The following is a 112,363-nucleotide window of genomic DNA, read 5'->3' as shown; positions in this document are numbered from 1 at the left end:
TTAAATTGATATCAACTGTGGTTGAGGTAACAATTGAATTCCCGAGCTGTAATGCAGAATGTTGAATACTCATCCAATCTGTGTGGATTCAGATCTCCAGTGGGCACAAAGAAGCAGTGGCAGGCTTGTTGCTGTGTCCAGTCGGCGCTCTCTGGCTCGATGCCAGGTAGTGCTGTTGCGACTTGCAACATGGTGGAAGGAGGAAGAGATTTCTGCTGCGGTATTCTAGTAGTGGAGTCTCTGAAGACCAGCTAGTTAGTTCTGGGAGTTGTGCACAGGAGAAAAATGACTGCGGGTCCAAGCAGATCACACTCTTTAGGCAGGAAGAAGACCAGTTAATTCCTGATGAAGCGCAAGTCCTGAATCCTTAGATTCAGCTGTCCACCATAGTTCACTTGTTGATCAGGTGAGCTTTTGCAGTGGGCTAACCTCGGGTGGATCCTTTGGTTATGCGCTGGCAACCTCCGCTCTCGACTCTTAGAACAAAGAAAAGTCCTGGCACTCGGACGCACTGGCCGTTACGTGATTGTCCAGGCTGAGTCTGAGGATGTTCAGGAGGAGCTCAGTCGAGAATGTCCAGGAGGCGCCTGTTTTACCTGGAGGAACTACGGTCGATCATTGGTTGAAAGTTTCATGGGCATTCGAGACCCAGGTGGGGTTAACCTGCCCTACCAGTTCCTGATTGGCTGATGATGAGTAACTATGCACTCTGACCTTAGAGTTGTAAACAACTTGGAATGAGACTCTCCTAAACACTAAGGGACCCGAGATGACCGTTTGTTAGGGTGGTTGATGTGTCTCAGCCTTGGGAGTTGTTCCTTATCAGGACACTCTATCAACTAGAAAAACACCTTAATTGTGAACCAAATGGAATGGCCTCTCTGTACCAAGCACCACTGAGATGAAGGAGTGAGGGACTGGCAAGGGAGAAGCAAACTTAATTCCTGTACTTTAATAAACCTTGCCACTACATCTGGAAATATATTAAATTTTCTTATTTGACCACTGTGGAAATGAAAATTATTTGTTCTGAGCTTAATATGTCTTCCTTTCAGATGACATTCCTTATGTAGGTATGAATTGGTCAAATCATAATTTGCACTGCTTCAGTACTGTGCCAGAGAAATACAGATCCTGTGTAGAGAAAGTAGATTCTCTTCTAAATGAAAGTGTCCAAATATTTTTTTATTTTAGAAACTTCCTTTGGTTTTCTAATCTGGCATGAAAGTAATTAATAACAGCATATTAATAAAGCTTTCCTTCATTTTATGGACACCTCTTTTTGAAATACAAATTCATATGGTAATTGAATAATGTGAAGTTTTATTATTAGTAGTATTTGTAATTAATGAATTTGAGTGTTCAGTAAGGGCTGAATCAGATTTGCCATAAATAACATCTTCTAACAGGACTAATATGTATATATACAGTATAATAGTAATTAATAATATTAATAACTCACACCACTTTCAGTAACTGCTTTTATCCTCAGAGGGTGAACTAGAGGCTAAACTTACTATCACAGAGCGCAAGGCAAGACCTTCACACACATTAATTTAAAGATGCCATGAAACCTGCATATTTGTTCTTTGTATTAAAGATAACTACCACACCACTGTTCCTTGTTGAAAAAAGAAAGTCATAGTTGAATTTTTCAATTAGTATATGAACACTAACAATGACGTGAGTCCTTATAACATTCTGCTAATATAACTCAAAATCTGTGAAAAATGGTTTGTAGATACTGGCCTTTATTTTTCAGAATTATTGATTTACATGGATACACAAAAAGTTCAGCACTTACCTCATTTTCTCTGATTTTCTTTAGACTGTAAGTGAACACAAACAATTTAATTTTAACATGCAATAGAATTTACAAAGGACTTTAAAGTGAACATTATTCACTGCAAGTTTGCATGAAAAGAACATGAAATACAAATGAAATACTGTATCTGTACTTTAATCTAGTTACAGTACTTGCAACCCAAACCAAATTAAACATTTTACATGCTTAAAAAAATAGGTTTTGGAAAACAAAGTTTTGGAAAGCAAAGACATGCCGTGACAAACCTGGTGTGTGTGTTTTGCTTCAAATTCACACAAATAGACACAAATACACGCACATATCAAGGGAAAATAAGCCAGATGCCAATGAACCTACTGGTATGTCTGTGGGCTGCAGGAGAAAACTTAAGTCCCTGGAGGAAATCCATGTGAACACAGGGACAACAGAATATACAGAACATACAAACTCAATGCAGATATTAAACCCTGCTGCAGGGCAGTAATGCAAACCACTGCTCCAACAGTGGCCCCCTTCATTAACATAATTTATACTTGCTCACAGTTGCTAACATTTGTACAAACAATACCTCTCAAATAGTTTGGCTGTTACTGAAAGTATTGTTTTTGGAATTTACTCTCGCAACTGAGAAGAATTTAATGAAATATTAGACTTACCACAAGAATTGTTTTGCATAGAGAGAACTGCAGACAAGTGAATACAGTATGTATAATTTCCTTGTTGTTCTTGTTTTTATACTGAGAGGCTGTATTGTGCCAAACCCAGTTAATGCAGCTTTTGACATTTTTTAAAGACACTTTGTTTCAAAGTTTATTGAGCACACATTGTAATATTTCTATTATGTAATGTATATTATGTAAATCATATGCATGATATGCATGTTACACTGGAAACATACTGTATTTGTTGCCTGAAGTCATATTTCCTTTATTGCACATCAGTTAGTTATGGAAACCCCTTTCTTGTAAAGGTAGAAATGAAACAGGTTTTCATGAAAGAGAGAGAATAAACTTTTAAGTTAAAAGAAGGCAAGAAATTATATAATTTCAAGCTAAAGAAGTAAGAAAAATATGCACCAGAGTTATTTGTTACTAATTCTTAACTACCTGTATATTGAGCTAAATTTACATAACAGTCTGAAGACACTCCTCTGTATGCTTGTATATAATAATAATAATAATAATAATAATAATAATAATAACAATAATAATAATAATAATAATAAAAAACTTTATTTTATATAGCGCCTTTAAAGGTGGCTTCTCAAAGCACTTTACAGGATGAAAATAACAATAAATAAGAAGACTACAACAATAAATAAGAAGATTTCACAAGATAGGACACAATTATAATTACAACAATACAACAATAACAATAGAGGAGACCGTGGAAGGTGGTATTAAGAAGAGCAGAGGGGTGAAGAATGGAACCAGTTAAGTAAAGGCTTTTCTGAAGAAGAAGGTTTTGAGTCTGGATTTGAAGGAGTTTAGAGAAGTTGACTCTCTGATATCCTTGGGCAAAGAGTTCCAGAGCTTGGGGGCATACCAGGAGAAGGCCCTGTTTCCCATACAATGTAGATGGGCTTGGGGGACAATAAGGAGGGCAGAATTTGAAGAGCGGAGGTTGGGAGGTGGGGAGTAGGGCAATAAAAGTTCAGACAGGTATTGAGGTGCCAAGCCATGTAAAGCCTTATAGGTGAGCATGAGGATTTTAAAGTCTACGCGGAATTTGACCGGAAGCCAGTGCAAGGACTCCAGGATAGGAGTAATGTGAACACTTGCACTAGACCTGGTCAGGATTCTCGCTGCTGAATTTTGGACATACTGCAGCTTGTTCAGAGTAGATTTAGATACCTCAGGGAGCAGAGCATTGCAGTAGTCAATTCGAGGGAATACAAATATGTTGATCAGCTTTTCAGCCACAGTTAATGATAGCATAGGGCGTAGTCTTGCAATAGTCTTGAAAAAAAGATGTTTTGACAGTATGCTGTACATGTGGGTTGAATGTTAAGCCAGAATCGAATATAACCCCATATGGCTGGAATGACAAATAAACTTGAACTTATCCACCAATAAACCGGAAATATATCTGCCACTCCCAGGCAGCAGCTCACATCCTACGGTAGCCATGGCGGGAGTGCAGTTCTTCCTCATGGGGCTCTGAATACTACAAGCCCAGGTCGTGTGTCGATTCGCCCCTCCTTCTATCAAGCCGGCACCTCATCTCATCAACCCTGACTGTCTGAAGTACCATGGGAAAGACGCTCTGTCGTTTGAGCTACCCGTTATAGCTATCCTCTGGTCTGTCCTCGTGTCTCTTGGTTCTTATGAACTAATTCCAGAAAAACCTAGAAATTCTAGAAAAAATATTCCTGCCAATGCCTGGCCACCACACCAGATTCCAGAACCGTTGTTTGAATCTTACTATTCTCAGCAGGCCCTCGTGTGCCATTTGTAACACCCAGGAAGGAACAGGAAGGAGCAATAGTACAGATCTCCCAGGTGATACACGAGTCATTCCAACAGGAGAGCTCATCTTTAACATGATGAAAGGGGGCCAGAGACTTTGGAGGGCAACCCCAAACATATGATGGTGCAGAGTAGGGAAAGCACTGGGTCTTGTTCTGAGGCTTGTTGAAGCTCCAGAAGATTAGACTGTGGCTCAGAGTGGTGTATGGAGAGTGTGCATGTCAGAGTTTCCAGATGTGGTGGGGGTGGAGAGGAATAGCAAAACTTCCTCGACGTTGTTGTATCCTGGAGTGAACTGCACGGAAAAATTGTACTAGTGAAGCCTGTCTGACTGATGGAGCCTGAGTGCGCAGTTACCCTTGCCCGATGTGGGAAGCCTGAGTGCCTGGTGGTTTATTTGTAGCATGAATGCACAGCCGTACAGGTACCTGTGTCACCTTTCGCATGCCCAGAGTCTCCAAGGATTCTCGCTCACAAACTGAATACTTCTGTTGAGCTTAGAGACTGGCAGCAAAAGCTAGGGGCCTCTCCATGCCATCATGAAGCTGGGACTGCACTGCCCCTACGGCTGTATTGAAGGCATCATAGATGACAAGGTTGTCTGAAGAGTTTGTTAAAGTGCACCAAGATGGGGGGCAAGGTAAACTGGGCCTTCAGGAGAGGAATGGCTTCAGTGCAGAACAGGCATCTAGGCCCAAGGTGAAATGTTTTCCAGCAGCTGACCCAGTGGGGCAATAGTGGCTGAGTAGTGTGGTACAATCTTCAGGTGGTAAGCAGTCAACACATCAGTCGTTAGAAGTCATATGCATAAGGCAGTAACCAATCATTCCAAGGAAGGAAGCAAGCAGAGTTGGTGTGGTGGGTTCAGGTATGTTCTGAATGGACTTTTATTTAGACTGCAGGCGGGCGAAACTGGCTGCTGTTATGCAGACACACACAAACTCAACGATGTCCGCTGCAAAGACACGTTTTTAACATTAAGGGTGAGGTAGTGGTAGTGAATCTTTCCAGAGACAATCATCATGACTTGCAACTACTGGGTCATAGAGGTAGCTGACTGACCTTCTGGAAACAGCTGGGGGTGGAGTTCAGTCCAAAAGGTGGAAGACAGTAGTGTTCATGATGAAAGCTGTGAGTTTCTGGCTGTAAGAGTGGAGAGGAACATTAAGGGTATCCTGTCAGAGGGAAAGTTTTGCGAAAATGGTGGAGCCAGAGAATCGTCTGGTGAGCACCTCCACTGTGCGGAGGGAGTACTTGTCTGGTATAACAGCATTGTTCAGTGCCCTCAGGTCCACACAGACTCGCAAGCCCCCTGACTTCTTCCCACCAGCCACCAGATTGGATATCAATGTGGAGATATTGACCAGTTCAATGATGCCAGCTGCCTGGAGTTTCTGGAGCTCTGCAGTGACATAATCAAAAAAGGGCCAGTGGGATGCGGAACAATGACTGAATGACTGGTCTGGAGTGTTGAGGAGGGGCTGGTGATTGAAAGCACAACGGCAGAGACCCTGGAATGCTGTAGGCCACTGAGACTACAACAGAGAGCTGACAGTGTTGATGTCTGACACACTGATAAACTGAGAGCCAAATGGGGTAGTGGATGGTGCATTTAGAAGCAGGTGAGAGAAAAGGTGCTCCAATGTAGAAAGGGTCAGGATTGAGACTATAGCCCCAGTGTCTAATAGCAGACGGATGCACACATTGTCCAGCTCGACAGTGCATGGTGTCAATGCTCTAAACACTGAGAAAATAGTGTAGATTGTGGTGGTAATAGCAGAAGAAGGTGAAGGTGGAGGGGAGTGCAGGGAAGAAGCAGGTGCAGAATGACAAATTCTGGCAAAGTAGTTGTATTTCTCACAGCGCCAACATTGATGTCCTCAGGCAGGACAGTTCTGAGCCCTGGTGACATGAGAAGCTAAGTCCGCAGTTCGTGCAACGCAGATGAGAGGATGCACACAGCTAGCATGCGTGAAGGAGTCGGGGCTAGAAGATTGCAGTGGCTGTTCCATGTGACATGGAGCAAGAGTGGAGATAGAGGGAGAGGCCATTGCAGAGGCCATAGAAGCAGCCTCCACTTGAGAAAGTATTTGAATAGTTCTCCTTAGAGTCAAGGCATCAGGTTCTGTTAGTAATCTCTCTTTTACTTTAGGTTTATTAGAATGTTCAGCTAATTGGTATCTGATAAACTACTCTTCCAGTGTGCCAAACTGAAAAGAGAATGCAAGGGCCCACAATTCTGCTACATACTGAAGTTCTGACTCATCGGCTTGTAAGTGTGCTTGGGCTTGAACATTTTCCTTCAGGAGAATGATGTTTTAAGGAGAGGAGAAGTGGGAGTTCAGAAGAGCCATGACATCAACAAATTTGACAGCAGGGCTGAGAGTTTTGAAGGTGTGCTATCCCTCTGTCCCTAAGCAATATAAGAGGATTACTTTGTTTTTGGGCATCTGGCATGTTTTTCAGATCCAGTGCAACCAAGTATTGTATGTTCCAAGTGACTCTAGTCAGCAAGTCCAGGGCACAGATGTCTTGTAAGGCAAAGCCAGGAGGGGGAGGTGGTGGGTGAAGGCTCCATCCTTATTGACAATGTTATGTCACAAATAAGGCAGGGACTGTACAGACATGTTTAGCAAACATCTGCCATTTATTGTGCATTTCACAGAACTGCCACAAAATGTCTGTGAGTCGTCAAGACCCCCTTGTAATGAGGTATACCAAACATTAGCACAACAGTGTCGTAACAATGAACTAACACTGCATGCTGACATAACAGACTATTGACATTTGTAGCTATAATTTCTGCCAATAATTCTTCCACCAAGTACTGATATCAAGGGTAAAAAGAATACAATGCAATGCAGCATGTTTTTTCAGGTTTAAATAAGCATTAAAATGATGTATTTTATCTGTGATTAGTCAGAACACAAAGTGCAAGAGACCAGAGAGTGACGGAACACCCGCAGAGACCCAGCTTACTGAGGGCTCAAGAGCTCCCAGGACGAAGGGAAAATGAAAGTGAACGTTCAGCCCAGGCTGGTCAGTACTGAGAGGGAAAACGGAAAAAATGAAAACAGAACCAGTCGGCCGAGCAAGGATGGCCCCAGCCGATCAGCAAGAAAGAAACCAAGAGAGACATGAGGGTCTAGGAGATGTCATATCTTTGTGATCCTTGTTAACTAAAGAAACTACAAAGCACCAGTCCCAAGTGAAACTACTCATCCCAGACCACTGACCAGGACCTTCAGCTTCAGGATTGGACCCAAACACTGAGCCCCCAAAAGAAAGGGGGCTGCATGGTTCTGGGAGACAGCCCTCTGGGGCACAGGCAGGGATGCAGGCTGGCAAACCCATAGGTTGAGGCACTGGACAGGGATAAGAAAAGCCTCCTCAAGGCACAGCAGTGAAATTCCTGTAAAATACATCCATACTGTGGCCATTGTAGTACAGCTTCTCAGATTTTTAAACTTCACCCTTCTTATGCAAGACTGGTTCCTTATAGCATTACAGGACGAAAGAAGGATACAAGCAGCCCAGACTGTTGCTTGATAAACCTTTTTAATAAAAGGTTCTTCAAATTCTCTCTTTTCATTTGTAGGTTTTTTTCACCCCTTTCCTCACCTCTCTTGACCTCGCACCATTTGATTGGCCTCTCCCCTGCTCCCGCGTCCTCCTCACTCCTGGCTTGTGTTTTCCCATGCTATATTATCTTTGCTGACGGCTCTTTCTTACACCCAAAGAAAGCTCGTTGTGTTTTCTTCCTTCTCTTTTCAGCATGGAATAAACCTTTTATAAACCTTCAATTTTTTAAACTTCAGTAGCATCCAAACAACATCACCTGTCATTCTTTCAAATGTCAAAGGATGTTTTTGCGATTTCTTGCTGATGATTTTGTGAAATTTTTATTAACTTTCATTTCATCCTTTATATTTATTTTGGAGACAATATTTCAATGTCAATAACTTTGGGAGGAGAGAACATAGAACTTTCAAACCACTAATGTACACAAGACCACTTCCAGCTATATACTATATTTATATTCATAAATTAACATTGTTAATGATATTCAGAAACATTATTATACTTTGGTTATTTTTATTTTCAAATACCAAATATAGAATCAAAAGTTACATGATTCTATATTAAGTGGATTTAAAAAAGTACAACAAATTAAAGTCACGATCGCAACCCCTCCTCTTAAGGGCGCTCCAGCCCTTCCTTGTTAGTTTCATCTCCCACACCTGTTCCCCATTCCAGCCCCTTTTCAGTTGCCCCTTAAAAGCCAGACGCAGGCGCTAATCTGGGTTCTGCATTGGTTTCCGCATCATGCGAGCCTGGGACCTGGATGCGCCTGGCTCCGTTATGGTTTTGGATCTCGGATGGATCACTTGGCCTTGGATTTTTGCCCTGCTTTTGGATTCCCTCATCCCTGGATTGTTTGCCTAGGCCACACGTACCCCCGACCACCAGCACTCCATGGACACGCCCCCCTGTTTTCATCTCCGTATCCTGCATGCATTTTTTCCTCGTGTTTTCTCACTCAACCCTGGATCTTGTCGTCTGCATAGGGTCCGGAGAGAACTCTCCTTGACAATTAAATAAAGCCACAGTTTCACTAACATCTTATGCAACCCACAAGTGTCAACTATCAATCTTTAGCCAGTGAAAAAGCTAAATTCAGCCTTTTGGATAATAACACAGACAAGAGTTTTGATGAGCATTTTGAATGGCTGCATCTGCATATGATCAATGTTAGACACAGGATGGAAATATTTTCTAATTTCATTATAAAAAAAGTTATAGGAACAAGCGCTCATATTTCCTTTCTTAGACAAGTGTGTATTCAGCAAAATTGTGTTTTTATAAAACCATCTAACAAACCATCAAACAAACATTTAGTCATTAATAAACCTTCTTAGAATGAACATTTATCTTCCCATTCATTTCTTGATTAATCAGTTTATTCCATTAATCCATGACCTTTTGTCTGAATTCACCACCTGAAACACTGTCATTTGGGATGGTGGTTATGTTCCTCATTTTGTTTGACCTCAAACTTTGATAACTGACTAACTGTGAACTGTATGTTCTCCCTAGTCCTACATTTTTAAGACAAACACAGAAGTCCCACTCTATCATCTATTAATCTTTTGTGGAATTCCTGCTCTTCATGGGACCCTGTGTTGATTGCAAAAAGTAATCTCATCGGACTTTCAATGGTAAAGTGCCGGGTCAGCTATTCCATTTTATTAATATGGTAATAACATGTTCATATGGCCCAGTAATTTAAACCACTAAATGAAGTCTGAGTATTTGAGATATATTCTACAATCAACATATTTAAGTATTTTAAATAATATTTTTTATTTTATGAACTGCCTTTCAGGCACCTTCCCTAATTTCTTTTTGAGTACTATTGGATGTTCTGTAATACAGTATGTTATTTCTCAGGTTAAGGAGTAAAGATCTTTTCCTTTGCATATGATTGTGGCAGACTAGCTGTAATAATATATTAGTTTCTGCAGACCTGCCACTAAAGGTTATTTGGGCCTGAATCACATGTACAGTATATAGATCCACAAGGGGTGAATTTGATTCTCACAGGGATTTCAATTAGGCAAGGTTTGGTATACTGATATATGGCTATACAGTATTTCGCCAAGTATGGCTGTAGTGATAGTTGGTGTTCAGTTATTAGATGTGTTTTTATTTGTTTGAATAAAGCTTGAAGAGCTTTATTAAAATAAAACTTTTGTACCGTATTTTCATTGTGGTTTGTCCGTGTGCTCAGGCCTCACAGGCCACATAAGGAGAGTTGTCATACTAATGTAGACACAAAGATTTTTTTAGGCTGATATTTATCAATAACTCCATGAACTCACTTGACCTTAATTAAGCACTTCTTAAGTAGTGTTTTGGTTCCTTTGTAAATCAGACACTGTAAATATGAGAAAAAAAAACTTATTTGGAAAAGTAATTGTTTTTGCTTTGTCTTTATACATGTACAGGTACAGTGTATATTGTTTATACAAAAGGAGAAACATGGGAAAGTGATGTCTACATATAATAATGTAACAACCATGCAGGTCGGTAAGGAATGGAGCAGGGATAGGACTCAGGAAAAGGGGTTGAACAACATTTATTAACCAGAACCGGGGAAAGGTACACACACAGGGTCAGGGGTTACAGTGCTTCACCCACAGACACAGAAGGGAAAAGGCATCCTCACACCCCCGCCCTCCTATATACAGTCGTGTTCCCCTAAGTCCCACCCCTCGGGCGCAGTTCCCAGCCCGCCTTGCGTGCGCATGGCTGAAGGGGACAGAGCAGCTGTTATATAATGAAAAACGAAATAATAGTTTAATAGTAATGAAATACTTTGGATTTATAGCCAAAGAAGAACTTCAGGTACTGTATAGGAGGTAACCCTATTTATACATCACCACTGCCAGCTACCCCACTACTCAATAGAACAGGTGGAGAAAACTGAAGACTGGTTTGTCAATTAAATTAATGGCCAATTTAATTAAGGCATAACTTGAATTAGGCCAGACTGTGCAAATGCAGAGTAGAAATTATGAATATTTATGCCCAAGAGGTTAGGTACTCAGTTCAGTATCTCACCTAAAGAATGGAACCTCCTCTCCGCAACTAACATGAATCTGAAATGAACAATCCAAACTTCAGTAAATGGCAAAATTATTGAAGACCTGGTCATGAAAATTGCACTAGATAGTACTGAAACTCATTGTGGAATGTTATTTACTCTCCAAAATATCAGATATCTGTCTTTTTAATATACGGTATTTAAAGTGATGCTGGATGCGAACAACAATAGAAAAAGGATCTCATGGATTAAATTAGTGGTTCTGTAGTTCATATTAACTTTTCTTGTAAATATTTTTTTAGTTTATTTTCCCACTGCTGCAGAATTTTAATGTGACAAAAAGAACAGTTTTTACAACAATAGAATTTGTATAAAACAGTGACTGAAACAGTCAACTAGAAAGTAAAACTAATACTGTATGCTTGGCAAATTACTAATACCAACATGTACCTATTTCCCTTATTTTTGAATTGGTTCTCCTTTTGTATTTTAATTTTCTCAACATCTTTTTTTTGCAATAGTAAACTTGCCTTCTCTACTCTAGGTTACAATGGTTTCATGTCCTTGCCTTTATTTTGGGGGATAGAATCTTAACACATTGCTACCTTATCCTAGATTTGTGTCGTGCCAGGTATCATGCCTCTAAACAGCACCCATTCTCTCTGTCAAAAAAGGGAAATACTATTTCTTGCATTTATAGTGTACTTTGGAAAACATTCCTTCACTGATATTGAATGTGTGCTGAATAAAATACAGAAGTGAGAGTGCTTATAACATTTGCCAGCAGCCATGTCATCCTGCAACTTACAATTGGCAGCCCACTGAAGCTAAGCAGGTGTGAGCCTGGTCAGTACCTGGATGGGGGACCTCCTGGGAAAAACTAAGATTGCTGCTGGAAGAGGTGTTAGTGAGGCCAGCAGGGGGCGCTCACCCTGTGGTCTAGGTGGGTCCTAATGCCCCAGTATAGTAATGGGGACACTATACTGTAAACAAGCGCAGTTTGTTTCGGATGAGATGTGGTTATTAAAAATCCCAGGGTGTTTCTCGAAAAGAGTAGGGGTGTAACCCTGGCATCCTGGCCAAATTTCCTATGCCTCCAAAGTAACTGGCTACATTACTTTGTTCTCTCCCCCCCTTCTGACGGTAGGAGGAGCGACGTGCCGGTTGGAGTATTCTCGGTCGCATTTAATGGCAACGTCAGCTCAAAGATTTGGTTCAAACCACCAAATGGAGACTGGTGTGCCGACAAGCGGACCCTGCTGATAGGGGATTAACGCTAGGATGACAGAGAGTGCTTACAACATAATTACTTGGGTGGGACAGATCCAAAACCACAAGAAGAGCAAACTTAGTTCAGAAGAAAAGCAGTTGCACAATACCAGTTAACAGTAAATTAAAACTTTAATATTTGTAAAGCTCGTATGAAATCCTCAGAGATGAAGAACAATAAATCAGGGGAAAAAAAATGTAACATATACAGTATCACAGCTTTTACACTTTCCATTGGAAAATAATGAAAAATGTGTATAATACAGTATGATGTAGAGTGGTACTGTTTCACTGTAACACTGAAACATAATATGGAATAAACTATTAGATTATTCCCTCAATGACTGAGGGAACAACCATCTGATGATAAGGAAAACTACTGAAAAACCCCAGTACATGGAATAAACTAAGAACCTGTGAGGGGGTGGTGATGACATTGAGGAAGGGATGCAAAGAGATCAAGTTTTTACAAACCTGATACTGTTTCCAAGGTGGAGAGTGTGAAATTTGGGGATGTCATTCTCCTAAACCTTCAACTACAACTCTGAAATACATGGAGTTTGTAAAAACAAAAAAATATTATACCATGGATTTATAAACTTTTATTACAGAAAACATAGATCATAAATAGAAATATGGACCTAAATGTGCAGATAAAGTAATTCTTTGGCTTAAAATTAATTCTAAAAATTTGCATTTAGCATAGTTTTTCTTTGTAGAACAAACACACTGCTTCATTAATAACATGATGATAATTTATGCTTCTACCCCCACCATCCTGTCTTAGGGTAGGGGGAGCAAAATGGGAATGATGAAACTGAAGCACTATGCAGAGGTCTGTTCTTTCTTCAGTGAAGCAGAAGGAGGTGCTCTAACACAATGGACATGAGCTGATTTGGGAGAGTAATGCTGTTGAATTTTTTGGATGCTTTTTCTGTTTTTTATGCTGGGGACTATAGGGTCCAATTTTGTTAGAGTAATTAAAGTACAATTGTGTGGTCTTGTGGTGTTCTGTAGGTGCACTGGTAATAATAATAATAATTATAATTGCTTACACTTATATAGCACTTTTTCTGGACACTCCACTCAAAGCACTTTACAGGTAATGGGGACTCCCCTCCACCACCACCACCAATGTCCAGCATCCACCTCAGCCGTAGCGCGCCAGAATGCTCACCACACATTAGCTATCAGTGGGGAGGAGAGCAGAGTAAGGAAGCCAATTTCACAGAGGGGGCTTGTTAGGAGGCCATGATTGATAAAGGCCGATGGGGAAATTTGGCCAGGATGCCAGGGTTACACCCCTACTCCTTCCAAGAAACACCCTGGGATTTTTAATGACCACAGAGAGTCAGGACCTCGCTTTTACGTCTCATCCGAAGGATGGCGCCTGTTTACAGTATAGTGTCCCCGTCACTACACTGGGGCATTAGGACCCACATGAGCCGCAGGGTGAGCGCCCCCTGCTGGCCCCACTAACGCCTCTTCCAGCGGCAACCTTAGTTTTTCCCAGGAGGTCTCTCATCCAGGTAATGACTAGGCTCACACCTGCTTAGCTTCAGTGGGTTGCCAGTTGTGAGTTGCAGGGTGATATGGCAGCTGGTGGCTCTGGGATATACAAAGAACTGCATGCAAGGAGTCCTAATGCCCTAAAAATTGCTAGGTGGTATAGTCAACTGACATCAGACATCAGGCACTTGTAGCTTATTTCTGCCAGAACCCCATACCTGCCACACTAACATTTTTATTAAAAAATCTTTTTATTACGTTATTTGTCTAATTCTGAAACCATATAATTACTTCTAGAAATAACTTACACAATTGAGAAGGGTTCATTAAATAACAGACTTATTTTTTTTGTGCAGAGAAAGTGAATAAGTGAAATTTTCTCTTTCTCCTTGTATTTCATTTTTTCCTACATGTCATCACTGTATTGTCACAGACATGTCCTTAACAGGGCAGTGGATTAACCCACTGTTTCCCACACCCAGTTACTGTGACACACATTGAATGTTTCTTACAAAAAGCATAAACAATGAATTCCATCACAAACACGTCTTTCTTTTAGAATACAATATTTTTGTCTGCATTTGTGAGGTAGGTTGCACTTTTTTAATTTTATGGATAATGCACACATTGAAAATAATATACAGCTAATACTTCAAAGAGAGAAGATACCCCTACCCATGGACAGGCTGTGAAATTAATTATTAGACATCAACAGTGGCTAAAACAAAACAACTAATAGGTTGATTCCATGCTGAAAAAAAGGGAGAAAGAAAACACAACGTTTCGGCCGTGAAGCTTTCTTCAGGTGTGAGAGAGACAAGGCAGTAAGCAAAGGTAATGTAGCGGGAGAACAGAAGCTGGGAGAGAGGAGGAGCGAGAGGCGGGAGCAGGTGACAGAAAGAGAGGCCAATCAAGAGGTGTGAAGTCAGAATAGGTGTAGAGAGGTGTGAAATTAAATGAATAGAGAGAATTTAGAAGAAAAGTAGTCTGTCATTAAGAGAAGGGGGAGGTGTGATCCTAGCTTTCTGATGTATGTATTTGGAAAACCGTCTTTGAGAACACAGACAGAGAGATTAGAGTGGTCATGGCCATCAGAGGTGAAATGATCTTCACAGCCCTAACATGTACTCTGAAGCGGTCTCCGAGTCTCTTCCTGTTTCCCCAGTGTAGATGGCTGGGCATTTACTGCAAGAGATACAGTAAATAAGGTTGCTGGAGGTACAAGATGACATCTGGGTGATCCAGAATTGTCCTGAGGGGCCTTGAAGGAGTGTGGTGTTAGATGTGTACTTGCTGGTGATACAGTGAGCTCTGTTGCAAGGGAAGGCGCCTGGTGTGGACGGTTGCTGAGGGCGGTCAAGGGAGCTGTGAACAAGAAGTTTGCGCAGATTAGGTGCTCGGCGATATGAGATAATGGGGCGGTCAGAAAAGAGGGCCCCAATGGAGGGATCATTCTGTAGGATGGAAAAGTTGTCTTTAATAGTCCTGGGGATAGGAAGTGTATTGGGGTTGTAGGGAAGCACCAAAGGAATGCAGTTGTTACGGCAGGAGTTCCCGATTGAGCTGATGGTCCGAGGGGTGTTTTTTGCTCTGGCAAGGGCTCTCTCAATAACACTGCTGGGGTATCCTCTGTTGATGAAAAAGGAGTACATTTTGAGGGCTTGGTTCTGGAAGTCGATGTCGTCGCTGCATAATCGACGTAGGTGAAGGAACTGTGAAAAAGAGAGAGTTTTTAGTGTGTTTGGGGTGAAATGAGCTATACAGGAGATAGCTGTGTGAATCCGTGGGTTTGTAATAGACCGAAGTGGATAGTGATGATTATCACTAGATCACGAGACCTGTTTTATACCGGCTCTTGGTGTGTCGGAATCCTGGGACACGTGGTTTTGGTCTTGTGGTCGAACGTGCTTATAACACGGTCTAAGGTTTAGTTACATGAGCTATTCTCCCAGAATATATACATGATTGACTGGAGGTTCAGTTAACCCTCCAAAACCACACTACAATGGTGAATATAGTGAATTTTCGTGTAGCTCAATCTGCATTGCCACACCACAGGCAGTTTCAAAGTCTGCTATGAGCCTGAGATTGGAGAAATTGAAGTCTATAACAAAAGTTCGGGAGGGATGACAACAACCAAGCTCAGACTCAGCTGTCAATAATTAGCAATCACTCCTGACAATCTATTCCCCTCCCAAACGCTATAAATACCTACGAGATCTCTACAGATGCAGCCATTCAAAGTGCGCGGTACAGACACGTACCGCAGGTAATTGGCTGCGGTATCGCGTATCATGACGCAAGATGACGCGGTACATGATTGGTTGACCGACAGGGGCACTCGTGGTCCGTTGGTCTGTCGTAGAAAGACTTACTGTAAACGTCTTTACTGTGCCCGTTGTAGATATCGAATTTTACCACTGAAGGGAAATCTTAGTAGCTGAGCATAAAAAGAATAGGAGCATACTGTAACGCGTGTGAAGGCCATAAACGATATTAATTTTGGAACATAAACATACAGTATATAGCTGGTCTTGGTACTTTAAAGAAAAAAATACACACCAGTATTCCATTTCTCCCTAAACATTTTAAGTTTCGAAGTCTTTAACTAACGTGATACCGGAGTCAACAAGCATACTTTTAGAATTTGATTAAAAGGGAATATAATATGGAATCGCGTATCTAAAGAATTTAATAATGGTATGATTATATTCGTGTACTTTGACAGGGCTGTGTAAGGCTGTTTCGCCTCCCTGTTCATGCGAGTTCCCCTGTAGCCTACTGGTCTAGGTGCGTGACTAACAACGCACAGGTTGTGTGTTCAAATCCACCTGGTGCTGGACTTTTCTTTTAACAAACATTTCTTCGAAAAAATAGAATAGCGATATTATGGACAATCAATTGACATTTATATTTCAAAATATCGCAACATGATCGATTCTAAGTCATTTTTGATAACAATGAATACTCACCTTCTTCCCTTCTGACAGCGGTTCCTGCTTCTATTGTGTGTGTGTGCAACAGAGTAAATTTTTATAGAGAAATGGAGGCTGGACAGTATGCGTTACAATATAAACATTTATATTGATTTAAATCGTGTTCTGATTTAAATCGCAAATGCTTGTTTAATTATGTGTTTTTTAATCACAATCAGGCTAATGCATTTCTTGCTAATGCGTTATTAATTTCTTGAGATACGCGATTCCATATTATATTCCCTTTTAATCAAATTCTAAAAGTATGCTTGTTGACTCCTATAATACCGCAAGCTAAATAATAGTATCCGGAATTTCTGCAAGGTGGAGCTAATAAAGCTCAACCTCTCATGTTTGAGCTGTCGCCATCAAAGTCTTTAACGAAGCTATTACTAATAGTATTAATAATGAATGACCTTGGACAAGCTGTAAGTGTAAACTCAAAGTATTGCCCTGGTCCACATTATTTTTTTCATTGATCGTCTTTGTAAAAGTAACACCACAGCATTTCGCAATCACGCATTTGTTTCCAATCATGCAAAGTACAGTAATTTTTTAGAATCGATTCACCATGCCTTTCACATGCTCATAAAAGAGATTGATTTAGGAACATAAACATATTACCGTATGCAAACTGTACTGTATACAGTATGTATATGTATATTTAATGTCTTAACTGTGCCCGTTTAAGTATTGAATATTCATATCTAATTTTACCACTGAAGGGAAATCTTAGTGCCTGAGCATAAAAAGAATAGGAGCATCGCGTGTGAAGGCCATAAACGATATTAATTTTGGAACTTAAACATACAGTATATGGCTGGTCTCGGTACTTTAAAGAAAACATACACACCAGTATTCCATTTCTCCCTAAACATTTTAAGCATCGAAGTCTTTAACTAATGTGATACCGGAGTCAACAAGCATACTTTTAGAATTTGATTAAAAGGGAATATAATATGGAATCACATATCTAAAGAAATTAATAACGATATAATTATATTCATGTACCGCAACACAAGAATAGTACACGCTGTACATTGTCTGTCGATAATGTTTCTGTAGTGCTTTTTCAGCACTCTGCATGTGACCTTGCTGGTGGTGCTGTGGGTGAGGTTCCTGACTCCTATGTCACATGGTCTGTGATCAAATCCCACTGGAACTATGACTTCTTTTTTTAACAAACATTTCTTTGAAAAAATGAAACGTTTCCCTTGGTCAGAGATTAAATAAAACCTCACTCGCACCAAACACATTTATATTTCTAAATATCACAATATGATCGAATTTAAGTCTTTTTAATAACAATGAATAGTCACCTATGCGTTACAAAATAAACATTTATATTGATTTGAATCGCGTTTTGATTTAAATAAATGCGTGTTTAAATATATGTGTTTAAAGGCGATATATAAAAGCACTGATTCTTATGGAATGTGTTCCGCCAGGGATTCAAAAAATTTATTTTTTTTATTCGCGTATCTAAGGAAAATAGCAGTATAACTTTGTTCATGCACAAACAGTGGCATGTTACATTGTTAATTTGGGTGTCTCCTCTTGCCAGAAAGCTCTAAATTGCATTTTGAGTGCGGTTTTTGACTTTTTCTAAATTGCAACCCATAAATAAAGCTGATACAGTTTAGACTTACTGTATTTTAAACTGTATTACAGCAGCACATTGGACAATGCAACGTAATTTGCAAAAATGAGCTTGGAATCTGTCCAAGCCCTACTTTGTCAGGCATTTTCTTTTACTGCAACGGACATAAAAACTCTCTTGGTTTTAAAAGAGAGTTTCATAATTTCTAACTACGAAAATTATTTAAACTGCGCCACTTATCATTCATCTTTAAATAAACTTTATTTTATATAGCGTTTTAAGTGAATAAGTAATTAGATTGCTCATAAACCTAATCGCTTTTTCTACATAAACACAGCGTGATTGCTCTCTGAAAATGCTTTTTCTTTATATTTAGGCTCAGATTTCAACTATAGATCGTATTATTATAAACTTTCTTGGAAAAATGTCTTTTATGTAAACCAGGTTTGCTATTAATTCATTTAGGGCTAGAATATGTTCATTGTCTTCCAATCGAGTTGAGTTGACATTAGAAGCTTGCCACGCCCGGACTGTTACACCAACGCATTAGCATGTTAAAGCGATTTCATTGAGGAGCCTAGCTTTCTTAACTAGTAAGTACTGTACTTCCTACTTTGAAAATACCTGTGAAACCGGTTTAATTCGTCACAGCCAGCACTTCCACAGAGAGGGGGGTTGTACTCGTTAATGTCTTAGCACAAAGCAGAAACTTCTTGTATTTTCCGATGACATACAAGTGGAAAGATTACAGATTTTAATCGTCTTTTTTCTGAACCAGGGAAAATCTGATCATGTTTCTCTATAACAATAATAAAAAAACTTTATTTTACATATCACCTTTAAAAGTGGCATCTCAAAGCAATACAGTAGATGTAAACCACAGATTACAAAGTAAATACCCAGACTCCCGCAGAGGAGCAGTCTGGGTACTGGCAACAAGAACAACAACAAGGGTGCAGGATGGGCAAGACAGACAGACAAGGCATAGGTCACCGCAGCTTTTCTGTGCACATCTCTGTTTGACTGGAGAGGAAAGAAAAGCACAAGAAAACCAGGCTATTGCTTTTAGTTCATCCCATCTTAAAAAACTATATGCATCAATTTTTTTGAGAGGGAACAGAAAGCCTGATGCTTGTTATAAGGAATTTTCTAAAGCATTTCTGAGAGGTAGGAAGATGAGCTCACACCCTGATTTTCCACAGACCCTCAGAAATAAAACCAAATAGCTTCCACCTGATACTCTAGAAAACATCCTCAAAAGCAGAGGAAAAATTGGGACCATAAGAAGAACAATCTAGCAAGCTGGCCTGTTTGGTACAGTACGTGTAGTTAGTAGCTAAATGATCTGAAGATATCGTTCAGCCGTTTCTTAGAAAAAGGGTATTGGCTTCAACAACATGACTGAGTAGCTTGTTCAAACTCACACAAAACCTTTGAGTAAATATGCCACCCAACATGCCTCAGGCACAGTTTAAACAGAAAAAGCGGTACTTTAAACTGCTTAGGGGTGTGCCTGAAATCCATTTCTCGAAATACTTGTCTCATGTAACTGGTGATATTACAATGGGCTTTGATAACATATCACTGAGAGTAAATCAGCACCATATTAAAATACAAAAACATTATTTTGTCTTCTGGGTCTTTTTACCAACATGTTAGGATGACCTTGGATAGGAATATGTCTTCTTCATAGACAACATAACATTTATTTTAAGGAAACAAAAAGTGTTAAGCAGAGCCATAGATATGTCTCACAAAATATTACATTATATTGTTACATATGGGGGGAGAGGTTATGAAAATCAGAAAATGTCTGAGCAGATAAATCAATAAGTAAAATATATAATCCCAAATTTGTAAAGATTTTACCAACAATATACAGTACCCAGGTGGTCGGTATTGTTAGAGGGACACGGGTTCTTTGTTCTCTGGCACAGCTTTGGTCAAAAGAGTAATAATTCAGGCACATTGGATTAAACAAATATTTATTTAAAAAACACAACACACACTAAAAGTACAAAATACAAGTTACTGTACTTACACTTTTACAGTCAAGGCATTCCAGAGGCCTACAGTATGTCTAGTCCACCCATAAAAACCCCAGACTGCTACCAAGTATTCAAACTCCTACAAAGGCAAGAATAGGATAATTCTAACTTCTTAACTAAATCAAATACAACCTGAGGTTTATTATCTCTCTGTAAACCCAGACGCTATCAAATCAATGGAAATCTATATCCCTATTCCTGAAATGCGCCCAATAACCAGGAGAAGCAGTTTTTAACCGAGGAATTCTTCACTCAGACAATAAGAGTTCCCTAAAAACACAGAACAGCAAGCTCTCTTAGCAAGGTTCCAATACCTAGCTCCAATCTGCTCTTTATGGAGAATCTGGACAGAGATCTGTCGTCTGAAACACGCTTTATGTTCTGTGCTGCCCTGTCTTCTCCTCTGTCTTTTTATTATACACCTTTTACATTCTTAATCGTTTACCCAGAATTTAGTACAACTGAGGCAAACCATACGATTCTTTTGATCAGTGTGCCTTACACCTAGCACAACTGGTCTGAAGCTCTAGGAAGTGGAAATATTGACACTAGTTGGTGTTACTCATTGTATCTAGACTCTTAGAAACACTTCCATACTGTAGTCACTTACTGTACCATAGCCTGTAACAATATTATACAAGCATCATTCATTGAATGCATTTTTGTAGTTCGTGATCCCATAACAGGGGAGAAAACTGAAACTGATTACTGTGATAGCCAGATCCAGTGTACACTATTACCACCTGATTTTACTACGCAATTTATTTTTAAGGAAGGCCAAACATGGTTTACATAAAAGACATTTTTCCAAGAAAGTTTATAATAATACGATCTATAGTTGAAAATTGAGCCTAAATATAAAGAAAAAGCATTTTCAGAGAGCAATCACGCTGTGTTTATGTAGAAAAAGCGATTAGGTTTATGAGCAATCTAATTACTTATTCGCTTAAAACTCTATATAAAATAAAGTTTATTTAAAGATGAATGATAAGTGGCGCAGTTTAAATAATTTCGTAGTTAGAAATTATGAAACGCTCTGTTAAAAGCAAGAGAGTTTTTATGTCCGTTGCAGTAATAGAAAATGCCTGACAAAGTAGGGCTTGGACAGATTCCAAGTGCATTTTTGCAATTTACGTTGCATTGTCCAATGTGCTGCTGTAATACAGTTTAAAAAACAGTAAGTCTAAACTGTATCAGCTTTATTTATGGGTTGCAATTTAGAAAAAGTCAAAAACCGCACTCAAAATGCAATTTAGAGCTTTCTGGCGAGAGGAGACACCCAAATTAATAATGTAACATGCCACTGTTTGTGCATGAACAAAGTTATATTGCTATTTTCCTTAGATACACGATTAAAAAAAAAATTTTTTCGAATCCCTGGCGGAACACATTCCATAAGAATCAGCGCTTTTATATATCGCCTTTAAACACATATATTTAAACACGCGTTTATTTAAATCAAAACGCGATTCAAATCAATATAAATGTTTATTTTGTAACGCATAGGTGACTATTCATTGTTATTAAAAAGACTTAAATTCGATAATGTTGTGATATTTAGAAATATAAATGTGTTTGGTGCGAGTGAGGTTTTATTTAATCTCTGACCAAGGGAAACGTTTCATTTTTTCAAAGAAATGTTTGTTAAAAAAAAAGTCATAGTTCCAGTAGGATTCGATCACAGACCATGTAACATGGGAGTCAGGAACCTAACCCACAGCACCACCAGCAAGGTCACATGCAGAGTGCTGAAAAAGCACTACAGAAACATTATCGACAGACAATGTACAGCGTGTACTATTCTTGTGTTGCGGTACATGAATATAATTATATCGTTATTAATTTATTTAGATATGCGATTCCATATTATATTTTATATAATAATATTTTAATCAAATTCTAAAAGTATGCTTGTTGACTCCGGTATCTCTTTAGTTAAAGACTTCGATGCTTAAAATGTTTAGAGAGAAATGGAATACTGGTGTGTATTTTTTCTTTAAAGTACCAAGACCAGCCATATACTGTATGTTTATGTTCCAAAATTAATATCGTTTATGGCCTTCACACGTGTTACAGTATGCTCCTATTCTTTTTATGCTCAGCTACTAAGATTTCCCTTCAGTGGTAAAATTCCATATAAATATTCAATACTACAACGGGCACAGTAAAGACGTTTACTGCAAATGACAGACCAACGGACCATGAGTGCCCCTGTCGGTCAACCAATCACGTACCGCGGTACCGCGCGTCATCTTGCGTCAAAATGCGCGACGCCATAGCCAATTACCTCCGGTACGTGTCTGTACCGCGCACTTTAAATGGCTGCATCTGTATGTGATAGATGCATCACATCATCTCTTCTGACTTTTAACAGTATTTTTCCTTTAGAAGTTAAAACATTGACATGCAGTTGAATAACCTCTCTGGTCCTCTCACCTCCATATTAATTTCACTGCACACCACTTGCAGGGGTGTGTAATTGCCCCCTTTTTTAAACAGTGTTCAAAGTGACCTTTCAAACTCCTCAGACTCATCGACATGCTATCAAATGTTTGCAGAAAATTCAATATATACGTACAAACTTTACTGAAATACTTCTTCAGTAAGTCAAATTTGCCAAGGCTGTTTCCATTAACAACACCTGTAAGCAGACATTAGGGAAATGTATGTAGCTTTACAGTAGCTTTGTGATATACAGTATTACAATATGTAAAAATTGTCCTAGGTTATGTCTCCTCAAAGATTTACAGAAGTCCTATAGATTTGCACAGTGAGGTCAAATTGAATGGTTTTCACCAAACTGGCCTCCACAAAACAAGCAGAGCATCCTACTGTTGTGGTGTTTTTTAAAGTTTTAGAAAATTCACAAAAACATCTCATCATGGATTCAAAATGTGCACTCCACTTAGTGATGCCCATTCACCTTGCAACAGATGTCCATTTTTGGAACAATGTCAATTTCCATTGTGAAAACATTTTTATTTGTGCACTCTTTTTTGCTTGTGCACTAATTTCTGTTTGTATTGTGTAATTTGTTGGGCAGTCTTTTTTATTTGTGCTTTCCTTTTTGTTTGTGTTATGCCATTTTTTTGTGCACACATTTTTGTTTTTGTTTAGCACTGAATCTAGGTCACTATACTAAAATATTAAGTATTGTGTTTCTTCGCATGTCTGTATCAAACTAAACAAAACACCAAAAAAACCTAAGCTCCTCTTTGAGTTGTCTCACTAGCTTTAACTATAAGAAACTTTGTCGATTAGATCTGGATTCTAAATTGCTTGTTAGTTCAAAACAATTCACTAACTACACCACACAAATGTCCACAACCCAATATTCAAATCTGTATAACTGTCCAAAACCCTACAAATTCACACAATACCAGTTTTCTTTCTTTGGGCAATATTTCCCCTCTATAACCCAGCACTGGCAACCTTACAATATTTATATCATGTCCAGAAAGGTTGCTTTACATCGCCCAGGTGGGTTTTGAACTAAGGAGGTAGATGAAGTGGATATACAAATGCAAGATATTATGATTATGATTATTAATATACCAGTTATTTTCTTCTTCTTATCATTCAGTTATATTAGATTAGATTCAATTAGATGTCAAATTCTTCAGAAAGCCCTTTGTCACTAATTTGTCCTAGTGCCACTTCAGGAGAAATTGAACATGTATAGTCTTGTTTAGGATTTAATGTGTTTGCATTAAACAAACCTCCTTATGTGTGATCATGGTAGAAATACATTATAATGGAGTCTTTATTCCAAGGTGTTAAAAAAATAGTTCAACAACATCGGGATGCAGAATGAAACACACGATTTAAAAAACATGTTGGTATGGTCTTTTAATGAAATCATTGTTACATAAATGTTAAAGTTTTGTATTTAACATTTGTACAATTGCATCATAGCTGAATTGTAGGACCCCTCATAAAATTAAATCATTTTTGATTGTCTTGTTTTGTCTATTAAAAAAGCACACAGAGTGGTCCAAAGTCGTGGTAAAGGTTCTGTTGACATCAAGCATATTTTCTCCCTGTGAAATAAGAAGAAAATACATTTTAAATTATTGTTAATAGAATAATAATAATAATACTTTTTTCATTGGACTGAAAAGTTCAATCTTCAACATTTCATTAATTTAAATCATTTTCAGCTTCTCTTTAATGACTCCTTTACATAGTTCAAGTTAAGAAAAAAGAACATTAAAGAAACTGATTTATATACACTGTCATTATTTACAAAAATTTCACTATTGTGAAACACATTCTTTAATAATGATATTCTTTAAACAAATCCATAACACACCATTGAAAATAAAACTCAAGAGTGTTTATTCAGATTACTTTAATATTTTATTCAGTAATTCAGTAAAGTTTATGTTCCTTTTTAACTTTGTTCTATTTTTCCGTTAAACTACATTTGAAGATAGTTTTATATTAAGATAAATGGGTGGCATGGTGGCACAGTTGTTAGCATCACTGCCTTGCAGTGTGGATGTCATGTCATGTAATTTGCCAAACCACTTCATACCATACAGTGTCACAGGAAATTGGAGCCTATCCAGTAAGCAACAAGCTTCCTAGGAGGTCTCATATCCAGGTGCTGACCAGGCTTAACCCTGCTTAGCTTCAGAGCTGGGTGCTGGCCCAGTGTGGATGTTCTGGGTTCAATTCTGGACGTGAGGTGATATCTGTGTGACGTTTGTATGTAATCCCTGTGTTCATGTTGGTTATCTTCAGGTGCTGTGTTTTTCTTTCACAATCCATAGACATACTGGTGGGTTAATTGACCTCTAGGAAAAAGTGGTCCTGGTGTGAGTGTATGTGTTTGTGTGTGCCCTGTGATGGACTGGCATCCTCTCCAAGGGTTTATCCTGCCTTCCTTGCCAGAATAGGCTCCAGCTCCCCCGACCATGAATTGGACGGTTTTAGAAAATGGAAGAGTGTTAAGACAGATTTATTGGCACCTAAAAAAATATTAAAAAGAAGATGATAGAATACCTAGAGAAGGCACTATATCTGAAACATTTTATGCTAAACTATATTTTTAGTTTTTAATTATAAAATTATTGGAATTAAATTATTGGAATTATTTTATTTAAAAAAGTAAAAACCCTTGCACTTCAAGTGTATTTTTAAAAATATTGTTTAGAATGATTCTATTTTATTTTTAAAGTATAAAAGTAATTTTGCTAGTCTGAAACATTTATCTGTTTTTTTATAAAACTAAATATGAATAATCATGTAAAATAATATTGAACATAAAATCCAAAGGGAAATTTGTTATAATATATTCTATTATAATATATTTATTAGGTGATCTACAGAGGGTAGTGCTTACTTACATGACTTATATACAGTATACACCTTACCTTTATCATCTAATCTAATAACAACAACCATATTCATCTTTCCAGTTTCCTTCTAAGAATCGGATTGCAAAAGCTCCCTAGAAAGGAAACAGATTTTATTTGTTTTTGGTCATTTCTCCTTTTCTCCAAAGATCATTTACTGCATATGAATGGATCAAAATTATGAAGCCTTATGTTCATACAAATATGGTATATGACATGTTTAAGAATCTCACCAGTGATAAAATTCGTTAGCTAAGGAAGAGCTGGGCCCAGTAAAGAGCCAGATAAGATATTAGACCATCACATTGGTGCTTCAATTCAGGAATAAACACTTCAATGGTGTTATTGAACAAATGTGCTATTGATCAAAACTCTCAGTCATATCAGCTATGGATTTAAAAAAAATAATTAATGAAATCAATGTTACTTGTAAAGAGAGGGTCCTGATCAGGAACATCTTTGATTCTGTGACAGTAAAAATGCTTGCAGGATTAAATGATAGAATACTTGCCGACACCCACACATTGATAAAATGATTGTGTTGTCATGTCTGTTGTCAGATTTTCATTGACTTTTAGGAGTGAAACCCTCAGAATTTGCTTCTACTGTATAATCAGTTGCTGAAGGTGACGTTCAAGACCAAAGATGTTCTAGATGTGACCAAAACAACAAGAATGTCTACTGAAATTAAAAGAAAGCTAGAAGATGTGAAAATCTGGTCAGGTGATAAGACAAGAACTTTTAGATATTGCAAGAGATTACAGGAATGTGACTTCAGGAAAGACCAAACAGTTAGCTAGAGGACATCTAGCAACATACTGCAATCAGCCATACAAGACCAGCTTGTGGAGGTGTTTAGTAGGTGTTACCACAAACAAAGGTAGAAGGTCAGCTCTAGAATACCAGTTACATATCTTCATTTTTGTGAGCAGTTAAGCAAGACACATACAAAGCTGGAACATAAGACTCACTGATCTGGATCTTGCACATCTCTTTGCTTCGTCCAGTGTGCTGTGAAAATGACCTTCACGATTACTTCCATCTACAGCTGCATTGAAAGTGTTTCCATGATCTTTAAAATTATCAAGTATTTTTTCATATTGTTTCCACACTCCATTTTGATTTTGGTATTTCATTATTTTCACTTGAGTACCGCTGAAAAGATAAAGCATTTGAGCTTCTCGAAAACACATCCAATGATCACACCTGAAGAAGGCTCCACGGCCGAAACGTTGTGTTCTCTTTCTTCCTTTTTTTCAGCATGGAATAAACCTATTAATTGTTCCTTTGCAGCCTACGCATGCTGACACAGCTACCCACCTGAACTACAATGATTAAATATACATTTTTGAAGAAATAGATGTTTCTTTCCATGTTTAGCTGATAGTTGATGTTTGTTAGTTGATGATAGTTGATGTTTTTTATGTTGCTGTGTTTTATTTTTGATACTTCCACTTCCCTTCTTAAGAAGTTCCAGTCTAAAGCACGACCCATGAGGTCTAATGTACCAATAGCAACTTTGTCACACTGCTTTTATGATTTGAGATTAGCAGCTCCCGAGCTTAATGGCAGGAAGCGCCTCTGGTTTGCATTGATTAGAATGACTTAACAGAACAAACAAAGTTGATTATTTTCAACACTTCACCCATTTTAATTCATCATGAACTGCAGAATCACTACCTGTACAGCCTGCCAGATTCTGGCTCCTGAGGACTAGAGAAGCTCAATTCTGAGACAGATAGTTCAAAGTAATTTGCGCCTTATTGAATTAAAATCATCTTCCAAATTCAGATTTTTGGTTCAGTCTTGTCCACACACTGAATCACCAATTAACATTTAGGTTTCATTCCAAATGAGCCCTCCATTACTTAATGGACCACATGGTTATGCATCTACTTAAATGATTAATTCTGACCTTATTGTCTTGTTCAGCTTGGATTTACAATACATAAAAATACTTTATATTTGCAGGAGCTCATTAGAGTATGGGCCCATCAACATTGGGCACTGGAAATATAATTAAAAGAGTTATTGCCCTTGAGACACAAAATTAGCATGAAATATGCATTTTAATTAAACTTTATTTTGATTACTGAAAGGCAGTATTACAAAGCAACATACCGTAATAAACAGCTGTCGCCATAGGATATATACAATGCTGCTTGTGATGAGAACCACAGTTTGGCCCTGTGATGTTTCACTTGTGAACTTGGTATTCTTTTACAAGTACTTACCTGGGATTTCATAAAAAATGAAAAAAGAAAAAAAAAACAGGCCAAACTGCCCATAACTCAGTTTGACAGTTTTCGTTGATAAACAGACTGAAGGGTAATGTAATTTTTTTTATGAATAACAGCATTTTTCTATCAAGAAATTCAACACTGAAAAGAGAAGAGAGAGAAGACAACATTTCGGCTGTGAAGCCTTCCTCAGGTGTGACACCTGAAGAAGGCTTCACAGGCGAAACGTTGTCTTTTCTTTCTTCTCTTTTCAGCATGGAATAAACCTATTACTTGTTCCTTTGCAGACTACGCACACTGATGCAGCTCGTACCTGAAGAAATTCTACAGTTCACTAAAAGGCAACCAAGAAATATATCTTAAAAAGGGGTAAAGAAGTGTAAAGAACTAAATAATCTACTGAACTAATGTCTGTACAATAACTTTCCTTAAATCTAATCAGGTACTATATGTTTTTTTTCAGTCATTGCAGGACATTCATACAGTACATACATACACTTCCAGAGCTACACTGTCTATTTTTAATGTGTCAAAGAAATTTAGATCCAGCATTCGAACGTCTTACAAATGCACTTTTAATTAAACTATTATTCTTTGCGAGAGCAAAGCCTTGCAGGGACCACATTAACCAGATTCCAATGGGAGAATGAGCTGCTTCTCTCAGCCATCTGACCTGTTGCGGGAAGTCAACTGTTTAGGTGACTGTTTAAAACAAAGGCTTCCTGGGTCAGTCTGGGAGAGTGCATGGCCACTGTTGAGGGGAGCAGTATACTGAATCCTTGAGTGTGCACCACTCACTAGGAGGAAGACAGACCAACAACTGAAGGAACGGTACTTTTTGAGACTTTGTTGGACATTTTGAGAAGAGTCTCAATATTTCTGGTTATCCTAAATAAGATGTGGTTATTCCTTATCTATGATGATTTTGGATAGATGTGCAGATAGCCAGTTGCAACATTGCAACCTCTGGTAAACTAATACTGGCAAATAATGAAATCCTGAAAATAGTTTAATAGTTCAAATTATGATTTGAATTGCCTCAGGAATATCAGGGAAAAGCAGATTTCATAACCAGTGGTGAGCAACTACTAAAATTTAAAGTAACTAAATATCATTAATTAGAAAATAGCATCCGTTCTGTGGAAACTGGTTTGTATGTATACCTGTAGGTCTTTGTTTTGTTTTGTTGGAACTTTACTGAGAAGTGTTGATTCACACAGGTAAATAAAAAGTTTAACACTTACCCCATTTTACTCTGTTTTCTTTAGACTGTAAGTGAACACAAGCAAATTAATCTTAACATGGGATTGAAGTTAAAAAGGACTTTTCTATGAGCACTGCATGATTAGAATATGACACATACTATACTGTACAAATTTCTGTATAATTTCCCCAGTTACTTGCAACTCAGACAATAATAAACAATTCACAAATTTAAATGTCCTGTTCAGTTTGGAATAGAAAGACATGCCAGACTTGGTATATATGTTTTATCTCATGCACATATTTCCCTAATAAAGAACACCTTTCAATGGTTTCTGTTTTTAACCACATCTGTCATTTCTTTTGATTTTGATACACTACTTTATTGTGCATTCACATTCTGCTCATGTCTGAATGCATTTTCCAATAATACTCTATAGGCATTCAGTCCACATTTTCAGGGCTTTCTGTTTTAAAGGGAAACCACAATAATATTTTTATATTTCAATGTTAGAAAGAATCAGCATTAATGAGAGCATTTCTCACCACAATAAAAGTAAAATGTACACAGTAACTTGTAAAACCTCCAATTTACATCACAAAATAAATTTTCAGGTACAGTATGTTCAGCGTCGGGTTTATTTTGTTACTGAGATGTGATAACTGGTCTGAGAATTTGGGACTGTGATTGCTTTTTAAACCTCTCTTCTTTTGCATTATTAAATTGTAGTGTTTTGTACAGGCTCTGTGTAACCTATATAAAATTATATTGATATAATTATTGTGAGCATATTGTGATGCAATATGATTGTTTACCTGTAATGTTCTATTCCAGCCTGGGTTTTAAAACTAAGCATAAAGAAGGAAAAAATCTAATCTTTATTAGAGTGTCTAATTTGACACTTGAAGATACTTGGTTTCTTTCATTTGAGAGCATATTCACTGTCTTATAGAAAAGACTTCAGACCCTTCACAGACGTAATCGTTTTTTTTCTTTTAAAGCTTGCAGTCAACTTTACTTTGAAGTAACAAGTAGTACTTGTTATATACACAATCTACTCCATACTTTTAAAAAACAAAAAAACAAAGAAATAAGTAAATAGATAATTAATATGAAAGAGAAATGAAAATGCGATGATTGCATAATTGTTCAAATCTTTTGTTGTGAAAAACCTAAATTAATTTAGGTGTACAATTACCTTTACAAGCCACAACAATTATTTGAACTTTGTATGAGAGCATTAGCAGTGCTCTCATATTCACGTGAATACAGAACACCCCTGTCTCTGTATGATCACTCTGTCAGGTAGTCAATTTCATGCAAAGATTCAACTATCTAACCAACTCTGGGATAACTCTGCCTGGGCACAAAGGAGAGCACAGAGAAGAGTGCTTTGGGAAGCAATTATGAGGTTAATGCCAACTTTGAGAAGGTTACAGAGTTTACTGGCTGAGATGGGAGAAAATGTCCATGGGTCAGCAATATACAGTTCACCACATAAATGAAACCTATATGGAACTGAAAAAAAAAATCAAATCCCACATTGGGTTTGCAATAAAGCACCCTACTGATTCTGTAAAAAATGACTGAGGGTTTTGTGGTCAGGTGAAATGAAACTGGAAATGTTTAACATTGCTGCCTCACAGAGCTGGGGCCCTGGGTTCAATTCTAGATCGAGGGTGCTATCTGCATGGAGTTTTTGTTCTTTATGTTTTATGGGTTTCCTCCCAGAGTACAAAAACATACTAGCATATTGGCATCTTGAGAAACTGCATCTGCCCTGCAATGGATTAATGTCCTGTCCAAGAAGAACCACCTTACTCCCATTGCTCCAGCTGCCCAGTGACAGTCAATTGGAAGAAGTGGTTAGAAAATGGATGAATGGTCTAAATGGCAAAATGCTGATCCAATACAACACATCTCCTAGTGAGTACTGTTCCTGCAGAACAAAGGACAATGATCCAAAGCTACAGTGGAGTGGCTTTAAAATAAGAAAATGTATTTCCTTGAGTGATCCAGTTAAGACCTCTTGAATATTTGGAAATCCTGTGGAAATATTTGAGAACTGCCACCCATACTGTATGTACGTCAACTACATCATCTATACAGCTGGATTTTAATTTGCATGGCTTTTGTCTGATACACCTCCTGAGCCTGAAGTGTCTGTTTGTCAAGCCAAGCTTTATTTTATGTATACAAGGAACTACACATTTGAGGCTTATTGTTGTATTGCTCAAACAGGGATATGGCTCTACACAGCTTATATACTGTATATACTTATCTCTACACCCTTCCCCTCCTGTCTTTAAGGTAGCTTTCTCAAGAAACTCTAGGACTCAGAAAGCACTTAAAACATTCCCTCCTTTTCTGTGAGTTTAGTATAAACATTCCCCATCAGGAAGTTTAGTACAGAAGATGGGAGTTCAGTACAGGGAGGGAGAAGCATCTGTCCTCAAGCAAGCGTGAAGGTTAGAGTTTAGCATGTGAATTCAGCAGGACTTCACAGCCCCTACCACCATGTGGGTATAGAGTTACAGACAGATTCTGCTATCAGACTCTATCAATACTATAGTAAAGAGACAGTACAGATTTCCTGTTTATACTTGATAATGTCTTCCCTTAATTTTTTACCACTGAAAAGGGTGTAAATACTTAAGTTATAATAAGTTATACATATATCGTATTACATATTTTAATTCATTTTTATTTAATACTTGTCAGTTACACACATTTTTATTGACAGAGTACTGTATTTCAAGATTGGTAATATCAGAAGCATCATAATATTAGGAAACTGAATTTCATACCTAGGATTATAAATCAACAACAGCTAAAACTTTAACTTGTAATAGTGCATTTGGATGTTCTATGATATATTGTTCTTACATTTAGTAATAGAGATGTTATATTTTATATACGGGGGGCTCCTCGCTCTTACACCATTGGCACTAGTAAAATCATGGTAAAATAGCTTGTAAATCAGTATACAGTACATACATTACTGTGTTACTTTATACAGTAACTATATATTTGAGATGTTAATACAATTATTATGTTACATCCTTTGAATAGAGAGCCCCTAACAAAGTTCAGAAAAACATCTAGAAGCGCAAGCAGCCTCCGATGCTATGTAAAATATATGTAACTGTATTCTACACATATAAGATATCCCTATATTTGCCAAGTACAGTATTTAATTAAGTTGTATACGGTACGGTCCATAAGTGGAATTTAAAAGTTTTTAATACTTTTAACGTTTGAAAAATGTTGTTAATCCCTCACACAAGCTATCTTATTCACTTTTAGTTTCAAATTAGAGACTGGATAAAATATGTAACACTGGAACACATATAATAACTGGCCAGGTATTTTTTTATACTGGTCTACATTTCTACAATTCTGTAACGTTTTATAAAGTCAATAACATTTCTAGAAAAACATATTATTTACTATAGATTTGAAAGTTATGAGGGCTTTGTTTTTAAATGAGTGGGCCCAATATAATTTCACTTTTTTCCTGCATGAAAAAGGTGTACTTAACTGAAACATAATAGTTTTGACCCAGAGCACAATTCCAGGAAGCCCTCAGAACTTTGTGTTCATTATCCTTTGTAAGTCAGAGACTGTAATTGTAGGGAAAACAGCTTGTTTTAAAAAGAGGGAAATTAATATGGGAAAATAGTTTTTGTTTTATTTCTATTCAGTTCACTCAAAATAGAAGATGGGAAAGTAATGTCTACTTATAAAAATAGTAATTAAAAAATCCTTGGTTTCATATAGAGAGATCTGAAAGGATCATGGACTTCACATACTGTATAGTTGGTGACCCATTTTTCAACATAGTGAAAACTGACAAGAACAACCTAAAGCTCAGTAAATGGCAAATTGACTAACGGTCTGATCATTAAATTTACACTAGAAAATCCTGAAACTCATGACAGAATGTGAATTACTGTACTCCCCAAAATCAGTCTGTGCTTCATTTTACAAATATTATATATTTAATGCTAATAACAGAAAAGGAGATTGGGTTATAATTTATGTATCTCCTACTTCAATATTAACTTTTCTTATAAAAAATATATATATAGTTATCTTCTGATTTCCCACAGAGATGTCTTCTCGTTTGTATTATTTTTACATGAACAATAGAAGTTGTACATATACTGTATCAGGAGGGAAAACATGAAAACACAGGGAGTGAAAGTGTTAACTACAAAGCAAAACTTATAATGTCCTTATGGCATATTACTAGTACCTACATGCACCTACTTGTCTGGTTATTTTTTAATTGTTTCTCTCTTTGCATTGCTTTACTTTTCTTGAATCCACACAACAGGCCCGGAACAGGCAGTCTCAAATGTTATATGCCTAGACACGTCAAACCTCTGTGGTTTTAATAAGAAAACAAATAATTCAGGTAATAATTCAGGTCAGTGCATCCAGTGATCTACACACTGAGCCAGCACTTACATGCAAAGTATGATAAAAAAGAGATTTGTTTTGAATTTTGTGTTCAAGCACTCCTATCATGCTGAAAAAAAGCTGAAAAAGCTTAAATTTAAAAATGAAATTTCTTGCATTTACAGTCTAATAACGATATTTTCTTCACTATTTTTCTCATGTTTGCTAGAGAAACACAGAAGTGAGAATGTTACAGCATAATTATTTGACTGGAACACATCCAAAACCACAAGAACAGGGCAAAAGAAAAGCAATTGCACAATCCCAGTTGCCAGTAAATGAAAACTTTAGTAAATGATACCCGTAAAGCTGGTATGACGAGAGAGAAAGAAAAACAAAACCAGTGAATTTAACAAATGAGATCATTGTTACAGTTCGTACTCAAAAATAAATTAAATTACAATATACTGTATTACGTTTACATAGTTTAGGTGATGCAAAAACATACAGAATAAAGAGGTACAGTAATTACTTTAAGTTGTTAAGTTGAGTGAATTGATTTAGGTTGGTTAACATAACCACTCCAACTGAGGGAACAACAGCCATGCCATAGGGAAGACCAGTGAACACCCCAGTAAGTACAATAAACCAAAGACCTGCTGTGAGGTTGATGATGGCATTGAGGAAGGGGTTCAAAGAAATTCAAGACTTTTTACAAGGTGAGTGAAGTGTATGAAATTTGGGGATGTCTTTCTCCTAAACCTCTATTTAAAACACTGAAATTTGTTTCTTAAGAAACAAATTATACTCTGCTAAGAATTATTAGTTTCATTTAAATCTCTGAAAAATCTATGAGTGGTTTTAAGAAACAAAACTATATAGAGTTTGTTACAGACAATATATAGCTTAGACATGCTGATGAGTTATAATTGTCAGGTTGCATTAAAAGGTTTTCATTTAAATTAAATTAACTTAATTGGCTGAAATGCTCTCTTTTACATTATTTCATGGTTTCTTATTTTCTTCCTAATACTTTTAAAATGTATCTTATAATTTTTATAGCATTTTCTTTTCTATTCTAACAAACACACGCATCGTTAACAGTATTAGAATTTATACTTGTTCCTGGTTATTAACATTTGTACAAACAATACCTCTCAACCTGTTTGGCTGTTATTTGAAGGCATGTCATTGTTTCTAGAATTTACTCTCAACAACGAGAAGAGTACATGAGAAGTAATAAACTTACCTTAGGAGCTGTCTGGTGTAGAGATAACTGTAAGCAAGGGAATAAGTGAAACTTCCGTGTTTTATAGCGGGAGGCTGTATTGCATGTTTTCCCATCACTCGTCACTGTATTTTCCCTGGAATTTGCAAAGCAGGGGATTTTCCTAAAACAATTACCATAATGCACATTAAAGCTTCGAAGTTTAGCTCAGAACTTGAGCTTTTGATTAAAAGAAATGGGAAGTAAAACTGATAAGTAGAAAGCAAACCGAAAATGCTTTCGGATAAGTAAAATAAAATTTAATTAATAGAATGATTTGTAAGAACACCTATTTTTTAAATTTGTTGAAATGTTTAATCAAAAAATATAAAAATAAAACCAGTAATCTCATCAATAGTCTCATCTGCTTTGATTTGTGTCCTATCTTGGGTGGCACCAAATTACTGGACCCAAGAAAGTCATTAATCTAAATCAGAACAATTCAATTATACAATTCTATGACACTGCATATAGTACATGTTGCGCTGAAAGCACATATAATTTTGATTTCATAAGACTGAATAGTAATTTGTTTTCTGAAGTCATTCTTGATTTATTCCAAATCACTTAATTAAGGATACTCCTGTTTTCATCCTTCACTTTTTGTGAAGTTACTTTCCTGCACTCACACAGACCAAAATGAATGAGCTAAAGTAAAAACTGTAACTTAAAGAAAATCCGTTAATACCTTTAATAATTTATAATAATAATTGCTTACACTTATTTAGCGCTTTTCCAGACACTCCACTCAAAGCACTTTACAGGTAATGGAGATCCCCTCCACCACCACCACTGTGCAGCATCCACCTGGATGATGCAACGGCAGCCATAGTGCGCCGGAACGCTCACCACACATCAGCTATCAGTGGGGAGGAGAGCAGAGTAATGAAGCCAATTCATAGATGGGGATTATTAGGAGGCCATGATTACACCCCTACTCTTTTCGAGAAATGCCCTGGGGTTTTTAATGACCACAGAGAGTCAGGACCTCAGTTTTATATCTCATCCGAAGGACAGCATCTGTTTACAGTACAGCGTCCCCGTCACTGGGGCATTAGGCCCCAAATGGACCACAGGGTGAGTGCCCCCTGCTGGCCCCACTAACACCTCTTCCAGCAGCAACCTTAGTTTTTCCCAGGAGGTCTCCCATCCAGGTACTGACCAGGCTCACACCTACTTACCTTCAGTGGGTTGCCAGTTGCGAGTTGCAGGGTGATATAACTGCTGGCTGCTTTATTTTCATTCCATTTTGCTTTCTTTGAAAATAAATACATTATCATATAAATGTTCTGGGGTCATAAATTTAAGAAATTTGATGAGAGTAACCAATAATATGAGCATTGCCAAATACTGTGTAAACAGGATACAAATAGAACCCTAGAATTCAAGCACCTCAGTAGTAACCCTCAGTATGGCTGGCAAATGAAGGTCATCAGCCCAAATAAGTTTGGTAATGGCAATAGGGAAGAGGGAATTTAAAATATTATATAATATAATATAATAAGAGGCCAGGTAAAGCATTTTTCTCTATAAAAAACACCAAAACCTTTAGAAGGTGTGTCATCAGGTACAATTGCTGTAGCCTTAACGTTGGCGGCCACAGTGCGATGCCCATGATCAGGTCAGAGGAGAGATCAGACTGAGGGGGTGAGAAATGGAAAAGCACGCCTGAGGGATAACTGAGGAGGGAGCTCAGGGGTACCCTGCGATTTGGAAAAGCTGGAAGAAGGGAGTGTACTTGGCCACATTTTGCATGCATGAAGGATCTGGCAGGAGGAAGAGCCTTAATGGTATGGCTGACAAAGAGACAAAGGCCTAGGTGCCAGAGAATTTGTGGGTAGCCTTGTATGGATGCTGAGTGGAGTAACAGAGCTGACCATTAGAGGACCTGAAGAAATTCTGTGATGTGGTTAGTAGTTATTAAACTTATATTGTTTCAAACCTATGGACTAACGACAGATCACCAGTGTTATAGCCAAATTAGTCTTTCATTCAAACAAAAAATGTTGTATTCTGATAGTCGGTTCAGTCTTTCCGATCATGGCTGATCTCAGCTCCTTCTCTCCACCTACCTCAGACACCTGAAGAGACGGGATCCACATTTTTATCAGGAGCTCAGCTTTCAGGGGTGGGCATGTTAAAGACCGACCGCTGGCTCCCTCCAGATGATCATGAGGGATGACAGCCTGTTACGTGTTTCTCAGGGAACCATTGTTCCCACAGACCACTGAGAGATCAAGAGCCGGTCTTGGGGATTTTCCATGATATTATACCAACGCAGGTTATGCAACTTTCCAGTTATAAAATAGTTAAACAATGTGTGTAGTCATGTATAGGAAGTTTTTTAATATTCCAAAATCAGTGTACTTAGTTTTTTTCCAGCGTGAAGTTCTTTATTTATATTGGATGTTTTGGAAATAACATGAAAAGAGAGGAAACTATTAGAGTATCATAGTGAAGAATATTCACCAGTACCATCCCTACTTAATCTTATGATGGTGTTTCTAAAATTTAATAATGATAAAAACAGTAATTATTTTACCAAAATTAATATGCAAAAACTGCATTCAGAATAAAACGAATTCAATGAGTTGCTCTCATACTTATACTTATACTTAAAGTGTGTAATATAGAACGTTAAAACACATAATATTGTAGGGTTTGAGTCCCCTCCTCTCTATACGCACTGCTGTCATATATTTGACCAGGAAATGTATCACAGCTGATGCAGCTTTGTAGTTGTATAAAAAAAGGGTTCTAGCATTACTGTGGCTAATTCTGTGACTTGCTTCCCATCCAAGGAGAAACAATATACTTTCAGCTTTGAAGAAGGACAATACAGTATCTAGCCTTTTTCTGGAGGTCAGACTTAACTGGTCAGACTTTGGGCATGGTTCAAGCATCTGGACTAAGTTTTTAATTAAAGTTGTTGAATCTTTAAAACTTGATTTGTTCTGTTTAAGATGATGTATAGCTTTTATGCCTTCCTGCAATGTCAATAATTGGACAGAGTCTACAACACTTTGTTGTTATGATCGCTTCTCACACGACGTCTGTCGGCTAGTGGTTGCCCTGGGAAACCATCGCATTCTCACAAGGACTCAAGGCTTTCCAGGGCTTGCTGCATAAACCATTTTAATTAACAATTATTCCGCTCCCTACTTACTCAATTTCTCTATTTAAAAACCAGATTACTCCAGTTCCAGGACTTCACTCAGCACTGTTCTTGATTGCGAGGCAATCCCAGACCTTCTTCCTAGATTCCCCGGGCTATTTTAGGCCTCCCTTCCCTGTGGTTCCGCCCCACATATAGGAGGCAGTTTTTACTTTCCAGGATCTCAGGGCTCTCTGCTTCTCCATTCCCAATTCCACTCCACTCTAGGATTTCTCTGTGCACCACAGCCTCTGAACCAGTCTCTGCCCTAGACACCTTGGACTTTTCTCCTGCTGGACTCCCTTCCAGGTGGCAGCTTCTGTCGACCAGGACTGCAGGACTGTGGGCTACTCCATGCAGCCCACTCACCTCCTTTACTCCCTGTCTAGCAGTCCTGTTTTTGTTCCTGTTTAGTGTCACGGATGTCAGAACGGGATGAACCATGGAATGGCAGGAGACAGGAAAAAGACGTGCGTACTGGGGGGACGGGGGTTTGCTTGGGCTCAGCAGTTCAGGAGTCATATAGAAACCAATGCCCTCAGGCAGTGGACGTGGGGCGACCTGGTGCTAGGCGGGTCTAGGACATCCAAACATCAATGCTGAGCAAAGGGGAATGAGTGACCCAGAAATGTATAGCCCCAGAGAGAGAGACACTGGAAGGACAGCAAGGACAGCGGTACGTGATTGGTTGACCGACAGGGGCACTCGTGGTCCGTTGGTCTGTCGTAGAAAGATTTACAGTAAACGTCTTTACTGTGCCCGTTGTAGTATTGAATATTTATATGGAATTTTACCACTGAAGGGAAATCTTAGTAGCTGAGCATAAAAAGAATATGAGCATACTGTAACACGTGTGAAGGCCATAAACGATATTAATTTTGGAACATAAACATACAGTATATGGCTGATCTCGGTACTTTAAAGAAAAAATACACACCAGTATTCCATTTCTCCCTAAACATTTTAAGCATCGAAGTCTTTTTAATTAAAAAAAGACGTGCTGGTTTGCTATACATACTGTACCAGGAAGATTATTTCTTTCTATTCGAAACGTGTATTTTAAAAGTTTAAGAAGTAAAAACCTTACAGCGTACACAGATTTCTAAACTGATCAGGATCGTTATCTTTGTCTTATCCATAATAATATTCACTGCTTTATCCAGAAAATTAATAATAAACTTTATTTTATATAACGTTTTAAAGGAATAAGTAATTAGATTGCTCATAAACCTAATCGCTTTTTCTACATAAACACAGCGTGATTGCTCTCAAAAATGCTTTTTCTTTTTATTAAGGCTCAGATTTCAACTATAGATCGTATTATTATAAACTTTCTTGGAAAAATGTATTTTATGTAAACCATGTTTGCTATTAATTCATTTAGGGTTAGAATATGTTCATTGTCTTCCAATCGAGTCGAGTTGACATTAGAAGCTTGCCACACCCGGACTGTTACACCAACGCATTAGCATGTTAAAGCGATTTCATTGAGGAGCCTAGCTTTCTTAACTAGTAAGTACTGAACTTCCTTGGCTTTGGAGGGGGAGGTGTCTTTCGCTGGAAATCTCGCCCCCTTCTACTTTGAAAATACCTGTGAAACCGGTTTAATTCATCACAGCCAGCACTCCCGCAGAGAGGGGGGTTGTACTCGTTAATGTCTTAGCCGGAACACATCATTATATCTCATTTTGTATTTCTATAAAAAAATCATTTGCCCAGCTTAACACTATTGCTGTTGTTTTTATCCTGTAAAGCGCTTTGAGGAGCACAGCTTTCTCACCACTTAGATTGCTTTTTGATACCATCCTTACACAAAGCAGAAACTTCTTGTATTTTCTGATGACATACAAGTGCAAAGATTACAGATTTTAATCGTCTTTTTTCTGAACCAGGGAAAATCTGATCATGTTTCTCTATAACAATAATAAAAAACTTTATTTTACATATCACCTTTAAAAGTGGCATCTCAAAGCAATACAGTAGATGTAAACCACAGATTACAAGGTAAATACCCAGACAAATGCAAACGCGTTTTTAATAAAATGCTTTTATTCATTCAGCAGAGAGAGAGCATAAAACCTGGGCATAACAGCTGTTCCTTTTTGATCACTCGCTCTCTGGATAAACGTCTCACCTGTCCTGTTCTTTGTTTTCCTAATTTGCTGATTATGCCTTCTGCGATCCACTCCTGCCCTCACACCTAAAGAAGACTATTTTAAATTTATTTGCGCGGTCCATTGTGCAATTAACCCTTGTATGTGCTGTCCTTAAGGTGATATCACATAAATGTGATATGTAAAATAATGTTTTTATTATTGTTATAGAGAAACATGATCAGATTTTCCCCGGTTCAGAAAAAAATATCTAAAGTATACTAGTTTGTCACTAGTATACTTTTAATACAGTCTTTGCTGTGCTCTAGAGGATCCTTGTGATATTTCGAGCTTTGGTTGAATGATAAGTGTCGCAGTTTAAATAAATTTCGTAGTTGGAAATTATGAAACGCTCTGTTAAAAGCAAGGGAGTTTTTTTTAAACTGAATCAGCGCTGAACTTGTTTGAATTGACTGAGCTCCGTTCTGTACCACACAATGATCCCCCCAAAGTCTCTGCCCCAGGTGATTTGGTTTTTTTTGACAGAGGGTAAAAAACTCTCCTTCTCGCTTGCCCTCCCCCCCTGTGTATTGTCTGTTTTTTTTGTGCTGTCCTTTGACAAAACAAGGCTCACCAGATAATGTGAATCGAAACCTGTTTTTCTAGCTTTTAAAGTCGTGCGATGTGTAAGCGGGAACACATCATTATATCTTACATATGAAAAATACATAATATAGCTCCCAAACAAACGCAAACGTGTTTTTAATAAGATGCTTTTATTCGTTCATAATCCGACAATTTCTTGTCCAGATTTCTTGTCCAGATTGACTGTCAGCGCTCAGGTCTGACAGTGCTGCTCCAGCAGTGCCAGGTTCTGACGCAGCCTCTGTTCTGTGGGCGACAGCAGGACCAGGTCGTCTGCAAAGAGCAGGAACTCGATTTCTGTAATTAATGCAGATCAGTAAATCAAAGGACAAAACAGTTATTGCGCCTGGCTCCTCAATGGGCTTTGACGTGCTAATGCATTGGTTTAACAGTCCGGGTGTGGCAATGTTTTTTATTATTGTTATAGAGAAACATGATCAGATTTTCCCCGGTTCAGAAAAAAAGATCTAAAGTACTGTATACTAGTTTGTCACTCTTCTCATCCCCTCTTTGCTAAATGGCTTTTGAATAGAGTCACATGAAGAGAGAGGTGAAACAGCCCTACACAGCCCTGTCGCAGTACACAAATATAATTATATCTTATTAATTTCTTTAGATACGCGATTCTTTTAATACAGTCTTTGCTGTGCTCTAGAGGATCCTTGTGATATTTCGAGCTTTGGTTGAATGATAAGTGTCGCAGTTTAAATAATTTTCGTAGTTAGAAATTATGGAATGCTCTGTTAAAAGCAAGGGAGTTTTTATGTCCGTTGCAGTTTTTTTGCAACATGAATATAATTATATCGTTATTAATTTCTTTAGATATGCGATTCCATATTAAATTCCCTTTTAATCAAATTCTAAAAGTATGCTTGTTGACTCCGGTATCACGTTAGTTTAAGACTTCGATGCTTAAAATGTTTAGGGAGAAATGGAATACTGGTGTGTATGTTTTCTTTAAAGTACCGAGACCAGCCATATACTGTATGTTTAAGTTCCAAAATTAATATAGTTTCACACGCGTTACAGTATGCTCCTATTCTTTTTATGCTCAGGTACTAAGATTTCCCTTCAGTGGTAAAATTCCATATAAATATTCAATACTTAAACGGGCACAGTTAAGACATTAAATATACATATACATACTGTATACAGTACAGTTTGCATACGGTAATATGTTTATGTTCCTAAATCAATCTCTTTTATGAGCATGTGAAAGGCATGGTGAATCGATTCTAAAAAATTACTGTACTTTGCATGATTGGAAACAAATGCGTGATTGCGAAATGCTGTGGTGTTACTTTTACAAAGACGGTCAATGAAAAAAATAATGTGGACCAGGGCAATACTTTGAGTTTACACTTACAGCTTGTCCAAGGTCATTCATTATTAATACTATTAGTAATAGCTTCGTTAAAGACTTTGATGGCGACAGCTCAAACATGAGAGGTTGAGCTTTATTAGCTCCACCTTGCGGAAATTCTGGATACTATTATTTTACTTACGGTATTATTGGAGAATTTACGGTAACTAGCGGTATTTACCGGTAACTCGCGGTAGACTGCGTAAAGCGCACCGGAAAATAATGCGGTATCGCCCGTGCATTTTGAATGGCTGCGTCTGTAGGAGCACCCTCTGGCTGCAGAGGGCGTGAGAGCTGAGGAAAAAAAGCCCAGAGAGAGAAAAAAACTGCGGGAAAACAAAAAGCGCCGCTCGCGGGGTCAGTAGGAGGCTCAGCATTCTGTCACGGATGTCGGAAGGGACGAACTGTGGATTGGCAGGAGAGCGGAAAAAGACTCTATGCGTAGCGGCGGGACAGGGGTTTGCTCGTGCTCAGCAGTTGTATAGAAACCAATGCCCTCAGGCAGCGGACGTGGGGCGACCTGGTGCTAGGCAGGTCTCAGGACATCTGAACATCAATGCTGACTGGAAGGACAGCAAAGCAGAGGAAACTAGGGACAGGACAGGGTAGGAGTGCCCTCTGGCTGCAGAGGGTGTGACATTTAGTCCTGCCCCTTACATTTTTTTCTTTTCTCTGTCCTCTTTCTGGCCACCTTTCTGGCTCCTCATTAAGGTGACTCCCTCTCTTGGTTGAGGGCTCTTTCCTATTCCTTACCCTCCTGTCTCTCGGGTTCCAACAGAGACTTCTGTTTCTTCCTGGGGAGCCAGGCATCCCGTGTCCACTCTGTCTGGAGAGAATTTCCCTGTTAGCCTGGCCTCCCTTTGGATTCTTGTTCCTGGCCTCTGACTGGGACCACTCCTTGCAGCTGTACTGACTCAGGGTCCAACTATAGGCTGCCATAGATCAAGCAGAGCATTCACGTTGGTCGTTGCAGAATTCTGAGTACGTATGGGATACTCAGCCTCCCATTTAGAGCAAAGTCCAAGTCCCAGTGCAGACAACACTGGTTGTCACATGATTGTCTCTGAGGGTGCACGAAAATGGCCAAGGAGAGCAATGACCTGAGCTTGTGCCGCTGTTTAAACCAACACACAGATGTGTGATGATTGGTTGAGAGTTTGGCGGGCGTTAGAGACCCACATGGTGTTACCACGTCCTGCAAGTCCTTGACTGGTTAATCAATGTGAGAGATGACTCACTGACCCCTGACACCTAGGACTGCAATCCAGATGTCCCCCAGAATTCCATAGACAGATAGGCACCAAGGATGACCATTGATCATGATGGCCAGGCTTAGCTAAGTGCATCCTCATTTGGGAGTTGTTCAAAAAGAAAACACGAAACACGAAAGCATGAATATCTTCTCTGTGGCTGCACCACAGAGATGAAGAGAGAGAGATGGGGCCTTATTTAGGAAAGCACAGCAACTCTTAATTCTGTCTTAATACCAAGCATTGCCGCTAGGGCAGAGCGGTGGCTCTGTGGCTAAGGATCTGCGCCTGTGACTAGAAGGTTGCTGGTTCAAATCCCGTGGCCAGCAGAGGAATCCTACTCCATTAGGCCCCTAAGCAAGGCCCTTAACCCCAACTGCTCCAGGGGTGCTGTACAATGGCAGACCCTGTGCTCTGACCCCAAGCTTCTCTCCCTGTCTGTCTCCTTGGAGAAAAGCTGGGGTATGCAAAAAGATGAATTCCTAATGCAAGAAATTGTATAGGGCTAATAAAGAAACATTACATTACACTTGCCTGGGCTGTTCATCACCTTTCTGTTTTTACTTTCCCTTTCTCCAGGAGCATCCTAGCCCTCAATCAGTCAGGTATCCTTAAGTTTTCCACATTAATGCAGCCATGTTCGGTTCTTGCTGCTTCTTTACTTGTTCTGGCTTCAATCTTTTCTTTAGCTTGTCAAATGTATGACCAATTATATTTAAAGCTGGAGATCATCTTTGCAGTCTAAGATTTTCCACTTTTTTTTCCTGCTGAGAAGTTGTTCATGTTTTGGGTCACTGTCATACTGCAAAGATAATACTTACTTTTATTGCTGTATTTTTCCAAAAGTAATGTACAGTATTGTCATGGCTTCTAAATTCTGAACTGCCCATATTCTATTTTTTAAACTGCTTTACATTCAAGTGTTGTACTGCCATCAGGTTTTAACTGTGTTATCTTCTCTGTGATGCTGCAGGGGGCACGGTCACCAAAACAGGCAGACGTGCCTCACAGACAGACCCCAGGTCTGTTTCAGTGATCAACAGCAGTTTTATTTTTTCATACCAAAAGGTAAAAAATAAACTTATATAAACCTAGCTCTTTGTTTAAGCACCTGTCTGCCACAAGTATGTCTACATAAGCTGCCATTGAAAAAAAAAAAGTTTTCTTCCACATTCACAAGCCAGTTCTCTTTTCAAGGTCAGTATTTATATACAGTAGCATCGTTCTCCAGTCCATGAGTTTAATCTTAAATCCTTCTCTTTTAAGCAGCTGGTTCCACATTCTCCCCTCACTTCTTTCAGTTTCACTTTCAGGACCTGTCCATGGTTTTTGTTCTCCTGGCCTTAAATGAGATGTTGTTTTATTTAGTTTTCCTACTTAATATAGCTCAGGGGTTATAAGAAATGGCAATCTTCTTATTCATGTGCGGATTCCCACTATCTACCATTAACTGGTTTTTAGATCTTTCCTCTGTTGAGCTTCTTAATTCTATCACTCAGATGATGCTAGAGGGCAGTGTATTCCATCTTTGAGTGTGGTGTTGTATCTTGCTCACACAGCATTGCAATGAGACCTCATGTATTTTTCAGGCATTTTTATGTTACTATGAATATCATGGTTATGTATATCATGAAAAAAGTGTACTGAAAATTCTCCATGTATTTTTAAGGTTAGGGGACTGTCAGGTCATAAGTGTGGAGCTGTACTGTATGTAGGACTCTAATGTGAGTTACTACTTCTTTAAGCATGGTTCATTTCCTAAATTTGTTTAACAAGCTTAACTGTTTAAATACTTACCAAAATGTAACTGTATATAGCAATAAACACATATAAGATATTAATGATCTTCATCATTCAAACCAGATTTTTTGTTTTAAATTCTCAGAATCAGAGTTTCCATTTCACTACTAATATTAACACAAAAGGATTTCATACGTGAAAGCTTTTTAAAAATGTCAGTCCACACAAATCCACATGAAGTTCAAGTGGGGATCTGAATTAGTAAGTAGTCCACAAAGAAATAAAGGAGGTCAATTCCATACTGAAAAGTAGAAAAGAAAAAAATGGTTTGACTGTTGGTGCTTCAGATATGATAATCCACTTTACAAATTCTACATGAAGTATTTTCATAAAAATGAACAGGGATACAGGTGATTACACAAATGATTATTGTACTATGATAAGTATGAAAATATATTCTTGAATTCTGAATACTGATATTTTTGTGTCACTTGGATGAATTAATCGTTCATGACTGATAGTGATGCACTCAAGTAACTTTGAGTGTTTCATAAACACTAAATCCCCACAATGATAGAGTTGACAGGGCACTGATCAAATCCACAGTTCTCACAGCCACCAACCTGGAAAGACATTGCAGCAAAACACATCATCGGTAGGTCAGTTGTGGGTTCAATTCCCCATCAATATTCATCAACAATTATCAAAGCGATTTCAACAAAAAGTCAGGTGGACTCACTGGTACTGAAAGCAAGACCTCTTTAGTGATGAATCAAGGTTTTGTGCAGACCATCCTGGCTATCATTTACAGTGGTATAGATGTACAAAAAATGGAAATTGTGTGCAACAGTCCCCTTGAAATAGAGGTGTAACGCTCTGGGCAGCAGTGTCTAGTAACTATTTTAGTTATTGATTGCTAGATGACTGCATGGTGCTACATTGATCAAGTTTTCAAATGTGACTTGCTGCTCTTCCCGTGGGCTCATGACAACATGACAGCAGGACAAGGCATGTTGAAGAATTTCCTAATTTATGGAATCAGATGGGATAAGGTCTCTATGCTCCACCAAGCATGTCATAGAGGAATTGGAAGGGCTTCCTAGAATGATGATGCAGATTCATGAAACACTGAACACAGCTCATAGCCATGGCCAGTGTCTCATAGCCAGTGTCTCACTTTAATATTTTTTATATTATGTACAATATCTTGTGTACAGAACCCCTCCAGGCTACAATGTGTTCTGGTGACTCTATGTTTAATTATTTTGGTAATACATTTGTGAATGTCATGCAGTTGTAAATAAGTTTCTTCTGGTGCTCAGAACTTAAATGAGTAAATAAATACTTTACCAAGCCATAATACTTGTCCTTCTCCATGACACCTAACCTCATTATGTATCCTGTGATCAAGCTGAAGTGGAAATATATTATGTTTTTCACCCACCATCTCTTAAGAGATATGACCTGATTTTCCTGTAACCACTGTTGCAGAGCTGTTAATATGTTAGCAGCCCAAGCATTGTGCAAATATACTGTAATAAAGCACCTCAATAGTTAAGCACACATTTACTAATATTACATTTACTTTTTTCTTTCTTGCCTGACCACCACATTGTGACACCGACACTCTTACAGGGTGAGGAAGGGAGGATGGAAACAAAATTGTTTAAATTATTTAAGCAAGAGACTTGCAAAACCATTTATATTAAACACCCACACAACCATAGCACATTGCTCTGTGTTGGGTGAGATAACCTCTGTTACACTGAAACTGATAATTGTTTTTACATCAGTACAGGTTGCTGAAAAGTGTTTGCCACAAAAATGGTTTTTGTAGCTGCTAAAGACATGCAAAACAATTGTAGGTTGTATCTAGATATTTCTGAAGTTTTTGCAAGTTGAAAATATAATGAAAATTTTGCAGAGCATATAACATTCTTGATATATAAGAGCATTGCAAATGTACTGTCCATGCCCACAGTAAGAAACCTCTTAGAGGGAACAACATGAGATGCAGGAAAACAAGAGCTCAAGGTTTGTATTTTTGCTGTTCAGGAGGCAGTTTATTGGTGGGTACAGTATGCATACTGCAATTGTGATTATTTCAGCACAAATAAAGTGGTATTAAAAGCAAAGAGTTCCTCTGCATTTTTAATTATGCCAATATACACAGAATATTATGTATTACCTAATATTATTATATGAATAGTATCATAATATTGTCTATTTATTATCTTATAGATGCAGCCATCTAGAATGTATGAGATGCCAGGTTGTATGCTGTAGTAAGATCCACGGTATAACTAACAGTGCTGCATCATGTTTTTTGTTTTTCAGATAATCTGATCTAAACTACTCTAAAACTGCCAGATGATGCAGTGAATCCTTAAAGGACTGTTGCTGTGTGTGACTGTCAGAAAAAGTGGTACCATAATAAATGTTTATTACACCATTGATGTTTATTAAATCATTAAATACAATAATCACATTGTTGAGACAGGATATTGTAAACATTTTACTACCACGACTTGAAATCAAGTTCAAGTTCAAGTTCAAGTTCAAGTTTATTGTCATTACGCTCATATACATGGTATATGGTATAACGAAATGCTATTTCTCTATGCTATTTGCTATTTCTTATGCTAGCTCTCGGACATAAGTAGTACGAAGAGAAAAAAAACAACAGCAACAACAACAACAATACAATTGTGTAGCAAAAGAAAGACAGAGACTACAGGCAGTGTGCAAAAAACAACAACAGGCAATGTGCAAAACAACAAAAAGATAACAGGTTATGTGCAAAAAATTAAAAAAAATAAAAATAAACTTGAATTTGAAATAAGGTGTCACAATACTATATTCTGTGAATATCTATACAGATTCAAACTTTATTATTACAAAACACTGCCTTCATCTAGATGCAATTATTTACTTAATATTAATGTTTCCCGAAAGCAGGCAGTAGCTACTAGCTCACTGTGCCTGTTAAGGCATATGAGTTAACATCAGTCGGAGGGGAGCCAGCTACAGAAACAGACTAAAATTGCTCACAGACACCGAATTAGCTTAGAAACTCAAATTCCCATAAAACCCACTGGATCACTTCTTGGCATCTCCGTCATGATGTCCTGTGCTGCCTGGCTGTGGTGACGTCCTGCAGGTCCCACCCAGTGCTGGTGCTTCACTGTTAGTTGTCTGGTGTCACCTACACACATGCAGAAGGAATTTACAGGCACTCTTTTTTTAAATGCTTATTTTACTTTGTAAAAAAATATGTCCTGACTACTTATAACTTAATTTAGCATTAAGACAAAATATAGCTTATTTAAATGCATATGTAAACCTGCAAAGACGCATCTATAACAGACTATAACAATAAACTATTTCTAAAATAAAGTATATGGCTGAGTAATTTTGCATTGTGAAACAGACCAACTTTTATTTTTAATAATCATTTAATATTCTATATATTTTGAAATATAAAATTAATAAAATATGTCAATAGAGTATACTACTTAAATATTTTTTCTCCAATAATAATATCTTCCAGGAGGCTGGCATTGGCCTGGAATCAAACTTGAGCGTTTTGTGTAGCAGCCAAGAATTCTTCCACTAAGCCACCAATGCTTCTCACAGAGACAGATTTAAAGCATATGATCATAAGTCATTCTTAGACTCATTCAAAACTACTGACCTCTGTTTGTTTTTTTATGTTTAATTGCTTTTAAATATAGCACGTTTTGAAAGGGATAATGTATTTTACTGTTAAAACCTAAAATGAAATTGTCTTCTAATTACTATTTATTACGACTTGCTAATAATTCTGTGAACTGTGTTTAACTAAAAAATACAAAAACTTATAAGTTTTGAAGCACATTCTAAATGGTTGCATCTGTATACAGATTTTAACATACATTTAAACAAATATTTCCCACGGAATATGAATTTAATCAAAATACTAAATAATACTCTCACATAAAATATTTGTATAAATGTATAACATTTCAACTAAAAATATCCTTAATTCTGAATGTTTTTATTTTAAAATGAGCTGTTCTAAACAGGGAAGATGTTAGATGATTAACAGAATTGCTCACATAATACACAGACAGAGCTGAGTCTTTTTAATAGAATGGATAATGAATTAATCTAAAAAATCATGACAGATGTGGATAAAGTGCAAACAATTATTAATGAATTAGACCTGAGGACAGACTAAAATACTTAAAACAGAACGAATGTGACAGTCTCCGATATTTTGCTGTAGCAAGTTTTGCACAGACAGTCTGAGCTTTTGTACAGTACGCAAACCATACAGGAAAGACAATATCTGAAGTATTGATCATACAAGAAATTCATGAAGAAGCTAAAGTGCGTAGATACAGTTGTACAGATTTCTCCCAAATCTGAAAATCGAAAAGCAGAGGAGAACTTTCTATTTCAGCTGTAGCATTAGAAGAAACTGGACAACAGGGCAGTTCAGGCTTTTGAAATTAAAATGTTTTTGATAGATAACCGTCACGAACATAAACCCCTCCTCTTAAAGACGCTCCAGCCCTTCCTAGTTCAGTACTCATTCCCTGCACCTGCCTCCGGTTCCTGCCCCCCGTCCTATAAAAGGCAGGCACTAACTCTGTTCCGGGCTCTGCATTGGTTCCTGTACCAGGCAAGTCCGGGACCTGGAGCGCCTGGTCCCATAAAGGTTTTAAGTTCCTGTTCCTGTGCCGGTTCCGACCCGGTTCTTGTTTTAATTCTGTTCGTCTTGGATGGACCGCCCAGCTCTAGACTTTTGCCTTCTCTCGGATTCCCCATTGGACTCAGTTTTGGACAGTTTGCCTCAGCCACACCTTCCCCAAACACCAGCGCACCATGGACACGCCCCCTGTTTTCATTCCTGACCCCTGCATGTTTTTTTTCCTGTGTTTTCCTTACTCTACCCCGGATTGTGTCGTCTGCATAGGGTCCGGAAAGAATGCCTTTGTGACAGATGACCTTTAATTTGATATCAATACTGAAAGAATGCTCCATCAAAGAATAAATAACATGAAACATGTTCTGTTTTTTCCATTCTGTGGTTTTGCAAATGAATAGAACCCACTCTTGCAATCTGTGAAAAAAGAAGTTTTCAAAAGTGCCTCATAACAACCACCCACTCCTTTCCTGTGCTCTGTCTGAGGTGACCACGTTTGGTGATGACCACAAACTCACGTCTCCTCATTGTTAAACTGACACAAGTGTTTTTCATCTTTTTTAATTTTATAAAATCTTCCAGCTATCGAAATGTGGGCCCGTCTTCTGATTTTCTATGAAATCAATCAAGGTAAAAATTAATTTGTTTGTGTTTTTTACATATTCAACTTGACATGAAGTGTCACTTTTTCTGCTCTCATTCTTTTATGTGTACATACAATATTTAAATATTGAATGTTTCAGAGGAAATTGATACATTGTGTTTTAAGAGGAAATTGAGAAATTCTTATTTTACATACAGAAGAATACATAGAGTATTTTTATGCTGATAATGAAAACTAATTATACCAATGTTATTTGTTTCACAGGCGAAGATGTTGAAGACTATACATTTGCAAAAATGCTTTTATGAGTTGAAAAAAATGTTAAAAGAAATGCTTGCATTTGTTAAAACATAATTTAGTATTAGTATTTAGATGTTATAGGGGTTTAATGCTCAATAAAAAGGATTGAAATTTGAATTATGATAATACTGCATGGATTATTTATTATTTACCATGTTACATTTGTGCACAATTATGGACATTTAGATATGTACATTATGTTTGTAAACATATGGACAGTATGTTTGTACTCTTTAGCATATGGTATTACGTCACTGAAATCAACACAAAATAAATTAATTGGGGAATAACATTCTGTAAATATATATAGTAATGTGCAGTAATACATGTGCAGTATTTCCATACAATGTTCTGTTAAGTTTGATGTATTTTCAGCAACATACTGCTTGCTGATATACACATATACCTGCCACTCCAAAGTGTTAATGATGACTGATAAAGGAGATGTTTCATGTAGTCAAAACACTGTACACAGAAAAAAAAGCAATAAAGTGATTAGTAGTTCAGGTGGGTAGTTGCATCAGTATGCGTAGGCTGCAAAGGAACAAGTAATGGGTTTATTCTATGCTGAAAAGAGAAGAAAGAAAACACAACATTTCGGCCGTGGGGCATTCTTCAGGTGTCTTCTTCTTCTTCTTTTTCAGCATGGAATAAACCTTTTACTTGTTCCAATAAAGTAATTAGTTTAATTTGCTTTGTGTATTTTCAGCTGTATTTACACAGGATTTCTACAGACCCCTCCACATGAACGCTACAGCTGGCAGCACAGTCAATCTGACATGTCTTAATCATGGCTCGACGTCCTGCGCTAGTGTTACCTGGCTCAAGGTGGAATCTGACAGCAGTCTCATTGTTTCATTACTCTATTCAGATCAGAATACTGTCACTAGTAACAACGAGAAAGGCTGCACGCTGACAATATAGCACTTACAGCACAGCGACTCTGGGGTTTATTACTGACCTCTGAGGTTTAATAATGGAACCAAACTCATTGTGAAAAGTAAGTGTGAATCCTCTTTTTGTAAATCTTCTTTTAAAAATGAATGTTCAGCCTCTCTTCCATTGACAAACTGCAGGTTGGGAAATAGACTGATTTCGACAAGTGTAAATTGCAAAGCTTCATTTTTGTAAACTTTTCAACTATTTTTGAAGAGAACAAATTTATTAATACAGTGCATTCGTTTTGTGTTTTATTTATTATGCCCATAAGTCATGCTCTTTTCACTGTTGTAGTTTTGTACAAATGCTACAGATTATAGCAATAGGATAGCAACCTGCACTGAAACATTGTCTCTGAACTTGTCTACAGTTGAGTAGTTTGCTTCCACCATACAGTACTTAACAGAAAATAGAGCACCAAAGAAACCAAATATATAATGTGTGTTGTGCCTGAAAACTGAACACCCTATTGACCTTTGGAAAACAGGATCATTTCTAGCAACTCTTGTCCCTTGTAAAGTCTGTTACTGTATAAAGAATCAGATTAAAGCTTCTCTTTGCACTCAAATCAGTCATTATTTAATCTGGCTAACATTACAGTTCTGATTAAGGAGATAAACACATTTGCCATGTATAAACCTCAAGTGCATCATGTAAAATAAAATTAGCAGGTTAAATTGAGTTTTTCCCATATAAAGCAGATAAATGTTGGTATTCTCTGTATTGTTCCAATAAGCATATTAAGTAACACAGTATACTACAAGTGTATTACAGCATAGTACAGGGGTGCCCAACCAGTCGATTGCGGAGTGCTTGCCAGTCGATTGATCATAAGAATTTTTGGCAAAAAATAAATGGGCTTTTTGACTATTTACCTTTTTCGATAGCCTGAAAATGTATTCAGATCTGTGGATGTGATGTCATACATTGTATCACCCTTTGTGTGTGTTTAACACCTGTCGAATGGGTTGTAAAAGTCTCTGAGTGCTGCCTGACACTGAAAAAAAGGCTACAGGAGCTCCGTAAATTGTGTTTTGAGTGCTACCCAAGAATGTTCTCTTGGTTATTGACAAATTCGCCAACAGTTTGATAAGATTATTTGCCTATTTGATAGTTGTAGTGTTTGAGTGAAAATGATGAAGCAAAGAGACCAAAAACTTACCGTTACCACAGGGAATGGGAGCATGATTTATTTTTTTGTAATTTTGCATTCAAATCTGCAATGCTAGAATCTATGCAAAAAAGGAAAATATAGAACAACATTTCAAAACTGCACACAAAATATATGATGTGGACTTTCCCGCTAAAACTGAGTTACACAAAAGAAAAGTGGAAAAATTATGGAAAAAAAATGTCAGCTAGCAGCAGTCGGTTTTCACGAGGCCTAATTGCTCATAGATCACTTATCCTATATAAACACAGCGTAATTGCCCTCCGAAAATCCTCTTTTTCTTGTTCGTTTTAGAGACCTTGATCGAAACTGATTTTAGATGTCAGAAAGGATTTCTTTTCTCGAGATTTTGTCGAGATTTTAACTTTATATCTTACTTTATATCTAGGCTCAGATTTCAACTATAAATCGTACAGTAATTAATAGCAGTAAATACTGATGTTTTGCGCCCTCTTACCACAAAAATATATCTGTTTTGTAGCTGGGATGAACTTTATTTCGTACGCGTAGCTACTGCGATTCGGACACGGACGGTTAAACATGGCGGCAAATCAGACACCCAGAGAGGGGGGGGGGGCGTCTTCTCGCCTCCATAACTAAAATGCCAAATAGGAGTGGCTTAAGCGACATACACAGTCGTGTAACTGACAGTTTGAGGTAGCCTATCGTGTAAATTTCACTTTGTTGCTGATAGGTTAAGCTTTCGAAACTCTGCCCCAAAGTCATGTGAGTGATTTTTCGCCCTGTTTCGTTGGTTAAACGCAATGATCACAAGCACCACCATGGTAACTGGGATGTGTAGTTTTTAATTCCATTTGAATTATAACTGTACGTACTGTCTTCATATTTGGCCAGGGCTTTAAAGAGAGGGCACGCCAAAAATTTTCGGTTCCGTTGTCTCCGCTTTAAAGGTACCCCCGTCGCGGAAGAATTCGATCTCGGGACGTTTGCCCAGCGTACCTTTAGAGCACAAGCAGTTTGGGTGACAGGCATACATCCAAAAGCTCCAACACAATGATCCGCAATCAACAGAAACCATCAGGATACAAAGTGCTATTATTGATACTCAAGGTTGCCTGCATGAATGTTGTATTAATAACTGGGTTGCAAGGGGGATCCAGAAACCACACCCGAATGACAACTGAACTGTGTTTTATGATCTTGCATTGAGAACTGAATTTTTTTAATTGGTCCAAATCAATTACAGTAAGCTGTTGTCAGTCAAGAGAACTCAACCAAAATGACTATTAGCCATTTAAAAAATGCTCCCACAATTGTTAATGAAGCATCTTAACACAATTTAGCATACATTTAGCATATATTTCCAAACCCAGAGCTAAACATACATCTAGCTGTTATCTGAAATTCTAAACTGATACAATATTCAGTTTTCTATACTTTGCTACAGTGTTGTGGAAAAGTGTAATCTTCAGATGTTGGTTTAGGCCAGGGATCCCCAAAACAACTCCTGAAAAAAAACCCTATCCAGAAAGTATTATATGAAACCATTTCAGGAATCACAGGATCCTAAAGATCTGGAGTCATATAACTGTTATCAGTTAAACAGGTGGTTTCATTAAAAATTAAGATATTTAGAGATTGTAGCAAAACTTTCTGGCTTCAAGAGCCAAAGTCTAGTTAATTTACCAAATTACACAACAACCTTGATTTGGACTCTCAAGGACCAAGGTCAGAGACCTCTGGATTAGGTCAAATAAAGAGACTGTGGGTGACTTTAGGTAGATGTTGACTGAAGTTTAATTTTTGTCATGTGATTAATGTGATGGAGATATGAGTCATGTTGCTCAACTTCACATTCCAATAAAGACTGTATTATACTGTATGTATATTGCAGTAGAAGTATATGAAGAAAGAAGAAAAAAGATAATTCTGTATGGACTGTTGACAACTGTTTCTCTGATTCTTCTGGTTGTGTTGGCTTTATTTTTCTACGGACAAAGGAATTGCAAAGGTAAATAACCTTTTCTATGAATATTTGCACTCGTTATCGCAGTAAAAAAATGCATATTTTTTAGAATTTGATTAATAGGGAATATAATATGGAATCGGGTATCTAATGAAATTAATAACGATATAATTATATTCATATGGCTTAAATTATTACTGGAGCACACTTTCTTTGTAAACATCTACATCAATTTGACTCATTCACTCGCAAATAAGTCTGTGCCTTACATGCTGGAAGTTGGGGGATCAAACTCGGCTCCGACCATGAGTTTTCTTTTAACAAACATTTCTTTGAAAAACTAAAATTGTAAATATTATCGACACTGTATTGAATTTGTTGGTATTTCTAAATATCATAACATGTTCAAAGTTAAGTGATTTTTTTAACAAATAATAATTTCAAACTGCTTGCATTTTAAAATTGTATTTTGTTTGGGGAGATTTGTCAAGAAAGCAATCTTGCTTTTATAAAATATACCAACTTTTTAATGTTTAACATGCTGTAATAAACAGTTTAAAATTATTAAAAGTCTAAAAAGTATTCTTAATTGGAAAAAGATTGTCCCTCAGCAGTGCCCTGGATTCGAAAACGGGTGTTTTCTAGTGACAGCTCAAATGCTGTACATGAGACGTTAAGCTTTCTTAGTTCCACCTGGCAGTTTTACAAGATACTTCCAGATACTATTATCCTATTTTTAAAAAAAACATGCGGTATGATGCAGTATATTGCGCCACGTACCACCATGTTTTAAAGCAGCTTACCTCACACATTTTGAATAGATGGATCTGTAGGTGCCTAAATCTAATTAGAAAAAAATGAAACCTAAGCAACTGTTTCCAGTATAGAGTTATAATTCTAATATACTAGTGAGCATCGATTTAATGTATATACTTTTTGTCATGCTCGTCACCTGGATGAGGGCGGGGCGACCTAGTTTTTACACTGTAGCCAGACGTTCACTGCCAGTTACTGTGGTAATTCACTACCTCACTCACTGTTCATCCATGACAATTAAATTTTTGACACTGTTGACACTATTGACACTGTCTTTTTTCACAATTACTGCTATTAAAATATATTTTTTTGTTAGGAGATCAAAGACCTAAATGCTTCTAGTACACAGCAACATACAAGAGAAAACTCATGGGCAAATACGGTAAATCATTTCTTTTTTTTATAAATCTTGTTTTAAAAAAGTATTTTTATAATATTGTAGTTACAGTTTAGTCCATGTTATATAATAATATATATTTGTTATATTCAATGTTAATGAAAACATAATTCAGAGTCTAGCTTTACCTGGCTAAGAGTCAGTTCATTAACTAGTCTATTGATATAATCTTTTCTGTAAAAAACACAGAGCCCGTACCATGGTACATTTACTTGGACCTTGGTGTAAGGTGTTATAGGTGTTATATTCATTTTGTATGTTATGATTTCGGGGTAAGGATTACTGTCACAGAGATGACTGAGGTTTGGCTTTCTCTGCTCTGCCACTGGCATGGTTCCTGTCCAGCTGGACCTTAAAGCAGTTTCATACCTCAGATGCTGGGAAGTCTCATCTACAACATGAGAGCCACAGAATCGCAGGACTTGGAAATTCAATTGGTATTAACATTCTTCTGAGTTAACTTTAAGTATGGAAAAGGGGTCCTAGACCAAAGTATTTATAATCTAAAAAATATATCATGTTTCAGTGGTAATACTGCTATACTCACAGTGATGGTGAAGCAATCTGGGACAGAAGACAATATTCAAGCACAGGTTGAGAGAGCAAATGCAAATGCTTGAAGTTTAGGCCAAGGGAACCCCAGAATCTAAAGGCACTGAGGAGATGAGAAACATAACAGGGAGATACTCTCATTGAGAGTGAGATAATCCAACAATGACTTGAATAGGAACATTTTGTTGAGTAACAACCCCCAGACCAGCAGACCGATCGTCGAAAGCTTGCATGTGAGCTAGTACATTGCAAGACATTAACAGAATTCCCAATCTGTTTCGTTAACTCATGATTGATGAATTTCCCCAATGCCCCGGAGTCCACAAAATCATTCAAACAAAACTGGTGGGAATCCCAAGACAAAGCAATTGGCAATGTAAGGTGTTGAGTGAAGTGTGGAGAAGATTGAACCCCACTCGATAAGTACTCCTCCTTACTGACCATGACATTTCCCTGCAAGTCTGGACATCTGATATGAAGGTTTCCTTCCCTCCACAGCAGAGACAGAAAGTTGACACTGCTGGGGGAAGCCTGGATCTGCTGATTGTTATGGGTTCCTGTTCCAGGTGAATCTCCATGGAAGATGCAACTCTGGTCACAGGGAGTCATGAATACAGACATAGGCTCTGCAGATTAATCATCACATCTCTCACAATGTCTTTCCTGAAGACGTACTGTAGATCAAAGCAGATAGCCGGACTACTCAGGGACTCCAAATCACTAGGTAGATCTCTAGAGGCAAATTTATCTTTAGGTTCATCCAAAAGACCAATTTGATACATTTATAATTTAAAGTAGATCAGAACCTATAACTTTCATTTTTGTTTTTAATTCTAACATTTGATTTCACATTTTTCATTCCGTTTTCACTCAGTTTTTTTAAACTATTTTTAGGAAACTTCAAAAGTAATTGGTCTTTACTGCACCCTGTTTGATAAACACAGCCATTAGAAAAATGTGACAAAAAGGAATGAATGCCTGTGCTCTACAAAGCTTGGTAGCCTATGGAAGTGAAGTCAGCACAGAAGGACTAGATGACAATGGCATTTCTACAGGAAGGTAATCACACTGGTTGCTCTGTCTAACTGCTTTAAATTTCTAAACAGCAACTGAAAGAAGATGGGAGTTTTGTTTTTAAATTTGAACAAGAATATCATGCTTTTCTAGAAGGGTTTGAGACTTCACATTCTAAACAATTCATTTACTGTATTTCATTTGTCTAATTAGTTTATGAATTTAGACAATTTTTGCAAAACATTCTGTCCAAACGTAAATATATATATACTGTAATGTAATGTTACTAATTTTAGAATCTTTCATGTCAATGAAACTCCATTCATCAAGATGATTTGAACTTTATCATCTTAATTTAATTATTTATTTGGGTTACAAAGTCAAGCTGTCCATTTCTAAGTATAATTCAAGTGCCAATTGAAAAGAGTCTGTAAACAGTGCAGAATTAAATATGGACTTTATTAAAATACACACATTCTGTACAGTGCTGGAAAATTATTGACTTTCAACCCAAAGGCACCACCTGCAGTGATTATAACTAAACCTCAGCCGTCTTTCTGATCACAAGGATCATATTTGTTATTATGAGTCACAATGTGTTTTAGGCAATATACCTGGCTAAGGATACTTCCTCTCGTAAGTTCAACACTTATTTGTACATACAGTAGAATTGGCTTATAGTTCCAAATTCCAAGTTTTGAATTGAATTCCAACCAAGGCTGTGACCCCACCTGCAAGTGGATTAGACCAAGTCTGCAGGCCGAATTTTTGACTCCTCAATTATATGGAATTATTATATGGAATGTCTGCTTATAAGAGAGTAGATCATTTTTTATAGCGTATAAACAAGTACACAGTTACTGTATTAGATGTTTTCTCTAGAGTAAACTGTTTTCTAAATAGCTCAATTTACTATTTCAATTGCATTTAGGGCTAGCAGACCCTGTATCCCTCCAGGTTGCCAGGATACCAACACAGTACACTGTATGTGTAATTTAAGGATCAGCTTGATTTAAGAAATTATGGGAAATCTGAAATTAATGCATCTGTTTTTTTTCCTAAGAGCAAAATGTCTTAATTGTAATTTATATCATGTCTAGTCACTTGTTATCTCACCTGTATATAGATGTAGTCTACTATGATGAATAAAATGTAGCAGCATTTGGTCAGAAAATATTGTTATATGTATTTTTGTTGCTTTTTAAGATATAATCTTATTTTGTAAACTTTTTAATTGTACTCTTTCTTATTTATCTTTTCCTTCCATCATATCGTTTTCACTTTTGAAAAGTTGTATATTAAGGCATCTAAATTATAGATTACAGTATTTCATATTTGTGACAAAATGTGTTAACTTAAAAGTCATAGTGTCTTAATATCATGTATATTCATGTATGTATACTATTTAATAGTAAAACAACATTTTGTTTTATTTAAACTGTAGATTTCACAATGCAATTATAACTTATAACTTAAACATCTAATGTTAGTTAATAAATATAATCATAACATCTACTATTGTGATGGTTTCATTTTATGGAATATTTTTCACCAATCAAAACACACCCCCATGTCAGCACCCATGTCCTACTAATTTTACTTTTTTTTTTCTTCATCAAATGAATGCCAAATTTCTCAAATTTGTTGAACAATATTCTGCCCAGATGAAGTTATAAAGACTGCCGATATAAGGTGACTGTTACGACCCCACATGTCTAGGGGTGAAGGGGTGTAACATTTAGGATGCAGGTGGGTTCTGGTGAGGGACTTAGGAAGCATGACAACGAGGGTTGGTGCAAAAGTGATTATTTTAAGGTGAATAAGTGACTGATACATAAATAGGACACAATAACACACAGGGAAAGGGAACTAGAGCTGTGCCAAAGAAAATAAAATAACAAACAAAATGTAGCTGGCTAATAAAGTGAGGGGAAGGTGACCTAACTACAAAAGAAAACCAGAAACACTCGGTCTTCGGAGTCTTCAATCACCCTAGCTAACCTCCACTGACTACCCAAAACCATATAAGACAAAAGGCACTCACCCGTCCTAAACTAGTGTTACTAATACTAAAATCAACTATGTGTGTAAAATGTAACCAACAACCCAAACTAACCCTTTACACCAAAGTTCACACAAATACACAAGTGAACTATGAATAGCAATAAGGGAAAACAAAAGTAGACACAAGTAACAGGGTACAAAAGAACACAGAGGTTGAACATATAACATATAACAAGTTTAAGCAAGGTAATGGCTAAATAAGGATAAACACACAAATGAATGTACGAGGAGACGAACATCAACCAACAAACCAACAAACCAACATAGCCAAAGCTATACGAAAACACACACACGAAGCGAAACCAAGCCGAAGCAAAACCAAAAGCGAACCTGAACCTGAACCGAGCGGGACCAAAGTCAAATGAAAGGCCCCTTCAATCTGAAAACCACCAGTATATTGAATAAACTGAGTTCTTATTGGTTGAGAAACTGATTCATGATGATGTAATACAGAAACAATAGTGTAATGATGGACCAATGGTGGAGGGAGAACAATCAAAGTCGGAAAGTGTGGAACAAAGTAACAAAAACACACATGGACCACACACTGGGATGTAACAGTGACTTAAGATTCAAGTGCTTTGTACTGACATTCCATTAATTTAGATTGATTTTACTTTTTACTTCTTTTATTAATTCAAGTAGGTAGCGGCAGCATGCGTAGGCTGCAAAGGAACAAGGAACACACCCGAAGAAGTCTCCACAGCTGAAACATTGTGTTTCTTTTTTTCTCTTTTCAGCATGGAATATACCTTTACTTGTTCTTTTATTCAGGTCCTTTTAAATATTTTAGCATGATGTTATTAAAGACTAGAACACAGCAGTAACCAGAGAACCAAACTTTACTGCCCTTAAACATTAAAATCAAAGACAAGCACAAATGAACTTAGAACTGCAGTTGAATGTTTGAGAGTGTAAAGGAAATCTGATCCAAAAGTGTCTGTGCTCACAGTTTTAGACACCTGCTTGGGATGAAATAAGCAGTTCCAGCCCTTATCTCCCCTGAGGAATAAACAGGGGCTTCCACCTCTGGCCTCAGCCACTCTAGACCCAGGGTATCTACATGCCCCAGAACTGAACCAATGGCCTACCCACAAGCAGCAATCTTAACCATTTCATCACTATACCACCCACTACAACATTTCAATACTATGTATTTTAAAGAACTAGAAATTGTAAATATTTTTCAAGATCATATGGAATTAAAACTTAAATTAAAATACAGTAAATGTTCTATATTAATATTTTGCCCAGGTATTTACAAAGAAAAATGTTGACTACATGACATGCCCCAGGTAATAGAAGGAATTTCACAAATAATGCGTAATTGCGTTATAATGTGTAATGCTCCCTAAGCCCCCACAGCACAGCTTAAGCAGAGTGCTCCAATACAGTAGATGCTAACTCTTCTTAGTGCACTTCTCGCTGTACTGATTGTATTGTACGTATTGTATCATTCGTTACACTGTGCTGTGTTGACTGTGTTAAGCTGCTGTTGCTCTGCAATTTTACTCATAGGATCAATAAAGTATCTATCTTTCTATCTATCTAATAATTTTAACAAAGTTGACACTGAAGTTGTCACAGGGAGGGCTGGAGGTGTGCCCAAGTGAGTTCTTTTAGAAAAGATGGCTCAGCTGCAATATCACTTAGGTGCAAAAGGTGAGGTTTATTTGAACAGTGCTCCCCATAAACCAGCAAAACAATTATATATAGTGCAACAAATAACAAAACAGAACAAAAATACGCAAAACAAAATACATAAATACTTCCTCTGAGAGTTATAAGCCAGGAGTCCCACCACACTAAGGTCCTATCAGCTAACTTTTTACCTTACATAGCGAAGGAGCCTCCAAAATGGGCACAGTATAGCCCTGCCCCCTTGGACCATTCTCACGTTAACATTAAACTTATCATCTTATTATCATATCATTAAACTTATTATTTCCCCCACATAGATAATTCATTATCTTTTAACAATAGACTATACAGATTGTACAAATAAAACAAAGAATCATGAATAAAACATTTTACTAATTTTAACTGTATCTGTACAAAATTGTACTTCCTATACCGGAAGATGTGTGCATGTTGACACTACAAAGCCAAGCAAGAACAGGGTTCGGGTTTGGACCCATGAGGCCACCATACCTGGAAGTCAGGCTATCCAGGATGCACAGTGACCACAACACGGAAAATAGAAGACAGACAAACAGACAAAACACTCTCGCCCGCACTGGTCACTTCAGCGGCTGCACCTCCCCTTAGCTATGCACCCACAAGGCAGGCTGGGGGCAGCAGCTGAGGAGCTGGACTTGAGGTCAGCATGTTGACCGGAGATTGACCTGGCAGTGTAAATAGTGTAGAGCAGAGGTCCCCAACCTTCTACAGCTCGCGGCCCACATGACCATCCATAAAAACGTATGCGGCTTATACAAGGATCAGGCCGTCCTCACCGTTTCGAAATGGGCTAGCGCTATACCGCAGCAGTAGCCTAATCGACACCGGTAATCAGAGAAAATACGCACATACAAGCTACAAACATGGCTTTCCAAAGACCTTTTTTGATTAGAGAAGGAGTCCAGTCAGCACCTCACAAATAATAAATAAATAAAAATAAAAAAAGTAAAAACTAAGGCACCAGTACAGCCCTTTCTTTGTTATGATATCCCAGGCACTTAACGCTAGCCTTGTCAACAACAAAAGTGAATGGACAGAATCAAAACGAACTGAAATATTTTCCAGAAGTGCGGGGTAGTCTTCTGTTCCAATGAACTTATGAAGACGTTGAGAAACAAAAATATTGCACAATAACTATCAGAACAATTATAAAACAGAAGTAGATGTTAACTCCCGATCCTTTCATTATATTCAACACGTAGATTTTCCAAAGGACGCATGAATGCACAGTCACTCAATATGCTACAGCTAGCCTGGCTGTAAACACGCACGTCTTCTTTCTGGCTAGCTTAGTGAGAGGGCTGGTGCTGTTTTACAGATACCAAGTGTTGGATGTCGGGCTGCAGAGAGGAAAGCTGCAAGTGGAGCTCTGGCTCAGCATTAAGCTTACTCTTGTTTTTGGTCTTCAGTGTCACCAGCGCAGAAAATCCAGTTTCACAAAGATATGTTGTTGGAAACGGCATCAAAAATTTCACTGCTTTGTCCGAAAGATACGGAGGATACTCCGAAGTAACATGAAGGCAAAAATTTGTTGAGAATTTCTGTGAAAAAATCCATTTTAAAGCACTGTCACAGGATAGGTCCACAAAGCTGTCTTGCTCCTTTGCTCTCAAACTTGCGAGAGCCTCTTCGCATAGGTTTACAGAAGGAAAGAACATTTACAGCTGAACCGAACATCTGGAGCCGGGAAGTGGTCCCACAGTTGGGTCCTCAAACTTTGCAGGTGCTCTGTAATTAGCTTTGTGACAGAGGCTGGTAGCTGCGTTTGTTCTTTTGTTATTTAATCTGACAAATTTTGAAGCAAATCGTACTTTGACTGGTCGATACGTTTGGCCCACATTTCCAATTTCTTTATTGTGGCTTCTATTTTACTTTGGACATGAAAAATGCTTTACCTTGAAGAATTTGGTAACACTTCGGAACTCACAACACACAGCAGCAGCAGCTAGATCTCAGTTCCCACTCACCTAAAGCCCAGAGCCAGGTACTCACTGCTCTATTTTCTCTTTTTTAATTTGGGTTTGGATTTTGGGTTATCAGTATGAGACACTGAAGTGGTTTCTTTGCTTGTAGATGGGCCTTACTCTGTCTCTTTCCTTGTAAGAGAACCAAACGCAAGGCATTTATCCATGATATGAAGGGTAATTAGGCAGTTATACTACATTCTGCATTAGCTTTCTTGTCATGTCACATTTAATGGCGCTAAATGGCGGTCACGTCCTCCTCACTGATAGCTGATGTGTGGTGAGCGTTCTGGCGCACTATGGCTGCCGTCGCATCATCCAGGTGGATGCTGCACATTGGTGGTGGTGGAGGTAAGCAATTATTATTATTATTATTATTATTATTATTATTATTATTATTATTATTAATCCTTACCCTGTGTGTGTAACCCCTTCAGAGAGTTCCAATCTCTGTCTGTCAAAGCCCAACGGGAGGAGGTAAATAAACGTATCAGTATACTGTATATATAGGTAAGTCTTATTTTCACAATCCATCTAATTGTATGTTTTGCAGAACATTGAATGATTTAGTATTTCACAACATGTTTTATGTGATGTATGTAAATGTCAAATAATATGTTTTTACTATAAATGGTGCACTTTTATACTTTTTTTTCAGACAATACTGCAACTTGAAGCCAGTGAAACTCTACTACCCTCTCTCACTGAAGTATCATAAACCACACTAGAGTCATCACAGCAGCAGTCAGACATGTCAATCAACTGGTTGCTGTGACAACCCGATCAGGAAAAATGACGTGCCCCACCTGTGTACTCTTGAACACCTGGCTATTTAAGACCTGCTCAGTATTAGTGATTCTTTGTTTACTTTGTTTCCTGACTGTGCTTCATTCTGCTTTGTTTCTTAGATTTTCCTCTGGATCGCCCACTTTTCCCTGGTTTTGCAGTATACTCTGTTTATGGATTCGCTTTGATGCCTTAATTATGAGTCTTCCTGGCTACAGCCCTTACTTGTTTTTTTTACTTCTGCTTTGGACTATATTTTCTACTGTTTGCTTGTCTCAGCCAATCACTACTTAAATGCTCTTGGATCCCACTTTAGGTCTCAGACTGCTGCAGTTTGACAAGTGAGTGCAGCCTGTTACAGTAAGAATGAGCCATAACAAGGATTCAACAGGAAGAGAAGAAATCCACAGTGTTTTGGCAAGTCATGGGTCTGCTGTTTGTGTTTGAAGGAAAGTAAGTGTATCAGACATTCACCGTGTTTAATTCAATAGCTCTTCCAGTTTCCCCTGTGGCTCCACCTCCACCAATTTCTCCTGTCAGAAGCACTCACATGTTCTCCTCAAGCTTTCTGTGAAGAATTTTCTCATTGTCATGAGTTTCTCACTCAGTGTAACACAATCCTTTCCTTACAACTTTCAACTTTCCCCATGGACCACGGTAAACTGGCCTACAAAACGTCTTTGCTCTCTGGAGAAGCTGTAGCCTTGGTTACAGAACTTTGGGAAGAAGATTACCCTATTTGAAGAGATTTAAGTCTGTTTAAAGATACGTTCTGCTTAGTTTTCAATCTCCCTGGACGCAAGTGTTTGTGTACATAGATGAAGTGGACTTCATCATTTGGCTACAATCATGGAGAACCATTACTGGACAAAGAGCCACAGTTAATGTGCCAGGTCAACATTGGGGAAACATCAAAACGTGTGCTTCCACCTCTGAATTGTGTCATTGCCCAAATCCATAAGATTGGATGATATAGTGTAATACTGAATGCCTAGTGGCATTCTTGTAGGTGATGTATGGCAGACGTGTTCCCAGGAAGAGACAAATATAAAGTTTGACATACAGGTATCTAGCGTTGTCCCTATATGAGACAACATAAGCTTTCATCATTCAGCCATCAATGAGCCAATGGTATGTGGGGCACCCACGTCCGTAAATGATTTCCCTGCCTCCATATTCACCATTCCTGACTATTATATAATTGAAGAGTTATTTTCCCCATGGAAAGTGTACTGCAGTCAACCACACATCTAGATAGATATAGAGGAGTTCATTTGCCGTACAGTATGTATTGTACACGTACACTGGGATTCTTATCCGTGCTGTTGTCTCAGGACATGCACAGAACAACAGTCAACACAACACAATGTGGGCAGGACATTAGAAGATCAGTAAAAAATAGTGACAGTACTGTATGTACAGTCAATAAATACTGTATTTGTTAGCCAAATCAAAAGAGCAGTGTGCATTGAATTTTGAGGCATTGCATAGATAGTTGTTAATAATGAGCACTACTGTAGGATAGAAGCTCTTCTTAAGTCTAATGGTCTGTGTTTTAATGGTGTGGTACCGCTTGCCAGAGTGCAGGGGGGAGAACAGTTTGTGGTCAGGATAGTTGGAATCCTGAATAATGGATCATGCTTTACTGTGACAGAGGATGGTGTGAATCTCATCGATTGATAGTAAAGTAAGTGAGATCCAATAACCCTCTGTGTCATTGCCAGAACCCTTTGATTGTCATGGTTATGTACAGTATGGTGGGACTGCCATACTATACAGTGATGCCACTAGTGAGGACAATTTCTATGGTGCTGTAGTAGACGTTAATGAATAGTTGCTTCATTATATTGGTAGCTGTTATTTGTGCTGTTCTCTCGGGGCCTACACAATACAACAGACAACACTTTCACACAATGTGCACAGAACATTACAAAACAGTCTTTCATTGTTATACTCTAGCTCATACTGTCTGTAAGATAACTTCTAACCTATAAATACCTATGGAGATGACAGTCAAGTAGGCAAATTTCTCAACCAAATCAAAATTATCGAATGTTGCAATGCAGTCTTTGTCAATTAGCTGACAGCAAAACCTTAAGCCCCTCACTGACCGTTCCTTGAAAAAAATATGTATTTTATTGAGTTTACAATCAGGGTCCCATGCTATTTCTCTCAATAGTATCGCACCATTCTTTAGATTGTTTAAATTTAATTTAATTAAAAATTATTCTCCATATTCATTTTTTAGGACTAGCCAGACTGAATGCAGTTTACCTGCTCTATATATCATTAGATGGTTCAACACTGGATATAGCTTTACTATGTATCTGAACAGAGGGGCCTCTTCAATCAGTCAATCAATCAATCACAGTTTTTTAATCAAATGCACAACAATACAGCGTATAGGAGTAGTTGCTGGCCATGAAATGTCTTTTCTACGAGCTTACTGGGGGGGGGGGATAAAAATCACAAAATTAAAGTTACAAAATAAGGTTACATAATAATAGATAATAGTGTAATAGAAATTGAGCAACCAAAGCAGCCGACCCCAGGACAGTCTGGGACTAAGGCTGTGAAAAAGAAGAAGAAGAAGAGTGTAATAGAAATTGAATAAAATAAACTCAGACAAAACTCAATTTAAATAGAGCTGCTGAGTATTCAGGGTGTATGCAATATATTACGTCCAAGTTGTGCAGTATGCTGAATACAATGAAAACTATATGTCCATGTAGCCATTACGGGTGATTTGCTGAAGGAACTGCAGGTTGGCTATTTAACAGTCTTATTACCTGGAGGTAGAAGCTGAGTAGATATCCTGGATGTTTGGAAGCTCACAGCCGGTAATGAGCTGCGCTGACTTCACCACCCTCTGTAGTACTTTGTGATCCCGGGTAGAGCAGCTCCCATACCAGGCAGTGATGCAACCAGTCAGGATACTCTCAATAGTGCACCTTTAGAAGCTGATCTGGATATGTGACGGCATGCCGAACTTCCTTAGCCTGCGGAGAAAGAATAGGCACTGCCGTGCTGTTTTGACAAAATGTTGGTGTGGTGGGTCCATGATGTTATCTCCCAGGAACTTCAAACTGCTGACCCTCTCCACTACAGTCCCATTGATATAAATAGGTATGTGATCTCCTTCCTGGTGTTTCCTATAATCCACAATCATCTCCTTAGTCTTACTGATGCTCAGAGAGAGGTTGTTTTTCTGGCACCATACAGCCAGGGTTTCAACCTCCTCCCTGTATGCAGACTCCTCACCATCTGTGATCAGGCTGATGACTGTTGTATTGCCCGCAAACTTAATGATGGAGTTTGAGTTATGCCTGGCTACACAATCATGGGTAAATAAGGAGTAGAAGATAGGGCTAAGTACACAGCCTTGGGGGGCTCCAGTGTTTAGAGTCAGGGTAGAGATACAGTGCCTTGCGAAAGTATTCGGCCCCCTTGAACTTTTCAACCTTTTGCCACATTTCAGGCTTCAAACATAAAGATATAAATTTTTTATTTTATGTGAAGAATCACCAACAAGTGGGACACAATTGTGAAGTGGAACGAAATCTATTGGATTTTTGAAACTTTTTTAACTAATAAAAAAATGAAAAGTGGGGCGTGCAAAATTATTCGGCCCCCTTGCGTTAATACTTTGTAGAGCCACCTTTTGCTGCGATTACAGCTGCAAGTCGCTTGGGGTATGTCTCTATCAGTTTTGCACATCGAGAGACTGAAATTCTTGCCCATTCTTCCTTGCAAAACAGCTCGAGCTCAGTGAGGTTGGATGGAGAGCGTTTGTGAACAGCAGTTTTCAGCTCTTTCCACAGATTCTCGATTGGATTCAGGTCTGGACTTTGACTTGGCCATTCAAACACCTGGATACGTTTATTTGTGAACCATTCCTTTGTAGATTTTGCTGTATGTTTGGGATCATTGTCTTGTTGGAAGATAAATCTCCGTCCCAGTTTCAGGTCTTTTGCAGACTCCAACAGGTTTTCATCCAGAATGGTCCTGTATTTGGCTGCATCCATCTTCCCCTCAATTTTAACCATCTTCCCTGTCCCTGCTGAAGAAAAGCAGGCCCAAACCATGATGCTGCCACCACCATGTTTGACAGTGGGGATGGTGTGTTGAGGGTGATGAGCTGTGTTGCTTTTACGCCAAACATATCGTTTTGCATTGTGGGCAAAAAGTTCGATTTTGGTTTCATCTGACCAGAGCACCTTCTTCCACATGTTTGGGGTGTCTCCCAGGTGGCTTGTGGCAAACTTTAGACGAGACTTTTTATGGATATCTTTGAGAAATGGCTTTCTTCTTGCCACTCTTCCATAAAGGCCAGATTTGTGCAGTGTAAGACTGATTGTTGTCCTATGGACAGACTCTCCCACCTCAGCTGTAGTTCTCTGCAGTTCATCCAGAGTGATCATGGGCCTCTTGGCTGCATCTCTGATCAGTCTTCTCCTAGTCTGAGCTGAAAGTTTAGAGGGACGGCCAGGTCTTGGTAGATTTGCAGTGGTCTGATACTCCTTCCATTTCAAGATGATCGCTTGCACAGTGCTCCTTGGGATGTTTGAAGCTTGGGAAATCTTTTTGTATCCAAATCCGGCTTTAAACTTCTCCACAACAGTATTACGGACCTGCCTGGTGTGTTCCTTGGTCTTCATGATGCTCTCTGCGCTTTCAACAGAACCTTGAGACTATCACAGAGCAGGTGCATTTATACAGAGACTTGATTACACACAGGTGGATTCTATTTATCACCATCAGTCATTTAGGACAACATTGGATCATTCAGAGATCCTCGCTGAACTTCTGGAGTGAGTTTGCTGCACTGAAAGTAAAGGGGCCGAATAATTTTGCACGCCCCACTTTTCATTTTTTTATTAGTTAAAAAAGTTTCAAAAATCCAATAGATTTCGTTCCACTTCACAATTGTGTCCCACTTGTTGGTGATTCTTCACATAAAATAAAAAATTTATATCTTTATGTTTGAAGCCTGAAATGTGGCAAAAGGTTGAAAAGTTCAAGGGGGCCGAATACTTTCGCAAGGCACTGTATGTTGGTGCCCACCCTCACCACCTGCGGACATTCTGTCAAGAAGTTCAAGATCCAATTACAAAGGGAGGTGTTCAGTCCCAGGTCCTGGAGCCTGATGACAAGCTTTGAGGGCACTATAGAATTGAATGCTGAGCTGTAATCAACAAACAGCATTCTCATATATGTAGTTCAGGTGGGTAGCTGCGTCAGCATGCATGTTTTCTTTCTTCTCTTTTCAGCATGGAATAAACCTATTACTTGTTTCTTCTCACATATGTTCCTTTCTTATCCAGGTGTGAGAGGGCAGTATGGAGGGCAGTGGCAATAGCATCCTCTGTTGACCTGTTCTGGCGATATGCAAATTGCAATGGGTCTAGGGTGTCACGCAATGAGGAGGTGATGTATGCTTTGACCAACTGCTCGGAGCACTTCATGATGTGACTGCAACAAGGCGGTAGTCATTCAGGCAGCTGACTCTGGGTTTCTTAGGTACAGAGACAATGATGGTTTTCTTAAATCAGGAAGGAACTAAGACTGAGCTAGAGAAAGATTTAATATGTCTGAGAAGACATCTGCCAGCTGGTCTGCACATGCCTTCAGAACACAGCCAGGGATAGCATCAGGGCCAGGAGCCTTGTGTGGATTGGTCTTTTTAAAAAACTTTGCACACATCCGCTCTGGATATGATCAGTGGGTTTCCGTCTTGAGTTCTTGAATCCTCCTGGCTGGATCTACGTTACTGACCTCAAACTGAGCATAGGATGAATTTACTCATCAGGAAGAGAGGCAGACTGTTGTATGATATAGCTGGGTTGCGTTTTGTAGTCTGTAATGGTGCGTATACCACTCCACATGTTCCGTGTGTTGCAGCCATGATGATATGTCTCTAATTTAACTCTAAAGTTGTATTTAGCTATTTTGATGGCTTTCCTGACATCGTATATGGATTTTTTGTATCTATCCATATCGCCAGAATTTTAAGCAACTGTCCTAGCTTTAAGTTTGGCATGTATCTCACCATTTACCCATGGTTTTTGATTTGGGTATGTGTGAACAGTAATCCTGGGAACCACGTCTTCAATGCATTTGTTGATGTAACCAGTAACATAGTCCGTATACAGATTGATATTATTTCTGGCAGCTTCGCGGAAGACCTGCCATACATGCCAGTTTTTATACCAGGCTCCCCTTAAGACTGGGATATGTCTTAAGGGGCGGTGCAGTGGCTCTGTGGCTAAGGATCTGTGCCTGTGGCTGGAAGGTTGCTGGTTCAAATCCCCTGTCTGACAGAGGAATCCTACTCTGTTAGGCCCCTGAGCAAGGCCCTTCAACCCAACTGCTCATGGGGCACTGTATAAAATGGCTGACCCTGTGCTCTGACCCCAAGCTTCTCTCCCTGTCTGTGTTTCTCATGGGGAGCAAGTTGGGTAAAAAGACAAATTCCTAAAACAAGAAATTATATATGGCCAATAAAGTGATCTTATCTTATATGTTTTTCACTTGGTTCCCTGGCATGGAAACTGGCTTAGCTCAACATTAGAGTTAACAAACAGAACGGAGTTTTTTAGTGGATGATTCTTAAAGGGAAATTATGGGTCATATACTTTATGTTTATAAGGGTTTGTGTTTGTTCTAAGAGTTTGATGACTGATAATATTTAGAGTTGAGTATTGCTAGTGGTTATTGTGCTAAGCTGGCAGATGGATATGCATGTTACAGAGCCCTGGTCCACAGGATGACAACCTTATACTGCGCTGCTTGAAGGTGCTGAGAATTGCCCCTTCCTGAAGGTATGGGTGTGGGAAGTACCTGATGTTGAAGGTGGGAAGACTGGTTTGTATTGGAAAACCACATTGGAAGTCATCCTGTCCAGATCTGGAGATCTGGAGAGGATGCTGCATGACTGGAATTTCAATCCTGTTGTAGGTAGTGAAGGTGGAAGCCCTCAGGTCAGATCCTGCTTCAGATGGTTATAATAAGGAAAGGGAAGTTGCTTATTGACTAATCTTTTCCAACTGCCTTACCATCAGAACCACTGGCGTGGTATCAAGAGATCAATAAGGCATGTCATGGTAGCTGAGTCTGATCACCTAAAGATGGCCTTTACTACAAATGGGCCTGTTTGAATGTAACAGAAAGCCTCAGCAACCTTCCAAAGACTAATGATAAACTGCTTCGGGGAAGAGAATTTCTATAGCCTGCTGCTGTAACTGGATGACATCATCGTATTTAGCTGCACAGTTGAGGGACATCTGGCACATTTGGGGATGGTTTTCTGCCATCAGCAAGAACATGGATTGAACCTTAAGCACAAGAAGTGCAGCTTCCTGAAGACCCAACCTTGGCCATCTACAGTAGTATCAGAATAGGGGATTTTGACAGACCCTGAAAAGATACAACAATTACAAGCGTGACCGACTCCCATCAGCAAATAGGAGGCTGACATGAGGACCTTCCAAGAGGAGGAAGAAGAAACCAGGCTCCAAAAATTTACCTCCCTTCAAGTGGATAAAACAATATGAATGAGCCTTCAAGAAAACAGAAGGAGGAGATTAGAACAACCAAGGTACTGGGATATGTGGACTACAGTAAGCCCTTCATCCTCCACACTGATGCCTTATTTAGCCCAGGAATAAGGAAAAAGGGAAAGAGTGATTTCCTTTGCTGTTTATTTCCAGTGGAGAAAAGGTACCCTGCCCATAAGCTTGTATTCCTTGTTTTGAAATGGGAAATGGAGACGTTCCCAGAGTATCTGTATGGCCATGTGTTCAGAGTCTTGTCAGTCTTGTCGCTCCATGATGAAAAGTTTGACCAGCAGAAGTTATGTCAGCTGGTTGCCAAGTGGTTGTGTTTCAGTCAGGGAGAGAAGAGTACTGAAGTGATTCCAGAAAAGTCTCTGCAGGAGCTGTGAAAACTCCAGTTGGAAAACCTGTCCTATTGAGAGTGATGCAGCACTGAGGGGGTAATCGGGCACCCAACAGTGTAGTCAGGAGTAGAGAGAACAATCAGGTGAGGCTCCTCTTGAAGTAATAGAATCAGCTATGCATCAAGGGAGATGTCCTGTTACCGCAGTCCCAACATGCAGAGGGAAAGGAGGTATTAAAGGATGGTCATGCCCACTATTATGTAGGAGGAGATCTTGGGAGAGCTACACAACTTGAGACGAATGGAGCAGACGAATGACAGAATCAATAATTCTGTTATTGATTAATGCTTTGATTTTATATGAAAGGTTATGAAGAATTTATAACTGGAATTTGCAGCCTTTAAGCTAAAGTGGGATGGGGAAAAAAGCATTGAAGGTGTTACTTTAAGGCCTTTAGTTTCAAGTTAATGTCAATCAGAAATCTGAGTTTGACAGAAAAGAAATTCTATTAAGTGAAATGACATCCAGATGTCACTAATTTAATGAATTAGTAAAAAACTACACTATAAAATATAAAACTACACAAAACTATCATATAGTTATAAAATAAAAAGCCTTACTTGTTCAAATTAATAACATAAATCTACTGTTACATTAATGTTTTAATAATTTTTTGTCAGTTCTTAACTTCTGTTAATTAAATAATTTTCTGATTTTTATTTCAATTTCAAAAAAGGAGAAGAAAATCTGTTTCTCACACAAAATGTTGGAGAAATCACCTTATAACTGAACCTTATCATACTGTGTAAGCAACTTGTTCTTATTTTTCCATTTTGTAGGAAATACATTTTAGCCATCTCTGGTGTTGATAGATCCTGTCTCTGAAAGATGTGTCTGCAATTCAAAAATATAGCCGCCTACAGATTTCCTATATGCTGCTTAGACTGTGCTGCCACACATTTTCTGTGACCAGTTACGTAGCTATGAGACAGGTTGTAGCGAGCAAGTGAGACCTTCACAAAATAAATGTATTTAAAAGGGGATTTCTATTTTTTTTATAAAAATATAGAACAATTAACATGCTTCTCTTTTGGTTTCTGTTCATGGTTATCTATCAAGGTAAGAGTAAATTTATTTTAATTAAATTTTTAAACGTATTAAATTGGCTAAACAACAGTTTATATGAAGTGTATTTAATATTTTTATCTTTAGATACTTTACTTCAAGTACTACAAGCCATATACACTCAGTTTTATGTTCTTTTAAAGCAATATATTTGTTCATGCTTTTATAGTATTTTTTTATTTTTCATTTTAGAATAGCCTTAATGGTTTGCTTAGTTGTTATTTTCATAACAAAAATAACAACTATCAAATAATAGATATCTATATGTTTCTCTGTTTTTAATATTCTATTTATTTTTTAGCATTTTTAACTCTATGGAAATTTACAATATTTTTATGAGTGTGTATCATAACATCACACCAACCATTGATCAGTTGTCAAATTAGTTTATAAATGAAATGATTCCGTTATAGTAATACATGCAATGACTCTTTGAATAAGATATAATTTTAACAAGATCTTATACAGTAATTGCGGATGATGAAACTGAAGTTATAAAGAAATAGATCAAGCATGAGCTAAAGAATTACAAAATTAAATGTAAAATAATTATTTATTTACATCCCATTTACATTAAGCCCCTGCCTCTTTATAATGCATGTATTGTATATGCACATAAATATCTCTAATGAAACACCAACACTTTAGTGTGGTGCTTCTGCGAAAGTGTTCATTTATCTAACCCATAAACAAAACTACCTATCACTGTGCCTATTGCCCTCTGAAATTTTGCGCACCCACCACTATAGATTAAGATTCCTGCAAATGCGATATACAGTAGAATATACAGAAAATGTAAACATAAATTTATCTGACAGTGTGTAAGCTTTAAGGTTTCAATCTTATAAAAAAACTTGGAACAATAGAATTGGAATCACATTATACAGAAGATCCAGCTTTATTTTTGGATAATGTAATTAACAAATGACAGTCAGCTTTAAGAGCAAAAGTTCTATTCTGGTTATTTATGTAATTTAAAATAAACACAGAAATGGAGCTAGCCCAATTACCTCTTAAATACACAAAGAAGAAAGGGAACAAAAGATCTTTCCTTAAATTATGATCACCTCTTATAGAGTATTTGCCAGTGGAGTTGACAGAATTGTTGCTGAAAGGTCAGTGTCTATTAAAGAGGAATCCCTTATGGGATGGTATGTGAATTTTGTTGAAAATTAATTAAAATAAAGGAAAAAAAATATTTAAGGAGAGAAAATGTAATGTAATTTTGCTATGCACAAATCCAAAGGCAGGAAAGGAAGTATTTTATCCATTACTATATTTTTTTTACATTTTCAAGTTTCATTATTAAATTCAAATGTCCCATGTATTATAGTATAAAAACTAAATGCTAAAAACTTCTCCTTGGTTTTTGAAAGCCTCTGAAGCTCCTTCACATTATATTTAAATAATTCATATACAGTAGAAATGCACTTTCCTATGTGTAACTCTATCTAGAGCCGCAGAAGTTATTTTCTCCAAAATTACATCTAATTATGTGATAACAAATAAAAACTAATGCTGCTACAATGACTTTTAGAAAAGCAAAGGATACATTGTCATCTTTGAAGGTCTAAAGTGACTCCCCATGTCTCAGATGTTAAAATAACAAAGAAAATTCAAATTAATTTCCTGAAACAGAAAAACAAACCTGGGAATTGCAGAGTGGGCAAGATAAGAGGTTTACCTTTTATTCAAACTACAGTAAATTAAGATAAATGTTTGGTGAAATATGGGAACTGAAAAGGTTTACAAACACCAGTTTTCTACATTCCATTGTTCTCCTGTTTACTACAGTACATGCATCAGAGGATACTTGTGCTGTGTACTTTGCACACCTCCATCAAATCATTTCTTCTGTTGCTTAGTCCCTTTGATGTCACTGTTACAGATGTTCAAAGAATTACATAAACAGAAGTAAATGCAATGAAATATTTGCTTGTGTGTTTGTTTGTAAAAAGTATTTCAGTAGGTTTTTATGCAAGGAATGTGAGGTAATGATTTACACATACACATGGCACTGTACAGTATAATCTGAATGATGCCTCTGTGACAAAATAATTATTTGATCTAGTCAAAACATGTTGAGCAAAGACATGCACATAGATTCCAATAAATTTATTCATTTTCTTGCTTTGTGTATTTTCAGCTGTATTTACACAGGATTTCTACAGACCCCTCCACATGAACGCTACAGCAGGCAGCACAGTCAATCTGACATGTCTAGCTCATGGCTCGACGTCCTGCGCTAGTGTTACATGGCTCAAGGTGGAATCTGACAGCAGTCTCATGGTTTCATCACTCTATTCAGATCGGAATACTGTCACTAGTAACAATGAGAAAGGCTGCATGCTGACAATAAAGCACTTACAGCACAGCGACTCTGGGGTTTATTACTGTGCTTATGATTCCAGACCTCTGAGGTTTAGCAATGGAACCAAACTCATTGTAAAAAGTAAGTGTGAAGCCTCATGTTTTAAATTCTTTTTAAAAAATGAATGTTCAGCCTCTCTTCCATTGCCAGACTGCAAGAAGTGGAAGCAAACTGATTGTGACTAGTAAGTGTGAACTGCATACAGTATCTTCAAGTTTTAAATCTTCTGTAACACAACATCTCACTTTGTTTCCCTCAACGCCAGTGACTATTTTTAAAAGAGGTAATAAATCATATCCTGACTATTGTAGGTATGTAATGCCTTATCATTCTGAGATGATGGAAAGGATTTTTAACAAGCAGGTCAACTCACTTTAAGAGTATTACTATACATGTTATATGACACACAATATAGTCGGATGTTTATTTCTGGAAACGATTACCAGTAGCCTTAGAGGAAATCAGTGATATATGTTTCTTAAGAAAAATCTCAGCTGTGCAGCTCTCTTAATAGTTTTTTCTAAGATTTTTTATACTGAATATCACTCTATTTTGAAATGTTGCAGAGCATTGGTTTTGATGTACTGTAAACTCTTTCACAGGTTCCAGAGATCAAACGTTTTCCTCATTTATTTCTGTGATGCATTTATAATAGAATTTAAACAATTAGCTGTGCGTGGTTGTTCTCTTCTTTCCTCTGGTTTCTCCAGATTCCACTATCAGAGCACCTTCAATTGAGATCATCCCGCCCTCAGACGAGGCTGTTATCTCTGAAGGCTTGGCCACTCTGGTGTGCATGGTGTTTGGGATGGTTTCTGACTCAAACTCCGTTTACTGGGATGTTCCACTTAATCTGGAGAGCAGTGGATCCAGCAAGACCAAGACAGAGATATACTCCATTGGAGAGGATTTCTATTTAATCAGAAAAGAAATGACAGTCCCAGCAGAGTCCTGGTGGAGCAGAGAGCCTTTTACATGTACCGTGAAAATGGAAGACAAGGGAGTATTCAGAAAAACAGTGACACAGACAGGTAAGAGAATTTTAAAGGGGACATTATTTCTGTGAGCTAAACCATACAATTTATTTTATGTACAGTACTTTAGAATGCTTTAGTGGTGAAAAACATTATGAAACAATAGTGAATGTACAACGGTGAAATACATTATAAAATATGATTTCTATGGATACTGAAACGTATGTTATGAATGTACTTGATTTGTGAGGAATACTCCATATAAGATATGAAGCTTTTGTATTAAAATGTAAGTGTCTTTTATTGTAATTTAAACTGTTACTTAAGAACCATTTCTAAAAGCAGTTTTCTATTTCAAATTGATTTACCATTTTGGTGCCTATTTTTAAATACATAATTGTATTCAGATGCAGATAATGTACAGTGGATATATTGCTTCCTATACTTTGGACGTAAAGCTGAATAGAGTATTGAGTTAATACGTCAGCTCAATACCTTGCCCCCTGCAATTTCAGTCATTAGATTTACTGTAAGTATACTGAACCGTTGCACTCCACAGAGGCAGCTTCTTGTAAACTGGAGCTAAAGTTTCAGCTTTGAGAATGCAACTGTATTCATAGAAGGAGCACCTGGATGAATATACTGTAGCTATGTCAAGGGCTACATCCAGCTATTTTTCTCATATTACTGAAAATGATCAAAATAATGCTAGATACCAGTTTTCCACTATTGATTAGTTGCAGATTTAACTGTCCTTTCACATGGCCTTCCTCACCTAATTTATACAAAGTGTTATTTAACTTTTAACAATTTAGCTTGATAACATTTGGCATAATAATAATAATAATAATAATAATAATAATAATAATAATAATAATAATAATAATAATTGCTTATACTTATATAGCGCTTTTCTGGACACTCCACACAAAGCACTTTACAGGTAATGGGGACTCCCCTCTTCCACCACCAATGTGCAGCCCCACCTGGATGATGCAACGGCAGCAATAGTGCGCCAGAACGCTCCTCACCACACATCAGCTATCAGTGGGGAGGAGAGCAGAGTAATGAAGCCAATTCATAGATGGGGATTATTAGGAGGCCATGATTGGTAAAGGCCAATGGGAAATTTGGCCAGGACGCCGGGGTTACACCCCTACTCTTTTCGAGAAACGCCCTGGGATTTTTAATGACCACAGAGAGTCAGGACCTCAGTTTTACGTCTCATCCGAAGGACATAACATTCCTCCCTCTTTTCATTACATTACAATACTTCTTTGTATGCTTGACTTTAGCACTCTTCTTTTTCGTTTTACACATCTCAATCCTTCATGCCTTAGTGAATTGGTTTCACCATGGATTTCATGATTCATTTTATAGGAATATAGCCTCCTGCTTCTTAGACCCAATTCCCTTTGTTTATTTTCCTCATATTTCTGTGTTCTTTGTCCCCATGGTGCTTGAAAGTCTATCCAAACAAAATTCAGGTAGCTTTTAAATCTACTGCTGCCACACCATGCCTACTGCCCTAATATGATAACTCTCCTATAGCAATGTTGTTACAATACTGTAGATTAAAAGGCTTTGAATTTTAGCTGCTATCTTTTGCTTAGGAGGAATAGGACATTTCAGAAGAAAAAATTGTTTTTTTTTTAGTTCAATTGATTTGTGTTCTAAAACAAAGATAAACTAAATACATTTTATCTATGGATAGTTTCATAATCATTGTTTTAACACTGATATAAATAACACTGATATAAAGTCAATACAAAGTCATCTGAAAAATAAATTTCAAATGTTTTATATTTGTAATCAATCACATTGAAAAAACTCTTGCTTCCTTGAAATCAATATAATACCTCAAAATATGTTAAAATAATCAAAATGTACAAAAGATTAACTCCAAAACAGTATTATTGAGACCTGGTAAATTTAGACCTATTATAAATGTGAAATTTTATGATTGAATGGTCAACCTTCAAATAGTCAAGGAGAAAACATACCAAGAGACTTAAATATATAAATTGGAGGATTTTGTCTGTTTTAGAGAATAGTCCCTTCGAGATTGTTAATATGTAAAATATTTCTTTTCAAATAATATTTTCATATACAGGACCAAGAAAGACACCTATTCTGTATGGACTTTTAACAGGCCTGTCTATGATTCTGTTGGCTGTGTTGGTGGTATTTTTGTACAGAGAAAAAACTAGAACAGGTAAATCCTATTACTTTAATAAAAGTATTGAATTATTTCATTTTTAATTAACTGTTCCACATCTCATTGTTATGATGATAACTTACAAATTTGCAGTTTGCTATAGTACAATTTTAACTACTTATAGTTCTATTAAACTCTTCTTTATAGGTGTTGCTCTGTCAATAAAACAAAGCTGAATGCAACAACATCTACTGTACAATGGCAAAACTACAGCTTATTAAAAGCATACATTTTGTCTTTCTTCTTAGGGCATCACAATTCCAAGCATATAAAGCGTATAAAGGAAGAAATGGTGGCTAAAGAGGTAATATTTTAAAGCACCCTCTTTCATTAATTGCTGTTTTTATTGCTTTGGTCTATTCATGTCAATCATAAATCTATTTCAGTTCCTACAGAGGTAGTCATCATGTTTTCAATAAATTAGTTAAAATATAATTTTCTGCTCTGCTTTATTAGTCTAGTAAACTAGATGATATACAGTTTAGACCTAGCTATTCCAATATTTTTGTCTGCTGGGTAGAAGAATGCTTCTTTGTTTCCTATACCGGCTTTGTCCCTGACCTCTATACATCATATAGAGATACATCAATGACTGTGTCGGTGCCGCTATATGCTCTATTGATCAGCTAGAGCACTTCCTGCATCTCTTCACTAACTCTCTCCCATACCTCAAATATACATTTAACATATCTTCCAACACTCTTCTGTTTCTAGACATAAATGTATCTGTTAACCATCCATGACTCTCATCCTCGGTCTATTACAAACCCACAGATTCACACAGCTATCTCCTGTACAGCTCTTTTATCCCACTCAGACCAAAAACTCTCTCCCTTTTTCACAGTTCCTCAGGCTAAGTCGACTCTGCAGTGATTACATGGATTTCAGGAACCAAGCACTCAGAATGTATTCTTTTTTCATCAACAGAGGATACTCACCCATGTTATCAATAGGGCCCTCACCCGGGCCAAAAATAGCCCTCAGATCATCAACTCGACAAGGAACTCCTCGTCTCACAACTGCATTCCTTTGGTGCTTCCCTACCACACTAACACGCTTTCTAGCCCCAGAACCATTATTAACAACAACTCCATTTTACAGGGCGATCCCTCTATCAGTACCCTTTTTTCCAACCACCTAATCATCTCATACCACCCAATCTACGTAAAAACTTCTGGTTCATAGCTCCCTTGACCACACTTGGCAATCATCCCCACCAGGCACCTTCCCCTGCAACAGAACTTACTGCATCACCTGCAAATACATATCTAACAAAACATTCATTCAGGGCCCCTCATGTCAATTCCTAATCACCCAGATGGCATCCTGTATCTCCAGCAACCTTATTTACTGTATCTCTTGAAAAAAATGCCCAGCTATCTACATAGAGGAAACCGGAAGGAGACTAGGAGACCACTTCAGAGAACATGTTCGGGCTGTGAAGATTAAAGATTTCTCCAAGCTCATAGTTTCTCATTTCACCATCAGACAGCAATGATCACACTGATCTCTCTGTCTCTGTTCTCAAAGAAGGATTTCTCAACTCCCATAGCAGAAAAACAACAGAAATGAAACTCATCCTGAAACTAGGTTCACACCATCCCTGTTCTCTCAATGACTGACTTATTTTCATGTAATCTTCTCTATTCTCATGCAGGTTTTGACTTCACATCTTTCTTCACCCTTCTGCACTTTGCACTTCCTGAGTGGCCTCTCTGCCTCTCTGCCCCTCCTGCCTCCTCCTCTCTCCCAGCTTTTGTTCCTCTGTGCTATTCGATCTTTGCTCTCTGCCCTGTCTTTCTCACACCTAAAGAAGGCTTCACAGCTGAAATGTTGTGTTTTCTCACTTCTCTTTCTAGCATGGAATAAACCTATTACTTGTTCCTTTGCAAACTGATGCTGATGCAGCTACCCACCTGAACCAGATGATATACAGTACTTCAGAAATGTTTCTCCCCTTTAAATATTCTATCCACATAGCAAATTTTAGAATAGGTATGGGACCATTAACATGGAAGGTAAAATATTTTTCTGATGAAAGGTTTAAAGTAGCAGTGGAATTTAAGAAGTATACTACTTGAATAATAATAATATGTAGGCTTTTGCTTCAGTGTAATTTTAAATAGCAACTGTTATCAATATTTGCTGTTTTTTTCCACAGCTGCTTGAACATGTTGAATTTAAACCTTTGTTCTTTAAAATGTCCCATTCATTTCAAATGTAGAATTGTGTAGAAGTCTGAGTTTTTTTAATTTCATTTTTAGGAAACGGGGGAAAATGAAATAATGTACAGCATGGTGAATTTTCGACAAACACACCTATCAGAGGAATTTGTAAGACAGTAAAACAAAGCCGTTTATGCTTTTCTTTTACAAAGTGTTTCCTGTCTGTCTCCTTTGCAAGTGGACACAAAAAGACTAGGCTTTGATTGTTTCTAACCCCGAGTTACAACAGAAGCAACACGTCAGCGCAGCGAAAGCGTAGCACAAGCGACCATCCGTCCTATCCACACCAACACCGACAGTTGTGTTCCGTATTCAAACACTACAGGCATCAATAGAGGAACAGCAGCTCTCGTTTGTTTTCTGGAAAATGATATTTTGTGGTAAAATCGATTATCAGTTATGGGTAAGTGAAGGTACTGACGATGTTATTTTCGTTTTGAGTCTGTATTGATTGTTTAGAAGTTGAATTGGTTCATTAGCTTCCTAATTACAGCTGTTGTGGATGCACTGTATCAATGGACCACTCTGGGCCAGCATGATCATAATATTGTTGTAGATTGTGCTTATATACTGTAGCTCACAGGGTATAGAAAGTGTGAGTTTTGTGTGACTTGAATGGATCCCTATTGGGGTTTATGCTTCACTTACGTGCGCAGGTGGAAAAAACAAGATTCGGTGCATAAAGAAACGCTGGAGGATGAAGGGGAAGAATGTGAGACATGCATCTCACAGAGATGGATACGTTTTCTGTTCCTTCCATCGGACGCGAGACGGACGACTGAAAAAACGCTTCAGAAACGCTTTCGGTTTGAATTGGCCTCAAGTGGGGTATCACTTTTGTGTTCCATTTTCTACAAGCTGAATGTTTCACTGTTCTCTAAGGGATCAAGAAGATGGGAAAGATCATGGAAGCTCCCCTTTAAATTTGACCAGAGGTAATGAGTACATCTCCAGGCCTGAAACTCCTTACTTATCTTATTGGTTAATTTCTCTGAATAACAAGAAATGTTAAATGTTAAACTCTTACATTGAAGTCTGAAAGGTCATTCTATAGCCACTGTAATTCACACATTAAGGAGCACTAGTAGTAAATAATAAAACCGCATTCATCAAATTATAAATCATAAATGAAAAACCTCCCAGGAGCCCAAAATAATTATTATTAAAAAATGTAATAGCATAGTATAGCAATAACATGGAGGTACTATTCACACTGTATAATATAAATGTCTTATATATTAGCAGGATTTCCTTAAAATGTATTCTAAACTTCACATACAATTTACAGAGCACAGGAGTTATAAGCTGATGCAAAGTACGTTTACTTTTATCTTTTAGCACACAGACCACAGAGGTATGGGTATATTCCAGTTCATCACTGAGCAGTGTAATACAATAAGAATTTTTCCTGAAATGTGATCTTGTGACATATCTAACATGAGCTTTTAATGGTTTGGTTTGGTATGCTTTCTCCTATACTCTTCCCCACACCCTCTCTGAGACAGCACAGCACACCTGTCTGCTCATGTTATAGCTCTGGAGTACTTTCCCTGTGCTATCTCGATGCGTTGCTCTTATCAGTGGGGAGAAGATACACCACTACCTTGCCAGGCGATGCCCTACTTCTCTACCTCCTTAATCCAAAAGCCAAGGATTGGTCGATTAAATGTAGACATGAAGTTTATTTTATTTTCCTGTTAAGTTTGAATTGTATGTGTCTTTATTATTATAAATAAAAGCACCTTGAGCACTCTTCTTGAGACTACTGATTAAATTTCCACACAAGAGAATGATGCTTGAAGAGTTGGCTATGGTTTTCAGCAGTCCCAATCTGTCTCCATTGTTTAATCTAAAAACCTAATTCAGTTATTTGGTTAAATCCTAATGAATGACGTAGAGGGGTAAAATATGTAGAATGTATTCGGCGTAGTCTAGCTAAGGGAATGGAAGCCAAGTTGTGTGGATACCCCCTCTCCCTATTGCCAGGAGTGAGCTAAGACTTGCTGCACGAGTGTAGACATGCAGCCATCTAGAATGCGTGAGTTGTCAGTAGGCACCGTGGTATCACAGACTCATGAGACACATTTTTCAAATAAATACTTGGACCTGACAGAGCTCAGACCTCTCTCATTGAGTTTGGACAGAGACCTTCAGTGTTGTCTCTGTGTTTATTCTCATGTCCAGTTTCCTGTGTTCTCTGAGCACTGCTTTGTCCCTCAGCTGTGTTCCCAGATCACTCCTTGGCTTTGCTAACTGTTTGTTTTGGACCCTGGATTTGAACTCTGACTGAACCCTAAACCTATCTCCCTGATCCTCCTATGCTTTGTCAGCTTCTGTGTCTCCATCCAGTTACAACCCTCACTTCATTTGTATTTCCAATCTGGACTGTGTTTTGCCCGCACCACACTCTGGACTCCCTAGCTAGCCACAACTCCACTTCTGTCTGTGCGTGTGGCTACTTGGCTCACCAAGCAAGCTGCTTCCCAATCCATGAGTATGCATTCCCCACTCCCCTCACTTTCAGTAAAATTCCCTGTGCAGGCTCCTCAACTCAGTCATCTGTTCGTCCAGCAATTCAGTTCTCTCACACTGCTGAATGGCATTCAAAGTCCCACCTCAGGAGCACAACATTACTGGTATTAAATATTTGTTAACCTATTAGTGCTTTCCTGTGCTAACTACAGTATACTACTGTATATAAATATGTTGAGTATGCTTGGTGAATGATACACATCCTGTTCTGTTTTAAATAGACAGTAGTTAAAATGAAAGAAAGCATTGGAAACTCTACTAATCAGCCTTTCAATCATCCTGCCCAGGCTTTGTTAGATAATAATAATAATTGCTTACACTTATATGGCGCTTTTCTGGACACTCCACTCAAAGCGCCTTCCAGGTAATGGGGATCCCCTCCACCACCACCAATGTGCAGCCCCACCTGAATGATATGACAGCAGCCATAGTGCGCCAGAACGCTCACCACACATCAGCTATCAGTGGGGAGGGGAGCAGAGTGATTATCACGCAGAGGCTGACTGCGGAGGATGGAGATCCAATGCGGTGCCCTTGGTAGGGTTGGAGCAAGGCGTAGGCGTAGTCGGAGTAAACAGGCAGGGGTCCGAGTCCGGGAAGGCATAGTAGAGGCGTAGGCACTGAATCGGCAGGCGAAGGCGTAGTCGAGGAAAAAGGCTGGGGTCGGAGTCCGGAAAGGCGTAGAATAGGCGTCGGTGTGGAATCTGAAGGCAGAGGCGTAAACGAAGAGACAGGCTGGGGTCAGGATCTGAGAGAGCGTAAAACAGGCGAACGTACTAAATCGAGGGGCAAAAGCGGTAGTCGGAAAAGTAGGGTCGAGGTCCAGGAGAGAAGTCGTTGTAAGGCAAAGGCGTAGTTTGTAGGGTAACTCCGGGAGAGAATCTCAATCGTGAGCAATGACCGGGGGCCAGGTGAGGGTTTTAGTAGAGGACTGATTGACGTGTGCACGTTTGGTACGGGGAGAGCTCGTGGGAATGTGGGAGCGCTTGCCTGCGTGAGGGAGATTCGTGACAGTACCCCCCCCTTCAGGGGCGGCTCCGGACGCCGTAGATAGAGGAGGAGCACGGGGGTGGAGAAAGTCCGAGATAAGGGTCTTATCCAGGATGTCCCGTGCTGAGACCCAGGTTCTTTCCTCAGGACCATAACTGAGCCAGTCGACCAAAAACTGTCTCGAACCCCTATGCCAATGACATTTGAGGAGCTTGTTGACCATATACAGATGCAGCCATTCAAAATGCGCGGGCGATACCGAATTATTTTGCGGTACGCTGTACGCAGTCTACCGCAAGCTACCGGTAAATACCGCGAGTTACCGTAAATTCTCCTATAATACGACAAGCAAAATAATAGTATCCGGAATTTCCGCAAGGTGGAGCTAATAAAGCTCAACCTCTCATGTTTGAGCTGTGGCCATCAAAGTCTTTAACGAAGATATTACTAATAGTATTAATAATGAATGACCTTGGACAAGCTGTAAGTGTAAACTCAAAGTATTGCCCTGGTCAACATTCTTTTTTTCATTGACCGTCTTTGTAAAAGTAACACCACAGCATTTCGCAATCACGCATTTGTTTCCAATCATGCAAAGTACAGTAATTTTTGAGAATCTCCGATTCACCATGCCTTTCACATGCTCATAAAAGAGATTGATTTAGGAACATAAACATATTACCGTATGAAAACTGTACTGTATACAGTATGTATATGTATATTTAATGTCTTAACTGTGCCCGTTTAAGTATTGAATATTCATATCTAATTTTACCACTGAAGGGAAATCTTAGTAGCTGAGCATAAAAAGAATAGGAGCATACTGCAACGCGTGTGAAGGCCATAAACGATATTAATTTTGGAACATAAACATACAGTATATGGCTGGTCTCGGTACTTTAAAGAAAACATACACGAAACATGGTTTCATTATGACCAGAATCGGTCTTGAGATATTTTTAACTTGATTTACAGTATTTGAGAGGTATGTCTTAACACCGATACTACAGTGCTTAAGTACTGCTCACGTATATGTTTCTAGGTTTATATTATGCATTTCATACAGTCAAATTACTTTTGAGCAACTAATAAGAAGCGCAAAACGGTATGCGTTTTAGTTTCGTTTTGTGCTGCGACTCTGCTTTTAACAATGTCGCCGTGGATTGATTAGAGATATCAAGTACATACAAGTCATTTTTTAAATGTTGTAGTTCGTCTTGAAAAAATGTTACGAGTACATCATCTATCAACAATTACACAGGTTCTGTTTCCATATTGCGGATTTTGGTTACGTAATATTATTTTCTAGATTTCACGTTGTGAATATATGATTTGGGCAAACAGAGCCGCAAAGAAGTACATTATGGGTTGTTGTTTTTTTTTTTGCAGTTTTATCTAGAACAAGCGATGCTTAAACCTTTGTCTGATTCTTGTGAAACTATCCACACGACAGTTACAGTACCTAGGGGTTGACTTCAGTGATGTCACTGATGGGATGTTTCTAAAAATCCATCCTCTGTAAAACGTCTTCTCTAGTTGTCCTGCATATGTATTCGCTAATGAAGCTGTGTGTTCTGAGCCTGGATCTCTACATTTCTGTATGAACCAGCTTAGAGGGCTAAAGACAGCTTGTGTTTAAATTGAGTGTAAGGCAATTTATGCTTCTAAAGTCATGGTCAGCATTTATTATTGTACTGTGCTGTAAACTTGTTCTGTGCCTAGTCACATTATTTTATAGCGTTTTTATAGCGTTATTAAATCCGGTGGCACTGTGTGTTAGTTTCCTGACTCCCATGTCACATGGTCTGTGATTGAATCCCATGGAACTATGACTTTATTTTTTAACAAACATTTCTTTGAAAAAATGAAACGTTTCCCTTGGTCAGAGATTAAGGTCGCTGCCTTTCATCTAAAACCCTACTTGAATCCTTCTAAACTAAAAATTAGTGTTAGTGAGTTCTAAATAAAGAGGTATCCAGGTAACAGTGAAACGGGCAGACAGTCTGGGGAGATCGCCCGTTTTCCATGTAAATAGTTCCCTGGTTCCGCACCCCTTGGTGTTTCTCTCGCTCTCTCTCGGGTCACCTGATCATTAGCTCGAAAGATTTTAGTGCTTTGTGTATATTCTAATGGTAGTGGGGGCAGGGTGTGTGGGAACAGGTTTGGTTGAAGTTGCATTGGAGATCTATGTTCTTCACACCTGAAACATTTTCTCTGAAAGCATACTAATTAAATGACCGCAGGCACTTTCCACCCCCTCTGCCAGCAGGAACATTCCTATTCTTAGCTCAGCAGCTCATTACAAACCGGGTTTTTTTACACAGCGATACAGCTTTGCGTTGTGAATCTGTTTTTCCGTGTTTACAAAGAAAGTGGAATACAGTGATACTACCTGCTATACAGATACATATGTTTAGATATTTAGACCCTTAAATTAATATCATTATTAATAATAATGATTATAATGATAATCGGCCAGTGAAAGCTCTGTTGTCCTTCACATCAATGCCTGAAACATTTTTTTCATAATGTCGACATACACAGTCATGTAACTGACAGTTTGAGGTAGCCTATCGTGTAAATTTCGCTTTGTTGCTGATAGGTTAAGCTTTCGAAACTCTGCCCCAAAGTCATGTGACTGATTTTTTGCCCTGTTTTGTTGGTTAAACGCAATGATCACAAGCACCACCATGGTAACTGGGATGTGTAGTTTTTAATTCCGTTTGAATTATAACTGTACGTACTGTCTTCATATTTGGCCAGGGCTTTAAAGAGAAGGCGCGCCAAAAAATTTCGGTGCCGTCGTCTCCGCTTTAAAGGTACCCCCGTGCTGGAAGAATTTGACCTCGGAACATTTGCCCAGCGTAGTTATAGTGGACATAAAAACAAGAGTTCGCTGGCATTATATAATTATACAAATTACACTAATATAATTATATCTTATTAATTTCTTGAGATACGCGATTCTTTTAATACAGTCTTTGCTGTGCTCTAGAGGATCCTTGTGATATTCGAGCTCTGGTTGAATGATAAGTGTCGCAGTTTAAATAAATTTTGTAGTTGGCAATTATGAAACGCTCTGTTAAAAGGAAGGGAGTTTTTATGTCCGTTGCAGTTCTTTTGAAACTGAACTTGTTTGAATTGACTGAGCTCCGTGCTGTACCACACAATGTCTGTTTTTTTTGTGCTGTCCTACTGTACTTCCTACTTTGAAAATACCCGTGAAACCGGTTTAATTCGTCACAGCCAGCCCTCCCGCAGAGAGGGGGGTTGTACTCGTTAATGTCTTAGCACAAAGCAGAAACTTCTTGGAAAGATTACAGATTTTAATCGTCTTTTTTCTGAACCAGGGAAAATCTGATCATGTTTCTCTATAACAATAATAAAAAACTTTATTTTACATATCACCTTTAAAAGTGGCATCTCAAAACAATAAATGATAAGTGTCGCAGTTTAAATCATTTTCGTAGTTAGAAATTATGGAATGCTCTGTTAAAAGCAAGGGAGTTTTTATGTCCGTTGCAGTTTTTTTGCAACATGAATATAATTATATCGTTATTAATTTCTTGAGATACGCGATTCCATATTATATTCTCTTTTAATCAAATTCTAAAAGTATGCTTGTTGACTCTGGTATCACGTTAGTTAAAGACTTCGATGCTTAAAATGTTTAGGGAGAAATGGAATACTGGTGTGTATGTTTTCTTTAAAGTACCGAGACCAGCCATATACTGTATGTTTAAGTTCCAAAATTAATATCGTTTATGGATTTCACACGCGTTGCAGTATGCTCCTATTCTTTTTATGCGCAGGCACTAAGATTTCCCTTCAGAGGTAAAATTCCATATAAATATTAAATACTACAATGGACACAGTAAAGACGTTTACTGTAAATCTTTCTATGACAGACCGACGGACCACGAGTGCCCCTGTCGGTCAACAAATCACGTACCGCGGTACCCCGCGTCATCTTGCGTCACGATGCGCGAAGCCGTAGCCAATTACCTCCGGTACGTGTCTGTACCGCGCACTTTGAATGGCTGCATCTGTAGGTGGTGGATCCGGCGATGGAATGAGGTGGAGGCGGAAGAGGTTGTGGTCTGGAGAGGGGTGACCTGTGGTAAGGTTTGAGAAGGGAGACATGAAAGGTGGGGTGAATGCGAAGAGTGGGGGGGGGGAGCCAAGCGGTAAGTGACAGGAGTGATCTGAGAAATGACCAATAAATGACCAAGGGACCAATAAAACTTGCGGGAGGGTTGATGGAGAGAGATGTTGTGGGTGGAGAGCCAGACAAATTGCCTTCTGCGAAGTCGAGGAAAAGGGCGTCTGTGCCGATCCACGAAAGATTTATAGCAGTGTGAGGCCTTTAGGAGAGCGCGGCGGGCAGTCTTCCAGTGTTTCCTTAAGGCAGAGATATATACTTGAACAGAGGGGAGGTCCGAGTCTGAAGGGGGTTTCCGGAGGAGCGAAGGTTGATAACCCAGGGAGCATAGAAAGGGAGACATGCTAGTAGCCGAAGAGAATAGAGCATTCTGAGCGTACTCAGCCCACGGGAGTAGGGAGGTCCAGTCGTCCTGAGTGGCTGAGACGTAAGCCGGCAGGTAAGTAAGAAGGTCCTGGTTAAGCCTTTCGGTCTGGCCGTTGGATTCTGGATGATAGCCAGAGGTAAGAGAAACGTTGGAGCTCAAAGCAGAACAGAAGGCCTTCCAGAAGTGAGAGATAAACTGTTGATCCCGATCAGAAATGATGTCCTCCGGGATCCCGTGGAGACGAAAAACGTGCCAAAGAGATTGGCCATTTGTTGAGCGGAGGGCAAGGAGGAGCAGGGAACGAAATGAGCAGCCTTGGAAAGCCTGTCGACGACGACCATAATCACTGTGTTGCCAAGACTCCTGGGAAGATCTTTGAGGAAATCCACAGCAATATGGGACCAAGGCCGCGTGGGTACTGGAAGAGGTGGGAGTAAGCCAGCCTTCCGGTGACGGGGTGTCTTGATCCGAGCGCAGATGGGACAGGCTTTCACGTAATCCGAAACATCAGCCCGTAAGGAGGGCCACCAGAAGTCCTAAGAGAGAAGTTCCAAAGTCCGGCGGGCGCCAGGATGACCCGCAAAACGAGAGTCATGAGCCCACTGGAGAACCTCGGAATGGACCCGATCAGTCACAAACAGCTTATCCGAAGGGCATGAGAGAGGTACAGGCTGGTCCTTGAGGGCATTTCGGACGATGTGCTCTATGTTGGGACGGATCGCCGCAATTATCTGATGAGGGGGTATGATGGTTTCGGGAGGGAGTTCGAGCTCCAGTGGATCAAACAGACAGGAGAGGGCATCCGCCTTGATATTCTTAGAGCCGGGGGTGTATGTGATGAAAAAGGCAAAACGTGCAAAAAATAGGGACCATCTGGCCTGGCGAGAATTGAAGCGCCGAGCAGACTGGAGATAGGAGAGGTTCTTATGGTCCGTAAGAATGGTCAACGGATCTTGGGCTCCCTCCAGCCAGTGCCTCCATTCTTCCAGGGCGAGCTTGATGGCCAAGAGCTCTCTGTCTCCCACAGCATAGTTTACCTCGGCAGGGGAGAGACGCCTGGAAAAGAAGGCACAGGGTGAAGAGGTGTTTCAGGCGTAGAAAGGCACGATCAGCCTCATCGGTCCACTTGCCCAGAGTCGGACCCTTACGAGTGAGGGCAGAGATGGGAGCGGCAACGGAGCTGAAATCACGAATGAAACGACGATAGAAGTTAGAGAATCCAAGGAAGCGCTGAACCTGCTTCCGGGGTTGGCCAGTCCCTAATGGCCGCCATCTTGGAGGGGTCCATCTCGATGCCCAGGGGAGAGATGACATAACCTAGAAATTAGACAGTGGAAACATGAAAAGAACACTTTTCCAGTTTAGCATAGAGACTGTTCTTAATAAGACGGGTGAGGACCTCCCTGACGTGAATAACATGCTCCTGAAGGCTACTGGAAAGAATTAATATATCACCCAGATAGACGAGCGCGTACTGGTGAATGATGTCCCTGAAGATGTCGTTCATAAAATTCTGAAAGACGGCCGGAGCGTTGGCAAGACCGAAAGGCATGACACGATATTCATAATAGCCGTGAGTGGTGATAAAAGCCGTCTTCCATTCGTCCCCCTCTCGAATGCGGATAAGGTTGTAAGCACCCCGCAGGTAGAGTTTGGAAAAAATCTTTGTGCCACGAAGAGACTCCAGAGCAGCAGGAATGAGAGGCAGAGGATAACGATTCTTAACAGTAATGTCGTTCAGACAGCGGTAATCAACACACGGCCGCAAAGAACCGTCCTTCTTGGTTTCCTGCACGGAGAGGGGGTAAACACGCCCTCTAGGTGGTAAGGCTCTGGGAACCAGATCAATAGCGCAATCATAAGGGCGATGAGGAGGAAGCGAAAGAGCTCTTCGTTTGCTAAAAGCAACATGAAGATCGGCATACTCGGGGGGAATAAGTGGGGAGGTGACGTGAGAGATCTGAAGAACATGAGGTTTCGTGGGGAGCTGACACCAGTGGGTTAGGCAGTGATCACTCCAGGCAGTGAGTTCCTTGTCTGGCCAGGAAATACGGGGATTGTGTAACTGTAGCCAAGGGAAACCAAGAATAAGTGGGAGAGAAGGAGAACGGAGGAGGAGAAGCTGAGTTCGCAGTGGGTGGGAAAACAATCCAGACGAAGGCTGAAAGCCATCCAGCATTGAGTCAGGTAAGCCTGACACATAGTCGGGGTGCCATCAAATCTGTCCGGTGTGGGAGGAGGCAGGGGAGTAGTGGAGGCAAGAGAGACTGGTGGCTGAATGGGATTAACGGGAGGGTAGGAAACAAGAGGCTGAGGAAGGGAGCTAGAGACCAGGTTAGCGAGATGTTGAACATGACAGAGATGAAGCCAGTTCAGAGATCGGGATTATTAGGAGGCCATGATTAGTAAGGGCCAATGGAAAATTTGACCAGGACGGTGGGGTAACACCCCTACTCTTTTTGAGAAATGCCCTGGGAATTTTAATGACCACAGAGAGTCAGGACCTCGGTTTTACTTCTCATTCGAAGGACGGCGCCTTTTTACAGTATAGTGTCCCTGTCACTATACTGGGGCATTAGGACCCACATAGACCGCAGGGTAAGCGCCCCCTGCTGGCCCCACTAACACCTCTTCCAGCATCAACCTTAGTTTTTCCCAGGAGGTTCTTCCATCCAAGTACTGACCAGGCTCACACCTGCTTAGCTTCAGTGGATTGCCAGTTGTGAGTTGCAGGGTGATATTTTAAATATTATCTCTGACATGAGGGGACAAAGACAAAAAGATATTTACAAAGAGTTTTGATTTTTGTGAGCGACAAAAAAAAACATACTGAAAATGTAACTATAATTACTAATATTATTAGTACTATTATTAAAAATGAATTAGTCATATTATTAAAACAGTATTAGTACTGATATTGTTAGTTATAAGATTATTAGTAATATTTCTCTCCTTTATTATTAAATAATAATACATTTTTTAAAGGAGTTCAAGTAGTTCGCTGTGTCAGCATTCGTAGGCTGCAAAGGAACCAGTAAAGGTTTATTCCATGCTGAAAAGAGAAGAAAGGAAAAGAGAAGAAAAGGAACATGATGTTGGTCGTGTTTGAGGTCACTCTAAGAAGTGTTGGTCGTGTCTGTGCGTGTGGTTACTCGAAAAAAAAAAGTAACCACTTTTTACTCGAAAAAAGCTCCACGGTGCTGGGAAGGAAAATGGAAAGCACCACAATAAGTAAGCAAGTGAAAAAATGTTGAGAAAAAAACTGGTGCTAAAGAAACTGCGAGGTAGCAAATGCACAGTAGCTCTGCTAAAGACATAGTCCTGAGTGAAGTATGAGAGAAGTGTTTAAGGGACTTTATTTGACAGAAAAAAGAAAAACGATAATTAAATAATAGATGAATTGCCCATTGCACTGAGGTGGGAACGTATGTCTTCCCTTGAGGAAGGTTCTTGAAGACTGGACTCATGAGTGGCCTTCCGGACATCTAGCAGGGTCTCACCAAGGATGCGGTCTGGAGGAATGATGGTACTGTAGGTTAGGTTCCTCGTCAGGCTTGTATTTCTTGACAGAGCGTTGGCCTTCCTATCTGAGGATATTCAAGATTTTTGTGATCCGTGAACAGTATGAAAGGGTGTGAGGCTCCCTCCAGGAGATGTCTCCACTCCTCTAGAGCCAGCTGCACAGCCAGTAGTTCCCATAGTAAGAGTGTGAGTGGTCTTGATGGACATGTAGGGGGCTATTTTCCCATTAAACCAAAATGTCCAAACCAGTGCCCCACTGTGGAGACGGGACATTGTGATAAAGGAGACGTGATCAGCTGAGTGTGTTGACCTCAGTTATAGGGGTGTCAACCCTAGTCTACGGGATATGAAGGTAGAGGGTCATCCTGCCTGGGGTGAACATACATCATTCTGATTTTCCCCTCTATCAAATTCATTACAGTTACTTTAAGTAAGTTGTTTGGAAGCGATGATGACAACTAAGCCACTTATTGAATGGGGACAGCCCATAGCTCTAAAGCTGCACCCATTTAGTTAAAAAACTACTTTACATCTGTAATTTACTTTGGTCTCAGCAGTTGTGAGTTATTATCATTCCCAGTGTAATTCCTGACAGCTACATCATTTGTACATCCCTCTCTTCTTGCATTTCATCTCTACAGTTCTCCTGCACCCCATCTCTCCTCTGCTCACCCCTCAGTCCGCAGGGGATCCCAGCCTCCTTGTCCTCTGGCCAGGAGCACGCCTCTCAGCCAAGCCAAGCCAAGTTTCACTCTACCCAAATACTCAAACACCCCAACATAATTCATTCTTCGGGAGAAAGTTTACCGAAGAAGAAGGTGCATGGATGCAATTTAGGAGTATTACCTGATCTTTGGGACAAAACCCCACCTCATACTCATCAACCCCAACCTGCTATAAGAATGGGCACTGATATGAACTCTTTAACTCCTCCTGTGCTCCACAGCTCCGCTGTCCCTCTGGATTCTACTTCCCTATAGTGGAACCTTTCTTTGTGAGGTTGATAATAGGGGAATAGGGATGACCAGGATGCTAAAGTTACAGATTATTAAATTATAAATTATTCTGTAGTAATTTGCAAACCCAAGAAAGTGTTGTATTTGTTTCAACGATGCAGGAGGTGGATAATCTTTGACAGAGACATGTTGGATGTGTTGGGGAAGGCTCTGAGAGAACATGATAATGTCATTGAGGTAAACCATCAGGAATTTGACCAGGTATTTGTATTGTCCGTTATCCATATTAAAGGCAGTCTTTCACACCTCACCCTCCCTGAAGAGATTATACGCCCCTTGCAGGTCAAAATTGAAAATTCATGAAGAAGGCCACCCAGCTGCCTTTCTCTTGAACTTTTACATCAACAGCTAGCCAGCAGTCCTACAGATGCAGCCATTCAAAATGGGTGAGGTATTTCGCGGCATACCCCGGTGGGCGTGTCGCGGTATCACGCAGTTCACGTGTGTCACGTGACTAACTATCCGGCGTCGCCTTGTAAAACCGCCAGGGGGAGCTTAACCTCTCATGTACAGCATTTGAGCCTTTAATTTTGAACTGTGTATTACAGCATGTTAAACATCAGTCATTAAAATGTTGGTATATTTTATGAAAGCAAGATTGCTCAGTTGGACAAAAGTACACAACCTACCTTTATCAGAAATATTTATGCATCAAAGCCTTTACTGAAGATATTACTAATAGTATTAATAATGGATGACTTTGGACAAGCTGTATACTCAAAGTATAATTTCTTTAGCACATTTGTACAAGCACTTGGAATCTGTCCAAGCCATACTTTGTCAGGCATTTTGTTTTACTTCAACGGGCATAAAAACTTCCTTGCTTTTAACAGGGCGTTTCATAATTTCTAGCTACGAAAATGATTTAAAATGCGACACCTATCATTCCACTAGAGCTTAAAATATCACAAGGAAAAATACACACCGGTATTCCATTTCTCCCTAAACATTGTAAGCTTCGAAGTCTTTAACTAACGTGATACCGGAGTCAACAAGCATACTTTTAGAATTTGATTAAAAGGGAATATAATATGGAATCGCGTATCTAAAGAATTTAATAACGGTATGATTATATCCGTGTACTGCGGCAGGGCTGTGTAGGGCTGTTTCGCCTGCCTGATCATGTGAGCTGTCTTGTAGCCTACTGGTCTAGGTGCATGACTACCAACTGGCAGGTTGTGTGTTCAAATCCAGCTGGTGCTGGACTTTTCATTTTTATTTATTTATTTTTTAATCGCGTAACATAAACATATTACCGTATGCAAACTGTACTGTATACAGTATGTATATGTATATTTAATGTCTTAACTGTGCCCGTTTAATTGAATTAAAAAAAAATATTTAACACGAACATTAAGCTGTTTACATCTTCCGCCTGAGAACAGTCACCCGTTGCTACCCAACGCAGAATGGTGATTGGCTGACACTATCTGACACCCCTCTGATTGGAGAAAAAAGACGTGCTGGTCTGCTATACACACTGTGCCAGGAAGAGGATTTCTTTCTATTCAAAACATGTATTTTAAAAGTTTAAGAAGTAAAAACCTTACAGCGTACACAGATTTCTAAACTGATCAGGATCGTTATCTTTGTCTTATGCATAATAATGTTCACCGCTCTGTCCAGCAAATTAATAATAAACTTTATTTTATATAGCGTTTTAAACGAATAAGTAATTAGATTGCTCATAAACCTAATCACTTGCTTTTTCTTTTTATTTAGGCTCAGATTTCAACTATAGATCGTATTATTAATAACCATAATAACAACCAACCAACAAAAACAACCATATAAACATAATGGTGGTGCTGGACCTTCCAGTTTTATTTATTTTTTAATCGCGTAACATAAACATATTACCGTATGCAAACTGTACTGTATACAATATGTATATGTATATTTAATGTCTTAACTGTGCCCGTTTAAGTATTGAATATTCATATCTAATTTTACCACTGAAGGGAAATCTTAACATAAACATACAGTATATGGCTGGTCTCGGTACTTTAAAGAAAAAAATACACACCGGTATTCCATTTCTCCCTAAACATTGTAAGCTTCGAAGTCTTTAACTAACGTGATACCGGAGTCAACAAGCATACTTTTAGAATTTGATTAAAAGGGAATATAATATGGAATCGCGTATCTCAAGAATTTAAAGACCAGACAATCGCAAACTCGTTTTCAATAAAATTATTTTATTCATTCAGCAGTTTGTGAGAGGGACATCCAGCAGGGAGAGACACACACACCGGTTTTCATTGACAAAATTGTTTTTTTTTCAATTCCTCTTGTCTAACAGGAATGTTTTGTTTGTGGACAGACTGTTAGACAAGAGGAAAAGACCGCCTCCTCCTACGAAGCATTTCGTTGATCCGATCACGAATTCTTTTCCAGTCGTACGCAGCAAGGGTTGAGAATCTCCGATTCACCATCGTACTAATGGTTTCCCGGAGATTGCAAGGCAAGGCACTTTTGCCTCTGGACCCATCGAAATTTACAGACGTGGTCCACCCCCAGTAAATTTCAAAAGTCACAAGATTTCGAAACACGAGGGCGGCATAGCGGTCGGCTCTTGCTTTCCCGTCTATGCCGATGCACTGCAAGTACAACCCCCCCTCCATCTCCTGGGTGATGGGTAGCAGTTGGACATCTGGGAGAATTATTCGTCCCACTGGCATCTGTGAATTCCGCTGTGCTTCCTGGGGGGAGATAGCCGGCGGGGACAGCATCAACAGATTCCTGCGCGGTGGTGAACTGAGAGGCCGGGATGGAGTGTCCTGAGGCGGTGTGTGCTCTGCGGGGGGCAGAGCTTCCGCCAGGCATTGCAGCCTGCGCGGCGGGGAGAGGCACTTTTCGGGAGACAGCTGCTCAACTGTTTGACTGCTGGAACTCTAGCCTCCCAATCCTCCCCAGTAATGCATCGTAATGCTCCCGCTGCTGCCGAAATGTCTCCATACAGGTGCTGCTTCTACAGGTTGGCACCCTGGCCAGTGGCCGAGAGCAGAGACCCACGGCCTGTGGCAAAATAACATAATTCATGTAAGAAATAAAGTCACACAGTAGTATTCATCAGTCGCGGAACAGAAGTCAAAATAAACTTTTCTTTTTTTCCGTCTTACCGCTTTCTTTTTTACTGTCCTGGTGGTAGATCGTTTCGCCCGTGCGGTGTTTTCTTGAAGAACAGGCTACGAAGAAATAATTATAATTGAATTTAAAATTCAAAACGGCAATAATACCTTGTAATATGCGCTGTAATCGCGTATTTCAGATGAAGTCTGCTGTATTTGCTTACCCTTCGCTCTTTGGAAGCTGGGGCGGCAGAAGCACCCCGTCTCTTCCCGTAAAACGCCTTGGTCTCCATACTGTACTATGGTCGCTGTAGTGCAGGTTCGCAGTTTTTTTTTTGTGATGGGAGCTCACCCAATCCCTTGGTGTCTTTTATGCGTCACACATACTGTATTTCAGCGCCATATATTTCATGGATATTATGGAATATAATGGATGGATATCTTAGTTATCTTTCTAGTTCACAGGTTTGCATGCATAATTTAATTTTGAAAGCCACTGAGACATCAGGTACTACTGTTGTATTTATGAAAAAGAAACAAAACAAAAAAACATACTAACAACTGTGCCATCCTACTCCTTAGTTAATACATTTTATTATTCATAAACAGTTAACATTGTTAGCAAAATATTTTGAATTATATTTAACCCTATTTTTTCTTTAGTTTTGTATTTAACTTATTATATGATAGTCAGACTTAATGTATATTTGAACAATGAAAATATATTTTTACAAGATTTTACATTAAGCACTTAAAATTAATATGGTTAATAATAGTAAACTGTAACATGCTGTAACAAGATCGGTTAAACTGCGAAGAAAATGCTTTCAGAGAAAATGTTTCAGGTGTGAAGAACATAGATCAATGCAATTTCAACCAAACCTGTTCCCACACACCCCGCCCCCACTACCATTAGAATATACACAAACATTTTAGCGTTTCATTCTGAGCAGAAGACCCTCACACCTGAAGAGTGCTGGCTGTGACGAATTAAACCGGTTTTACAGGTTTCAATCACAGACCATGTGACATGGGACTCAGTAAACTACAGTAACACCGTATTTGATAACGCTTTAAAAACGCTATAAAATAATGTGACTTGGCACAGAACAAGTCACATCAAGTCAATTTAAACACAAGCTGTCTTTAGCCCTCTAAGCTGGTTCATACAGAAATGTAGAGATCCAGGCTCAGAACACACAGCTTCATTAGCGAATACATATGCAGGACAACTAGAGAAGACGTTTTACAGAGGATGGATTTTTAGAAACATCCCATCAGACATCCCATCATATTCACAACGTGAAATCTAGAAAATAATATTACGTAACCAAAATCCGCAATATGGAAACAGAACCTGTGTAATTGTTGATAGATGATGTACTCGTAACATTTTTCAAGACGAACTACAACATTTAAAAAATGACTTGTATGTACTTGATATCTCTAATCAATCCACGGGTCCCAGCACAAAACGAAAGTAAAACGCATACCGTTTCGCGCTTCTTATTAGTTGCTCAAAAGTAATTTGACCGTATGAAATGCATAATATAAACCTAGAAACATATACGTGAGCAGTACTTAAGCACTGTAGTATCGGTGTTAAGACATACCTCTCAAATACTGTAAATCAAGTTAAAAATATCTCAAGACCGATTCTGGTCAGGTTGCTTCCAGGTAAAAGGAAGACCTGCCATGAATGGGAGAGTCTTGTTGAGTGTGTCACGGGTTCCAGGGAATGAGAGGAAATAATTAAATTGTATAAGAAGAGAAATTGAGAATTCGGGAGTTCATCAGGAATGTGTCTGTTCCAGTACTCTCAGTGGAATAGAGGACTGAAGAGTTATTTAATGTAAGAAAAGGAACTGAAGATCTTTTGGGGATTAATCTCTGTGAAGAACTGGTTTTTGGGTCTGAGCAGGCTTCTCCGAAAGGGGACCATCGGTACATCTTTGGAGCCCAAAGGGATTCTGTAAGCAAACAGTGACAGATCACAGGAACACGCAGGCCTAAAGTGAATGATATGCTGAGTCAAGGATACAGATTGCGGCTCTGAGGTCAGCATTCATCACAATATTCTCTCATAGCCTTCATCTCTGGTTGAGAAATAGAAAAAAGGCGTACTCTATGTGGTGTTGCACCAGGCGGGAGTTCAGTCGTACTCTCAGTGAAGAGGAAGGGTTAAATCTTTCTTTTGGGAGAACATATCAATTAAATTGTGGTAACAGGAGGGGTGAGAAGGCTAAGGCAGTGGGGACCCCAAGAATTTAGTTCTTTCATCTCCCAGTCCAGGTGTGGATTATTTAATTGAAGCTAAACACAAGAGAAGTAGTGATGCACAGAAACTGGATAATTTTGCTGTATACGGTGCCTACCTGAAGAGCGAGGGGATCAGTTTTCTCTGTGATAACGCCAGAGCCAAGTGGTGCTCCATCAAGGGCTAGAACTTGATGGCACAGCAAACATGGCACCAAGGGAATTCCTAATTGCTCTGCCATGTTAGTGTTTATAAAGTTCCCCACAGTACCAGAGTCGATACATGTTGCTGTTTGCTGGACCACTGAAGGCATGCTGGCAAGGTAAGGCACATAAGAGAATGTGGGGAAGAAACTGAACCATTCAGCAAACCCCTCCCCCCTTGGTCTGTTGAGTGAGGCCATATATAATTTGGCCAGGACGCCGGGGTAACACACCCCTACTCTTTTTGAGAAACACCCTGGGACTTTTAATGACCACAGAGAGTCAGGATCTCAATTTTAAATCTCAGCCAAAGGATGGCGCCTTTTTACAGTATAGTGTTCCTGTCACCATAATGGGACATTAGGAACCACACAGACATCAGGGTGACCATCCCCTACTGGTCCGACTAACACCTCTTCCAGCAACAACCTTAGTTTTTCCAGGAGTCTCCCATCCAGGTACTGGACAGCCTCACACCTGCAGAGCTTCAGTAGGCTGCCAGCTGTGAGTTGCAAGGTGATATAGCAGCTGGATCAAGATATCTTCCTCCCTCCTGCAACACTCCATCCTCCTAACTCCAAAACTCCATGTGTTCAGCATTCTGCTCTGAAACTCCATTCTCCCTTTAAAAAAACTTCCTCCTTCCAAATTCCATGCACCTTGCATTCTTCTTCCTCCAGATCAGCCTCCTCTGAAACTCCCTTCCTCACTAAAATGGTGACCAACAACGGAGGTAAGCAAATTCAAAACGAGAAAATCTCATTAATAACTCAACAAACTTGGAACTAAATGTATGATACAAACGGTTGAGTGTGGTTCACATGTCTAGGAGAAGAAACATGCATTTCAGCACAGGAATCACTAGTACTGTGTACTTTCTTACACACAGTACACAAAGAGTATACATTACTAACCAGCTGAATCTATTGTTACAAATGAGATGTTATGAAAATGGTGAAATATCAGAAATTAATCAAGCGGTTTAGTTAATAAGTAAAATAATTATTAGTAACTCCCAACTTGTAAGTGATTTCTCCAGGATATATCCTAGCCACTGTTATAATTAGAGGCAAGTGAATTATTTGTTCTCTGGCACAGCTTTGGTGAAAAGAGTAATAATCCAGGCACACTTAGTTAAACAAATGTTTATCAACAATGACAAATCGAACACTACACTACACACAACAAAACAAACAACTCACAAGTTGCTATAGTTACAGCATATACAGACAAGGCATTTTAGAGGCCTAATGTTCTAATCAACCTGAAAATGCTCCTGAAAAAAACCAGAAAAGGATTGTCTTTATTTACATTTTTGGACAAAAGGATATTTGATCATCATTTCAACAATACCGATAGATAAAGGTGATCTAATTTTAAAAAATAACATTGAAAAAAATACATATTGCACTCATTTGTACTATTTAAATCAACAGAAATGCAATTTCCTTGTGCGGAAAAAGTTAGTACACCCCTACTTTATCATTGCATCAAATGCCTAAAATTAGAATCAGGTGCAAATGATTAGAACATCACTAAAGAGGAACTTGGAGGGCACTGCCTGATATAAACATCAGAAACCTGTGGTCTGGTTTGGTCTTAGCAATTGAGGTGTGTAGCTACATCATGCTAAGATCAAAAGAGCTCTCTGAGGCCCTGAGAAGAAAGACTGTTGATGCCTATGAATCTGGGAAGGGTTTTAAAGCCATTTCAAAGCAATTTGTAGTCAATCACTCCACTGTCCGAAAGATCATGTACAAATGGAGAAAATGTCAAACCACTGGCAATCGATCTAGGCCTGGTCCTCCAACAAAATTCAGAGCTGATCGAAAGATGCTACAGTAAGTCTCCAAGAACCCCAGGATAACATCAAGGGATTTACAGGCAAGTCTTGCTTCAGTCAATGTCAAAGTGCATGAGTCAACCAGCTGAAAGAGACTGCACAACTTTGCCCTACATGCGAAGTCAGGAAGGAAGAAGCCTCTGCTCTCAAAAATGAATATAGATGCACGACTGAAGTTTACTAGACAACACCTACAGTAGATGAAGATCAGGACTATTGAAACAATGTGCTCTGGATGGATGAGACAAAGGTAGAGCTGTTTGGTCACAATGCCAGATGTCATGTTTGGCGAAAACCAAAAACTGCCTTTGACCAAAAGAACCTCATACCAACTGTAAAGCATTGGTGGAAACATTGTGGTTTGGGGCTGCTCCTCTGCCTCAGGGCCTGGCCAGATTGCCATTATACAGTCAACCATAAATTTCACATTGTACCAGAGAGTACTTGAGGAGAATGTGAGGCCATCTGTCAAAAAGTTTAAGCTGAACCGTAAGTGGACCCTGCAACAGGACAATGACCCAAACTACTCAAGCTAACCCACAAAAGAATGTCTCAAAAAGACGAAATGGAGGGTTATGGAATGGCCAAATGCCACAATGCTGTGGGGGGACTTGAAGTGAGAAGTCCATGCAAGAGAGCCCTCAAACATCAAACAGTTGAAGGAGTTCTGTAAGTCGATGTAGGAGACTGATGGACAATTACAAGAAATGCCTACAAGAAGTAGGCAAAGGGGGCAACAACAGCTATTGAAGCTAGGGGGTGTACTTATTTTTTCCACAGGAGACAATTGCATTTCTGACTTTTTTTGTTGTTTGGATAGAAAAGCAGAAAAAGCAAGCTCTCTCTAGCAAGGTTCAATTACTCAGCACTAATCAGGTTTTGTATGGATGATCAAGATGTAGGGGTTCTCACCTGACGCTAAAATCAAGTTCTCACTCATCATGAACAACATATCAGTGACGGAATCCATAGTAAAATAGTTGTAAATAAAGAAATATGTAAGAAGAATACACAAAATTCCAAAGCAGCATAAAATATTTGCACAGTATCTTAGTAAATCGTATAAATCATGATAACATTTTTTAATAATCCATCATCTTTTTATTAATTTTGTTCATTATTTTTTTACTATGAAACAAAGCTGCCTCCAGGGCAAAAGAAGCTTCTTAAATCATTTCCGTTGTGATATGGTCTGATTTAATAGTTCTGGGAAGAAGCAGAGATATGGGTGCATGTTTGCCACTTTGTGGTTTTGACACACAGAACCCAACAGAGTCTCTGAGATATGTGCCTTTGACAGTGTCAGCTTAGAAAACAACCAACTGTTTAGGTTTGACCTCAGCTCACCATATTATTCTTCCTGACTACTGACTGTGACTTAGCAACATAATAAAACAGCTCCAAATGAGAATGTGACAATGCAAATATACTGTATATATTTTGCTTACTTCACAGACATACTGTTCAATGTACTGTAGTGTCAGTGACTCAGGTCAACACCGTGATCTACTGTACAAAGAAAGAACTTTTAATGTACAGAAAGGGCTGTTCCCAAACCAAACTGGCAACTCGAATATAACAGAAAGGCTGCAGGTCAGTTCTGGCACAAATACACACACTTCCTGCATTTAATCAACATCCCTTTGTTTCCTAGACAACCACTTCCTGAAGATATAGCAGCTCTAACCCCAGGGTGTCTCCCTGCCAAATGTCGGGCAATACGTATCTGTCAGCTTCTGTTCATAGCAATCAATCAAGCCTAGATATTTTGTATCAATAATAGCCTTTAAAACACGTCAGATTAGGTTAAATATGAAAGAATGCAAATCCATGTAATAGTCACCTATGTCAATTATTGTGTAAGTACAATTAAATGCTTCTATTTGACCATTAAATACAAAACATCACAGACATAGAGATATGCATATTTATTCTAAAATCATACACAGACAGAGGCCACTCAATTAACGGGGTGGCTAATTAAGGTAATTTTGAAGTAATTTGGGTTTGCCACAGCAAAGGGTTTGAATACTTATGCAATCATGAGTTTTCCATTTTTTCTTTAACATTAATTATCTATTACCTTCTTTCTTTTTTTGCTTTGATTATGTAGAATAAGTTATGTATATTAAAACATGACCGCAACCTTAAAAAAAAACAAAATGTTAAATTTTGCGTGACACTGTATAACCTTTTGTTAATGTTAAATTATTTAAATCCTCTTTACTTTTTTTGTTGTTTATGTCTGATTTGGATTTTCAGAAGATGTTCATACTAACTGCTTGTCTCTTTGGGACATCAAAGAACAAAAAGGAGGAACACAGAATCGATGAGAAAGACAAGAATTACGTTTCAATTTTAACTAAATGTTTATTTAACTTGAACTTTTAATTCAAATTTTAATTCGAATTGCATTATGCTTAATTGATTTAAAGCTGATTACAGAGGTTTGTAAATTCTAAGTCCAAATCAAAAAGTTGTCTTCATATGTAGTAGTTTTACTAAATCAGAAAAGCTTATTGAAATCAAAATAGAAAATAGTTTAAACTAGAATAAATAAGGCTGGCAGGTGTAGTACAAGGACAACAGCATGTTTCTTGATTCTACTGCTAACATGTAATATGACAGGTCATTGGCAGGTTTTGAGATTTGTGTATAAACATTTACTTGACAGCTTACTTTTCTTACAGTTCAGTTGTTAATTGTTTGTTTTTTTCTTTTCCACAAAATATGACCTGATGCAAACTCACAAAGAGCCTCACCAAGCCTGCTGGTCCTGAAAGCAACTCTGTGGCCGCTAGTTATCTTTCCAACTGAGCTGTTAACTCCAGGTCCTAATTTACTGCTTTAATCAATCTGTTTCTTTTGTATACAGATTTTTGCACTCAGTGCTTGGTTTAAAAAATACCCAACTTCTAGTATATTGGTTCAATAACTTCAGCACATGTAACCAATTCCAACTTGTTTTATCAGAGATTGATCCTTTACAATGTATATCCATGTCAACAACTATTCACAAGTAATTATTTTTTTAAGAACAGACACAGGAAGGAAAGTCAATTCATGGGGAGTGTTAAGATGGTTCTGTGACTATACTATTGTACCTATAGTATCCTATACTATAGGTTATATATTATAGTTAGTATAGTACCTATAATAAGTATAGGTACTATACTAACTACAGATGCAGCCATTCAAAGTGCGCGGTACAGACACCGCAGTACAGATACCGCAGGTATGATGACACGCGATACCGCAGTGCGTGATTGGTTGACCGACAGGGGCACTCGTGGTCCGTTGGTCTGTTGTAGAAAGACTTACTGTAAACGTCTTTACTGTGCCCGTTGTAGATATTGAATTTTACCACTGAAGGGAAATCTTAGTAGCTGAGCATAAAAAGAATAGGAGCATACTGTAACGCGTGTGAAGGCCATAAACGATATTAATTTTGGAACGTAAACATACAGTATATGGCTGGTCTTGGTACTTTAAAGAAAAAAATACACACCAGTATTCCATTTCTCCCTAAACATTGTAAGCTTCGAGGTCTTTAACTAACGTGATACCGGAGTCAACAAGCATACTTTTAGAATTTGATTAAAAAGGAATTTAATAACGGTATGATTATATCCGTGTACTGCGGCAGAGCTATGTAGGGCTGTTTCGCCTGCCTGCTCATGCGAGCTCTCTTGTAGCCTACTGGTCTAGGTGCGTGACTACCAACTGGTAGGTTGTGTGTTCGAATCCAGCTGGTGCTGGACTTTTCATTTTTATTTATTTATTTTTTAATCGCGTAACATAAACATATTACCGTATGCAAACTGTACTGTATACAGTATGTATATGTATATTTAATGTCTTAACTGTGCCCGTTTAATTGAATTAAAAAAAAAATATTTAACACGAACATTAAGCTGTTTACATCTTCCGCCTGAGAACAGTCACCCGTTGCTACCCAACGCAGAATGGTGATTGGCTGACACTATCTGACACCCCTCTGATTGGAGAAAAAAGACGTGCTGGTTTGCTATACACACTACCAGGAAGAGGATTTCTTTCTATTCAAAACGTGTATTTTAAAAGTTTAAGAAGTAAAAACCTTACAGCGTACACAGATTTCTAAACTGATCAGGATCGTTATCTTTGTCTTATGCATAATAATGTTCACCGCTCTGTCCAGCAAATTAATAATAAACTTTATTTTATATAGCGTTTTAAACGAATAAGTAATTAGATTGCTCATAAACCTAATCACTTGCTTTTTCTTTTTATTTAGGCTCAGATTTCAACTATAGATCGTATTATTAATAACCATAATAACAACCAAACAACAAAAACAACCATATAAACATAATGGTGGTGCTGGACCTTCCAGTTTTATTTATTTATTTTTTAATCGCGTAACATAAACATATTACCGTATGCAAACTGTACTGTATACAATATGTATATGTATATTTAATGTCTTAACTGTGCCCGTTTAAGTATTGAATATTCATATCTAATTTTACCACTGAAGGGAAATCTTAACATAAACATACAGTATATGGCTGGTCTCGGTACTTTAAAGAAAAAAATACACACCGGTATTCCATTTCTCCCTAAACATTGTAAGCTTCGAAGTCTTTAACTAACGTGATACCGGAGTCAACAAGCATACTTTTAGAATTTGATTAAAAGGGAATATAATATGGAATCGCGTATCTCAAGAAATTAATAACGATATAATTATATTCATGTTGCAAAAGAACTGCAACGGACATAAAAACTCCCTTGCATGGTTTCATTACGACCAGAATCGGTCTTGAGATATTTTTAACTTGATTTACAGTATTTGAGAGGTATGTCTTAACACCGATACTACAGTGCTTAAGTACTGCTTACGTATATGTTTCTAGGTTTATATTATGCATTTCATACGGTCAAATTACTTTTGAGCAATAAGAAGCGCGAAACGGTATGCGTTTTACTTTCGTTTTGTGCTGGGACCCGTGGATTGATTAGAGATATCAAGTACATACAAGTCATTTTTTAAATGTTGTAGTTCGTCTTGAAAAAATGTTACGAGTACATCATCTATCAACAATTACACAGGTTCTGTTTCCATATTGCGGATTTTGGTCACGTAATATTATTTTCTAGATTTCACGTTGTGAATATGATGGGATGTCTGATGGGATGTTTCTAAAAATCCATCCTCTGTAAAACGTCTTCTCTAGTTGTCCTGCATATGTATTCGCTAATGAAGCTGTGTGTTCTGAGCCTAGATCTCTACATTTCTGTATGAACCAGCTTAGAGGGCTAAAGACAGCTTGTGTTTAAATTGAGTGTAAGGCAATTTATGCTTCTAAAGTCATGGTCAGCATTTATCTTTGTACTGTGTTGTAAACTTGTTCTGTGCCAAGTCACATTATTTTATAGCGTTTTTAAAGCGTTATCAAATACGGTGTTACTGTAGTTTACTGAGTCCCATGTCACATGGTCTGTGATTGAAACCTGTAAAACCGGTTTAATTCGTCACAGCCAGCACTCTTCAGGTGTGAGGGTCTTCTGCTCAGAATGAAACGCTAAAATGTTTGTGTATATTCTAATGGTAGTGGGGGCGGGGTGTGTGGGAACAGGTTTGGTTGAAACATTTTCTCTGAAAGCATTTTCTCCGCAGTTTAACCGATCTTGTTACAGCATGTTACAGTTTACTATTATTAACCATATTAATTTTAAGTGCTTAATGTAAAATCTTGTAAAAATATATTTTCATTGTTCAAATATACATTAAGTCTGACTATCATATAATAAGTTAAATACAAAACTAAAGAAAAAATAGGGTTAAATATAATTCAAAATATTTTGCTAACAATGTTAACTGTTTATGAATAATAAAATGTATTAACTAAGGAGTAGGATGGCACAGTTGTTAGTATGTTTTTTTTTTTTTTTAACCCAATCTCCGGGAAACCATTAGTACGATGGTGAATCGGAGATTCTCAACCCTTGCTGCGTACGACTGGAAAAGAATTCGTGATCGGATCAACGAAATGCTTCGTAGGAGGAGGCGGTCTTTTCCTCTTGTCTAACAGTCTGTCCACAAACAAAACATTCCTGTTAGACAAGAGGAATTGAAAAAAAAACAATGTTGTCAATGAAAACCGGTGTGTGTGTCTCTCCCTGCTGGATGTCCCTCTCACAAACTGCTGAATGAATAAAATACTTTTATTGAAAACGAGTTTGCGATTGTCTGGTCTTTGAATTCTGGAGATACGCGATTCCATATTATATTCCCTTTTAATCAAATTCTAAAAGTATGCTTGTTGACTCCGGTATCGCGTTAGTTAAAGACTTTGATGCTTAAAATGTTTAGGGAGAAATGGAATACTGGTGTGTATGTTTTCTTTAAAGTACCGAGACCAGCCATATACTGTATGTTTAAGTTCCAAAATTAATATCGTTTATGGGCTTCACACGCGTTGCAGTATGCTCAGGCACTAAGTAAAAGGAGATGCTTCGTATTGCTTGACTAATTTTAAAAACTAAGTTATAAATATAAAAATTGCAGGCGCTGCTCTGGTGCGTCGGCTCCTACACAGTGCCTGTCTGCCGTAAGCGTTACAATATACATACAGTACCCAACACTGCTTGTACCCATCTGTCATGCAAATAAAACACCTTGAATTGAATTGAATTGAGGGGAGAAGGGGGGGATACTAAAGCCAATACTGGCTCAATGGGCTTTGACGTGCTAATGCGTTGGTTTAACGGTCCGGGTGTGGCAGGCTTCCAATGTCAACTCGACTCGATTAGAAGACAATGAACGTATTTTAGCCCTAAATGAATAAATAGCAAACATGGTTTACATAAAATACATTTTTCCAAGAAAGTTTATAATAATACGATCTATAGTTGAAATCTGAGCCTACTTTAAAAATAAAGGAAAAGCATTTTCAGAGAGCAATCACGCTGTGTTTATGTAGAAAAAGTGATTAGGTTTATGAGCAATCTAATTACCTATTCGCTTAAAACGCTATATAAAATAAAGTTTATTTAGAGATGAATGATCAGTGTCGCAGTTTAAATAATGTGAGTCAGGAAACTAACACAGCGCCACCGGATTTAATAACGCAATAAAAACGCTATAAAATAATGTGACACAGTACAGCACAGTACAACAATACTGACCATGACTTTAGAAGCATAAATTACCTTACACTCAATTTAAACACAAGCTGTCTTTCTGTATGAACCTCTAAGCTGGTTCATACAGAAAATGTAGAAATGCATTAGCCTGATCATGATTAAAAAACACATAATTAAACACGCGTTTGCGATTTAAATCAGAACACAATTTAAATCAATATAAATGTTTATATTGTAACGCATACTGTCCAGCCTCCATTTCTCTATAAAAATTTACTGTTGCACACACACACACAATAGAAGCAGGAACCGCTGTCAGAAGGGAAGATATGTTCAAAATATCGCAAATATCGATCATGTTGCGATATTTTGAAATATAAAAGTCAATTGATTGTCCATAATATCGCTTACCTATTTTTTCGAAGAAATGTTTGTTAAAAGAAAAGTCCAGCACCAGCTGGATTCAAACACACAACCTGCCAGTCGGTAGTCACGCACCTAGACCAGTAGGCTACAAGACAGCTCGCATGATCAGGCAGGCGAAACAGCCCTACATAGCTCTGCCGCAGTACACGGATATAATCATACCGTTATTAAATTCTTTAGATACGCGATTCCATATTATATTCCCTTTTAATCAAATTCTAAAAGTATGCTTGTTGACTCCGGTATCACGTTAGTTAAAGACTTCGAAGCTTACAATGTTTAGGGAGAATTGGAATACCGGTGTGTATTTTTCCTTGTGATATTTTAAGCTCTAGTTGAATGATAGGTGTCGCATTTTAAATCATTTTCGTAGCTAGAAATTATGAAACGCCCTGTTAAAAGCAAGGAAGTTTTTATGCCCCGTTGAAGTAAAACAAAATGCCTGACAAAGTATGGCTTGGACAGATTCCAAGTGCTTGTACAAATGTGCTAAAGAAATTATACTTTGAGTATACAGCTTGTCCAAAGTCATCCATTATTAATACTATTAGTAATATCTTCAGTAAAGGCTTTGATGCATAAATATTTCTGATAAAGGTAGGTTGTGTACTTTTGTCCAACTGAGCAATCTTGCTTTCATAAAATATACCAACATTTTAATGACTGATGATTAACATGCTGTAATACACAGTTCAAAATTAAAGGCTCAAATGCTGTACATGAGAGGTTAAGCTCCCCCTGGCGGTTTTACAAGGCGACGCCGGATAGTTAGTCACGTGACACACGTGAAACGCGTGATACCGCGTGATACTGTGACACGCCCACCGGGGTATGCCGCGAAATACCTCACCCATTTTGAATGGCTGCATCTGTATACTGTAGGTGTTCTGTTCAAGAGACAAGCAGATATCCAGAGTCATGTTCTAGTACTAATTGTACTCTGTGGAATGTGTAGAAACCATTGTCACTGGAGAGGGGATGGTGAGTTGTTCATGTAGTGCCCAGTAATGAGAGAGATCTGTTGTCATATATCTGGTTATGGAATTTGAGTCATACCAGAAAGTATCCTAAAGGAATAATATGCATGGGTAAAGGAAAAAGTAGGTCTTACCTACATTTATTACAGAATTTTTGTTCCAGCAAGAACACTTATCCATGCAGTGTGTGTATATACAGTACTTTGATACATTTAGAAATCCAGAAAGCCCTTAATATTTCTCATAGCAGATGACTGGTTTCAAAGTGTTGGTAGTCAACAGTCATTAAAAGTGTTACAACTGAAAATGGTTACAATTGAAAACTGTTACAATTGAGAAAATCCTCATTTTTTTTCCTTTTGCAAGTGCTTCTGAACAATAAAATAAATGTAAAAGTGAGTTGATTGTTCATAAGATAAAACAGGATTGATAATACAATAAAGATAAAGTAATCATGATACAGTAAATGAATGTTTCAAACTGGCATTGTAAGAGGCAACCAACATACAGTAGATCTAAAAAGGTAAGGATATTTACCTTTTTAGAATTCCATAAATAACGAGGATAGTAAATAAAGCTAAAGTATATTGTTTGCCATGGTATGGCATGGCTTCTGGAAAGCTTTTGAATAAAATTCCTCAGAAAAAAATGTAAATCTCAGATTAAAAGCCATAATCCATTGCAATGCATGCTCATTGATTTAGTACTGGTTAACAAACAGGAAATGAGGGGAACATACTGTAGGGTAAATTAATGCAGTGATGTGCTACATGGAGCTGTTTTGGGCGAGTTGCACTTTCTAGTCTATACTAATGATTTAGATTTTACTATAGGTAAGCCTCTGGACTCATGACTGATAGGTTGTGGGTTTGAGTCCCCAGTGCAGACACTGCTGTCAGGAACTTTACCCCAGTTGCTCCAGTCCACCAGCTGTAGAAGTGGGGGCTACGGCTGTTGTAAAGTAATTCCTGTAATGGATCGGCTTTCTTTTTGCCTTAGTCTACTTAATGCAACAGAACCCAGGATGAGTTTTGGCATGATGAGCTGTTTCTCTAGTATGAACTTTACCTTTTATAATGAGCAACCTAGTTAAATCTTCACATGAAACAAAACTAAGCAGAATGAAAAAACACTAAGTAGTCCACACTCATAATAAGAAAATACACTGCAAGTATCACATGGCTGATTCACATTTGCAGGAACTGCCTTCCTTAACCTACTGTTCTCTTCTTAGTTTGTTATTTTGTTAACTTGTTTGTAAAGTCCCAATGGTTGCTGGCCTGTATGGATATGAAATGTGGTTACGTAATAATGTATACAGATTTATCTACTGTAGCATACTCCTCAACACACAACAATATTGTGCTCATTTGAACCTAACACAAACACAAATAAAACATAACATCACTGTCACGCCCAGTACACCTAGAGGGTGCTCTACTTTCCTCCTGTTCCTAGTTCCCTGTGATTATTCTTGTCTTTCTGGTGTGTCTTGTTGTGTAGCCTATTTATTTCCTGCTTCTGCTCTGCTACTCGCTCAGCATTGATGTTCAGATGTCCTGAAACCGCCTAGCACCAGGTCGCCCCATGTCTGCTACCTGAGGGCATAGGTTTCTATACGGCATTTCCTGAACAGCTGAGCCTGGGCTAACCCCCGTCTCGCCGCTACGCATAGGGTCTTTTTGCTCTCCTGTCATTCCACGGTTTGTCCTTTCCGACATCCCCGACAATCACAAACAAAAAAATAAAACTTCAGGAAGTGTTCAAAAAGAGCAACAAGAATGATTCTTGGTCACAAGCAATTGTCATATACAAATAGGTTAAGGCATCTGTTACTAGCTGGGGTAAAGAATAGGAATGTACTGAGGAGGAATAAATGAAGTGTGGCGGGCCTTCTAGAGTAAAATGAAATAAGTCATCTTTGCAGCACATTTATTTCTGACAGCTTTTTACTTTCTTTGCCAGAGCTTTTTTCAGAGCTTAGGCTGTCTCGCTTTCAGATTCGAGGAGTGTGGTCTTAAGATCTCTTTTCAGCTACAACACACACACCAGTCAAGAAGGGGAAATTCTTTAAATTTTCAGGGTCTGGTTGAAGAGCTTGACCAGCCTGTGAGATTAAAGGTGGTAAACTGAATTTGGACAGTTTATGACTGACGGTGGTCCCACCTATCTGGGATATAAATTGGGGTCCCCTGTTATGTGAGGAATCCCAACTCTAGTGAAAGCCTTGAACAGCTCCTCTCATATCCACTCAGCAGATATTGTTCTAAAGAGGGATTATGTAAGGCTACCATCGGACATAGTCCAAGATAACTAACACAAACTGGTCCCCAATCAGTTTGTGATGGGCTGATTGGCTGGTGGGTTGATGGGCCAGTCTTACCAATATGCTGAAATAAGGTCAAAGCTAAAAGTACAAGTGGGACATATTGTCCTCCTGCTAGTTTGCTGGCATGTGAGACAGGTGGTGCACCATTTCTCCACCTCTACTTTTATCTTAAGCCAGTAAAACCCGACAACAATTTGGTCCAAAATCTTGTCTTTCGCTGTTTGTCCAGCTGTCAGTATCAAGTGGGCGGTGGAGAAAGCTAGCTGTTGGTGGCTCCTGGCAACTAATAACTGTTTCACTGTTTGGACTGTTTGCATGTACTGTATAGATAAGTGGCTTTCACATTTTCACACACATTTTCACTATCTCTGCAATAAACCTTTCCCTGCTTAATCTTTTACATTTCTCTCTAGAATGCTGTTTGTAGCAAAGCTTATATGTGAGAATGTTTTCCTCTTTTCTCACACTCACATTTTATTTCTCTCTCTATAAAAGCCATTTTAGATGAGTAAAGTGTGTTGCTCTCTTTGCAACTCTTCCTTTTCTTATTCCTTTATTTATGCAATCATGTGTATGAGAAATGTTCAAGCTCCTCGATGACAACAAATGCACACATTTGAGGCTATGAATCATAGTTACTCCCTTAGTTTTCCAGATTTTTTATCTCAGATTTCGCTCAGACCTTCATATTGTACTTATATAGTACAATATATAGTGTCATGAGATGGTCATTTATCTTCTCATCACATGGCTCATCTGTTATGACAAAAGGCCTATTGCCTTCTCTGTTTGACTTTCTTCTCGTCTTAAATCTGCCCCCTTA

General features: G+C 38.5%; 1 protein-coding gene and 3 long non-coding RNA genes across 6 annotated transcripts; 3 read left to right on the top strand and 1 right to left on the bottom strand.

The window, feature by feature from the left end:
- Positions 1–24,114: 24,114 nt before the first annotated feature.
- Positions 24,115–34,869, bottom strand: LOC148639744 (uncharacterized). Its single transcript, XR_015930559.1, has 5 exons — positions 34,738–34,869; positions 29,125–29,149; positions 26,612–26,795; positions 25,659–25,735; positions 24,115–24,320 (listed from the first exon to the last, which is right to left on the bottom strand). It is a non-coding gene; the product is annotated as an uncharacterized LOC148639744 (long non-coding RNA).
- LOC148639743 (uncharacterized) lies at positions 33,434–52,916 on the top strand. Its single transcript, XR_015930560.1, has 3 exons — positions 33,434–34,122; positions 47,338–50,320; positions 51,304–52,916. It is a non-coding gene; the product is annotated as an uncharacterized LOC148639743 (long non-coding RNA).
- A 178-nt stretch (positions 52,917–53,094) lies between these two features.
- LOC148639742 (uncharacterized) lies at positions 53,095–58,584 on the top strand. Of its 2 annotated transcripts, none has more exons than XR_015930606.1 (3): positions 53,095–54,676; positions 55,764–55,829; positions 56,963–58,584. It is a non-coding gene; the product is annotated as an uncharacterized LOC148639742 (long non-coding RNA). The 2 variants fall into 2 exon arrangements; XR_015930605.1 differs by having other exon boundaries at positions 56,895–58,584.
- A 14,198-nt stretch (positions 58,585–72,782) lies between these two features.
- Positions 72,783–82,461, top strand: LOC148639741 (uncharacterized). Of its 2 annotated transcripts, none has more exons than XM_088620785.1 (6): positions 72,783–72,920; positions 75,073–75,378; positions 76,008–76,328; positions 78,385–78,486; positions 78,738–78,793; positions 80,754–82,461. In XM_088620785.1, the coding sequence occupies exons 1-6, from the start codon at positions 72,881–72,883 to the stop codon at positions 80,832–80,834; spliced, it is 906 nt and encodes a 301-aa protein (XP_088476911.1). In that variant the 5' UTR covers positions 72,783–72,880; the 3' UTR covers positions 80,835–82,461. The 2 variants fall into 2 exon arrangements, with proteins under 2 accessions (XP_088476911.1, XP_088476910.1); XM_088620784.1 differs by having other exon boundaries at positions 79,334–82,461.
- The last annotated feature ends 29,902 nt before the right edge of the window (positions 82,462–112,363 follow it).

This window comes from Lepisosteus platostomus, chromosome 26 (genome assembly GCF_059453375.1).
Source record: "Lepisosteus platostomus isolate fLepPlt1 chromosome 26, fLepPlt1.hap1, whole genome shotgun sequence".
Classification (NCBI taxonomy): Eukaryota; Metazoa; Chordata; class Actinopteri; order Semionotiformes; family Lepisosteidae; genus Lepisosteus; species Lepisosteus platostomus.
This window is presented reverse-complemented; position numbering and strand designations above follow the sequence as displayed.

What these genes read in the sequence shown, in the direction of transcription:
- LOC148639741 (XM_088620784.1), top strand. Translation starts at nt 72,881, where the DNA reads ATGCTTCTCTTTTGGTTTCTGTTCATGGTTATCTATCAAG. An exon ending in AACCAAACTCATTGTAAAAA is followed by an intron (nt 75,379 to 76,007) that starts GTAAGTGTGAAG and finishes TGGTTTCTCCAG; the next exon opens with ATTCCACTATCAGAGCACCT. An exon ending in CAGAGAAAAAACTAGAACAG is followed by an intron (nt 78,487 to 78,737) that starts GTAAATCCTATT and finishes CTTTCTTCTTAG; the next exon opens with GGCATCACAATTCCAAGCAT.